This window comes from Ixodes scapularis, unplaced genomic scaffold (assembly GCF_016920785.2).
Source record: "Ixodes scapularis isolate PalLabHiFi unplaced genomic scaffold, ASM1692078v2 PGA_scaffold0__279_contigs__length_252992795, whole genome shotgun sequence".
Lineage (NCBI taxonomy): Eukaryota > Metazoa > Arthropoda > Arachnida > Ixodida > Ixodidae > Ixodes > Ixodes scapularis.
In genome coordinates, this window is record NW_024609835.1 from 113,972,957 (window position 1) to 114,107,739 (window position 134,783).

Genomic DNA, 134,783 nt, shown 5'->3' on the forward strand with positions numbered 1-134,783 from the left:
AGCTGGTTAACTCTAACCGCGGTTAAGTTAACCGCCCATCCCTACTAGTTACCTACAAGTACCTAGCCCAGTTTGACGAGGGCTGGATGAGCGATAGCTCCATGTTTTATTATGGGGTGGTAGCTGGTGTCACCTACTGGCTGTAGCGAATATACGTGACTTCCGTGGAAAGGTTCCCGAAATGGGGGGACCCAAAAATGCGCGCTGCCTGGTTTTCGCGACGCAGAGCGGCATACATTTGAGCTTCAGCAACAATTTTTATTGCTCGTGGTACGAATAATCGGCAAGGTAAAACTAAATTAACCCTCATTTGGAAATTTTCTAAATATTTGGCTGTATGAAGTGAAGAAAAGTCTCGTTGAAATTTCCTTCAGAGTTCGAAAGAGGACGACGAAGTTGAGTCCTAGGAACGATGAGAAAGAAGTGAGCAGTGAAAGGCGGGCAGTACACCGGCAGCATGGTTGGCCAGCATGTAAGAACTGTGTATAACACTGTCATAAATTAAAAATCTTGTAACTCTGCTCCACTGAAAATTGACCTTTTAGTAAATTACCCGAACATAGGGCGCCCACCTTCCTGCCGGTGGAATGCGGGACACCCTGATCGGGGGGGGGGGGGGGAGGGAGGGAGGGAGGGAGGGAGGGAGGGAGGGAGGGAGGGAGGGAGGGAGGAGGGAGGAAGGAAGGAAGGAAGGAGGGGAGGGGAGGGGAGTACTTATTCCTATATTAACATGCTCCTACACAAAAATAAAACCTTATGTTGTTTTTTTGACCGTTGTGAGTTGCAGGTTTTCTGCCTTGTGTGGCTGTCTTCAATAAAAAAAAAAGCTTTCCACAACAACCCTTTCGCATGATACAGTATGATTTGCAACTAATTACAATAGTTTATTTTTCACCTTTTGGCAAGCAATTTTCGCTTGCAATATTTTGCCATCGAGGGGAGAGGTACAACGGCGCATGTGCGTCATTCTCCTGCAAGAACGACGGTTGCTTAGCGCAGTGCTAGGCAAGAAAATGACATACCATCGAGATTCACACATTTATCAGCGACCTCCGCGGTTCCCCGTTGCCCGTTGTTCGGAAGCGCCATAATTTGCGCAGTGAATGTTACGACAATGCGAAATGCGGGACATTTGGAAGATTTTGGAATTTCTTGCGGGACACGAGCCCTCAATTTCTTGCAGTTGCGGGACGGGTGGTCACCCTACCCGAACATCGAGAAGGCCGCTGAAAGCGTAGTTCTTTGATCCGCGCGCGCTGGCCTTCCACTTATTTGTTTTTGCGTTTTGTTTTAGGCTTTTTGCTTCAGAACAGTTATTAATGCAGACGCCAGCAGGTGCAGCGCATGTAACTACGCCCGTAGCATGCACCTCGGTGCTTTTGAAATTTCGCAAAAGGTCTATGGGAATGCTGTCTGCTTTTGTGTGCTATCAATACCCGGCCGATTGAGTCAAGGCAATCCACTTTCCAAAGACGTTGCCATGCCAACAGTTGTCACGTTCATTTAGGCTTAGGAATGGACAGAGTCGAAAGTCTATCTAAAAAATGCAGCGAGGTCATTGTTTCTTGCTTTGTGTTTTAAGTGAGGTAAGGCAACGCGAAAACCTCCTGCACCATTCATTGCCGACTAACGCGCCCACTACTGCAGCTACTACGACGTATTAGTTTCAAAGCGAGCGGCTCTCGCTCACCGGGGCACCGCCATGTTTCCCTGCCGTTTTTACTTTGCCGGTCAGGTGACCCGAAATTCCCCCTCGTAGGAAAATCCAGTTAACCGCGGTTAGTTAACCAGCTTCGAGCGAACGGGCCCAGGGGCATTACAAGTGTTAGAAGATTGGAGGAGGTTTGATATCCCCTTCCATACCCTGAAATATTTAAAACATCTGGGGAAGCATAGCTAAGCCTTTGGAGACCAACATTCCAAAATAACCTTACTGCCTGCAATAAAAAAAAAAATTGGTAGATTTGTTAGTTTTTAGAATTCCCTTAACTAAATTTAGGTGATATGAGACTTCATAACTGCATGCTCAAGAATACTTCGTAAAGTGATATTTAGGTGCTCAAAAGGACTCGGCTATGGTGTGCACATGTAGACAAAAAATAAAACTGGAACAATTCCAGAGTAGGCTTGCCATGTGTTCCAGATAAGTTTGCTGAGCACTGTACATTGCATGGAGAACCTAAATATGACATTTGCAAGTCTGTATTGCAAAACTAGAGTGCAGCTCTTGAGGAAAAGGAGGGGAGGGTATGCCCCTCCTTACCCTCTCCTCCACCTACCCTCCTTCTCTCCCCTGGTCCTCTCCTCCTCCCCATCTTCCCCCCTTATCCTTCCCTGCTCCTCTCCTCCTGCCACTGAATTTGTTCATAGATGACGTGACATAAAGTCGTGGAGTCATTTTCCCCGCTAAATTTAGCGGAGAAACTTAACCTGCTAAAGTAAGCCGGGAAATGTTTCCATTAATTTAGCAAGAAAATTTCCCCGCTAAATTTGGCGGGAAAATTTCCCGCCAACTTTTAACGGGGCAAGAAGTACCATAATGTAACATGCGACTATGCCGACAGCCTCAGAGCTGCAGTCTTAAAACAAGCTACATTAAATCTAACACTACATTTATAAAGGGAAGATAAAGCACCAAATGGCTGTAAAAATTTCATCATGTAAATAATCAAAACTTTCCTCCTGGTGCATTGGTCTCGAGGACAAGGTTGGAGTGTTAGGGTGTCGTGGGCTGCAACTATCCTCGGCTTTTGCAACAGATGGCTAGTAAACATACCTGCTGCTTTGGGATGCAATTACGAGCACCAGATTCCTTTTGGGACGTGGTATACAGCCAGAAACAACCCAGTCGTGTAAATCGGGGGTGGCCAAACTGCAACTTGTGAGCGTCATGTGGCTCTTTGGGGGCCCAAATGCGGTTTGCAAGTCTCCCAACCCTCCACCTCAAAGTCAAAAGAAAAGCCATATAGTAAAAAGAGAAGCTTGCATTTTGTCAACTTTGAGCCGTCGTGTGCATACGGAAGAAGGCCCTTGTTTTACGAATTGGGCTCGCAAAGAAGAGACTTGCTGAGTGGTTGCTTTGTGAGTGAAATTTGTTGTGGCCAACAACTAATAAAAAAATAGTGTCATTCTTTTTAATTGTGGATTTTTATTTAAAATTGTTTCTTTTTATGGCTTTCATCATGTCCGTTTTGACCACCCTGGAAAACCCTTTTCTGTGTTGCTGTTTCTCCAATTTTTTGTCTTAACATCCAATCTACACAATTGCATGCAACCTCGTCCTGACTATTCTTCCCGTCTTTTGCAGGACGCTGCTGCGTCACTACTGCATCTCTCTGGGTGCAGGGCCTCTGTGGTGCTCCTGATGCGCCCCATGCCGCCGACGTGTCGCTGTCAAGCACAGGAGGCAGCGGCGTGGGGTCTCTAAAAGCGCCCCCTGTGGACAACTCCCATGTTGGAGTGAGTACAACACTTTCTGGAGTCTTGTTCTCTTTGACTCGAAGACGTGCCTGGCTTTACATAGGTCTGCTAGCCAAGGAGCTTGTATGAGTTTAAAAGGAAGGGCTTCCCGGTAGCTGGGGTGTATCTGTTCAAATCTTTAACAACTTCCCCCATCCTTTTTTTTTTTTTTTTTTTTGTGGATTTAATTTTGTTTACAGTTTCCTCCAGTGGCTTCTGCCGAGTTGGATTGACTTGGTAAAGTTCATCCTTCTGTTGTGCATCTGCTGGTTGCTTTTGCTCAGACTGTGTCGTTTTTAAGTTAAGGATTAGAGCTTTTGGGAGTGTATTGCTACACAAACTAGGAAGCCTTTCGGCACATAATTACGGCATTGGGAAGGCACGACGTCCAAAGCGGTGGAAATGTTTCTGTACCCGAACATTGACAACAAGTGGGCAAATACAAGGGCAACGCCATCGATGGAGTCTGGCACAGAATATGCTCTGCTTAATGAGTATGTAATAACCCAATGTAAATCTTTGCCAACGGTATGGCCACAGTCCAGTGGCCATACCGTTAGCTCGGATGTTGTGGGTGGCGTCCACACTGGTACCACGCTGGCACATTTTCACAGGCCGTTGCAGAAAGGTAACCTAATATTGTAGTAGCTTGATGATCCAAGGATCCAGTTCATTTTACTTGAAATTGGCTTTAAGTCTGCGGTGCGACAGCGGACTAGAGACACAACTTTTTTCTTATTTCTTTTAAGTCTCAACATAGTAAATGTCACCAGACACTCAAAGGTTGTGTGGGCAATACCTTGTAGGTTGTAGGGCTGTGGTGACAAATTTTGTGTGTGGGAGGCAGAAAGCAGATTGGCAAAGAGTGCTGCATCTGCGATTGACTGGGACTAGTTACAGTTGAATGCTCATGCTGGCCTTTTCATCCGGGTGTTGGTTTCAGGCCTTGCCCATTTACCAGCAATAATTTCCAAAAAGATTTAGGAAAATAATTTGCTGGAGTCTCGTAAAAGTTGTATGGTTCCTAAAAATACAATGCTTGACCGTAAACTTTGAAATTTTGAAGTATATTTTCTTTCTGTTTATTTGCAGACATTTCTTCCATTTCATCATGACTAATGCTTCAACCTTAAATTGAATTTGCCTTTTGGGGTTTGAACTGCAATGCAAGGAAATAGGATGCACAATTGCAATTATCTCTAACGCCAGAGACTAGGAACATGTCGTCACAACCGGCACAGATGTCGAAAATTCACCAGCTCTTCATCCACTTTTTTTTTTTGTTACATTGTTGAGTTTAGTGTAGTTTCTGGAGCATCGTTGAACGGTAAGCCATATGCTCGCCCAGTAGTGCGGGTCTGCGGCACATTACTGGACACAAAAAGTTGGTGCCTAGTACAGGCCATTTTACCTGCCGCGGTGAGTGCAATGCTTCTGTGTGTGGGGCTGTTCCGTCCAGGTGACATCCGTGCTAGGCTACTATGTGGGTCGTAAGTGGTTCCAAGGAGGGCTTAATAATATGCCACAATTTCTCGTTTTCACGAGTGTGTGGAAACGAAGTGGCGCGACCCGGAGTAGTGCCGACGGCTGTGCACTGACCTCGAGGTTTTTCTGCAGAAGGGAGAACTTTTGGCGCGGCAGTGGAGCCAGGAAGCGGTGCGGCTGACGTTCCGCTGCCGTCTGACGGAGAACACGGAGGTGGGCTGGGAGACGGTTCTGTGCCAGGGCCGCCTGTTTGTCCAGCTGCCCAGTTGCGCCCTGCCCGAGGGCTCGAGAGAGGCCTTTGTCACCCTGCTGGAGTTCGCTGAGGAGCAGCTCGGCTGCGACCACGTTCTCGTCTTCTTCTCCAAGGACCGTCCGGACAGGGGTACGTGCTGCTTACTCAGTGTAGCTGTATTCGGGATGATCCCTTGATGCCTGGGTTCTCGAGCAGAGTTTTAGGTACTAACTTCCTCAATCATCCTCACAAGTTTTTCCAGTTTTAGCACTACATATTTCAACTGCTCCTAACGCATCTGCTAATGCATTGGTGTTGCTGATTTTGCTCTAGGAGTCTTGCATTGTGTGAAGCTTGCCGCCCTAAAAACTGCTGTTTTCGCAAAACTAATTGATACATAAGTTGCACTTGCATATTTGTGCAGTCGAGTCTTGCATTGTGTGAAGCTTGCCGCCCTAAAAACTGCTGTTTTCGCAAAACTAATTGATACATAAGTTGCACTTGCATATTTGTGCAGTCGGCTTGGCAAAACTGCATAGATAGGCCTGCATACGTATATCGTGTCGTGATCGCGATGTATGCTCGGGCGGGAGCCGCTTTCGATACTCGCCAAGGGTTCTGTGTAGAACCCTGGGGCTTTACGGAGAATCCTCGGTGCTTCTTTATCGTCGTTGCAAGCACACATTTGGTTGAGATCCATGCCTATGTCTTGGGATTAAAGGTGAAGTCAATTTTAGTTCATAGTTTGCAGTGCACATTTGAGAAATAAAGCGAGGCATAGTTGTAGTGCTTTCTTGAAGCAGGCAAGCCGTAGAAGTTTTTAGCTCGAAAAAATTGCACATTGATCCGAAAAATAGATATGGTAAATTGGCATTCCGCTATTTGCTCGATGCACTTGCAAGAGTGGAATTGTAGCTTGCTCTTTCAATTTGTCGAATAAGTGGTGTAGAGGGTTGACAATACGAGTGAGTCGGCGATGTTCAGGCTGCGGCAACAACAGTGGGAAGCCCCGGGCAGGTTACGCTATTAAAAAAAAAAAAAAAAGCCCCAAGCTAATTACGCTATTTAAAAAAAAAAAAAAAAGTTTGAATAGACCGCCACGTTTTCCATTGTCTCGGTCTGTTTCGTAGGTTAGCATGCGGGAAAACACCTCATGCAGCCTTTTACCAGCTAATGTCGCCGCTGACCGTACTCCACCTAACCTAAACGGTGTGTGAAGTGGCCTTAATGTTTTTGCGACCTTCCACATTTGGAAACCGAAGTGAATCCTTTGCACAGTAACAAGGGGGTGACACCGAGTGTCGTCCCATTTATGTATTTCGTTACCGCGCGATTTCCCATCAATGTGCTCAAGTCACCGAATGCACACTTCAGATTACGTGTCGTCGTGGATACCGCAAATGCGAGCACGCGGCTCCTGTTGCGTGGTTTTGGCATAACTGCCAAAGCTATGGCACCAGCAAATCAATGGGAGCGAAAGAGTGAGGCAAGGCTCGTCACATCAGCCGTTTGCCAAGTTGTACGGCGATTAAAGTATAGCGCTTCACGTAATTTGACCGATGACGTTGCACGTTGCTTGGGGGCACGTCGTAATGGTGCCCTGCTTTCTCCCCACAGCTAGCATTGTGCGCACCTTCATGTTTCTGGGCTTCACGACGCTGACGCCGGGCCATCGCCTGGTGCCTCCGTCTGCCTCGGAAGGGGTGCTGTACATGGCCTATGCCATCGAGTGAAGAGGAGGCGAACAACTGCTCCTGGCAAACCACTGCTGCGTCGATAGATTCTTTTTTTTTTTTTGTGGGGGAACATCCAAGCAAGCGTAACAAGAGGTAAAATAAAAAATAAAAAAAAATGTAACGGGGAAGGGGATAGTTGGGGTGGGGGGGAAGGGAGGGGGGGGGGGGCCCCTTTCCAGAGACCGCACGCAAGAAATTCCTTTCCACAAGCCAGGAGATCCCATTCGACATCCACAATTTGCCATCCAAACTACTTTCGTTTTCCGACACGAGTATGGCGGCATTTCAGTTTCGTTTTCTAAAACTTCTTTTAAAATTAAACTAAGCTTTTTTTTTTCTTCATTTTTCCTAGATGGATATTTTTGACTTGTAAAAAGTGTACACACTAAAAAATTCCCGTTTTTTTTAGAGTTCGGGACCAAGCCTAGGTAGGGCTCGAATGTTGCATTAATTCAGACATTAGAGTAACCTGCCGGCGTAGTGTACCTTGCAGCCAGAAAAGCGTGCAAATTTCGACCTGGTTCCTCGCTTGTGGGACGTTTAGCTTCCTCCTGTGCTAGTTAGCTGACTCGTCTGTCTTTGTGTATCTATACATATATGCTACTTTTGAGACACACCAAAAAAAAAAAATGTAAACAGTTTATTGAAAACAAGTCCTTTTTCATGTCATCACCGATTCATAGTTAGTCCCTTGTCCCATTTCAGTTTTGGCTCTAGCCTTTTCTCCTTCGGGTGTATTTTTTTCCTCGGCTTTCTTTGAACAATATGCAACTTATTTTTGTTTCTTTGGTGTTTCTAAGCAGTACAAATAAACTCTTTCTCAAGATTTCACGTTGTTCTGTTCTGGGGCCCTGCACACTTTATGCGAGTGATGGAGTGCATTGCACTTGTTTTGAAAAAGGCAAGGTTTGGATACTTTGGGCGTCGGATACTGGTGCGAACGTGTCTCATTTGCACATTCTTGCTTTGAATGAGGCTAGAAGAAGCCATGTACTTTGACCAGTCTATTTAGCAGCATTCTGTAGCATGATGTAAGCATACAACCATAGCTGTGTGCTCTGCAGCTAAACACATCCCGACGGCAAATGTTGGTTGGATTCCTTTCGCACGGTTCGAACTTGTTTATGGCAGATAAGTACCTTTACTTGCAGGTCATGGTAATGACCACACGTGAATACTTTGTATAGCATCTTTGTAATACCACATGCCCATAATATGGGACTAGCCTCCTGTACTGCAGTAAACCATAGTATGCCATATTGTCTATATACAAAGGAAACTCTAAAGAAGCCGAAATTTATTTTCTCGTTGAAATTTTTGCGGCCTTTACAGTACTCTCAACCTGATGGAATACACTTGTCGATGCATTTTTTCCAATGCACATAACAGCCTTTGAACTAGTCTATTTTGATGCCTTTCAGTGCTTCTGCAGTCTTTTTTTTTTGTTTCACCTTTTCCACGTCGGCAAACTGCTTTCCTTCGAGTGAAGTCGGGTATCGTTCCTGGTCAAAAACTGCTGAACGGCCGGCGCAGTGTGGGCAGGTGCGTTGTTCCGGTGGTTGAACCAGCCTCTTGTTTCCCACAACTCGGGCAAATTCCGAGTGCACAATCCCTCTCGCTACGATGAAATAGATTATCATTGTTTTCATGTGGAACTTGCTTGTGGAAGTGGCAGTTTTTCATTAGCTGGATTACTCTTTTGGAATTGTGGCCGTAGCACCTAATGTTGTAGCACCAAGACTCTTGGCTGGTTATAACCCTCGAAGAAAGAAACCATCAACGTTGTCTTCCAGTGATGCGATTGCTGCACCAAGGTGCATACTTTTCTACATTTTGCCAAAAATGTGAGGAATTTACGCCATATTGTGCCAAAACTTGATTCTACTTTAATAATGAAAATGCAGCTCAATTCCTGCTACACAGCCAATTTTAACGATAAGTGTGAATTTTTTTAAACTTTCAATTATCGCCTTAATTAACATGCTACTCGATTTAATATCTCTAAAACACTGACAGTAATTTGAAGTCTCAATATTTCATAATCTTTGGTAGGTTCGGTAGCTTCGCTGAGTGTGCTTCTCAAGAGGGCTAGTGCACTGCAGTGAAGCGACAACCGTGGGGAAGGCATTGCGATTTTGCGTATCTTGCTTTGCTGCACTGCAGCCACGTGCTAAGGGGAAAGTGCTCCTCCAGAGCAGGGCATTGCATACAAGTGGTGTGTGCGTGTAAAGTAACATGGTAAGTGTGGACGTAACAACTCTACCTTGTAGCAAAAGTTCTGAATAAAACTGTGGCTAGAATATGATAGACTGCAAGATTCTAATTTTTGTTTTGTTCAAATTGAAGATTTAGTAAGTATACTTGTGTATTGGAGGAAGATTTATTAGAATGCTCTAAGCTTTTTTTGTCTAGTTATTACCTTTACATAGGCTCCATTTGTGTGATAGCAGAGTGAATGGAGCAAATCAAAACTAAATTAACTGGATCAGATGATGGAAATTTGAGAATAACCATAATGAGTTTGATTGCATTGTTTCCAAGTCTTATCGTTCACATGCCGATTTTTGTTATGAAGTCCTACTTGTAAATTGTCATGACGTTAAAATCAAATGACAAAACCTTCGTTTTTCTCTGAATCCATAACTGCAGTTTCATTCCAACCTTTAGTACTTAATGAAACATTTGGGCGCTCAATATTATAGTGTTCTAACATGATTTTCGTGAAAAATACTATTTAGTCTACCTTTGGCTCTATACCTAGAATAGCCATTCACAGCAGTCCATACTGTCCATCAATCGGCATACTGTTGTCGTTCCTGGTATTTCTATACGCAAAAGTTCTCTGGCTGGGGAGGAGGAAGCGGATATGGAATGCTGAAAAGAGGAGATGGTTTCCTCCTCTCCTCTTCAGCATTGTTTGCTTCCTCCTCCCCTTTCCTTAAACCTGCCAAGCAACTGATGCTAACAATAGGGTCCACAGAAGTGGGAAGACAAAGTATAGGCAATGTCTTGACAGATAGGTCAATGTATGAATCTTGACACATACAGTGGTAGGAATAAAAATGAGGTGTAAACGTGTTTCAAAAGTCTCTTTTGCTGCTCCAAAAGGTGGTCCAAAGGACCCACTGCATCACTATGCTTTTTCAGAGCACAGCATGCAGCCAAGTGATCGCCTTTTTGTTCAGGTGCGAGTAAACGGGGCACGAATTTGACAGCAACTCGTTTAATGTGCAATTTCTTCGATAAAATTCGCCAGCAGTAACACCTCGACACTACAGTCAAACTCCACAAGTCGATCAATCATCCAACGGCGGTTATCGAAAATGGCTTGACAAATTATTTTGTTTCGGGTAGTTGGAGGACTCCCATACAAGGTTGGCAATAAATCAAAATGTCAATATGCACTAAAAAAAAAAGTAAATTTATGTTTTATATTTGGAGCCGCTTTCTTGCAAGTCATCTGTCGCATAACTGTTTTTGGCACCATTTTCCTACGGCGCAGCAAACAAAATTTCGCTACTGTATGTTGTTCGTATAAATTGGCCATCACGAAATAGGCAAATGTGTTGAAACACTCCGAAAACAGAATCGGCTGAAGCCGAACACATCTCGCAGGAATGCAGACTGCTAAACCTGCTTCCTAGATTTTGTGTTGACACTTGGGAATTGGAAATTGAAAAGAAGTAGCGCAGATTCCAATGAGGTGCTTTTTTTCTTCCTTACGAATCAGAAAGAGCTAGCGTTTGTTAGGAACATAGCTCAGGATAAGAAATTAAGTTTCTTGAGTGTTGTGAAAAAAAAAAAAAAAAAAAAAACTCCTTTTCTTTTATAGTTTTAGCTCATGCAATGCCTTCTTAGCTAACTTTTTCTTTGTCCACATGCTTCTATGGTTGTTCGTAAGGGTGCATAATCTTGGCAATCGTGTTACTCTTGTTTTGTAGGATAACAACTCCGAAGTGTTTGGAAAGGATGACATTGTGCGATCTTGGAAAGGGTGATTGTGCGAGAAAAGATGACAAATCTCTTCAAAATGCCATAGTTTATTATACCTGCCAAGTCTCCCGTATCACCCGCGAGACTCCCAAATTTTGACTAGTTTGTACGGTTGTACGATTGACAGAAAAATCTAAAAAGCACGAATTACCTCCCACACACCCCCCTTCTGCACTTAAACGACGAGTTTTTTCCACATCGATAGCGAGGCCCGACTACCTCGCTAGCATGAGCAGTGCAATAGAAATGTAATGAAGTTGTCTTCATTCAAATTTGCTGTCAACATTTCTTTTTAAAGTAATGCTACCTTCCCCCCTCCCCCCCTTTCCTGCTTAGAAATTCTCCCGCATTTTGTTTCTCCAAACTTGGCAGGTATGGTTTATGCATTAAAAGCTTGAAATACTCAAGCAGTGCTTCAAGCTATAACATGAAGCAGAGTCTCCACCACAAACACTAAATAGGACCCTTTGATTTGCCAGAAATGGCTGAACTACATTCGGAGGAGAGTTTGCATTTGATTCGAGAGGAATTAAGTTGCAGCTACAACCATGCCTTCTTGCTGCTCAACTTTTCTCACTTCTGTTTGAACTAGTTGAGACTTCCAGATTGAATGCAAGCAGGTCACTTGTGTGCCTGATTATAAAACGCCTCATCTCTCTGGATCCCCGAGAAGAGCACCTTTCCTAAGCATACAACTGCAGTGTAGGGAAGAAGCACATGCAGGGACCTGCATGACCTCGACAGCTCAATCGCGCTAACAGAACAGAATGCACCGACTCGGCTACCATTTTTGAATATGTTTTGTTGGCTATTGCTAGAAAGAAACCATTAGTGCGCCGTGCCCAGAGCAGTACGAGAACTTCCCCTAAACTCTTAGTCCTTCCGTACTGCAGAGCATGCCTCTGCAATGCATAACAATACTGCGGGGGAGTGTGCTCAACGTCTACCGAGACCGTGAAAGGTTGCCTATGAATAGAGATAGGTCCGCAGTTCCTCATTCCATAATGTTAGGAAGATTATTCAGATTGTTTGCACAAATCTCCCTACCTTGGGAACTTTTTAATTAGTATACCTTCTACTATTCCTAGATTGCCATGTACTTGTAACTTTGATGCCCAGGTTTCTGTTTATGAGTGCAGGTTGTAACTCACTTTGAAACTTTGCTAGAATATAGTACAAAACCAAGATTAATGAAATACCAAGTTTCCCACAATTATCACCCGGTAAAAAGTGTCTTGGCTTTGCCCTAGCTGACTTTGGGCAACTTTTTCAGTGTTTTTTAACCTATATTTCCATAGCTTCATGTTTAGCCACCATGCAGGCTCTGGTAATTGATGCAGTCACAGCCTGCTAAATATATATATTTTTTAATATAATTTAATTAAGCACATTCATCCAAAATCAGCATCTTTGGCTATACAAGCACCCCTTCTCAATCCTTCAAACACTGCATTGGGGCACAATTGGCTGCACTTTTTACTGTTGAAGATATATTCAACACTGTGAAAGGTGCTGGGATGATTGCATGAAATCTATTCGGGCATTTCATTTGCACGAGCCTGTATACAAATGAATAAGGTCAAGGTTTGTGCACTATCACTTTTCATATCATTGTTTGTGCTCTGTGAACACTTACAATGATGTACTACGGTACACCATTGCATTAATTGAGTACTATGGTATGAATCCTTTAAGTACTATAGTACTATATCACATGTCTGCATGGTGTGCCGGACTGACTTGCCTACTCGGATACCATATGATCCTCCCCTTGAGGCCACCTGCACTCGGGGCCCATGTTGCAATAAATGCCCACTTTCTACCTTTAAAATACGAGCAAAGGACATATCAAATGCCCACCGAGCTAATTGAGGTGCTCCTCTGCGTCGGCTGTATCTTCGAGAAGCTGGTGCAAAGCTGTGAAGCTTCACACGCATGCATTGATGCAAAGCTGTGAAGCTCGATGGGAGAGTGCCGGCACGAAGCAGGCTTGACGAGAGCAGCACGGCTGCGTTAAAATGAGTGGTTCTGCCAGACCTCTATACTGCTCATATATATCATTTCACCGGATCAAACAAGGGCCTACCCAAAGTAAATAAAATACTCCGTGTCACTAGTTGTGCGCAATACAGGCGAAGGCAATGCCACGCGAGGGGAGAAAGGGCGTGCACCAGAGAGGCTGGGGAGGAAGAGAAACCTCTCCTCTCCAACGTTCCTAGTGCGTTCCCTTTCTCCACTTGCCCTCCTCTCTTGTCCCACCTTCCAAGTGCTGGCCCCCTCTCTTCACCTGGCATTGCCTCAGTCTGGACTGCACACAATTAGTGACACGGAGTATAGGCCTACCTTACCATGTGCCTATAGGCAAGCACAGTGGGGGGTCCAAGCATGCTATGACCCCCCCTGATGACTCTGGCGGGGTGCACATTTAGTAAGGTTCTATTTTTTCGCTCCAGAGCCCTTCAGGGGGGGCATAGCATGCTTGCCCCCCCACCCCCCCTGTGCATGCCTATGTGCCCCCTCTGCTTTTCTGCTCTTGGACCTAAACCCTACTGTTTCATCACTACCTTCAACTTTTGTATTAGTGCTTGGTTGATATATTACGGTAGTCAAGGTACCCATGTTACAAAATTGTTTCCGATTATGGAAGACATTCACTAAAAATGAAGTTTCTAGCACTTCTTTTTGGTGTGTCTAGATACTGTGACTGTTAAATAAACACAAGACTCTGTCCAATATGCATATACACATACATATGTAAGTCCACACATTTATTACTCATGTACATAACATCTTTGAACAAACACTGGCTGCACCAGGCCTAATTATTGCTACAGTGAAATCTCGATTAATTTGAACCCGAGAGAGACCAAAACTTTGTTTCAATAATGCAAAGTTTGAATTACCTGGAGATTCCTTCCTAGAAACGCATAGGGCGGGACCTGCATGTTAGTTTGAAATATCTGCGAGTTAGAATAAAGAGGGCTTGAATTAACGAGATTCCACTGTATAACTTGCATAATGTACAACCGTCTGTTTAAGGACTCCAGTTATATTTCGTAAGCATCTACAAAGCACAAACTTCATGTTAACAAAACCGTCCTTTGTGTCAATGTGGCCGGTCGACGCTCGACTAGATATGCAAGGTGTGCCTTACGGCACGATACGCCCGTAGTAGTAAACGAGTTAATAACCTGGACATGGGTACAGATAATGCTGCACATGGACAAGCATGCACACGGTGTGGCGGGGTGCCAGGCAATTGTAAAGTAGATCACAATAGGGGAGAAGAAAGGAAAGATTGAATTCCTCGGATTGGAGGAAAAAGCGTCCCTCCACCCGAATCGTGAACGCTACGCCCTGTGGGGGCACGGAGCCCCCCCAACTTGGCATTGCACAGTCTGAAAGGCTTGGATCCTCCGCAGCGCAGGAGCACACAAGTTCACGTCGGCTCTTTACAGCAGTAGTTGCATATGCTAGGGCATGCAGACTGCGACTCTGCAACGGAGGAAATTCGGCTGATGATCAAAGTGAGAGGCGGCTGGTCGGACTTTTTGCATGGCCTTTGTCTCGACTGGCAACACTGGCCACCGGTTGTAATGTGTACGTGCTGTGGAAAACCAGTTGAAACTGAGAACCAGCAAATGGATAGCACATATTGTCAAACGGTTCACAGTAGACTTTCCAGACTTACTCTCTCTTACAGTCAGTGGCATTGGATGAGGAAGGCAGAAGGGTGGTGACACCCCCCCCCTCCCCCTTTCACTTTCTCCCCAGACGTTTGGACATTTCTATTAATGCAAAGAAAGAAAAAAAATCCTTCCCCCGCTTTCCACCTTCCAAGCACTTTTTGCCTTACAGTAAACATAGTTTTTTTTTTTTTTTTTTTTTACACTATGTAAAAGACATGTAGGATCTGCATTTGTTTATATGGAGTGGAAAAAGTGGATCTGGCTGTAAAACTAGACAGAAAAATTGGTGCCTGCACATGGAAAGCTTCAACTTTTATGGAATGTGCACAGAGTAGACCAGTTTTACCACATAAAATTTCAAGGCATAGTTATCTTCCTATAAAAAATGAGAGCAAGAAACTTGCCAAAGTGAACTTGGGGTGCAATTGCAGACGACTAAGTTTGTGATGCTATTAACTTGTGGCGCCATCTCACGATAGGTGTAGCAAGCAGACAACAGAATACGTCGGCTCTTTGCAATTTTACTGCAACTGAGACATCAACATTCACAAACTTAAAATTTTTTAAAATACTCCACGCGAGACTGGAATATTAATATTTTTCAAAATGTTGATCCCGATAGGTTAGCCCCGTTGAGTGTGCTTCTCACTGAGCACCATTGCACTGCGGAGAAGCGACAGTTGCTTCCCTGCAGTGGGCCGGTGCTCGGCAAGAAGTGCTTACCTGCCGTGATCAACACTTCGAAAAATATGAATATGGCAGTTAGTCTTGAAGCAAATATAGAATAGCATACCATTTGTAACTACTATTATATTCTCACAATCCTCTCAAATGCATTTTAACAAATGATCCAAGCACTAAGCAGTGCGCCGCGAGTGTGTTAAACATGTTGCACGTGCTGGCATCTGCAACAGTAACGGATCTAAACTAACAACCTAAAACAAATGGCACTTTGCTCATGCATTCATCAATGCCTTATTTTGATTATTTAGTTTGAGTCTTTTAAACCGATAATGCAAGCACATGCAGCATGTGTACCTAAGTTCCCAACATTCTCCTTAATGCTTGGGTAATTTGACAAAAGGATTGTTGAATTGACCCTGGCTATAGCAAAATTTTCTGAACACATGTGACAATGCCCTTTGATAGCACCCAAGTGTTGGCCACCTGCACCTTCATTTAAATTTTTTGTGATTTCATTCTTTTTACTGCCCTGTCATATCATGAGGTAAAACTGATCACTAATATACATCTTTGATTAAAATTTAATCTGTCCTCGTTCAGGCATCGAATTTTTAGGGCGACTTTACAATGATTCAACTGCCCGTGACATCCTGTACACAACGAGGCGGCATAATACAAAGCAACATAACCACACTGATGGTCACATCATTTTAAATGTGTGAAACAGCAGTATATTTACAGCGACATAAACTCTCACAATTTGGCTATCAACGGAACACATAATCTATAAAACATAACGGGGCTTGCCAAAGAATTACCGTGAATCATGTAGCCTCCAAAATGTGGAGGCACCACCGTTTGATTCCTTTGCTAGGCATGAAAATTGAAAACTCCTCAGCAATTTGTCGCATTTACAACAAAACAGAAAGGGGATTATGCTTAGAAGCCTCGATAGTATCCATATATTACATCCAAAGTTTTGGGGTTACTTCGGCAAAACTCTCATAGTTTCATTTTTTTTTTTTTTTTTTTTTTGTGCATGCCAGTACCTTAACCTTGAGTTACTTACAAAATAGGCATAACTCTCTATTATTGAACTCGCGACCACCAGTGTTCCTCCGATGAAGGAACGGCGCTCTTCGCAACGCGGAACTGCAGCAATAAACACTTAAGGAACCATGCACCTAAACAAAGGAAGCAAATCTCTTCACACCAATGCCACTAAGCCTCCAAACTACCTGATCTGCACAAATTAGAAGACACCATTTAGCGGACACGATGGTCTTTCTCCGAAGCACAAAACACGCACGGTTGTGCCGCTCTGCATCGCAGAGCAGCACGACCGTAGCAAATGCTGTGACATTTTGGACACGTCACGGCGTTGGTGGCAGTTTCTACAGTTCCGCCGCTTGGCAGTGCAATGAGACCATTCGCTCGTGCGTGTTTCATGCTTTGACCCGTCTTCCTACGTGTCGGCCAAACAACACCAGACGTTTGCCCGGTTCCGAACGAGCCGGACAACAGCAGTGCACAATTGCACGACCATCAATCATTTGACTACAAACACCATCCAGAACTGCGGATCGCCCGCGTCTTCATGCACGTGCACACGCTCGTGACCTTGTCCACTCTGCCGGTGCAGCCGGCGGAGCAGACGAGGCCACCTTTACCCGGCTATAGTCCGTCGCAGGTTAACGGCAAAATGAGCCTCCAACGGTGCTCTCCGCTCGCAACGATGGGCCGTTTACTCCTATCCGGCAGTTGCTCTGCTAAAGTGGAAAGAGAGGAGGCTCTTACGGGAGGAGTTTAACCCACCGTTCTTAACCTGCAACGAACTAAGGGCCCCTCCCGGTCGCCCAATTTCTGTAAGCACGGCGCACGAGACAGGGGAAGGGTGGAACGGGCCCGAGAAGAAGCAGACGACCGGAGAAAGAGCGCGATGTGGCGGCCGCGGCAGCCGTGCCGGAACAAGGTGGTACGAGTGGGTTGTGGGTATGTACTTCTGGCCCGAGGCTCAAGGATAAAGGGGCGTGGATTAACTGAGGTTGAATCGGTGCTCGGAGCCGTCGGCCAGCAGCAGGATGACAACACGGCTCGTCACCCAGACCAGGCGGGCCATCTTGAGAGGGTTGGCGCTCACGCTCTTGGGCAGCGGGGGCGTCGAGTAGGTGCGCACGCAGCGTGTCTGCGCATTGCCCAGCCCAAACAGTCCCGCCGCAGTCTGCGAGACAAGGGCACCAGTGACGCGTCAGTCAGGCCCACCGAAGCTCCGGTAATTGGATAGATGGGCAGAAAAAGTTTATTTCGGCGGGTACAAACAGCCGAAGCCCAAGCAGCCGAGCACCGTCTTTTAAACACATAAAAACGAGTAAAAGCGGATGATAGAGAACATTTAAATCCAACAAAAAAGTCCTCGTCCATAAACATGGTGCTGTACGTCGACGTGAACAAGGCGTGGTCCCGGGTGCCCTCTATTATTATGGCGACATCTGTGCCATTAGAAAAACTGAGATTAAAGGCTGGTTTGCACGTTTGCGTTAGGGTGGGACAAAATGCTTCGTGCTCGCTCGTAACTGCTTACTACAAGAGGACACGCTTGCGCCATCTATCAGGAGGCCCTGGAACACTTCCAATCTGTGTCTGAGGTGTTCGTGAGATCGAGTGCATGCACTATCCGAGACAAAGGCTCGTTTATGGCACTGTCTGGAATTATTTCGAGCCCATGATGAAAGGATAAAGACCAGAAAAGTTTGAAAATATATGCCCAGATTGCGTCGTACGCGTGTTGCGAGCGGTTACGAGTGAGCACAACACGCTCGATAACCCTCGAACGCAAATATGTAAGCCAGCTTTAAAGGCTTTCCATAATTCAAACGAATCGGTGCCGCTCGATTTGCCTCGTATGTTTGGAATGCATTGTGTATCTCTCGTTCAAATCTGAAACCTCACCAAGTTGACAACCCGGGTCGTTGCACCGCATTACACCCCGATTTAGAAAAGTGGCTCCCATCGCGAGGCTTGGGAGGCACCGTTGTGCACCAAACGTGAAAGAGATCAATATTTTAGTGCGATTTGAATGGACAAAGGCACCTCACTTGTTACAATATAACGGCACTATACTCAAGGAAAGTTTTCTGTGGCACTTCAGAAGCGCGTAGCTTTGATCGGTGCTCGACGTGTGAGAGAGTGAACGGCACCCGTAGCTTCGCCTTTGTTGCCACAAAGTTGCTCCCAAGCATAGCTAATTAATGAAAGGGTAGGTCGGTGGCATGTCGTACAGACGCAATTTCCTCCATGGCACAGGTGTGCCACAGCAAAGCGACGACCGTTGCATGTACATTGCGGACACCGCTTTTCCACAGCATGAAAGTGCACGAAGAGCAAAAGCACTTCGACGTGGGTTTGTGCCCAAGCTAGTATTACGAAGAAGATTGTGGTAAAAGTAGAACCGACACAACGACAATCCCAAACACATAGTAGCAAAGACTTCATTTCCTCGACGTGCTAGGTACAAGCTTATAACTAGCAACTTACGTTTAGGAAGTCTACATGTACAAAACACAGACTAAAAAATTAGCAGTCGTTGGGCAGCGGCGTCGCGTTCACGCACCGTGGGTTGCGTGAACAAAAGCGTTTGGAACAAAACAGACATCCGACGCTTTTGTTCCCAACAATTTTGTATCTTTTTGTGCCTAAGTGTGTGAAACAGCATCTCCCAGACGAGCTCTTGGCATTGACAGTGCTACAACAGCATTTCGTTATCGGCTATTTTTTCTCTTTTTCTAGAGAGCGCAGGGTGTTGGCATTGGTTACTACGAAGAATGGCATCACCTTAAACAGAATGACATTGAGGCAAACTAGTCGAAGCCGTGGTGTAGCTCAGTGGTAACGCGCCTGTGTAACACGCGGCGGACCCAGGATCGAACCCTGCGGTGGCGGGCAATCTTTTCCAAGGATTTGACAATGTTGACGACGGATGCCCTACACCCTACGTGAACACCGGCTACGGTGGTAGTCATTTCCAATGGTGGGAAGAGCCTGCGACAGATATCGCAGTAAAGGACAATAACGAGAAGTTGACGGTGAAGAATTAGAAAATCCTCCTGTTAGATGCAACTACAGTAGGCTCTCATTATTTCAAACTCCAGGAAGCCATAAATTTTGTTTGAATTATCAGAAATTCATCAAATTTGATGCGAGATAAAATTATGATTTGCCATACGAATGGGTACAGATACAAAGCAGATATTTCGTGATTTCCTCTACATAGGCTTACTGATCATAAGCAGGTATGCCACACATGAAACATTTATGAAATCTATGACACAACTTCATCTATCCTTCAAACATTTTGTTTATCGTGGGCCGTTTCGACAGCACGTCACAACTCAAAACAATTTAGGCTTGGTCATCGGGCCAAAGAGTTGTCTAATGTCAACTGTTAAGCAGGGGACACATGGGCATTGAAAATGGGCAGGATGCGGCAGCTTCATAGCAACTTGTGCGGACACAGTGATGTGGACCTATGCCATGCTGCCACATCACAGCGTCCGCGCAAGTTACTCAGCGTGGTGCCCGTTTTCATAGCTCATCTGTGCCCTGCTCGAGCTCTGTAGAGTATCGGTGCACCGCAATCGCGGAGAAGCAACACCCACAAACGCAAGCTCCGCGGGTATTGCGAAAGTCGGAGCCGGATATGTAGAGAGTTTGGCCATTCATTGGGAAGTATAGGAGACAAATGAGGAGGCACCATTGGCCAAAAGCTGGCTGGGCGTGTTCCAGGGCGTCTTCACAAATTCGAATGTGGCCAACCAGGAGCCGGAAATAATACCCTGGTGGTGGTCGCGAGAAAAGAAATTAATAAGTGCGTCGGAGTAACTCTCTGTGACTCAAAATATGGTGCACGTGATGTTTCAATTACAATCATCCAAGATCGTGGTGAAGGGAGCAACTAGCAGAACGATCAACATAATTCGTACGCCAGGCGCCGAGGGCTGGAATCTGCCGTCCGAGCGGACGCACACTGTCCGAGCAAAACAGAGTTAGAGCGGCACATTCGTTTCTGACATCTTTGCACATGATCATAATCAAAACATCACATGCACCCTATTTTCAACCAGGAAGGGTTACTACATTTAACTCTTATGCGCTTATTAAAACCATATACCTATGATTAAAACTGTTTCTTGCTACCACTGCTAGGGCATTCTTTTCGGCTTCTGGTTGGCCAACAGCATGACAAGCCCTCTTTTTGCGTCTGGTGCACGCCCTAGCTCTGCCCGCACCTCCCATTGACCAAACCCTCTCTAGACACGGCTCTGGTAAAGCAAGCTCCGCGGGTGTTGCTTCTCTGGAGCACACCGGTGCTCGGAAAAAAGCACACTCAACGGGGCCGCGAGAACAAAATTAATGAATTGCACGAAAACGCTGTTCGAATAGACCTATCTTACCAACTAGTTTGAGTATGCCACTGCTGTTGCCATGCATCGTGGGAATTGTAGTCTTTCTGCATGCATGCCAACCACGCTGGAGGTCTGTGCGAGCAGAGCACAAGACGAGCTGTCTCGCACAGGCATCTGCCTCTTGTGAACTACATAGTTATGACGGCGTCAAGCATGCGTGGAACCCTTAGTGAGATCAGTCTATTAAGTGGCTTATAATTACATTAAGTCTAATGGGACAACCAAAATTTTGAAATTTGTTTGAATTAACCAAAAATACGAAATATCCGAGTTTGAATTATTGCGAGCCTACTGTATGGTCGATGATAGGCTAAGAATTCAGAAGAAGCTCTGCCTCCAGCATGACCTTGTTGCCTTTCACCAGACTTTGCTGCACATGCAATCAGGTGTCATCAAAAGGCAGAGAGCTTGCACTGGAGGCGGAGCATCCAGTGAATTCTTAACCTGTCACTGACAGTAGTACCTCATTAGAACGCCACTGTGACTGTGGCTGAAGGAATATTTCCGCTTTGTTTCCTGATAGTAAATTACTAGCCTTCTTTGATGTACCAGCATGCACAGCACTGGTGCAGGGTAAACTGCACATTCAATCTGTGTTTAAGGTTGGGCTGCACTCACAAATCGAATGACCAGTATACTTTGAACACTATACTTTTGCGCAGCTTCTTTTTTTTAAACTCAGGTAAAAATAGAAAATAAATTTTCTTTGTTTTATGGGTGACTGGTTAGCTTGTACTGTGATGTCATTGTTTTCTTTCTGTGCTATTTGCTGCATTGTGCCCCTTTGTGCGTCCTGACTGTGCACTTTTAAAGAGATGGATGTGCATTATTTCGTTGCTTCAAAGGTGACTGCTTAATTTTCCTTTCCTTCGTTTTTTTTTATCCGGTTTTTTTTTTTGTTGATGTGCATTTTGATGTTTGGTTTGTATTGGTCATGCAAATTTTCTTTCTGTTTTTAACATTTATCTGGGCTTTTCAAATGGTGCGACAGAGGGGAAGGTCGTCACCTCTTCAGGCACTTCATTGCCCTTTGAGACGGCCCCCCAGACAACCACACTACTCGTCGGCTGTCCGAATAAAAACTTGGACTTTGAAGTCGAAACGGGTGACATGGCCTGGATGGAGTGAAAACTGTTTCTAGCGGCCATGACTTGGCCCGCCGAGGGCTCACCTGCCAGAAGCAGAGCTTGTTCTCCCCGCTCGAGTAAGTGGCCAGGTACTTGCCATCGGGGGAGAAGGTGCAGGCCACCACGGTTGCAGAGTGCGCAGCTATCAGCTGTCACCGCACAAAAGCAACAGGCACATCGTTCATGTCTCGTGTGACGCTCAGGCAACTGGGGCCCATCGCCACAGGGAGAGGAAAGGCGTCCCACATGGGCCTTGTCTCAAACACCAAACCCACCTGCGACTTGGATGCCCGCAGCTCGTAGAGAGCCAGCTGGCCGGTCTTGGCGCCCACAGCTATGCGCCGAGTCGCTCCGCAGTAGCTCACATTGTTAAACCTGCAAAAACAAAATTTCCCTCCAGGTTTAGATATTTCCTGTGGGACCTACTGCAATTATTGTCTCGAGAGCAACCACAATTCCTTCGATGCTCCGTGTTAGGGCTGACATACAGAATCATCTTCTGCCAGGCAAAAAATCCTCTCCAGTGTCCTGTTCTCCCTTCCCTCTTGCTTTTCTATTCTTCCTCTCTCCTAAAAAAAAGCTACGGTACTTCCCACAGAAAGAAGGAGGGTCTCCTTTTTTCACTAAAAATTAAAGCAGGCAATCCTCTCATCATAAAAAAAAAATACACATTTTCACTCCCTGCCGAATGGAAAAAAAAAGCATTTTCACTCCCTCGATTGCATAAAAAAATATGCAATCGAGGGGCAGTTACATCCTCCCTGGTTACTCGTTCGGGACTGCAGTAGGAGGAGCGAGTGTCGGAGTAAATACTGCCCAATCATTTCTTTCCCCAACAGACTCCACACACTAAGCATCCAGTCCACATAGACTTGTTTGGAACTATACGCCCGATTTCCCCAGGCTCTCTGCACATGCACAGCGTTGTCGGTCTTTGTACGAGACGTCGCTGTGACATTGTTTTAATAACCTGCAAACTAGACTAAGCGAGTGCTAAGATGATTACAGTATTTTCCGGTGCATAAGTCACATTTTTTTTTTTTTCAAACATTTTTCTTGGTGCGTTTTTTACAACTATGCAATTTAATATGTTTTATTTTCAACAATATCTCACGGTGCGACACAATTGTTTGTTGTGCCATGCGCCATCTTTTGTGGAGCATTGTAAATACGTAGCCATAAGTGGTGTTGCCCCTTCCAGGAGGCGCCGCCGTCTTCCTTATCTTCCAGAATCCACCTCCCGCCACAACAGCCGCACTTGCCGTTATGCTCACACTTCGACGATTTCCCCAAAGAGGCTCAATGTGGATAGGCAAGGCAGTGAGAATAAAACTTTTACAGCACGTGATGGACGTTGCCTAATTCAGCCATGGTTTAGCATTCTTTTGCTTCAGTCCAGAAACACTGAAAGGTAAGTGGGCTGTATCAACGTTACTAAGCCCCTCAGCAGGAAAACTGCCATAGAGCCTCCTTTAAGAAAGTGGCTCCGATCTGTACTCGAGAACCGAGCTAATGGCGATCGCAATGCCGCCATTTCTCCCACAGCGTCCACTTCGGGAACTGCACGGATGCACGTCGAGTCGGGCGCAACCTCGCAGGGCCACTCACAGTAGCTATGTTCATGTTTCAACTTGTCGCTAAAGGGTGGCGCTGTTATCGTATTTAGCTCGGTCTCGGTAGACGCCAGCAGCCCAGGTTTCAAGGGCGAGTTTCCCAACTGAGGGTTTTAGTAACGTTGGCTGGTATACACGCATTGCAGAAAATATTCTCGTGTCCTTCTTAGTATCCATTTGATAAGCAGTTTTTTCTGCCACGCTCCAACCTTTGTTGATTGCAGCTAGCTGATCTCTTAGCGGTACCGAAATATGAGAAGCATGTTAAGATTTATATCTATCTGCCTGCGGGTTAATGCACATGTCATCTCTATGGATTGGCCTAGGCTGGACCTAATGGGCCAAAGGTTTGTTCATGAGTTTCTGGCATGTTTAAATTCCGTTCGCTCAGCGTGTGCAAGCTCGAGTGAAGCTGACTACCTTTTCATTTTGCATGTTTTATTGCTGCGAAAGACTCAATTGTCCCCGCCAGACAGCACCATGCTATGGGCATTTCTTGCAAGTCGAAATGTCACAGTTGCTGTGCTTCAAACGGTATGTGTGAACTGGCCGATTGCGCAAAAATCCAAATTTGCAATACCAATGTGCGTAAAAAAAAAATTAAATCATAGCGTGAATTATGCAAAGATGTGCGACTTACACAAAGGTGCGACTTACCTTATATACCAACGTTTCTGCGAAAACGGCTCAGTATAAGTGTGAATTATACAACGGTGCAAGTTATAATAGAATTACACATGGCCCACCCCTCCCCAGCCTCTAGTGGTAGTGTACACTTTTTCAAAAAACATTCTAGGCTACCACCATGTTACTGATGATGATGCAGCTGGTATGACTTTCGCACCCCCTATCAGCAAGAAATATTTTGCCACTTTTTTGAACTGCTGAAACCTGCTCAGCACGATTTTTTCTATGTTTTGCAGTTTTGCAATCTAAACTTTCCGGCCTCTCTTGAAAGTTTTCACTTTATTTTTCTTCCGCACGCTGCATACCCTTTGCATTATCTTCCACTGTGAGAAATAGGGATGGTGAGTGCCTGCCATTCAAGCTTTTCTGCTTGCCATTTACGAGAAACGAAGAAAGGGAAGAACCTGGAACGGCCTTCGACGCGATGTTGCAAACAATGACAGCTGTTCTCTCCACTACCAAAGATTATCTGAGTAGAGTCCTTCTCACTCATCGCCAGAAATAGCTGTTTGGGTTGGGGTGGGGAGTGGATCAGTCACTTCTGTTCCTTTGTCTTGGTGCTGGTGTTGTGAAAAAAAGCTCTCAAAACGTGCCCCAAAACGAGGTCCTCTTGGATTCTGTTCGATCGTCCAGATGTGATTGTGGTCGACACAGTGGTGCTGCATTATTTGAGATCTTCCTTAAATAAATCCTTTTAAGATAGCGTGACACCGTGTTGTACGGGCAATATATTGTTTGAATGTTAACACTTGCTAAATTTTATGTCAGAGTCCTGTCGTGTACATCGATAAACACATCATTTGTGCGTATTCGGCTATCTTCTGTTATACACATTTGTAAACACAACAGTCAGCTATCTTCTGTTGTAAATTATTTTCGACAGCTAAGTATGTGCTCTGTCGATTGACACGGCTGAGTGGGTGGAGCTGTCAGAACTCATTGTAAAATAAAACAAACATTCCAGCCCCATTCGTTTTGTTGCACGCGTATTCAACAAGAAATACTAGTTTTGCTTTTCGTTTTAAATGTGGTACAATGGTTTCTCAATGTCCTCGGGAAAATACATACTACACAATGAGACGCAAAAGATAGAGGGAAAAGGCGAGAATTTAGCCTCCAGCAGTGTCTGAAATTGTGCCTACCGAAATCAACAGTCCACTCAGTTAGGGTTAGCAGAGACGCCAGTGAGAGACTAGCCTCAAACCAGTGAGTGGGCTCGAAAAAGGTTTTCTTGTCCCTGGGATCCGGACAAAATGGTCCCGGATAAAATGGTCCCAGACAAAATGGCCCCAGTGGAAACGACTCCAGACAAAATGGTCCCAAGTGCAAACCCGGATCGAATGATCCCAGGTAAATTTTGCAGCATAGTTTCCTTGCTCTTCGGATGTTAGTCATACCAGTAGCTGAGCAAAGAGAAGAGAAAAGCATAATATAGAAACATTATACAAGATTTATGAAATAACGTATATAAAGGGTGTCCCAGACAATTGCATCAAACTTCAAACAAAATTTTCAGCCTTTCCACTCTGGTGAAGATGGAAGACCAGCGAAGCTGTACTATGGTGGGATTGAAGTATTTATAAAAACTTCAGCCGGCTTGGCGTCCTGTCGTCGCCGGGCCTCTCGCTTGCGCTTAGCTTCTGTGGCATGATCGTCGTCCGTGGTTTTGGCTCGCCGGCGCCAGTCACATCGCCGCCTCTGTTCTTGGCAGCGTTCCAGACGAGCGATCTGCTCTTCTTTCGCAAGGGATTCGGAACCAGTCGACACAGTGGAATCGAGGCAATAGCGGCTTGGCGGCGTTTGCCCGGCCATTCGTGCTGCTGCGCACGTCACCGCTCCTTGTTTTCCCGCTCTTCTTCCTCCGAACAAACGGCACACAGCCGACCAATCTTGAGTCCAAAGGGCAACTGATAAGAGTGCTAGCCCGATCTCAATGTCACGGGACACAGGACACGCATGATTGGTAGGGGAGACGATGACGTAGGGTGATGGTGAACTGGCTCAAGTTTTGTGTCGAAACGCTGCTTGTCCGCAGACATGATAGTGGGGGAACTATAAAAATAAATAGTGGCCCTTAACAGCTTTGCTGTAAAAAACAAATCGCTGTGCAGGAGTGAAACCAACTGTATGTCATTAGCCAGTGTCTTAGGAAAGTGCACAAAATCTTTTTAGGGTGCCTAGTTATTTAATTAATTAAGACTAATTAGATAACCTTTTAATTATCTGTTTAAGGGCCGAGGTGTGAATTGAAAATTTGTAGAGTGCATTGAGAAACACCCAAATAAGGTGTTTGGTGTCATCCTAAATATGAGGCATGTGCATGGTAATGTGTTTCATCATGGATGCGCACTTTCTTGCTGCTCAGTTCCGTTAATTAAAAATGTAAGAAAATACTTTCGCAAGATGCACCTATTTTTATTTCAAATCTACATTACATTTTACTAAAGCAAGGGTGCAGCCGACGCTGACGCTACGAGATGATGGGACAGTGCTGAAAACATGCAATAACGATCGTCGACCTCTCTGTGTATGAATGATCACCGGCTAGTTTAATCAAGACCAGAGTGCACTTGATTAAACTATGTGTATCTATATGTTTAGCAATTTCTAGGCTCCAGCCTTGTACAGGTCTTTGACTTATGCGCATAGGAGCCGTGCCATATAGCCGAGTAAGCACTAATAAAAATTTAATGTAGTTTTGGGCTCGTTTAATTGGTCCCTAAAATACATAACGAAAAGCTTGAATATCTCGAAATGTACATTTCAAGTGTGTTGAATAAAGCTTCCAACTGTTGATTAGAACTATTAAAGAGTGCCCAAAGTGTCAAAAAATCACTTGGGACTAGTATTTTGTCCTACACCCCTTGTCCTTGGAGCCAAGTGTTTCTTGGAAAGGTGTATAGACCGTTTTATCGTGTGTAGCGCCATTTTGAGAGCGAGAGAGAAAAGGGGAAAGGGCTCCCGGTGCTTTCCCTTTTTCTGATTGTGTAGAAAGAGGGAAAGTCCCGGATGAGAGGCTTGGCCGGTGTTGGGCGTCTGCAGTGCCCCAACTTCGTTCGCGCTTTCTTCTACGTTTCAAACACCCAAACTTAATTAGAGCTATGGTCTTCGATGGCGACAGTCCCCCGGTCATCGGGACACCATTGCTGGGTAATAGGGTGCACGAATAACGACAGAAAGCGTCGAATACTGTCCGAGGACCTACGTAGCTTGCATGGAATCCGGCAAGGCAAGTACGGCTGGGAGGTTTTTCAGCTCCATTGCTTTCCGCATGACTGGAAATGATAAACCATTTATACATTTTTGCTTGCCATGGGCCTATTTCAACGTAGCTGCTTTTAGTTGTAATCAACAAGCGATACACGAAACGGGAACCTCAATTAACTTTGTAAACACCCGGAGTTGCTACATATCGTCTTGCTGTGCTGTTTTTATCTACGTGTCCCTGTTCTTATATCTCATTGTGAATGAACGATGAAGACGCTCTAGATGTACTTTTATCGAACCGCAGAAAGCCTCGAAGCAGCCACGAATTATTTTACTATTTGATGCAATATTTTGGGTACTCACCTCCAATTTCTATCGCTGGCACGTTCGCTGCCACTGTTCCCCCGTCGCCACACTGGTGGATGCCATGACTCAAACAAAGAAACGTGCACATTGGGCTCGAAAACGCAGATCGCAACACACGAGACGTTCCTGCAGCGACTATCAAGCGCCTCAAAGCACGGAAACAACCCACCAGTGGCACTTCAAGGAGCGCTTTTGCCGGCTTTCTGGTATCGCGCAGAAGATTGCGATTAAAAAACAAACAAACAAACAATAGAACTACGTTTTCAACAATTTCCAGCCTCACCCGGCGGCGGAAATGAGCCTCCAACTAAGTGTTGTAGATGATAAAATCGAGTCAGTCAGCACAGCAAATGATCACTATTAAGATAAATTCTGTTACGAAATTTTACAAGCTGAAACAGCAGTTATCATGAGAAAACTCGCACGCACATTGCGAGTGTCCCCCATGTTCATCGGCGGTACAGCGTTCGGTGCGCGCTCCATTCACAAAATGTTCCGAGCGAAGTCGAGAGGATGGCGTTGAGGAAACGACTTTTCGGTTTACGGACGCAATCCACTGCCACGGGACACAGGGGTCATGTGGAAAGCGATAGAGCTCAAAGACATTGCAGCCACTCTCGCCTTGCCAGGTTCCTTGCAAGCTACATATGTCCTCGGACAGTATTCTATGCTTTCCGTTTTTATTCCTGCACCCTATGACCTAGCAATGGTGTCCCGATGACCGGGGACTGTTGCCATTGAAGCCTCTGGCTCTAATTAAGTTTGCGAGTTTAAAACAGGAAAGAAAGCGCAAACGAAGTTCGGGCACAGCGGACACCCAACACCGGCGAAGCCTCTCATCCGGGACTTTCACTCTTTCTACACAATCAGAAAGGGGGAAAGCGCCGGTAGTCCTTTCCCCTTTTCGCTCTCGCCCTCTTTCAGTAAAACGGTCTATAGTAAAACAAAGTTGGGGGGGGTTTACGTACCAAACCAACAAAGAGCAGCTGGCATCCCACGAGAAAGGAGCGAGGATTAAGTTTGCCCACCGGGTAATCTTCTGACGCACAACAGAAATTGCTACAATTGTTTGGCCATCCTGTGTCACCATAAAAATACCTGGTGCAGTTTTCAGGATTTGCCTTCCCAATAGCAACCACAATATAAATGGCCCTCATCACTTTGTTTTAGGGTGGTTTGTTTCTGTGGAATTCAATTTATTTAAAAAAAATTGCCTCATAAAATTTTTTTTATGAAAATGAGGCATCATGTTTACAGCTGACCCTGAACACTGGATTTTGAAGGAATGGTGAGTGCGGGCTACCCCGTGAACAGTAAACTGTTTATTAAACCCTAAACTGGGGTTTATAAAAACGCCAAATATTAGTCGTTCTGATAGACCTACACAGTTCAAAAGCAAAATTCAGTATATGTGAAAATATTTTACTCCTTTCGAGCGCTCCTCTCAACAATCAGAGAGGAATAAGCTTCTGCAGTTCATTATGAGTCTGACTTAACACAGTCCTTTGGTGCCCATAATGAAACCATCATACACATTCGTACTATGAAAGTGTTGAGCTGCCCTTGCCTATGCCATTTCATAGGAATGAAGTATAATCTCTGGAGCATTCTAAATAAGTTCAACATCATAAAATATTTCTTCGATTCCCCACACCGTGAAAGTTGTCTTCTTATATCCTGGAGCTCCACTTTTAAAGGATCGTACTATATGTCTATACCGTGGGCAGCACATGACTATATCAAACCTCTCAGAAGTTGAGAGGGAATTGAACAAGTTATGCATTTGAAGTGGGAATGAATGAATGACGACAGCGACACGCAAGAGGTTAGAGGCAGACTGACCTGCAGATGGCGGGGAAGAGGTTTTCAAGGCCCCGTGTCTTGAGCTGCGTAGGGTCCAGGCAGTGGAGCACGATTTCCATCACCTGGCCAAAACGAGAAGCACCAGAGGTGACTTTACAGCCAATTCAGTGAAGCTTAGGACAGAGATAACTGAAAAAGCTGCACAAAAGCTACAGAATTCTACATTTTCAATTGAATTAAATGCTTCATTCTTCAAAAAACATATACAGTCAAACCCGTTTATAACGAACAGCAGGAAACGCTACGATCAGTTTGATATAGCAAGTAGTTCGATATAGCAAAAACCATTTACAACGAACTTCCACGATGCGTTCGTTGTAAGGTGAGAGCTTATCTTTCTTTCTCATCTCTTCGCTTCTGCCTTGTAACAACGTGCAGAAAAAAAAATTTTTTTTTTGCTTACGTGCAGTTTTTGTTTTAGCTTATATATACTATATATTTTTTTAATCGCTTCTTTTCGTGGGCAACTGCTTTAGGATGAAAATTTTTTTTTCTTCGCGTGTGTGAAGTGATTTTTTTTTTTTTTACCTTTCTCGTTTTCTGAATTGCTTCTCTTCACTCAATTTCAGTCGCAACTTGAGCTTTTGGATTTCTTTTTTTACTATTTTATTTTTTTTGGGGGGGGGGGGGGGGGGAAGACAGGCTAGAAAACGATTGCTTGCACGTTCGTGGAAGCCTTTCCGGGGGGGGGGGGGGAGTTTGATATAGCCAATACGTTGTTCGTTATAAAAAGTACTTTTTACAAGCATTGTTATTTAAATTTTCCGCGAGTTCAATATTAACAATGATTCGTTGTACGTGGGTTCGTTCAAAATGGGTTTCACTGTTTTTCTAGTTACTGCATATGCCAGAATAACCTGTAGTCACCATACAAGAAATGATAAGCATACACCAAAAAATCAGCAAGATCATATGTATAGACAAATGGCCACTAGGTGCAACCACTTCAGAAGTGTATAGGCTGTTGCAGCATACATTCGGGGGTTAAGCTCATGTTTTCGATTTTCCAAAATCTTTTTTTCTTTTGACGAACAAAACACAAAACCAACTACCCCAGATGGGGAAAAGTAATGGCTCGATTTGGTAGAGATAAGTGAACGTGGGCGATTCTGGCATTTATGAAGAAGCAGCCTGTCATACCAGAATTCCAGGAAAGGGGGAGATGGGAGTTAGCATCACGCAAATGCACATAGGGTCAACCACATTTCGAGGAACCTAGAACGTGCAAAAACGCGTTTGCATTGCTCGTCGGTACCACTCGGTATCTAGGGGAGAACCCCCTGCTGTCTGGGGGATTCCCACCCGGCGCTCGTGCGTGCACATTTCCCACCCACCCGCATTGATTAGAGCAATCGCCGCGAAGGAAGAGCTACCGTGCACGGACCTCCACAAGCAGGTCGGCCACCTCCGTCTGCATCTTGTCGATGAGCAGCTCGACGATGCGCAGGATCTCCGGGCGGGCCCTGCTCAGCACCGTCTGGTGCAGGGAGATGTTGAGCGACTGGGCGTTCTGGGCCAGCGTGTTGTAGCGGTGCACCTCCCGGGCCAGCGTCGTGATGAAGGCCGGCGGACGGGCCGTCGCTATCAGCGACAGCGCGTGCCGTGCCGTGCGGCACGAGTCCGCCGCCGGCGTCAGCGGCAGGCCGTAGGACATGCTGCATGCCACGTCGTCCGCTCTCATCAGCTGGAGCCGTTAAACGAGCCACGCTTCGGAAACGCGACACTTTGGCCACCTTGGTGCTTCAAACCGTCTATACTCTGTTTCACCTTATGATGTACCGCAGAAAAGGCTACAGGCGCGAGCTTCTTGCTCTAGGGCACATCTCGGCGGCACAAGCTCTCGTGCATTAAAAGCAGCTGCCAACGCTATGAGCTCGCGCTTGTAGCCTTCGCTCCGGTACAACATAAGGTGAAGCGGAGTATAGCCAGTTATCCGAAGCCTCGTCTGCTTCGATATTAAAAATGGTAGTTTCGAATAATTCGCTATTCGATGTTCGCTTTGAGATGAACTCTGGCATTCATATTTTTCGAAATGTTGACCACAATGGGTTGGCCCCGTTTAGCACGCTTCTCATCGAGCGCCGGTGCACTGCGGAGAAGACACACCCGCGCACCTCAATCGGCGCTTTGAAAAGTATGAATGTTGCAGTCGCGCGCTTGGGAGGAAAGTGCACTTTAAAAGCCGGGTGGTGCACGTGCGCCTGGCGTATTTAAAGAGATAAGGAAACTGTGAAAGGTGATATCCTAGGTTACAGTAAACTTTTCAAATTAAACTATGGCTATTGTGCCGGAGTATACGTTAGGCAGAGATGTCTTCGCAAACTGCATTCATCATTCATGATTGTCTTTTCTCAAATTTGAGGTTTAAGAAAGGATATTTGCATACAGCAAGAAGCTCAACGAATCTCCTCAATCAAGTACCTGTATCTGGAAAACGCTATAGTTTAATTTCATGTCAAATGCATCATTTACTTGCCATTCCAATCACGGCAGTGGACTTTCTGAAACTACGGTCCATAAAAATGGCTCGGTTAAAGGTAGCTTAGGTATAGACAAGTGGAAACTTGGGAACCACACTTACAAGTTCAGCTGCGTTTTCGTTTAAGCACAGTGCAGTAAGAGAGAGGCTAGAAGAAACTATTTGATATTTGATTCAAAACTATTCGGCCGAAACTAACATTCGCTTCAAACTCAAAATCCACTATTCACGCATGATTACACACATATTCCACCAAGTGCATACATGGCTTGTATCTGATATGATTCCGCAGAGCTTGCGGTTACTTCTACTTAATGTTTGCTTCAAAAAACCAGTTTGACAGTGTACAATAACTGCATAAAGGCAATGCTCATGGCAGGTAAACCCCCAGCATGGCAGACCAAATCATGCCAGTGGAACCTGTTAACAACCAATGTCAATGTAAGTAACCCCTAAACAACAGCTTAGTTCGAGTCACAGAGAGAGGTAGTATAAAGCAAAATTTAGAATAGCACAAACCAGATTTTGTCGTTTGGCGCACCTTCGTTCGCAACTACCGTAAAATACCGGGGGAGTGTCCATCGCAGTTTCACCGAATGGTGGAAGCGTGATGGGCGCTTGTCTAATCAAGTCAAGCACTTAATGTATAATTTGAAAAATTCCTAAGTTTGGGACACGTTAATAGTGGGCACTTGAAAGAAGTGGGCGCTTGAGCGGTATTTTACGGTACAGTCACCGATCAGACAAGAATGGCAGGAAGGTCCTTTGTTCCACCTGCCAGCGTGAGCTTGCCACATCCAGTAATGCTTTGGAACATCGCGAGCTTCGGGCATGCACGTGCGACCAAAGATGCTGGAAACAGGCGCCCAAAAGGGACACCCCACCGTCTGCATCTCGTTGGCGACTCAAGCCTCACATTACTTCTGTCGTAGACCAGAGCACAGAGCAAATGATTGCCCATATTCTGCAACGTTCAAGGCTGGTTCCCACATTTGCCTTTGAGTCTGCTCGAGTGCATTGCATACCCTCGTAACTGCTAACAATGACTTAAGGGGCGACGCGAGTCTTAAAATAGTAAAAAAATTGCTAAAAATGTCATTTTTCAGAAATCGCAATTTGAAGCCATTATGGTGCAGAGTAGACTCTCCCAACATATGAATGGTCAAATTGGTCTCTAACTATTAGAAAAAAACAACTTGTAAGCGCTGAAGAGCACAATTGGCACCATCCTGGTTTCGTTTGAAAGATGGTTTCCCGTGCTTCGTTTTGGAGCGCTTCAAAGTGGCATTTGCATCAAGGTAGCAAAATCATTGATGCTTTTAGGAAGAGCATGAGGAGAGCTCGAGAGACGCAGATTTTTCAAAGCGTGCCCTCCTCCGAAGCGCCACTCTTCGATTGGCCTTGGCGTGCGCCCCCTCTCCTGACCTTCACCGCCTGCTGTTGAGCCTGCTCCACATTGTCTGCTTTCATTCATTACGCCGTCCGAGACGCATGCTCCTTTGCCCTTCTCCACTTCCTATTTTGATATTACTATTGTTTGCTTTCTTCTTTCTTTGTGCTTTCTAGTGCTTTTCGTGCCCCTGCCTTTCTTCGTATCTTCTGTGTAAATATTTTGGCTCCTGAATCGCCTTTCTTTATAGCTTTTAATTTTTGTGTAAATTGGTTTGGTTCATTGTTACATTTGGTTTTGCTCATTTTGACGGCAGGGGACGCCCGTTTAAAAGTGAGCACGCAGGAAATTCACAGTAAACATAGACGTTCTTGGAATAAGAGCAGCACCGCGTCATTTTAAATGACAGCGCCAACTTCGGTAGCACTGCAAGTCATTTTAAAAGCTTCTGAACATGCTGTGTCAACAACTTTAGTGACACTGCAAGGCACTTTAGGGATGCCGAAAAGCACTTCCCTGCTCGTGGACGTGGCCAGACCAAGCTCGAGTGCCGATTGCATTGATAAACGCAAAGAATCTGCAGAGGACACAAAAACTTTGTTGGCAGAGAAGTCAGCAACTTCGCGAAAGTTTGAGCTCCTTGACGTCAACTTGGTGACCAAAGGCGACGATCGAGGCACGGAGTACGTCACCGTGGATATGAAAGTACTGCATGCACAGTGATGTGATTGGCCTAAGCCATTTTGGAGCACCTTTTGGAGCAGCGAAAACAGTGTTTTGGAGCAGCAAGTGTGGCCTTTGGAGCAGCCGAAACAATGTTTTGGAGCAGCAAAAGTGGCTTTTGGAGCAGCCAAAACAGTGTTTCGGTGGAGAAAAAGTGGCTTTTGGAGCAGATAATCTTAGAAAAATAAATATTTGTTTTAAGTGCTGGACAAACGAAGGGCATTTTGTGTTTTGTTGTGATGTGACGGAACTTGCTGCTTGTGTTTTTATTGCTGAAACATCCCACAAGTATACAGTGCTGTAAGCACTGCCGAGCAATTGCAAAAAAAAACAAAAAAAAAAAACACTTGCCATTGTTTTAATGGTTTCCGACGTGCCAGATTTTTTATAAAAAGTAAGCAAACGTAAAACAGTGGATTGAAAGCGTCCCAGCTGGTGCCTCTGTCGCGCAATCATGTTAACATGCACGTCAGGGCAACTTCGGCAGGCTCGCAGTTGCACGTGCTTCGTCACGCGAGCGGAGACAGCGGCTGCTCAATCGAAACCGAAACCATGCCACTCTGCTTCGTCGCCAATTGGTTCCCGAAATAGTATGTGAAATGTACCTGTCCAACACCCGAAAATAAAAAGTCCAGCGGCGCATGCTTGCCAGGCCGGCGGTCGAGGTACAGGCAAAACACACAGAAAAAAATGACCTGAGCGCATCGATGTATGACATCGCGAGCCAGGTTCAGAAAGTTCTTGGAACGCTCTGTGGCAACGACGGAACTCATGACAGACAAGCGCTGTGTGGGTTCAGCGTGCAGACATTGCCTTCTTTGCTTTAGATCACTTCTCTTCCTCAACTTCCTTTCGCGGCAGATTTTTCACATACCGGAGTCCCTCCCGAAAAAAAGCCCACCGAGAAAAACCTAAATAATCAATACTTCGCCAAGCAGTCTTTGAGTTACATAGGGATTTTTGTAGCAGCATAGGATTTAAACAAGAACAGGAATGTCGATGCATATCAATTTAGAAACACATGACGTCGCGCGACCATGGCGACTGTGGTCGCGCGAGCGCTTCAACTCGCCGCGTGAAAACGTGGTTTTGATGGTTTCGTTTCACAGCATGACGGCATGTCCGGCACCTAGCACACTAACGTCGGACCGCCCGCACACGCCCGCGTTTTAGTACACCATACCCGCGTATATCGTTCAAATATTTTAAAAAGACGTGTGACAAGATTCCCGAGACGACGAGAGTGCGAAACGAGAGACGGCGGGAAAAACCATGCGGGACCGGATAGATGACTGATGTAGGGTTCATTGCGTCAGGCAGCCGCTTGCGCCACCTAACTCACGCATGCTCAATTACGGTTCTCAGTTTAGTTTCGGTTTTGAAAGGCGACCAAAATTGTTCCTTTGGCGCAAGCTTGGCGCAGATTCCCCATATTTTGGAAAAATGTAGCAGGATGTAGCAGGGTTAGTCCCTTGGCGCAGTTTGGCGCAATTGGCGCAGCAATCACATCACTGCATGCAAAAGCTTTCGCGTCCCAACATGTGGCAAGTGCGGGATGGTAACTGTTGAAATTTCAAAGTGCGACGGGAGGCAGTACGGCCTAGCAGTAAATCTAGTACTCATCTGCTCAAGCTGCGATTTTATCGAGCGCCACTTTTTGTCACCATGAGTCGCCATGGCAGCCAAGATCACGCCCTCTCAGATCAACTTGAGAGCAATAGAGGGGGTCCAGAGCCTATAGGAAAGAAAGCGACTGCCCTGAACCTCTACCCACTTGCAGCTTCACCACAAGACCTTTGGAAGACACATGGACACAGCTAGAGGCTGAAACAAAACCCACAGAAGCAGCAAGTCTGCAGGTGGTGAAGATCCTGTTCCAGAACTTCCTCAACCCTGTTGGAAATGTGGACATCATTTTTAATGGGACATGGAAGACTCATGGGCACAACTCGAACATTGCAGTGGGGTGCATACTCGAGCTGTACTTTAACCTGGTGCCAAATCACGTTGTCCTCTCCAGGTACTGCTGTGGCTGCCAGGGGCACCTGAACCAGATGACGATGGCTATGGTGACTAGGTCTTGAGCAACAGGTGCCTCAAGAACATCGACCGAAATGCTGGACGAATGGAAGCCAAGACAGCCCTGATCCTCTACAAAAGATCTCTGAAGAAAAATGCGCTGCATTACACGACCATTCTTTTTGACAGAGACAACTGCACCTTCTATGCTTCGACGCAGGAGGGCATTTATGGCTGCCTCAAGATCGAGAAGAAGGACTGCCTCAGCCATGTGCATAAGTGGATGGGGGCAGCTCTTCGCACCTTGGTAGAGAAAAAGGCACAAGGGGAGTCTTCTGGAAAAAAAAGGAAGCTGACCCAGGATAAGATTAAAAAAATCACAAACTACTATGGACACGCATTGAGGACCCACAAGCACGACGTCCCACAAATGAAAAAGGCGGTGCAGGCAACTTCGTTGCGCATGACGTCAACAGACAAAGCCTTGGACCCCATCCACTGTCCTGAAGGTAACAATTCCTGGTGCTCCTACATCTGTGCACTGGCTATGACTACGAGGAGCCACCAACATACAAGAGCCCTCTACTATGCTTCATTTGCACAGCACTGCAACCGGTCTTTCAGAAGCTGGGCGACCAGGTCCTCATAGAGCACTGCAGTGATGGCATGACGCGGAATGCCATTGAGAGCCTGCACTAGGTGATCTGGGGCCAAAACCCCCAGAGCATGCATAACGCTCTGCTGGCTGTGGAAAGGGCTGTCGATGAAGCAGTGTCTCGCTTCAACCAGGGCATGGTAAAGACCAGCAAGGCGGTAGCAGAGCAGCTTGGCTACAGCACTGGGAGCTGTCTGACATGCAGGAGCCTCGAGAAGGACAAGCAGAGGCTCAGCAAGGCCAACAAGACTTGCATGCAGAGCGAGAAGGCGAAGAAGATGGCCAAGAGGCACAAGTTTGACAGGACCCAGGACTACTGCCCAGGACTCATGTGAACCTACATTTGAAGCCGAAAAATTCTGACAAGATTTTCTACACTTTTTTTTTTTCCAAATATCATTGTTTTGTTTGAGCTTTGTTTTGAGGTTTTGAAGACATTGGCATAAACAATTTCTATGAAACTTTGTATTTTTGCGATGAGCAATAACTGGACTGCATCCTTAAGCTTTCTTTTTTTTCTATAAATTCAGTAGTAAAAGGTCTAACCTTAAAAAGAAACCTTCAAACTAAATCAATTTTTTCAGCTTTGTCTTTTTTTTTTTTTTATAAGGTGCCATTGCTTTTATAATGTTTGCATTAATAAACACCAGTGAACTTGGTATCGTTCTTCTCAGCAACAACCGAACTGGATTCTAATCCTTTAATTTTTTTCATAGAGTCAAAATAATAAAAGTAATTAGCTAAAATATTGACTAATTACAAGAAGATATTGTTTGCTTTCAGGCCTGCAATTTATTTACGGTAAAAAACTGGCTTCATAAAGATTCTATTAGCTTTAGGATGTACGGTAGACACTCGCAACTCATTGCACATTGTAAAAAAAAAATTTTCTGAATGAGAAATGATTATAACAATTTGTAAAAAATGACCTACCGTAATATCCCGAGTCATCGCCCACCCCCCTACCACCTGAAATTCATTAAAAAAGTGGGGTGGGCCATGTCTCGGTGGGTGAGCCCAAACACTTGATAAAAAGCGGAAAAAACCGCCTATTTTTCTCTGCGTATCTAGCACTGATGCACACGAGATACATCAAACTCAAAACTCGATTTAGTTTCATTGTTTTATAGAAAAAAAATGCTCACGAAAGAATATTTTACTATAGCGAAGTCCGTTGCTTGCATACGCCCTAGAAACACCGCCGATCTGGATATAGCACGAACGTTTGTTCCGTGAAAGAATGTCACCACTATGTTCTGCTAGTTAGTAAAAAAAAAAAAAAAAAACGAAAAGTCTACAAGAAAATAGAAAAACCGACCAGGCGCAACGAGCGAGCGAGCGAGCGAGCGAGCGGACCAAAGAAGCGACCAAAAGCAATGCTGGGAAAGCGGGAAAGCCGGCGGTCGCGTTGGCAAATACTTTGGCGTCGGGCCAAGTCGGGCGCCTTGTCAATTGCAAGCTCTTGCGCAACTTTCTTGTTTGGTGGGTACATACGTGCGTCCGTGCACGGCGGGCCATCAATGCACGGTTGGGACGCTCTGCAAACGTCTGTGTAGGGCGTTCCAGCAAAGCTTTATTTACGCGTTGGCTTTGCCTAAAATATTACACAACCGCGGTCGCGACGGGCGGGAAGAAGGAGCGGGTTCGCGGTGACCTTACTTCGGCGGAGACAGACTTTGACCTAACACTCCGATGGAGATAACAAACTCTTATTTTGTTATCTCCATCGTTTTCTTTTCGCACGGATACACGACCACTTTGGGGTCGCTCACGGAGGTAAACAAAAAGAAGTGTCTTTCCCTCCTTTGTTTTACTTTGTCACGGACGTCCTCGAACTGTAAGGTCCGCGGCCGCGTCATTCGGGTAGGATGAGTGTTCGCGGATCGCAAAGTCCGCGCTGGGGTATTTGAAGGGGTGGGCGATGACTCGGTGTTTTTTCGGAAATCGATATTGGCCAAAAAAATGGGGTGGGCGATGGCTCGGGGATGGGCGATGACTCGGGATATTACGGTAATTGGAATTTGATATTTTGCCATACCTTTTGTTCTAGAGGAGATACCTACATGAAATAGGTACAATTTCATCTCTGAGATCACCAGTAAAAAATATATCTGCATGCTAAATTTTAAAAAAGTCTATAACAAAAGAAAATATTTAAGGACTTGCGTCACCCTTTAAGCTTTGCAGTGTTTACCCATGAGAAATGGTCGCTTATGTCACAGTCGGAATCATTCCGAGCCGAAAATAAAAGAATACAGAAGTATTTATGCAAATCAGAGGTGTTCCACGGCCACACAACAGATGGCGCCAGTGTGTCCTCTCGTTGTGAGTGGCTACGAGGAAACTTGGTTGCACTTGAGCACAGACCATCTTTAGTTGAGATCGAACCTTTAGCTGAGGTCACAGTGTCAGGCGACCACACAACTCGACACCGTGCCATTGCATAACATCGCAACTCCACAGTGTGGCACCAATGCGCCACACTCCACAGCGTCCTGTGAAGCACCGTAACCTAAGTGACGCGATCGCGGAGTCGGCGTCACCCGACCGCCTACTAAATTTAGCGAAAAAATATTGCGCGTCAGGCTATAAAGGTTTGAGAGAGGGCCGCCGGTGTAACAGGGACCCCCGTGTACCTGGGAACGAGCTTGTCGGAGTCGCAGCAGAGCTCGAGCAGGCCCAGTAGAACGCGGGACACGTCCAGGCAGGGCTCCCACACTGTGAACCCTCGGCCAATCAGGTCGATGGCCGCGCGCCGCAGGGACGTGTGGGCGGGGAGGGCCGCCGTCGCTGGGGTCAGCAACAGGTACGCCAGCGCCTGGCCTGTAGGGCGGGGGAAGGTCGGAATGATTGGGGTGGGCCATGGGAGTCCATAGCCCAACACACGACTTTTGGTCCATAGCTTTTCCAACGCACGACTTCTGGCACGTGCTCGTCGCCTTCTACGGCGCCTTGGCTGTGTGCTCGCAAGCTCGAGGCCTTCCTGCCACTCTCGTCCTGTCAGTGGCTACGGCAATCGTGGACGCTGTGGGAGGTTACTGCATTTACTCGAGCGATAGACACACTCTTTACGACCAAGGCCTATGTGTCTACGTCCCCGCGGGGCATAAATGCAACCAATCGTCGCAATCCACGTACAAAACGTGGCAGATAATGAAGTTGACAAAAAAAACTTTTCCCTGAAATTGTGACTTGCACAAAAATCATTTTCTCCTCGGTGCATTACCTCCGTTGCGTAAGCTGCTGGGTTCCTTCGGTCGAATGCAACGACTGGCTGTCGCAGGCTCAACAAGAGAGTGGCCACGCAAAGCTTTGCTTGTAAACGGTGCATCTATTACTCGAGTAAATACGGTAAATGTCTCTAACTGTCTTGCCCATTCTTGTTTCTCCCAAAATTACTACCTTTTGATCTTAAAAGGGAGCTTGGTCAGTGATTCAATACGTATGCCCTAAAATACAAGAGAAAGAGCTTTTTGGCATTGTTGCGGCAGAATCGATACCATTACCACGCTGTTTCCTGCGGCTTCCTTGGATACTGCGCTTGCCCCTAAAACTGCCTGGACGGTTTCAACGCTGTCGGGCTCCCTGCTTTCATGACCTATTTCTACTTCTAGATCTGGAACATCAAGCTGGATTACTTTCAGCAACCCACATTGCACTATGAGTGAATCTTATATTGCTGTCTGGGTATCAGATATGCCAAAGAAATTTTAAGGGGATGACATTAAACAGTATCTATAAAAGTTTTTGAGATAATGTAGGTGCTCTCTGCACTTGCAAATACACATCTTTAAACAACAACGTCGGGAGTTTCCCAAAATTTGCTCTACTCGCTCAAGGGTAAAGTTTTGAATCGTGGCTTTCGAAAACCCACCGGCGTCCAGCGTTCCTTTTTTTCTGTTCCTACGTAACATGAGCCACCAGAGTAACTTGAATCCATTCGAGCCAATTCTCAAATTAGGTTCCCCAGAGCTCTCAAAGTCCTACCTTTCAACATAGTTTTTTTTCCAGTTTAAACACTATCTTAGCAGATCTAAAACCTGCATTGAATGAGCTAAGCACTTCATAGTGTGTGCTTCCTTGTTCAGAAGACCTGTAGGCTTTGGAACAACTTCCTGAGGAGAGCAAGTCGTCTGCTTTTTGCACAGGAGTTGCGGTGATGTCAGAACGACGCTGAGCTCCGATTGGCTTTGACTGGAAGGATAGTGGATATAGACCTCAATGCTAGATGCCTTGAAGTCTACCTACTATATACTTCAATCAGAACCAATTAAAGCTGCAGAGTCCTGTCATCCAACACAACTCCTGCAAAAGAAGCAGACGAGCTTGCCCGGATCTGCATTACAAGTATGCCACGAGCACCAGGGGGCTATTAGAAAAGAGAGCTAACAGATCTCCAAGATCCCCTGATATAATGAACAATGAAGCCCAGCCACTATTGTTTGGCATCAAAGTGAAGAAAGATAGTTTCAATAGTAAACAAATTTAAAAGGCACAAGTTTCTAAAAAGACTGAAACGAATATCGAAGATCCAGTCTGACACCACATCACGTCGGTCTGGGGTGACCTTTGGGGAAACACTCCACAGAAAAAAAAGTTTCTGCAAAAAAAGTTGATTTGAAAAAGTGCTATATTTACAACCGCCAACATCTACAGGGTGAAACAAGGAGACGCCAGGTTCTTTAAATCGACCGGAAAATTCGGTTTCTTAACCTATCGCGCTACAACTTTGTGCAGCGTTGCCCACAGATGGTGCATTTTTTTTGTAAAATTTGCGAAGAGCGAACTTACCCGAGGAAAAAGTAAAGAAAGAAAAAGGCTTAGCTCCTATGGAAACGCAGTGACGCCACCGGTCTGCAAACAACACGGCGCCGTTTCGCACGGGAGACAAGAGATGGCGCAAGCGGTCGCGTCGCCAACTGCCGCCAACAAACGAGCAGACGACTCCGACAGCCGGCCTTTTTGCAGACAAGGAACTGCAGTTCCTTGCGGTTACCGCGCCTGTCTTTTTTGTTTCTGCGACTGTCGCCGCCTGCAGAACGCGCCCCGCTTTTGAGTTGAAAAGATCGTCTGCTAAAAAGGCCTGCTCTCGGCGCCGTATGCTTAGTCGTTGGCAGCGTTTGTTGCGCCATCTCTTGTCTCCCGTGCGAAACGGCGCCGTGTTGTTTGCAGACCGGTGGCGTCGCTGCGTTTCCATAGGAGCTAAGCCTTTTTCTTTCTTTACTTTTTCCTTAAGTAAGTTCGCTCTTTGCAAATTTTACAAAAAAAATGCACCATCTGTGGGCAACGCTGCACAAAGTCGTAGCGCGATAGGTTAAGAAACCAAATTTTCCGGTCGATTTAAAGAGCCTGGCGTCTCCTTGTTTGACCCTGTAAAGAGTATTCCCAGAAAGATTTGTTTGTTTACACTGCATTGTTATTTATAAATTATTTTCAGTCCACCGATGCTAAAGAAAGGGTAGAGGTTCGAGCTCTTTCTGCATATTTTTCTCCGTTCCACTTTTTGGCATAAATTTCACTTAATGAATCTATCGTTTCAGTATGAAACTATCGAAAGACTTAATTTTTGTGGCCTATGACCCGAAATTTTAGCCAGATGCCCGTCGTTGGTTTGGCACGTAAAACCCCCAAATTTGACCCGAAATTTTATGGAGGTTACTATGAACTTAGATTCTGCATTTTCATGTTCCTTTATTATGAAAAATTATAATTTGTAAAACTTGGTAAATGTCGGGAATCTTTTTTTTTTCAATATTATTTTAGTTGAGAAATGCATATTGCGTGAAATTTCTTTTCATAGTAACCGGGAACAGGTATTCCAGTATGCATTGCAGCAGAAAAATATATGGTTATCAACACCATTTCTCAACGCTAGATTCACTGAGCAGATTCCATGCCAAGCTATGCTTTACTTCATTCTGGGGGTATAGTACCTTATAAAATTGGTTCAGAGGGCTGAAAATTTGCATGCCCTCCCCCCTTTTTAATGGCTACAAACACCACCTGCAAATTTTATGTCGACTGAGCGAGTGGTTCAAAAGTTGACATCCCCAGCTAGTATCGTCCCTTAAAAGGCAACTCAATTTCATTTTTTGGTTTTGAAAAAACAATGCAGTCCTTTTCAGTATCGCCTAGGAAGACCACTTGTCAAATATTACGACGCAGTTCTGTCTAAATGTTTCTTAAGCGGTCCGGCAAACTTTGCAACTTGACAAGTTGCCGAAATAGGCCGACTCAAAGGCAGAATTCAAGCACAACCAAAGCGCAGTCAAGGCTACGGCATGGGCGTAACCAACATTGAGCTAAACGTCATCACCATTGCCCCCTTTTACTTGTTTTTAGTTTTCTGTGCGAGCGTAGCGGGTGACGTCAGCAACGCTTCCTCTCGGTGCTTAGCGGTGTCCACGTGATTGGCATAACGTGCCTGCACAGCGTGCTTTTTGGGAGCCGTACGGCCGACCCGCCGTGCTTCCGCCGTTACCGCCGTCTCCCGCGTCATAACCGCTGTCGTCGTCTCACCGTTTTAGATTATTGTCTCTCGGAGTTTCGTCTACACTACGGACACCACGTGGCCAGACATATACCGCAGTTGTGCAGACATCGTCGAATGTCGTAGACACCAAATTGTGGTGAAGAGTGCGATGCAGACGACACTTGCGCCTGGCACACGCTTGCCCCAATCCCACTCGTCGTTGCGTTGAGGATCAAGTGACATCTCGTACCTTGCGATGGCTATGTTCTTGGCGGCCCGAGGCCAATGTTGCCAGACTGAGCCGAAGTTTCGGTTTCGATTTCCGCTCCTGTTTAAAAATATATATCCCATTTTTCGCGAAGCAAACAAGTTGGTGTCTTTTACCAGGGCTTTTTAATGCAAAATCACTCATTATTTCGAAATCTTCGGAATTAAGCGGAGTTGCCCGTTAAAGGGAAGCTGAAACGAGTTAGAGGTGAATTTTAGCGTATTTTTATCCGCGAGTCTGAATATCACATTCGTTTTCCCTGAATATGTAACTAAACACGAGAAAACACGAAAAACCTCAGACCAGTCGTGACGTCATACTAGAATCTTTGGTCCGCCAAGTGTGTGACGTTCGTGTGGGCAGCGTGTGTAATTGCAAGTTTGCCAGGCATATTTTTCTGCACTGACAAAGTCACAAAGTCTATTTCTGACCTTTTTGAAAATTGCTAGAGTGCAGAGGCATAGCTTTGACAGGTGCTGAAGATGCGCGAGAGCAGAAATTCCGAAAACTCCTAGCATGACGTCACGCCCCAGGAGGACGGGGCTCTAGCGGTACTTTAAGAATTAATTTCTGCAGCCTACGTGTACCAAATTGAAAAATAACCTCAATATTTATGATCCTAGAGGCCAAATGAAGACGATTTTGGTGTTTTTCCTCAAATACAAAACCGCCTCAGTTTCCGTAAAAAAAAAAAAAAAAAATTTAAACAGCCTGGTTGGGACAGGCAAGTAAAAAAATGAATTTTACGCGAAAATAAATATTTTGGGAGCAATATTGATGGTGCGAGACGCGGCTTAGTTGGTAGTCACCTCCCTTTCCACTTGTTTTCTCTCTCAGCATTTCAGGGATGTGGAGTAGAGGTAGATCGGGGCTTGGCCATCACGTGGAGTTGGACAGAGAGTATGACCATCTCATAGAGGTGGAAGGAGCGTATGTCCATTCCATGATGTCATGGACTTTCCACGCAGAATTTAAAATATATCTTGCGCCGCCAATATTGCACTAAAAAAATTTCTTCGCGTAAAATTAATTTTTTAACACGCGTGTCCCAAACAATGTTTAAAAAAAATAATAAAAGACGTTTACAATCCCCTGTAACGCCGAATTAGAGCGCAAATTAGAGCTCTTGAGGAGGAGGAGGGAAGGGTACTGAGGGGAGAAGGTGGAAACTCCCCCGCTACTAACATGGGTGTGGATCGACGTGTGCCTAACGCAAGTCACAGAAAAAGCACATCTTTGGTGAGAGCATCGCGTGTAAATTTGGCGGGAATTTAGCAGGGCAAATTTTTCCCCTAACTTTAGTGGGAAATTTTTCGGCTAAATTTAGCGTGGAAATTTTTCTGCTAGCGGGGAAATTTTTTCCGCTAGATTTAGCAGGGAAATGTTTTTCGCTAGATTCAGAAAGCAAACTTTTTCTGCTAAATATAGAGGGGAAATTTTTCCGCTAGATTTAGCAGAGAAATTTTTTCCGCTATATTTAGCGGGAAAATGTTTTCCCGCTAGTGGTGACATTTTTTTGCTAGATTTAGCAGGGATTTTCCACTAAATTTAGCGGGGAAATTTTTTCCGCTAGCTTTAGCAGGGAAATTTTTTCCGCTAGATTTAGCAGGGAAATTTTTTCCGCTAGATTTAGCAGGGAAATTTTTCTGCTAAATTTAGCATGGAATTTTTTTCGCTGGTGACGTAACACGTGATGTCACTGTTGACGTCATCAGTGACGATGGCGATGACGTCATCACGATGACGTCACGTGATGTCACTGGTCATCATTGTGACGTCATCGTGATATCGTCGTCACTGATGATGTCATCAGTGACGTCACGCGTCCCGTAATGCATCGCACGGTTCCGCTGACGATGACGGCAAAGAAACAAAATGTTTTTTGAGCTGAGCTCAAAAATTTTTTTTTTTCTTTTTCAGGGGTTCTTTAACTGCACTCACTGGTGTGGCGTGCGAGGGAGTAGTTGACGGGGCCAAAGCCGTCCATGAGGGACTTCTTCTTCTGGTCGTCTGCATTCTTGCGCTTGCTCTGCTCAATCTCGTGGCCGTACTCGGCCCCGATGACGCCCAGAAGAACAATGGCCGTTGACTGCTTGCGCCGGCCCTCTGCAGCACTCCAGGCGTGCTTCGATGTGGGTTCCCCGCCTGGAATGCACACGGGGCTCTTGGAAACCAGGCTCGCCAGAAAGCTCATGACGCAATGTCAAGAGAAATATGACCAGCTGGCTATGCAGCGTAAACATTCTCATGCCTGTTTTGAATTGTAATGCACAATTAGATGATATTCCCCTTTCAGACAAGTGCTGATGACAAATTGTGAAGAGCACGTGTGCCGTGCTTACAGACGTCGTGAAAGCCAAGTTTTGTTGCACCTTTTTGAAGATATAAACGAAAAATTAGCTCCACTGGATCATAAATAAGAAATTAGTTCAACTTTAAATGAATAAACAATGACAAATTCACCTTGTACGCAAACACAAAAACTTACATTCCCCCGAGACACCCAAGTAAAGCGGAAGGGACATGTAAATTATTATGATGGTTGCTGGAAGAAACACCATACTTCTTGATTGTATAACGCAAAATATGTTTTCTGTGGCATTTCTATGAAAAAATTATCACGAATGAGCATCATAACGAGCGTCGAGGGTGTTACAGACATTAAGATTACATACAAGGTTCAAGCCCCCAGCGGGTCTCGAACCTATTTTCGTGCGGTGGCAGCCAGATGATAGGACCACTGAGCTAAACAAATAACAACAAAATAAATAAAAATTCAATCAATAAATAAAAATAAATAAAAATCAATGAATAAGGAATAAAATAAATAAAAAAATAAACCAATAAATATATAAAATAAAAGCATTATATTTGATTAACTAAAAAAAGAAATGAAATAAAATAAATAAAAAAGAAAGAAAAAAACTAGATAAAAAGATTGGAAAATCCAGCACAAGCAACACACAGAGTGTGGTTTGTGCGAGACACATTGTGTGCTTCCTAGCCTTTGTCGGCATCATTGAGCCTGTATGATTTCTTGAGCACCTGACTATTTCATGTGTGATTGGTTGTCATTGGCAAAAACTCTGTGCTCATTACATGCTAGCTTCAAATTTGACCGAACATAAAAAATAAAGCAATTCCAGAATGTCAGTCATTTAGTACAGCACCTGGGGTCAAAGAAGCACTGAATTGGCCACAGCAGAGCTCTCCACTCTCAAAGGCACCAAGTACAAAATACAAAAAAATAATTGAACAAGAGGAGGGACAACATGAGCAGCACGTCTTGTCTCGTTTGTTGATTACCTGCTATTGCGTCGCAACCGAGGCAATCGATATCCTGGCAAGCACATGCTAGAAGGAAATAGAGAAAAGAGAGAGAGAGAGCCTACCTTCCCTGTCTTCGTCCTCCTCCTCCTCTGAGGAGTTCTGGGGCTCGTTGGCGGTGCGCAAGGTGTCCGTCTTCTGGAGCCCTGACGGGGTGCTCGACCCCGAGCTGGGCCTGCTGCCCGCTGCCAGGGGGGAGCCCACCTGGAAGCTCGCCGGGCTGCCCTGCAACGAGACGGGATCCCTTCGGGACGACTCCGGCATTGTAACGAGATCCCCCTGTTCATCCCACTCTAGGCAAAGGCAGTGGTAACGCAGAATGCTATGCAGCACAGAGACAGATGCAATTGCGGTGCCTCCACTTCCGGTGTTGCGGATGCCTCATGAACAACCCTATCCAAAAAAAACAATCGCATCTCCACGTGGTGAATGATGTTGATTGGGGTGAAACTCTGGTGGTGCTTGTCTGTGTAGACGCTGAGCCGCAGCATGCCAAGCCTTTCATTTGTTTTCATCCATTTTCCGTTTTCAATGACGCTGCGGTCAAATGCTCAACTGTGTATATAGCCACATTCCATACCACGCATTCTCTTTCTGACATGGATGAAAACGAACGAAAGGCTCAGCATGCTGTGGCTCTCCGTCTACGCAGACAAGCACCACCAGAGCTTCACCCTAATCAACATCATTCACCACGTAGAGATGCGGTCGTTTTTTTTTCCTACACGAGCACAGGAGAATGTGCTCACGTGCTCGTGAGCGCGTGAGCTCACGAGCAGAAGCACGTGCACCCGACGGCGGACAGACATACGGACATGGCTATCCCCTAAGGAGCTTCGCCCCTAAAAGTGCACTATAGTGAAAAATAAAGAATGGTGCCGAAATCATCGCTGTCGCTACGCTGATTCTCGACGAAATGCGTGAGCATTTACAGGGATGGAACTGGCCAAAGCAGCTTTGGAGCAATCTCGGGAGCACAAAAAACTACATTCTGGACCAGGCTGGGAGCAACAAAAATGAGGTCTTGGAGCAAGTTGGGAGCAGCATAAGACTTTTAAGAATGTTAATATCAAGGCTAAATGTCACCTGGTTTTTAAAACTAAAGAAAATAAGACATGCAGGTAACTCATTGTGAACTTAACGGTAGTTTCAATAGACGGTAGACAACGACTAGAGGACGACGTCTAGGACGACCTCAGGGACAACTTCTAGGACGGCCTCGAGGACGACTTCGAGGACGACTTCGAGGACGACTTCGAGGACGGCTTCTAGGATGACCTCAAGGATGATGCCTAGATATGATCACAAGGGATCAAGACCTCACTATCTAATAATGCCAAAGAAGGCTGACTCACGCTGGTTGCCCCCTCCTTTTGTTTTTATTCATTCATACTTGCCACGACCAATAGGGAATTTTTTGTCAACATGTGAGGAAGCATTTTTTCCCAGACCCTAGCATATAACAGCTCTGCTGTGAAACTTGCAGAGCTACCAGAGAGTCGCATTGTCATCGACATAATTGATGACAGCACTTGTGGAATGCGGGCTTTCTCATCGTCCAAATTCAGCAGCAGTTTTTATCCCTGGGTATGTCAGTTCCCACAATATTTGCTGCTAAGGTTGGTAGTGTCAAAATTGGGGGGGGGGAGCAATGCCCAGTCAGTAGCATGGCAACTGAAACAGTCATTGGTTCTGGCTCGGCTTCTCAACCAAAATTCCTACAAACAACCGCCAGGATTGCAACCATCAGTCAAATTACACGTCAACTCCGGCAACATACATCATTGGATTTTCAAGAACTCCCTGAAGCACGGAAAGCTGGATTGTTAAACGCACCAGTGGAAGAAGCGTTCCAGGCCCCTTGGTGTGTTCAATTCAACTGTGGCCAGTGAACCTAAACCTGCAGAGTCCTTCCCCAAGATCTACCGTAAAATACCGAGTATGGGCACATATCACAATATCCTTCAAATGTTTAAAAACTACCAGCGCATATCAAGTGCCCACCCAGACTTCTGAGCCCACCAACAGAGGTACACCTCCTCATCAGGCACTTCTTTAAACACCCTGATGCAAAGCGGTAAAGCTCAATTTATATTTTGACCACTCCGAATTTTTTCTTTTGGACCTAACAAGTGCCCATGCCCCAGTGTTTTAAGATTATCTCCCAATTTCGGCGGGGTGCTTCCTGGTCATTTTACGACAGCGTGGGCGTAGACCCCCTCTCCAGGCGGTGCCCACCTCCGAGCTCGCCGGGGAGGTGGCGGGGACCAGCTGCTGCCCGGCCGTCGCCTGCGAGCCGGAGTGCTGCGTTCCCTGGCCGGGCGGGTGGTGCGCGTGGGGTGCTGGGAAGGTCTCCCCGTAGTTGGGCAGGTACACCCCCCACTCGTCCACCACCGCCTTGCGCCCCTTGGGCCCGATGCGGCGCAGCTCCGCGAGCAGCAGGGCCTGCGCTGCCTCCCGAACCTGCAATTATGGAGCCGGCATCACCGCAAGTTCGAGCAGCGCACAAAAGGTCCCGAGCTCCACTGATACTCGATGGCGCACGCGCCGAGCTGGCACCAAAATTAAGGGTGTGCACGCAGCTTCCTTGTGCAAGGTTGTGCACTGTAGAACGCATTCAGTGTGAACATGAGATTGGAACTTTTTTGCATATTACTTTGACAACGTTTTGACCAGCATCAACCAGCACCCCCAAATGAGCACTTTCCACCACGCTAGTAGTTCTGACGACAGCCCCTCAATTTTAGAAGGAAGAGAAGATACACTGCCGATCGCATATTTTATAGTACTAACAGCGCCAAACAGTGTACATTGTGAAGAGCGAGATGAAGGCAAACTATACTAATGCGCACTCTTAATTTAATAGATGCAACGAAGGTCCGTTACACTGCCTATTTCTTGCTGCTTCAGATCGGATGGCTCAGCTGGCATCAGTGTGACCACTAGGAACCAGACAGTTAGCTCTATCTTTATGGTCAGCCAATGTAAGGGCTTTGGGGGATATAGGCAAAAAATGAGCAGTACGATCACGGCAAGAGCTGCGGCACATCATGGCGAAATCGTGGGGGATCGGTGTCGCGTTCACGCACTGTGGAGTCTAAATGTCAAAGTCTCTAAATGACGCCGTCATTGGTGAATCCCTGGCCTGCCCCGAGTGACGAACACGCCGAAGTTTGACGAGAGTCTCTTCAAAGCGGCAGACGCGTCTGTCTAGGCGTCACCCCATGCTAGCGTCACACTTGTAGTGATGACGACTGATGGTGTTTGAAAGAGAAAGGTGCAGGCCTTTCCTTCTAAGTGCTATTGCGTGAGGTGGCATAATACGAGGTGAAAAGGGACGTGACACGACGACGGATGGAGGGATGGACAGATACGACTGAACTCTTTTATTCCGGCTGCGGCTTGCGCCACCTAGCCGAAGCTTTTTGTTTAAATGACTACTTCCCATTGAATTTGGAATTAATTGAGAAAGACAAAGAGCTTTTTATCGCGACGTAGCAGCAACTGTCGCCATCTGGTGGGCGCCACGCAAGACTCGTACGCACTGCATTTATAAAATGCAGATAAAGCAGGTTCCCAAAGCTGTGGTGTAGCTTTAGGTAATGCGCACGCTTCCCGCGCGGCGGACCCAGGATCAAATTCTGAGAACGTGGCAGTGGCGGGCGATCTTCGTCAAGCATTTAACGACGCTGGCGACGGACGTCCTACGCCCTACTGAGATAACAACTACTACAACAACTACAACTACGAAGTCGACGGACGCCATTTCCGGCCATGGGAAGAGCTGTCACCATAAAAGCTCCCACATCTGATCTTTGCCAAGAGAATACAGGAAGAGAAGCAGTATGGGCGCCCACCGATTATTCAGATTTGAATGGGATCGTGTTAAGTTAGAATAATTCAGCAGTCCGAAAAAGTTAATTCGGTCAAAAAAATCTCTGTATTGGAACTTTGTACACTAAACGACTGGAGAAACTGGTCAATAGTTTGCTGGACGGCGTTTTACACCCCTTCGCGATCAGATCGTCTTACACTTTAACGGTCTGCGTCAGACGGCCGCACAACAGCCGGCACGGAGTGCACTGACCACGTGTGTGAACTTCTCGAATGCTGCGATGGCGTCGGTCAAGTTGTCCATGAACGAAACTATAAACAAAAATTCCAAGGATACCTAAGCACTTCTTACGAGTAGTGAATGCAAAAGCATGAATGTCGTTCTTTGCGCCACGGCCGCTTCTGGCAGAAGGCATGTGGAGGGCGGCTGCGGCAGCGGACAGTGCCCGGATGTTTAGGCGACCACAATCCCTTTGGCAACAGCATAAAACAAAATCGGCAATCAAATTGACCTCGATGGCGCAAAAAGGAGGCTATGATTCCGACTATAGCCTCAATCTAGCTTCTGCATTGCACTGACAGCATCTCCTGTCATAGAATGTGTAAACCTGTTCACGTGGTGTCAAAGCTACAGGTCAAACAGCAAATAAAAATAAAAATGGTGGCGGCTTGGTTTGCGGTTGTAACATAATGGCCTCGAAAAAGTAAGAAAAATTGAGTGATAAGGCACACATTGTCCAAATTTTTAGTCACTGTTACACATTCACTCTATGGGGCAAATGGCGGTTCCGTAAAATTTTCAGAATAATCAATAATGTCCGAAATTTCAGCGCGCGAAAAATTAGTCGGTTACTGGTATCCGCTGCTAATGAAGGATATCTTTGCATTAGCGAGTTAGAACAATTGTTTACAACTTTTGATTAGGGTAAAGTTATATTCTCAAACTATCCACCCCTCGTCCTCCACACAACTGGAAACAGATGATGAAAAGGTGAACTGCACCCCCAAGAGTCTGCTGCTGTTCTGAGATTCAACAAAAGGTTCCTTCTTGAGCCTTTCCTGCGCACTTACATAGTCTTCCATCAAAGTTTCAGCTTTCTGGGATGCCTACTGTCCAGCATGATTACACATTGCAAGCATTCCTTACACACATGTCGATGGAGACCTCCTAATATCATGGAGTCGCATTTTGTACTTCACCCGACGGAGGACAGTCAATGCGTCGGCATTCGGTCGGAACTCTCGTTAAACTGGCGAGGACACGAATCCTGGCCGAATGCTGACTCAGCGCTCATGTCCGATCCGTGACCTGCGCTGACCCTTGCCGGGCGATGTAGAAAAGAAGAAGCGAAATGGGAAGCCCGGATATGACCACTCGGATAACCCGCCCTTCTCCGTGCCAAAGAGGTTCGATGCCTGGGACAAACCGCACGAAAGAAGCAAAGGTCACAAAAGCTCTCGTTTGCTTCCTGAACAAAACCATACTTGGATTTTTGCTCAGAGAGGACGAAGGATGGTGTCCGTGGACAGGGCCACCTTCGTAGCATTCAAATCTCGTAACCCTTACAGCCTTTATCGTTTGCTTCCTCTCCTCGCTGAACCTCTCTTCCGATCTCTCCGTTCCTCGTCCCCAGCATGGAGAAGTCAACCGTAAGTGTTACCCAACTAGGTTAACCGAATTCTGTCCTCCCGCTTCGTCGTTCCCTCTGGCACCATGGCTTTGTCATCTCGCTTTGTCGATGGCAGAGAGGTCCTCCAGTCGTCCTGCCTCTGGCACGAGCTTCCCACCTACCATAAAGCTCCAGCATCTCGCGACCTTCACGCCTGCACGCACAATCAATGCACGACGACGTCTGACCTCCGACACGTGCTGGAGGCCAAACGTTCGAGAGAGACATCCTGTCGACTATAGGAGATATTGGGTTAGCGGTCCGTGCAGAGACGGAAGGAGGGCGAGATGGCCCACCTCGAGACAGCGGTCCTGCCAGCGGCGTGCCAGCATCTCGACCTGAGGCCGCTTGAAGTCCTGAGTGCGCACGAGGTCCGGCAGCAGGACGCAGTGCAGCGCAGCCAGCAAGCTCCAGCCCTGCTTGACATGAGCCTGCTGCTGCGTCAGCACCTCCTGGATCACCGCCAGCGCCCCGCTGCTGTCCACCGCCGCGCTCCCAGGGGGCACCTCCGCCGCCGTCATCACGAAGGCTCGGCTGTCCGCGCGGCTCAGGCGCCTGCGATGCGAGGCCGCCCGCTTGTGTCACTTTGTCTCTCCGGGACGCCAGGGTCTACGTGCCCACCGTAATATACGCTGAGCAGGCTCCCATCCCCTAAAATTATAACCTATCTCGATATTGAAAGCTGTGCCTCATCTTCAGTCTACAATCTTAGCTCTTTTTTTTATTATGTGCATATTTAAGATTTTGTACAGTTTATGAGGTTACTTTCTTACATTATTTTTATTTCCTTCGTATTATGGACTTCCGATACTCGCACACTCCTACCTTCTTTTTTGGAACAATAAGACGTAACTTGAAGTGTCCATGACACCCCGTACCGCACCAGTTTCTCGGTAACTTTTGATTTCACCGGTTCAAGCTTTATTTAATTCAAACTCCGTTGTAACTCCCGTGAGGTGAGAATGACCGAGCTCCGGCTCCAGCACCAAGTGCGAACATCGGCGAGCAGAGCCGCGAGCGGCGAAACCGGCACAACGCCTGCGCAGGCAGAGAGGAGCCGCTTTCCCACCTGTGCAGCTTGCGCCGCTTTTCCTGCTCTGGCACGAAGGTGGCGCTGTTCATGGACATGAGGGTGTTTGCCAGGGCGATGACCGACAGCAGGTGGTTGGTGGTTACGGCCGTTGACAGCTCCCAGTGGCCCCGGGACGAGAAGCGGCGTGCCCGCTCTTCCTCCTCTATCTGCTCCTTCGGCACCGGGATGGTCACCTTGCGAGCCTCGGGCTTGCTGCAGAGCGTCCCCAGAGGGACCGGACAAAATGGCTCAAGTCGGCAAAGCCAACGTCCCGAAGCATACGGTATGCGCACGGTTGACAGGGACATCTGGAGGCTGGTTCACACACTGGCATTTGAGTGTGCTCCAGTGCATTGCATTCCCTTGTAACTGCTCACGATAAGATGACGAAACAACATACACTGGCAAAATCTATCAGGTAGACCTGGAACGTTGGTGACCTGCATATGTGGGGTGGCACAAGCAGACCTTCTGCCGCAAAATCGAGCCGGAAAAATCGGTGCCTGCACGTGGAAAGCTATAACTTATCCCGAATGTGTGCTGTGGAGGTCGGTTTTACCGTGTTGCAATATCAAGGTGCAGTTCCCTTCCTGTAAAAAATGGGAGCAAAAGATCTGCCGAAGTCAAGGTTGGGCACGTTCACAGATGACCGAGTTAGCGACACTATTTACTTGCGGCACCACCTCCTGAAAGGAGCAGCAAGCAGACAACAGATTAAAAAATACGAAAGAGTTAGACTGTCCTGTCTGTCCTCTTTGTTTACCTCTTTCATATTTTTGAATCTATTACCAACGCGCTCAATCCAAGTTTAGACAACAGAGTGCGTCATCTGCTCACCTCACTGTGCTTGTCGGGAGATTGCACCGCAAGTAAATGGCGTCGCTGACTTGGTCGTCTGCAAACGTGCCCAACCTTGACTTTGGCAGCTTTTTTGCTCGTTTTTTACACCGAGACTGAAAGAAAATGTTCGCTTTTATCCCTGAAATTATGCGGCGCCCAAAAAAGCTTGTTGGTCAGTGGCACTGTGTGGAAGCATACTTAGGTTTCACCAGTGCCAGTAAGGTTGCGTAAAGTGAGAAACATTCTTACTTAATATCGTTGCACAGCCCTTTTACGGACTTGGAGACGCCCGAGGGGCATGCCCGAATTTCCTTACCAAAACACGACCGCTTGAAGAGTGAAATGTAGTGAAACCTCAATCACTTCTACTCTAACACAATTAAATCCAGAAGCCCAAAAGAACTGGACATGGTCTAGAAACATATTTTCACAGCACAACAGACACACCAGTCAGAGACGCGTTCCAGGCACCATATCGAAATGGAACCTCTGTGCCACGAAGGCGGTTATTCCCACCTGGGTGCTGCTGCCTGTGGGTCCTCGGAGGGTATGATGCGGTAGGTGTGGGTGGGCAGGAGCAGGCTCATGTGTCCTCCCCGGGAGAGCAGCCCGAAGCAGATGGGGCGCATGGGGCACAGGAGGCCAAGCTTGCCCTCACACACCTAAGAGGGGGGTGCAGAGCAGCAGAGAAAGGAAATCTGATGTGGCTGAATTGCCGGCAAAGAATGCACGCAACAGATGCTGCTGCTCTGTACGCAAGCGGCTCTGTCGTCTTTCAAGAAACAACCCTTACAGCCTTATAAATGCTAAATTATTCAGTTAACGAAGAATGCTAGGAACAGTGGCAAAAGTATGATCGCGAAGCAGGTCGACACCATCTATGAATGAGCTATTACCAACACCAAACATTGTCTGCACATTAAATTATGCGTGGCTAAATTGTCTCGTGTTATTGTTGTTGACATCTGATATACCTTCCACCATCTCTACATCTAGTACATTTTTGGAAAGGAACCGAGACACTACAGAACAGGCTGGGACATTTTTGCGACATAAATCCCGCATGTTTATATATTAAATTTTCTGAAATCGCTTTTAATGGAGTTAATAAACTTGAATATGTAAAATTCTTCATAAAAGTGTTTTTTTTTTATATTTGTTAAATTGCAATTTCAAGGTTAAATTCCCCTTGCTCCACCACTCCTGAAGGCCCATTTATAGTTCGATTTAACCAGGCGGTGGTCGATGTCAGAGACGCTACATTGGCTACAACACACACCAGTTGGCAATTCGACTCCTGCACAGTCAAACTTGGTTGGTACTGTGTACCGCCGTGCGCCGTCCGAGAAGTACGCGCAAAATGTTCTCCGACAAGCGTGCCAACTGTTGCCACCTTGACGAAGCTGTGCCTGCACTGCCTCGAGAGTCCTGGCTGCTGGTCCGGAGAGCTTGCAATGCATCCTGGTCTGGCTACCCGACGCAGCCCGCGTAAAAGTATGACACATTCCATCTCCTTGTCAGTGCAGTCGGAGCGTGTAAAATCCCGCCGACCACGTCAGTTATGTTGAAACAGCGGACTGTAGAAAGTTTGGTTTTCGCCAACACGATGTTGCTGTGCTGCGCGTGCACGCTATGCAGAGCATAATTGAGCATTAAGCAAAAATTTCCATGGGTGCATTCTCCAACTGCGTAGAAGGCTGTCCGATAACCTTGGTGAAAGGAAAAAACATAGTATATTGGATGAAGGGTGAGCCATTTATACGAGCATTTCCTGGGCCTCCCTCTCTCTATGTAGGACAACAAATGGCAGGACCCTGTGCTACAATATATACTAGTGGTGGCTCCCACACGATTCTAGAGACCTAGTATAGATATATATGCAATACAAACAAACTATAAACTAAATACATAAATGTTTCGATTAAAAAATAATCTCCCATGAATAAAAAAAAAAAAAAGGAACACCAGTAAGGTTCTAGAGATGGATTACCTAAAGGTGAGAAGCAACGAGCCTCCGCACATCGCCTCTGAGGTGATGAGGCCGTAGTGCCGGATTTCCCGCGTCTCTTACTGTAGGCCAGCAAGGGTCACAGATCAATCGTGAGCGCTGCGTCGGCATTCGGGTGGGATTCGTATACTCGGCGACCGGACGCGAGTCCCGGCGAAAGCTGACGCAGCACCTGCATCCAACCCGTGCTCATCCCATTAGGCGAAGCTGAAAATTCGGCAATCCGGCCTCGTTGCTCATAGTTGGTCGTGGGCCAAGAAACCAGTAGAAGCTCCGCCTCCGTCGTGCGCTTGTCGCCTTCCGCCGAGCTTTGGCTGCGCGTGCGCCTAAGCGCCATCGAAGGCAGAAGGCTCGTGCTCGAGGTGAAGCGCCTCCCGGTTCCTTAACTCGTCGCAGACTATGGAGCGTCTTGCCGCGCGCTTGCCGGTATGGTAACGTTCCCGACTGGTGCAATTACCGCGTCCTAAAAACCGGTCTTTCCATTTTTGCCCAACGACGTCGCGGAAGTGTCGCGTCGTCGCTGGCCACAATCCTGGTGGTGTCACGGCAGCGGTGGATGTGGCAAATGCGCATGCCGGTGTAGGTCGCCATCCGGCTCGACGGTATGTGGAAACTCGAGCGGCCGAGAGTTGGAACCATGCAACCACGGTGACGCTCGCTTTTTTTTTTTTCCCGGACATTTAGCGACGATCGCCAGGATTGCGACGTTCAACGACGTGATGCAATGTCTCCCGGGTTCACTTTCAAAGTACAGCGAGACGGGACGCCAAACACGCCGGTCAAAGACGCGTTCCGGACGACGTGCTGCCAGGGCGAAAAAGAGGAAAACGTTGGCCCTCTGACCTTGTCCAGGTCATGGTCCAGCCCCCAGGCGTGGAGCAGGGAGAGCAGCAGCTGGGCAATCTCCATGGTCAGGTTCGTCTCCGCCAGGCTCAGGTGCTTCAGCTTGGAGCCTGCCGCCAGCGCCGCCGCACTCCTTGCCTCGCCTGGCTGGGAGGGGGACGAAAGGTTGTTGCGAGCTTTGCCGGCACGGGACGGCGGGTTGCGACTCCAGTTCGGACTAAGACCGTGCGCTGTGAACAACTAGGAGTATGCTTCCTTCTGTAAAACCCTAATTGACCGGTAATTTGCGTTCCACTAAAAACTGAGCATAATGCAAAGAATTAAGGAAACAAGGATCACTTAGTACTGTTGACTTATATCTCGCATTGGGCTAATTTCCACATGCAGTCATGTCTCATTTATATGGCCCCCTTAAGATGGATACACCGGTATATGGACATCATTTTTGGGGGTAAACTGGAAAAATATGTGCATGTTTGTCTCATTATTGCGGGCAACCCGCATTATGGACAGTTTTTCGGGGGAATGGGGGCACGACTTCATTTAGCAATTTGAAAACGATTGTAAAAACTTTACCGAGCAAATTTTGTAATGATTACTACTAGCCCAAACACCACATCTATGTTTTCTCGCATGTAATTCGTGCAGGTGGGCACGTAATTCGTGCAGTTTTTGTCACCTAAGTTGGTGTCTTGCATGTACTCCTTTCTAGTCTATTGGTAGATGGTAGTTCTGATGGCAGATTTTTAACCACGTGAGGAAAATAGGCATGTCAGTGATTGCACATTTGAACTAACTGCGAGGTATTTCCTACAATATCAAGCCTACCATAAAACTGATAGTTTGGTTTCCACTCGAGGCAGAGAGATATACTACATGAGGTAATCCAGAAAGCAAGGTTCCTTGTATGGCTTCCTCATGGGTAGCTAGAACAATCTACGGGAAATGTCTCCCATATGTTTCCATGTTTTCTTCATATACCCAAACTCGATGAAACATTGATAACAACGGCTGGGCCATGCAGCCTATCCTAGTTTTGTCAAAAAAATTGGAATGTGTGATGCTGTTGAAATATACTCCTGAAGCTTGCACTTCATAGTGAAGCTACAATGGCCAGCACAGTATCGTAGCAGTAGTACTTCCTGCTGTTACTTCATGACCCCATCCTGTACTGATGGGTCACACTACAGTACTGGATGCTTTTTTATCAAGTGGTAAAAATATGTACATGCCAATTACTATCCGATTTTTTCCGAAAGTCTTAAACCTGCAGCACAACCCCCAAAGTGAAGCTAGTGGGTCAGCAGCATCTATAAACATTACCCAAAGCATGCAATGGCACCCTACACACCCAGCATACATAGAAAGGAGGTGAACGCAGAGAAAGGAAGCAGGGTCACGAGGCACATGCAAAGAAAAAAAGAGGTGCAAAACAAAATATCCTACCCTTTTGGACAAAGGTCTGTGAACTAAGGCCTAGAAACAAAATTGAGAAAAGCAAAAAGCGTGCATATTAAACACGAGACAACAACAACACAATTGCTGGACATAAAGGCACACACACAAACACACATGCACACACGCAAGCGCACACAGACACACACACACACGCACAAAGGAAATGCTAAATTTTTTAAAAGACTCCCATCATCCAGAGCACACTACAAGAAAATGTGTTATATAGCACTAGTACTATTTTTAGGTAATGAAATATGAAAGAAAATGACAAAAAGCATGAAAACAAATCTTCACTTTAAGACACGCCAGAGGAATGAGCTCGGACAAATCTGATAATTGAGAGTGACTGTACGGCCACATTTATATTCCCTTTAATAGAACATTTGCGATATCCCCCAAGTGCCCCGGCCCACACTAAAAGAATCATGGGAACGGTGCTCCTTCAGCCCCTTAGTGATCGGTAATTTCAACTCTATTCTTAGTTACACAGGTTTTGAGCGCAATTCAGAGTCACCCTGAACAAGCGGCTGATATACCCCAATGACCCATCATATCGCTTTTAAAAATTCTCGTCAATGACAGTGTTTTTGATACTGTGCATGCTGTCCACCCTTCAACCTGGATGGGCTGCAGAAATCTCTTACATTATTATCATGCTGACATTAAATTAGAAACGCCGAAAATGCTATAAACAGCCCCACGGACTCCGAAATCCTGGTTTTTGTTGTTGAGAATTATCGGCTTTTTAAGCAATTCCTGCTCAAACAACAATCACGAGAATGATAATATTGTAAGAGATTTCTGCAGCTCAGCCAGGTTGAAAGGTGGACCGCATGCGCAGTATCAGAAAGGGTGACGTTGAGGAGCAAATTTAAAAAGTAATAGGACAGGTCCTTGGGGTATATCAGGTGCTTGTTCAGGGTGACCTCGAATTACGCTCAAAAATTGTGTAACCATGGAATTGGTCGAAAATTAGCGATCACTACGGAGCTGAAAGAACGCAGTTCCCATGATTCCTTGAGTGCGGACCGGGGCGCTTGGGAATACTGCAAATGCTCTATTAAAATATTGCGATGCCATGAACTGTCTTGTTATATTGATCATGTGGCTAGTCAAAAAGTCACCAATCCAAAATGGCCACAAGTGTTGCTGCTCTGAGAACACTGTGACCCTGGGTTGGACAATGCAGAAGAGTGAGACCTGAGTAAGACTAGGAGAAGGTAGCAAAGAGAGAAGGAAGGCAACAAAAAGTTTGGAGGCAAAAGGTGAACATAAGATACCACTGTGCAAACGCAGCATATGGGTGGAAAAGTTGTGATAAGCAACAAAACACAACATGCACTTGATCACTACTTTCATGAAGGTGAACATACTCTAACTTGAAGTGACATACAATATTCACACAACTGTAGGTCATACCCAATTTTTCAAAATGAAAAACCCTAAACAGTACGGAGTCAACACATAATTGGAGCCAAACACGATAATGCAAGCAAAGCCGAAACGATTGAAATACTCTGGTTTGCTTGCAGTTCCCAATTGCTCTACTGCTTTATTATTTTATTGTGCCATTAATTCCATGCTTGTTTCTCCACTTTTTCTTTGTTCAATATTGACTTTGTATGTGCACGCAGTGCAATCAAACACAACAAGGCGCAGTGGCAAGTGCAGCAGTTCCATGCTGCAGTTTGTGTCGAGACAACTGACACAATGGCCAGTGCAAAGAACACATTGCACGATTATGCCATTGTTGGCTCATTCCCTCCACCTTTGTTAAAAGCTGGAGATGCTTCGAGCAATTTTTGATGCTTTCGATGCATGTTTATGGCATCCAAGAGTTATCCTAGGTGCCGAGAAAAACAGGCATGCTGCAGAATGCCAGTGTGATGTGTCCCAGCGAGAGGTGTACCTATGGTGACCGCCACAACAGCAAAGACTTTTCAGTTGCGACAATTAGACATGATGGGTGCAGGTATGGTGAACACCACAACACCAAACTTTTCAATTGCGACAAGACAGGATGAACTCTATGTGGGCAGTACTCAGTACACTTCCCGGATTGAAGTTGCATTCACACTGACTGCGTTTGCAAAGTTGATGATGCAAATAAGCAGATCTACTTTTGAAATATGTGACCAAAAGTAGGTCACCTATTCACATCTTCCAAGCACGCGAAAAAAAAATCCTCTTAACTCTTTGAACCCTAACACATTTCACATTTAACCCTTAAACATTTGAAAGTTCCCAAGCAGCACGGATTTTGGCCAAGCAATGGCCAAAGACCGGGGATGGTCTTGTGGCCAGTGACCAAAGAGTGGCCATTCAATGGCCAATGCTTGGCCGATGGCTGATGGCCAGTGGCCATTGGCCAATGGCCAGAGAAAGGCCAGTCATCGGCCAATGGCTGGCCAAACCCTGGCCACTGGCCACATGACCATATCCAGCCATTGGCCAACGCTTGGCCAACTCTGTGCTGCTTGGGTTCCTGCTTAAACGTGAAACCATGCACAATCCGAGAGGTGTAGCCATCTCTTATGTATTTGGCTTTCTCTAAACACTGTATTCGCTCACATTTAGCCACGCTGGGGCTATCTATGGTTTTGAAATTAGACGCTCCGGACATGTGACACATGTGAGATGGTCATGTGCGTGTAGGCTGCTTTACTAATAGAAAGGATCAGAGCACCGGCACTTCCGATTCAGACTTTTTACGCTTCTCGGAATTGTAGACAGAGGATGAGAGCTCACCGTCCAATGAAAAGGTGCTGTAAAGTACCTCCGACTTAGAGTCGGATCGCCAGAATGTTGCGGAGGTGGATGCCCCAAAATGAAACCGAATGGAAGAAAGGCAACTTTTCGCCCTCAGTCTTTTAGAGCACAGCTCTTAGGCGGCCGTTTCCGGCTTGAGCGGCGTCACCGTCGCCGTCAGCGTAACCGCGCGGTGCATTATGGGACGCGTGACGTCACTGATGACATCATCAGTGACGTCATCAGCATCGCCATCTTCACTGATAACGTCATCGGCATCCGCATCGTCGCTGATAACGACATCAGTGATGTCACTGATGACGTCATCTGCATCGTAATCGTCACTGATGATGTCATTGTCATCGTCACGTGACCTCATAAGAGTCATGTGACCCCGTGAGGTCACGTGACCTCGGTGCCGTCACATAACCCCCGTCAGGTCACGTGACCCTCGTGAGACGACGGCGACACCGCTCGAAGGAAGGACTAGCAGACAGGATGAGGAAGGAGGGATATACCTTCCCCTCAGTACCCTTCTCCACCTCCTCCTCAAGAGCTGCGCTCTAATCCGGCGTTACAGGGCTAAACGGCTTTTTTTTTTTTTTTTGAGGTTTCTCAACCTGGAGAGCTTGCAAGTGATGTATGTGCACTTGCTGGACAATTAAGGAAACATGTTCATTGACTCTTCATGTGTACTATACTTATGAAACAAAGTCCACCCACTGGGGCCCATCTCTTGGAAAGAAAAACCGAACTGCGAAAGGGTTAATCTTTGACCATCTTTGAGGTTGTGATGCAATCATTTGTGAGGTATGTGATTTCTTAATGACAACGGGCCGTGGGACTACGACACCAGGGATAATTTGTCATGCAACATCTATAACTCAAAATTTTTTTTTTTTTTTTTTGCTGGAAGGCATGTGGGAAATTGATTGACAATCAAGTCGACCTGCAATTGTGTGAATAGGGTGTGCTCCACGAGAGCTCCTGGGGTATGCAAAGCCACATACTTTGCTGGCACCCGATACGTCCGTCTGAGATGTCTTGATGCCAACACTTTCGGCCTTGGCTTGAATTCTGGAGGCTGCCGTCTCGGCTGTGTCTTTGACCTTGGCAATGAAGCCTGCAAATGACGTGGAAATACAGACTTGGCACTTGCTACCTTTTTTGAGGTCTTGACACTGGCAAGCAAGACATTCAATGAAGCATGCGAACTATCTGGACACGTAGGTACTATTACTTGAAATTTTTGGATAAGAACAACTGTGTACTCAATTTGATCTTGCAAATTAATAACACTAGTTCTAAAAATATTTTGGAGTATCTTTGAAGTTTGTTAGAAAAGACAATTTACCTCTCCTCATAGTGCTTCTCCCCCTACTAACACAGGTGCGTCGAGACAAAGCGACGTCTGTGGCATCGGTGCCGAGGGCACCACTTCTCAGTGCGGTTGAGAGCAAAAGGGACAAGCATTCCTTCTAGGAGAATTTGAAAGCTGGCTCGCAATATGTTTTGATACTTTCAGCAATTTAGCCAGTGCAGTGTAACTGCTCAAACCTAGGGTTAGTGGTCATATTCCGCTAATGTTAAAAGACACCAGGCTCAATTGCTGCTCCTGCCCTTTTGAAGTAGATGAGTGCCGCACCCGAGATCTTCTTGTGTGTCTCTGGCGAGGAGGACAAGGTGAGGTACTTCTGGTACTCCGACTGGTTGATCAGACCCTGGGACTCCAGGGTGCCGGGGGACATGGTAGAGTATTCTTCTGACAGCAGTTGCACTGGAAGCACGAGCAGCCACAGTGTTGCATGACCGTGCTCCACAGGTGTAGCTTATGGCACACTCCAAGTGTATAAACGCTTTGCACACGCGCTAAATTACAGCCGCCATTGCTGACCTTCTCTTGTCTTACCGAGATGCTGAGCAACTGAAACGGTAGTTGACGATCCTCTACAAAGGCCGATGCTTTAGAGAAGGACACAGTTGAATCTAATGCGGCAATAACCTGGCCTGCTGTGGTAAAGATGAAGTGAAATAAACGAAATAAGAGGGAACAAAAGCTGAAGGTCAGTTATGGCGGCGTCCATGCACAGCTGCTGCAAAGCATCTATACAACCCCAATATAGAATGTTAGAGTAGTTGATTCTGTTTAATCAGAGTATTAACTTTTCTTGAGAGCTGCAAAACAAAAGGACCTCATTAGTACATCACTCTCGAAATTTTAGACTGGAGAATGATGTAGCTGCAAAGAAGAAATGGAAAAAATGAACACGCTTCTCCCTGCAGTATGACATCATAAAATCCCATGCAGGCTCTGGAAGGGTTATTTACTTCCATGTTGCACGCTTATTGCACATCGACAAAACATAACAACAATTGTTCTATTATATTTCAACAGCCTGTTCTCCAGTCATGCCATTCAAACAAGGTGCATCCCGCATATCTGTTCCGCAGTCTTGTTGCACTTTTCCACAGTGCACAAACAATAGAGGAGAAGCATTCCTCCAGAAGAATAAACATGTGCGTGCCCGCCAGCTATTGTAACAGGTAGGAATACGGCTTCATTACCGTTACTTTCTGCTGAAAACTTACCAAAACAATAGAACAGCAGCAATCACACGAGCCTATTTACTGTATGCTCTGTGACCATTACATCCGACGTGCAAAACAAAAAGGATATTGTTTTTAAGTACCAAATATAACGAATTTCGGATGTAGAAAAAGATATTTTCTATCTTCGTCAACTTCGTTATAACTGAGTTCAACTGTAGTCGCGAAGGAAATGGTATCGTGGAAGTCACCAAAAGGCTGACTTTTTTTTGCCACCAGAGAAAATTTTATGCTTGTTGCGTACGCCCCAAGAAGGCCGCTCAAATTCCAAACTAGGCCATAATTTTACCTTTATTTATATGGAGAATGAAGGGGTTTCGACACCAGAGGTCCCTGTGTTGGGACAAATATTGCAGTGTGCAGGGCCGAGCAAGCAGCATTATCCAAAAATTCGGCCGAGAAGGTTCGACCATCGAGTGTTCGGGGGGAGCAGGAACAGGCATTTTCGAGAACAAGATACTGGGGCGAAATTATAAAAGTTATGCCCCAAGCAAGAATAAATGTGAATCTTCTAGAATATCGTGACTGGGTGCTGCTTGCTCAATCCTGTGTGCAACAATATCCAATTTTTTTTCTTTTTTGTACTTGGCATTTTTATTGATCTTACAAAGGCCTTCGACGTGTTACAACACAAGATGTTGCTTAGAAAGCTCGAAAACTACGGTATACGGGGACACACCCTCTCTTTAGTTAATTCCTATTCACAGCATCGACAGCAGTTCATCCAAATGAATACTCTTCTAAGGTGAAACCCATTCTTCCAGGGGTCCCACAAGGGAGAATACCTGGTCCACTTATTTTTAATATATGTACTTATTTTATACTTTTAAATACTAAAAATATAATACCATATTTACTCGCATAATGAAAACTTTTTTTTTCTCGAAAAATTGGCACATATTTGGGGGAGGGGGAGCGGGTTCATTACGCGGAGTAAAATTTTAGCAGTTACACACTTTGTGCAAATGTCATATTACCGTAAGTGCCAATATGACACGGCAAGGTACTGTGGCATGTCTCCACTGATGGATGCACCCACGGTTGGTTGGGGGCGCGCCACAGTAACCATGCTTAATAAATTGCACAACTTTTTAGGGTGCCTTCGGCGCGCCTTTTGCCAAAGGAAAAGAGCACTACAAAGCTCACTCAGCACGGAGAGCGACGTGACCATTCTCAGGCGTAACCACTTTCATGATTTCATTTTCCGAAGGCGGATCACAGACGACGGCATGTTTGTTGACATCAATGTATCCGACAGGCGAAGAATGTCCGGGGCTGAGCAATTCCTGGACCCAAGCTTCGTCAAGTGTGCGGGCTGCTCAGTTTGTGGGAGCCGCCCGCTCCACTTCCCTGATTAGGCCCTATGGCCGCGGGAACAGCGCTCCGAGCTGTCCAACCGTCAGCCGGAGCGCCCCGTCTCGTGCCTCGGAGGAGCAGCCGTCTTGGCTGTTTACCCTCGCATCGCATGCCTCCATCCCCCGTGCCCCCCCACCTTGCGGGGACACGCGAAACGTTCCCCTGGCGGTTGGACCTTCTTGGGTCCGAGGCTGAGGCCGCCAGCGGAGAGGGAGAAAGAGAGAGGGGGGGGGGGGGGGCCTTGTACCCCGGCTCGAGGGGACTGCTCGCGGGGACATCGAACTGTTCGGACGTGTGGCCCGACCCTCCCTGACGGCCCACCTCCGAGCCCGCTCTCGGGAAGGCACGACAAGGTAGGGTCTGTTCCTTCCTTGTCGCCCTTAGCGTGTTTCTTATCTTTATATGTTTAACACGTAAAATAAACACCCGATTATCCCTTGCCTTCGGCGTGTCCGTGTGCTCCCTTTTGAGAGTCCCGGCTAACGGTTGCAGCCGACAGTCGAACCCGCCGCAGCGCTTAGCATGATACGCTGCGGGGTGGTAGGTTGAGCGGTCGGCCTCCCTGCCGGAAGGCGCTACCCCTTTGAGACCTCCACATTTTGGCGCCCAACGTGGGGCACTGGGGCAGCGCTGCGACCACCGAGTGATCCGCTCACGTCACCGGCGGCGTATCCCTCAGGTGGGGGAACTGTGCCGGGCATCGGCTCCGCCTGAATGGGTTCTCTAGAGGGAGATGTTGTCAGGGGGCCTTCGGCTGATGCGGGAACTCCTGAATAGAGTCCGCTAGCCAAGGTCGGCGAAAGCCGCTGGCCTCCGAGGGGAACAGTGGCCTGGCTGATGTGGCAGTTTTATGGTTGATCCCTTCCGCAACTACGCACTTGCAACCACTATGAGAGCGGCTTGGTTTGGCTTGACTTGGCCCGACCGCTTGGCGGCAAAAGAAAATTGGCTTGGTGAGTTAGATGCAATTCAAGACTCACGGAGCCGAAAATTGGAGGTTAAAATTGAATTACGGGAAGAAAAAAAAAAGTCCAAATATTGGTATCCGTTGTGGGGGGTGCTTTCATTATCCGAGTGCGTTCACTATGCGAGTAAATACGGTATATTTATAGTATTTAAATACCACACGCAGGGTTAAACAAGCAGTGCCTAATCACGGTATTCTAGAAGATTTGGGTTTATTCTTACTCGGGGTGTAACTTTTATCATTTTGCCCCAGTTTCTTGTTCTCAAAAGTGCCTGTTCATTCTCCCCCAGAACGCTCAATGCTCGAACCTTCTTGGCTGAATATTCATGATGCTGATGCGCACTAAATAAGAAGCTGCCTGCAACCTGGTCGAGTCAGTCTCAGTTTCGCTTACTGTTATGCCGGCAAACTGCCGCCTGCTTTTGTGCTGTCTCGATGCTTGTTCTTTATTTTGTTTGGCACAAGTTCGCCGATTAAACCTTTATTTTATATTCACTGTTCATCCTCTCGTCGCCTTCATTCGTGACATCTCTGCTGGAGGTGCGGGGTCCCGCAGCCCATGAGGTGTACCCCTCCAAGGCATTGCAGCGCAAGCCCTGCACCCGGTTCAAGGAGACCGTCCGTGGAAACGACCAAGACCCGAGGAAGCTGCCGTGTTCAAGGTTTGCCCCTGGAATTTAGTCTACTGCCGGAGAAAACAAACCACCAGTTGACGAAGCCGGCGATGAGCAACCAATCGTCGCAGACTGCCGCCGCTGCCTCCCCCGTAGTTTACCTGAGCGTCGCCCGTCGTACACCCACGCCCTTTCACAGCGACGTCTACAAGGACATCGAGGACTGGGTCAACCAGTACGAGTGAGTGGCCTGGCACAATGGGTGGACGTCTGAGCAATGCCAGCAGAGCGTCTACCTTACCCTTGAGAGCACGGCGCGGCACTGGTTCGACAATCATGAAACTTTGATTTAGTCATGGTACGCCCTAAAAGGAGAGCTCCGACGGATGTTTGCCAGTCACCACCAAAGGGAGAGAGCCGAGGACCTCCTTCAGATGAGGATGCAAGGCCCCAACGAAAGTGGCACCAGCTTTGTTGAAGACGTCCTGCGTCTGAGCACACATGCCGACCCACAAGCCACAGACGACAAAAAGCTGCGCGTCCTCATGTGCGGGGTGAGAGACGACATATTGGAGGCCTCGTCCGCAACCCACTGGCAACAGTCTAAGCGTTTCTCACGGAGGCAATAAACACAGAACGCGTTCTCCAAGCACATGCCTACTACTATTAACGACATCCAGGCGTCATTGCCTCCACGCTGCTTAGCAACGACATCAGCGCCAGTACTCAGGAAATCTTGGAGGTTATCTGCGACGTCGTTGGGCAGGAGCTACGGAAGTTGTTGCCTGCTGTTAACCCTCTAGCCTTTGCTGTCCATCGCCGAAGTCGTACGGAAGAGTTTAAGAGAGCCATCGAATAACGGGCCCTTGTCAACCCTGCGCCGGTTAAGCAACCGACTCTGAGCTATGCCGCCATGGCCCAACGACTGACACCATAGAGAAAATCGTAAGGGTGCAGGCGAGCTGGTGAATATTAACCATGTTGAATTAACCTGAGACTGGGGTAGAGAAGAAACATCAAAACGTAGAAGGGACAGAAAATAGACAGGACGACCGACGCCAGTTAGCCCGCCTTCGGAAAAGGACCAACAATGTGTCAACACTGGCAGGTACAAACTTCATCGCCGCGACGTAGGTAGGGTTCCAGCTTAGAGACAGGGTGTGGGTGTGGAAATCCATTCGCCGCTGCGGCCTCAGCGAGGAACTGTTAAAATGCTACTTTGGACCCTACAAGGTCATTCGTCGCCTTGGGAACTTGAACTACGAGGTGCTACCCGACAAAACCCAACCTTCAGCACGCTGCCAGCCACGACCTGAAGTGGTCCCCGTAGTTATTTGACTCAAGCCGTTCTAAGCGTATTAGGACTGTGACGCTGCATGTTTATTTCGTCTCAGCATATTTTATATTTTTAATGTTAATACTGAACAGTTCATACTTTAACTGTCCAGAGGACAGTTAAAGTATTAACTGTCCTCTGGAGCGAGCCGACGTCATCAGTTTGAAGCGCACAAAACAGCACCTTAAATCCTATCTCCAAGTGTAGCCAGCTCCCAACTATGAAACCATGCGAAAAGCCTAAACGCGGCACCTAGTTTCCCCTCTCCCAAAAGAGCTTAGTAAAGCTGATGGATTTCGCCTTCAATCCCAGTGGCTGGCCGCGTCAGTTCCAATGACCACCGCCCCATGGCGCTGTGTTCCGCGCCGCAAGCGCGCCTGTAACACGAAACGTCCAAGGTTAGAGCTAAAAGGAGAGCTGGGAGAGCGCGTGCACGACCGACGCAAATACGCCACAAATGAAACACGGGAATGGAATAATGGCCACGCATACTTTCATATTCACAACTCATAAGAGGTGCTTAGGTGTACCTCGAGCCTTTTTACAGCGGAGCTGGGGCTAAATTCCCCAGCATCGTGTCCGGTATGTCGACACAAACCTGCCTGGTCAGCTACCACCATCTATAAGCAACGGCGGCAAGCACACAACCAGTATGGTTTCCGCCGTCGCTCGTAGATGGCGGCAACCTTTCCCGCTAAAATAGAAGAATTGATAGTTGGGCGCGTTGGTGGGAATCCATCATAGGAAACAGCACGAAAAACAGAAGACGACGAAGAAGCACATGTAACGAGCGCAGTGCTCATTACGTTTGTTTCTTTGCCCTCGTCCGTTTTGCGCGCTGTTTCCTACACTCCTAAGCTCTTATCGGTTTCGGTTTGGACTCATGATAGGTCGGCCGCGCGCCCTTTCGGGGAAAGGAGACAGGCTGCGGAAGGAGCGGCGACGTACGCAGCAGTGCGAATGGTCCACAGCCGCCACAAAGCCGCTGTCGCCTCGACTTCCACTGCGTCCAGCGCTTCAGATTCCCTTGCCAAAGAGCACATCACTTGCCTGGAAAGTCGCCGCCGAGAACAGAACCAGCGATGTAAACGGCGCCGGCGGGCGAATGCCACGGACGACGATTGTGCCACGGAAGCCAAGCGCAAGCGTGAGGCTCGGCGATGACTGCACTCCACGCCGGCTGAACAGTTTCCGGGTGCAACGGCGAGGTCCCGAAGGGAGTTCGTGGAGAACCCGTTTGGCGTCACGTGCGCCGTGTGTGACCGACTCTGGTTCGCCAAAGACGTATCCACGATCGGCGGCGCGTCAGATAAGAAGGAGCGGGAATCGGGCGCGTGCGTGTTGCGGCAGTGTATCGAGTACAGCTCCGCTGGTCTTCCTTCTTCACAAGAGTGGAAAGGCTGAACGTTTTTTTAATTTTTATTAACCCTTTTTTGTTGTCTTTTCGCATTGCATCAGGACAATGCGCTTTTAAAGGGGGGTATAATGTCGCGCGCAGGGCTGACCAAGCAGCGCCTGGTCAAGGTATTCTAGAAGATTTGCATTTATTCTTCCTCAGGACGCAACTTTTATAATTTCGCCCCAGTTTCTTGTTCTCGAAAGTGCTTGTTCATCCTCACCCCGAACGCTCAATGCTCGAACCTTCTCGGCCGAATTTTCACGATGCTGATGCGCACTAGATAAAGAGCGGCCCGCGACCTTGTCAAGTCAGTCATGCTTTTGCTTGCTGTTATGCCACCGAATCGCCGCCCGATTTTCTGCTGTCTCGACGCTCATTCTTTATCCTGTTTAGCACAAGTTCGCCAATTAAAGCTTTATTTTCAATTCACTGTCCATCCTCTCGTCGCCTTCATTTATGACAATATTAAATGCAATAGCATTTCTTTCGGCAGCCCCCTACAGGAAAGTTTGAACTCGTAACACGAAACAAATGCACTTGTGCGGAAGAGTCATACCGTATCTAATCGCGTAATGAATGCACTTGCATAATGAAAGCACCCCCCACAACGGGTACTAATATTTGGACTTTTTTTTTTTCCCTCGCGTAATGAATAAGGGTGCGCGAATACCAAATAGTAGTTATCAAATTGAACCCCAAATCGAATTAAGAAAAAAAAAGGCGAATATCGAATAGAATATTGAATAGTGATTTTATTTGTAGGAATTTTTCGAAGTGTGCTGTGAATGAGATTATTATATGTGCAGAGTATGCGCCTGGTGCAGAATATGCGTCTTGTACAGAACAAAAAGGTCAAATGTATAAGAGTTCTGGTGAAAAAAAAAAAAAAGAAAAGCAGCTGCTGATGGACGTTGGGCACTAAAGATCCAATTTTATGATGCAAACATAAAATATTTACCCTAAGCGTCACAAAAAAAAAAAAAGTTAGAGCCATGCGTGTCTTTTTTTTTTCTCGATAAAGCACGACCTAACAACGCGACATCACCTTTTTTATATTTACATATCTCAGAAAAGGGGCATTTTGCGATATTTGGTTTCAATTTTAAGGGAGAACAAAACACCCGCAATTTTATTTTATATAAATAAACAGATAGCTGTTAAATCAGCGTAAACAGGTTTAAACAATATAATCTAAAGTAAGAAAAAAAAACATGTGGTTAGGGGGCGCAAGTCACCATCATACTGCAGCTATGCATCTATTCCTCCGTCCATCCTGTTTTAGAGAGCCTCGATTTAAAAGAAGGAGCAAGCAAAACTGAAACCACGGGGACGGCTCCTGCGCAGATTGGTCGTAAGTGCGCATGTGTAGCGTAGTCACATGGAAAGAAGGCAAGGAAATGGTAGAGCGACGACGCCTGCCCGGTCAACGCTTTCGTCTTTTCGTCGCCTTCTTGCAGTTCGTAATTTAAACGCGGCTATCGAACGGTTGGAAACCCTCTTCAAATTTAGGCACACCATTTTTCCGTTCTGTTTCGTTCCAGATCAGATTTTGCAGCTTGCGGTTCCGAAAAAACGACGTCAACTCAGCTGGTTTTATCGGCGTGGTTAACATGGTTTTCTTTTTGTGATCTTGCAGTCGCCGATTTCTGTGAGTGTGGCAAGTCTGTTCTACATCGGCGCTTCAATTTGAAACAAGGGAGCTTTACTTGTGAAAAGAAAAGAAAAACAATCATGAGTAAATCTGCGTGCTATAAAGTTGTGGCGTTCGTTACTTTTCTTTTTTCTAACCGTTGCGCTAGACTTTTGTGGAATGGTAGGACCAAGAGGAGTTTCTCACATGGTCTGTCTAACATCACGGTACTTACATCAGGAGATAAAACGGCTCTTTTGTCAACCCTGCTCCAACCGCGTGTCTTTGGCTGAATATATTGAATATTCGAGTGGCCAAATACTAGGAATTCGATTCGCAAATCGAATTCTTCAGGAACTTGCTATCCGATTCGAATTCGTATATTCGAGTATTCGCACACCCCTGGTAATGAATGCACCTCCAATTTTTGGCTCCACGAGTCTCGAATTGCATCCAACTCAGCTAGCCACCAAGCCAATTTTACTTTGCCACCAAGTGGTCAAGGTCAGGCCAGGTCAGGCCAAGCCAAGCCAAGCCGCCCTCGTAATGGCTGCAAGTGCGTAGTTGCGGAAGTGATCAACCGTGAAATTGAGCAGCGCCCACGCTTGACGAAGCTTGGGTCGAGGAATTGCCCAGCCCTGGACGTTAGTTGCCTATCGGATGCATTGATGTCAACAAACACGCCATCGTCTGATGTCCGCTTTCAGACAGTGAAATCGTGAAAGTGGTTAGGCCTAAGAAGAGTCGCATTGCTCTCCGTGCTGAGTGAGCTTTGTAGGGTGCTTTTCCTTCGGCAAAAGGCACGCCGAAAGCGCCCTAAAAAGGTTCGCAATTCATGAACCATGGTTACTGTGGTGCACCCCCGACCGGCCGTGGGTGTGCCCATCAGTGGAGACATGCCACAGTACCTTGCCGTGTCATATTGGCACCTCATATGACATTTGCACGAGGTGTGTAAATGCAAAAATTTTACCCCACGTAACGAACGTCACCCTGCAAATATGTGTCCATTTTTCGGGGAAAAAAGTGCATTCATTATGAGAGCAAATACGGTAAGTGAATGAATTAAGACGAAAGGACACAATTCTCAATGCTCCGAAGGGGAGACCAACCCGTGACCCCAAGGTTGCGAGCCCAATGCTTAAGCACTGCACTAAGGGGGAGACTTGCGAAGTCTCCCCCTTTTTCGGACAGAAGTCACGCGCTTCCTGGAAGTGCTCTAGCTGCCTTTACAATGCCTCGCGAGAGGACATTGCTGAATAGAAACGTTGGTCCAATAAGGCTTTGTGTGTTCGGTTTGCCAATGAGACGCCGGAAAAGGGACAACAGAGTTTGGCCACAAACACAGAAGCAAAAGTGGGCTTGTTTGGCTACCATCGAGGGCTAAGTGAGAAGTCGAGGTTTGTTTAAATTTACCGTAGAACACTGCACATGCGCCCATTCCACACTAGGCGCCCATTCCCAAATTTGTAAGATCTGAGAAAATACGCACAGTACATTTACATGTAAAAAGAAGGCCAGACAAGCGCCCCTCCCTTATTTTTTTGCAGTTATCTCCAAAGTTTCATTGGGCGCTTGCACGGTATTTTACGTATTCGGTGGAAAATAAATATTGCAACAGCATTTCAATGTTTCTTCTATGATGCATGGCCATTTTCCGCCGATAAAGCAGATGTCTGCGGCGAAGCGCAGTAGAAATGCAGCCCAGTTTTTCCTTCCACTTCTTTCCCCCCAAACAACTTTTGTAGAACACTAAAAAGAAACCACAACACGAGACAACAAGAAGGCATCATAGACACATTTATCTACCCCAGGCGGGAAGCATAAGCGGCGTAGCATACCTCTGAACTCGGCCAGCAGCTCAGACATATCCCTGGAGGAGAGCATGGCAGTGTGTGCGTGCGAAGCATCCGTGCGTTGCTTCACCTTTAGAATCAGCAGGCACCCTTCGCAAAGCATGGTGCGCATGCAGTGTGACAAAACGGGAACAGTGAAGATAGTGAAGCTCACAAGCCAAACAGTGCAGAGTGTGTGAGAAAAATAAAAAAAACAAAAACAGTGGCAAGCAAAGGCATTAGCCATCTAACATGTTTAGAAAACACAAAAAACCAAAGAAAAACACGGGTTTTAAGGGCAAAAGAATTAATGGAAGCTTTTACACTCAAACGGTACATTAAACCAATAAAAAAAAGGAATAATTTTTTTAAAAGTTATTGATAAGGACATGTTTGTCACAAAATGTATTCACCCCCTCCTCCTTTTAAAAAAAAAAATAGATTTTTTTTTTTTTTAGTTTATTTTGTTATGCCGCAAGACATACCTCGAGTTAGGAGTGCAACTGAGACTAACTTCTATTTCAAGGTAGCCGTTATGAAATAGAAACTTGTTTCGGTTCCTCTTTTAACTCAATCTGTTTCACACTGTGTTGCACTAAATATTTTTTTTATCTTGAAGGAAGGGAGGATTTATTTTGTCACATAAGTGCCTTACCTAGGTGCTTAAAAGCGAATGTTTTTTTTTGGAGTTTCTACCACCACCTAAAGGGAACGTTGAAGACACAAAAATGCAACTACTAAGCAGAAAAAAAAGAACTACAGCAAGTTTAGATCAAAAAAGCAAAATAAGTGAAGCAAAGAAATAAGCAAAATTACTCTCTGGCATTGCAACAAAAAGCAGACAGCTCAAAAGACGTGCCCACCAGGTAAGCTCTCAGATTTGTAGCAGGCCAAACAGCACAACCACATGGGGACTGCCAGCACACGAGCACCAGACAGGGGTGAGGTTTCCAAGGACAAGCACGGGACGAGAGAGAGAATGTTTCCGAGGGAGGTGTGCCGCTCACCGATGAGCGCCTCAATGTCGAAGAAGAGCACGTGGCTGTCCTGATCGACGGGATTGGTCCTCAGGCCCTGGATCATGAGCGGATGCGTCCTGGCTCGGGCATGGGCACTGTCGCCGACGTCGTGCCCCATTCCATGCTGCGGTAGAACGGCACCCCATCACAAACCCGAGCTGAGATTTTCCGAACGCAACGGTAAAACCGGAAGAGGCTAAAAAATTGGGCGACGATCCCACGACGCGATGCGTTTAGACAGCAGCAACTGTGCTGCTAAGGCCCGTTCACACACGTGCGACTTCTTAAAACCGAGTGCCTTGAAACCCCTTAAAATCTCGAGACGAGAGGACACACTGGCATCACCTATCGGAAAGCAGTGGGACACAGGGCGGTCCCGTATATTTTCAACTTCTTTTGAGCATCATTCATTTTTTTCTTGGCTTAAAAAACTTTTGTCAATGTTAGAAACAAACATTTCTCAGAAGTAGTATGTACATTTCACCTCGCAAATACAGCCAAACCTTCGCATGCGGTTCCAGGGCCGCCGCAAAGATGGCACCAGCGTGTCAGTGTGTTCTCCCGTCGTAAGAGATTATAAGAGGATTTAAGGCACTCGGTTCTAAAGAGTTGCAAGTGTGTGAACAGGCCTTTATTCACAGATTTGACGATGACGGTCGACTGATTGACATTGCACCGATCGTGCGCGTCATATGCTGATTTGATAATGAAATGCTGTGGCGTTGATTTTGCACCAATATGCTGTTGATGAATAAATGAAATTAAGGTTGTGGTGTGTTTTCCCGCGCAATGTAGCGGGGAAACTGAACTGATGCATAGGTCACGTGATGTCAATTTTTCCACCAAATTTTGCGGGAACCTGAATATGGCTGTAGGTCTTGTGATGTCAGGCCACGACATCAATTTTCCCGCCAAATTTAGTAGGAAAACTGAATTGGTGCATAGGTCACGTGACGTCAATTTTGCCGCTAAATTAAGCGAGGAACCTGAAGTTGTCTGTAGGTCCCATAATATCAGGTCTCATAACATTAATTTTCCCGCCAAATTTAGCGGGGAAACTTTACGGTTATGCTCGTGCGTCACAAAAACGGGGGACAGGCCAGTAACAGCTGCCGCTGTAAAACAGTGAGTGAGACGAGAAATAATTGATTGCCCCTTTCCTCCACTATTGTGGCAAAGTCAGTGGTCACATAGGATGTGACGTGCTGGCACTGTAACTGCAGAAGTGAGACATAATGAAAAGGAGAAGACGAAAGACTCTTGCCGTGCTGCGTCTTTGCAAACAACCCTACCCAAAAAGCAAACCAAATTATATAAAAAAAAAGAGCCCGTTTAGAAGGTGCTACGAGTAGAGCGTGCCGCTGGCATCGTTTCATGTTTGATCATGCAACGTGACTTGCGGGTGCGCCTGGGATCTACTTGAGCAAGACGTTTTGCCAACGAGCATTGCATCGGCGGGCACTCACACCGCCGGAGTGAGAACCGGAAATGGTTAGGGGCAATCAATTATTTCCCGTCTCATATAACACATTCTGGGTTAAAAAAGTTTTAAATTTTTTATAAAAAAAAAATAAATCCTCGAAACAACTACTACTGTATTTTCCGGACTATAGCCCGCACTCGATGTATAGTCCGCACCTGTTGCATAGTTTACACGCGTAGTCTGAATGTAAAAATGATCATACAGGGCACACCTGTACAAATGCCTGGTGTATTAGCTCACAAAAAAACTTGTATCCTACATAAATCAACATTAACATACTAATTTATTCATAAAACCCTTCGCATCTTGTCACAGTGAACGCTATAGAAAAAAAAAAAAAATCCTTGGACTCCACACTTGTAAGCATCAGGGTAAATTTTCAGCTTCTAAAACTTTCATGCCCAAAACTTTACTTCAATACTACCTACACACCCTGACATGATTTTAGAACACACAAAATAATAGAAATGTGATCTCGGAAAAAAATTTCCCTTCTCGTCTTTTGGTAAGCATGCTATAAAAATGTTGCTCTAAGCAACATTGCGCATTTGCAACACTACTTGACGTCAAACGAATGAAAGCAGTTACTAAGTTCATTATAACAGACCTGGTTACAACAGACATTTGGATATAACATACCGATTTGTGAAGTTTGGTTGGTTTTCCTCTACATACAATTGACTCAACTTCATATCTGCATACAACATACTGCTTTTACAACAGACCAAAACCTTGGTCAAAATCAAGGTCTGTTATAACGAGCTTAGACTGTATAATGTGGGAGAAGGCCCAGGCGCATTTCTAATTCTGCACAGTAGAGAAAGGTATAACCAACTTCGTAATACCTGCACTGGTCTGTCTTTTCACAATTATGAGGCCACTAGTGCACGCCATCATGTGTCGCATCTATTGTCGGCTTTGGTTTGAAGGACGAGTGATCAGTTTTGAAGATGCATTTCGATCCTCCGCTGCTAGTGCAGGTATCCCTCCCAAGCGAAAGAGGGCACTAAATTTACTGAGGCCCTGATGGCACGGAAGAAAATAAAAAATTCTAGAGTTTTTGCTTCTAGGCAATGCTGGGCATCAAAGGGTCAAATGTGTATAGTCTGCGGACCCATTTCCGGAAAATACGGTAATTATTACTTATACACGAGTCCCTCCCAATTCCAAACTACTGAGGGTGCACGAAGGTAAGGCCCCGATCGACTGCTGCCTCCCTCCCTCTCTGCCTGGCCAGACCCCCGCAGCCTCCCCACCTGGTGGTGCAGTTTTTCGGGGGGCACCTGAGAGCTCTGGTGGTGGTGCGGGTGGTGCTGGAGGTGGTGCAGCCCCCTCTGTGCGGCGTGGCGGATAGCCGCCATGTTGCGGTGGCGCAGGCCCCGAAACAGGTGCACGGCTGGGTTGGTCATGCGCTCTCCGGGGTGGCCCGTGTGCTCGTCGCAGGCGCTCAACACCTCCTCCGCCTGCAGGCCTTGCAGCACCCGGTCCAGGTGACCTGCATTGTCACACGAAAGGTCGCTTGAGGCAACAGCTGGCCTAGAGACTGGTTTGTACATTCCGGGTGGCACCGACTCAGTGCTGATACAGTGCCGATCTCACCGGCAGTTCCAAGAATGGTGAGAAGAAAATCTCAACGAGGGGATGAGCTCTTAACATGCCAAGAACTGCGCGAGAGTAAGGCTCATAAAAAATTGGCCATTGCTTTGGCCGTTTCAAGAGGTGTTCTAAATGTGTAGCATTTAGAACAACTTTTGTTCACGTCTGCCGGAAACCACAATTTGTCGTAAACATTACACGCACTGCACCGAACAAATTGCCCGTAAACTGGCGCTTGAACTGCCGGTCGGCCGGTGCGTATTGGCAACAGTCTTCCTGTTGCGGTTGTGCCCAGCGGAAAATTGGGCGCAACCCTAGCCCCTTGGCTAGTTGCGCCCGACATTGTGCGCAATCCTAGCCAAGGGCATCCCCTGTGTGAACACCCCTTCATGGAGTGGGCAGTAAAGCGAAGGCCCCCACCAGTCTCCATTTGCCAGACGTAGACGGAGCCGTCCGAGCAGCCCACCACCATGAAGTCGTCGAAGGGGCGCCACTTGACCACCGCCACGGGGAAGAGGTGCCGGGAGGCCAGCATGACGCACTTGCGCTCCTTCAGCCCCACCAGGGCCACCGAGTGGTCGCTCGCCACGCTGCACACACTCTGCAGCACACGGTTCTGCGGGCACAACCCAGACCGGTATGGAAGAATTCTCTTTATTGTGGACTGCCAAACCCTTCACAATACAATCCCCTGTGCACAAACTAAGCACTACCTTCCACAGGCCAATGGCTATGTAGGCTGTATCTGCAAAAGCTTTCAGAAATCCCTAAAAATATGCTGTTTGAGAAAAATAGAAACTCTTTCCAGGAACAAACTACCAGCCTTGGCAAAGATCTAGGATTGCAAAAACATACTAATTAGCGGGACAATTAACTAAAATTTACTGATTATTGTATTTTCCAAACTATAGGCCACGCCTGGTACATAGTTCGAACTTAGTGCCTACTAGACCGAAAGTAAAAATAATCATACACAATACACCTTGAGAAATTCCCGCTTTATTAGCTTACGTAGAAGCTTGTATCATACGTAAATCAACATTAATATACTCCATTATTCATAAAATCCTTCACGCCTTGTCACAGTGAAAGACCTAGAAAAAAAAATCTTTGTATAGTCCGCACCTGTAGATAGTCCACATCAAGTAAAATTTTAAATTTTAAACGTGTATAGTTTGCAGACTATAGTAGTGCAGAAAATAGGGTCATTTTTTAATTAGCGATAGGTACATATAATTCCACTGAGAAACTTGCCAAGCATCATTGAAAACCACTAAATCAACTCTTTTTAGAAAGATATATATATATATATAAAGCAGGGGCAGCATTTTATGCGTTTCATAATAACATTCAATTTAAAAGCATTTGTAGATTTTGGTTTCTTATCGCAAGGGTTCTCAAACTTGGTTTCATAGAACACAGGAGTTCTGGCAGCTTGTCTCATGGGTTCCACGAGCACCCAAATTGCAGTGCCCCCCCCCCCCCTAGTTCAACCTTCCACGGACTGAGCCATGGGGTGAGTTGGTCTTGAGGACAAACCAACCTCACCCTTCGCACTAATATGAACAGTGCTTTTTTTTAAGTTTTACAGATTTGTTTAGAAAAGCCCATGAAAGCTACACTTATGCAGTCAATGCAGGTGAGTTATACGGCCATGGGGACATAGTATATGGGGCTAAACGTAACAATCAGTCGGCTAATTAAGTAAAATTTGTTCATGAACTTTTCAATTAATGAAAATAGATATATGATTCCAATCAGAAACGTGCTGAGCATCATTGAAAACCACTAAATCAACTTTTGTTAGAAGGATATAATGCAGGGACAGCTTTTTACGGCGTTCTGAAAAAATGCTTAATTTGAACGTATTTTTAGGCTTCGGTTTCTTATCGGAGCGCATTCCCGCGCCTGCAGTCCTGCTCCCCGGTGGCTGAGACTTGCAACACACGTGCGTCCCACTTCTCCCCATCCTATGAGGGAGCCAAGAGCGTGGCTTTGTGCCGTGACCACCGGGGAGCAGGATTGCGGGCGCAAAGATGCGCTCCAACAAGAAACCGAAACCTGGAAACCCGTCCAAATTGAGCGATTCTCACAATGCTGTAAACTGCTGCCCCTGTCTTATATCTTTTTAAAAAGAGTTGATTTACTGTAGAATACTCCGCCCATTCCCCACTAAGCGCCCATTCCCGAGGAAAAGGCGGGCCCCGGCTCACGCTGCAGTTGTTGGGGGGCACCAGGAGCTGGGAGACCTCCCCGGCGTGGACGCAGAAGCGGTGCAGCAGGGTGCCCGCGTAGAGGTCCCACAGGCAGACCGAGAAGTCCACCCCTCCGGAGACCAGGTGGGCAATCTCGTAGCGCGAGTGCACGTGGTGTGGGTACAGCAGGCACGTCACCCGCCCCACGTGGCCGTGCAGCAGCTGGTGCTGGGGACGCTCTGGGCGACAGAGGGGATGAGACGCTTCAGTTGGGGCGGAAATCTCGACCGGGCTTTAAGAACGGGTCGGTTTCGCGCTCCCGTGGTTTAGGAAACACGGGGCGTGGTACGTCCGGGGCATCTCGTTTCTGCTCCACGACACGGCCAGCGAGGTTGTCCCCGAAGGACGAATCGCGAAGCAAGAGGCACAAATGTGGTAAGCCGTACCCCACATTTCTTAAGCTGCAAGCAATTTTAGGGTGTTTTTTGGAGTTCATTTTGTGCCAAATATTTCGAGTTTATCGCAGTTTATTTTTGTTAGGCTACCAATTCTTCGAAATAGGAAGTTTACTTTTGCCATGTTTTCAAATTTTCAAGATTGAAAATAAAAATATATATTAATCAGTGGGTATAACATTGCTCTAGATTTATAAGAATGCACGAGTACCACGTGACATTGGCACCCTTGCCATTACTAGTAATACTAACTGTGCACTGACAAAACTTGACAAAGACGCATTAGATCACTAAACTCCTCGACGTAGTCCTTGGAAAGCTTTTCTTTCCACCCTATTCCACCGCTTCTCCCCGTAGCTGCAAGGGGTGGAGTGGTGAGATAGAAGCCTCAGCTGTCCTTACTGTTAAATCTAAGAGTTCATATAGCTTTCCCAGTTGTCAAATCACGACCCTACCTTCCTCGAAGAAGTTAAATCTGGAAATCAAAACAGCAGCGTTTTGTGTCGTGACCCAGAATTACAATGCTTCATTGTCCCGAATGAACCCTGACGGGATAAACGGCAAACCTTCTTCGGTCAATACCACGAGATTTTGAAGAAATCTGGGGAGGCCTCTCCCGATGACCACTGAAGCACTGCTCTGACCAAACTTATTAGTAGAAAACTGCTTTTTTGGTTTCGTTTCGGCCATCGGCACTTCCAAATTCTAAATTTTTTGCAAAAATCAGATTCAGAACTTTTCTTACAGGCGAGTGTTTTTCGGATGTTATTGAATTTATTTGAAACCACGGAACCCTAGTCGTAGTCATTCACAATGTGAGAACGGCAGGAAGGAGCTTTTAGTTGTCCAGCCTCCAGCGCGAGCTTCCTGCTTTCAATGACGCTTCCGAGTCTCGCGCAGCTTGAGCATGCAGCCGGAGCATGGCGGAAGGCATGGAGTGCATGCTAAAAGCAGGGCATTTTAAAGATGCACCTTACATTTTCCCTATGCCATTGACTATAGGACCCTTCCCAGACCACGGTAGGGCTAAATAGTGGTATTTCTTACTGTCTTTCACATCGCTTTGAATTGCGATGGGATTTTTTTCTAGCCGCTTGAGTGTGCGACTGCGCCACTTCTCCCACTTATTCGCACGACTGTAGTGCGCCGATTGAAGTACTTTTAACTTACGATAAACAAGTGCTCGTTTATGAAAAATTGTTTTTTGAGAAGACGAAGAGGAAGAGGTGTTTCGCGTAAGCCCCCGCAGGAAGACGGCTTTGAGAACTGTAAGTCTAACGAGTCTGGAAATTCCTCCCATTCGACCTCGGTGCGAAGCGGGCGACACAACGAGATTGGCGCGAGGTCTCAATGACCCCACTGAACTGCGATGGGAGGAAGGAACTAATACTTGTTTAAAGTCATAAGAGAAAAATCATTAATTGATTCGAAACTTGGCAACGATAATAAAGAAACTGAGCAAAATGTTTGCACTAAAATTGTACAACGAAACATATATTACTGGCACGTCATGATAAGGTGCATTTTAGTGGTTAACCCCTTCCCTACCATGGACGACCTGAGTTCGTCCACACCGTTTGCACCGCTCCCCCCGAAGACGAGCTGGGCTCATCCACGTTGATTCGGGCTCCAATACGCTACCATGGACGAACTGGGCTAGTCCACGTGTTTCTAGTGAGGTTTCCCGTAGATAGATGGCGCTCCACGGAAAATAAAAACCTGGTAAATTTCTGAATTTGGCAGAAAATTGTTCCAACGCAGGCAACAGGGAATTTAAAAATGGCAATGTCAACTTCTGGTCGCGGCGTTCGTAGCAACGATCTTGCCTCGAAATTGGGGCGAAAACAAAGATATTGTGACGTCTCTTCAAATTCAGAAGACGAGGAAATGAATCTTTCATCGAACAGTGAGAGCAATGCAACTGAGTTTTTGGATTTGAGCTTACACGACTCCGATTTCGAGGAGGACATTGTGTCGGCGTGTTGGCATGGACTAGAATCAATGTAAAAAATCCCCCGCCAGCCCCTCCACGTTTTGCATTCACTTTGCGTGCAATGTGATGTGAACTGTCTGCAGTACTGCTACGCCCGGCCTAAACATTCATGTGCGAGGTGATGTGAACTGTTTGTTGTAATGCAGTGAAGCAGAACTTTAGTCCCTTTTTCTTTTGCAGTGTGTTCAAAGATTTTTCATATAATAAACATTTTGGCATTTGTTTTCGGCCTTTGTATTGCATATTAAATTTATAGGGGCACATAAAAATATTCGGTATTTTCAAATAGTTTTTTTTTATTTTGGCGGTAGGCAAAGGGTTAAAAAGAAGTGTGTATAAAATACAAAAAGTTATATGTAAAATAATTATATAATATAAATTCAGCAAGACAGTTTAAAAAAAATATAAAAAAGAGAACCTGTTAAAATGCGACAACCTAGAAACATACAGTAACGGTACACGCAAAAGGGAAGTACATAATTTATATTCAACAACAGCAAACAAACAACACTACCAACGCCTTGTCCTTCGTGCTTTTTGATTTTCGTGACTTCTTACCAAGGGAAACATTCGCTTTGGACAAGTTCCAGTTAGTAAACAACTAGCAGATTCCGCCCACATTGTAGTCAGATAGGAAAGGTGTCAGCCAATATTTCCCCAAATAATCAGTACAAAAATTGAAGCATGTCTCAATCGTATCTGATAAACTCGGAGATGCATATATTTTGTTGCGAATGAGCAGGGCACAAGCTGTGTTTGTGTGATAACACAATGTCACGTAACATGCCTTGTGCATCAGTCACACGTAACATGTTGCTTTCTTCATAACACCCAGCCGTATAACACACTCTGTGTTTATGTTTATGGTTTTCGGCATTCGTTTTTACATGACTCAGCACAATTAATTGAAATTTAGTTTACTAATAACAAATTAATGTTTCTTAGTGCCTGCTTGGCACAACTCGAAAAGAAACAAATTGAGAAAAAATCATGACAAAGGGAAAAAAAGTGGGCCATACACCGTAGAATACAGCGCATACACCTATTCCACATTAAGTGCCCATATCCAAATTTCTAAGATCTGAGAAAATATGTACAGTACCTTTATATGTAAAATTGATGACCGGACAAACGCCCATCCCCCATTTTTTCGCAATTATCTCTAAATTTTGAGTGGGCGCTTGCCCGGTATTTCACGGTAAGCACCAAAGCATGGCGGAATGGATTGCCGCCGTGCTTTGGCTTGAAGATTTCAGTGAACATCCTTTTAAAGAACCAATGTTATAGTAACAATGTGTACTTTCTAGTCATGTGCAACTATACTCCACGACAACTTTTCTTGGCAATGCAGTGGAAGGTAGAGGCCCGCGTCCCCTCTCCCATTTTGAGTGTACGCAGGCTCTCCTCCTCCCCCATTTCCGGGGAGAGGAGAGCCCGCACACACTCAAAATGGGAGAGGGGACGCGGGCCTCTACCTTCCACTGCATTGCCAAGAAAAGTTGTCGCGGAGTATAGTGGATTTTCAGTTTGAAGCGAATTCGAAGCGAATAGTGGTTTTGGCCGAATATTTTTTAATTGAATGTCAAACAGTTCTTTAAGCCTTTTACTACTGTTGCAAAATGCCTAAACAAAAATCCAGCTCAACTTGTGAAGGATGTTTCCAAGCTTTTAATCCTCCATTTATAAGTTCATCTTAATCCAGCTATATTTATGGACCGTGACCTCAAAAAGTATGATGAGTTGAGATGGCAAGTAAATGACATGTTTGACATCAAATTAAACCTGTAGAGATGCCCAGCTCTACCTAATTGAGTGGATTTACAAATCCCGCTATATATAAACATTATTTTTTCAATCTTGAATCGTAAAAACAGATAGAGAACAAATGATGAATGCAGGTTGTCAGGGCATCTCTGCCTAACAACTCCTGTATAAGACACAGTTTAGTCCGGAAAATTCTGCAGCGATGTAGATATCAACATTCACAGTTTCCATGTCTTTTTACATACACCAGGTTCACGCGTGCACCATTCTGCTTTGAAAGTGTGCATTTCTTCCAAGCACGTAATTGCGTTCTTCATACATTTCCAAGTGTTGACCGCAGCGGGTTACCCTGGTAAGTGCGCTTCTTACCGAGCAGCGGTCCACTGCGGAAAAGCAACACCCAGGGAGCTCGCTTCCACTGGTATTGCTTCTCCACAGTGCACCTGTGTTCGGTAAGAAGTGCGCTCAACGGGGCTAACCCGCCGCAATTGACACTTAGAAAAATATGAATATAGCAGCTGTTCATCTCGAAGCGAATATCGAATAGCGTATTATTCGAAACTACTGTTCAAAATTTCAAATATCCGCACAACACTACTACTTTCATATCGATACAGTATTGCTACCAGACAAGTACCCTCTCTAAAAGACAATATGAGCTGGCACAACCGGGCGCCAGTTGCACGGTGCATAGTCGCAGGGAGCAACTCGGTTTCTTTATATGCATTTCAGTGGTCATAAAATGGATGATTTTTTTTATTAGTGCATGTGTGCTTTAGATGAGCTACAGCCTCAAAAATCCTTCATACGCCACAACCTCAACACGCGTGACCATGGAAAAGAGAGTGAGAGCAGGCCTAAACTCTCCACTTTTGACTTCCAGTTTACGCACAAGAAAAAGACAGATTTTGAGCCGCAATAATATTTTTAGGTAATTAGGCTCTTGTGATTTGTGTTTCAGTAAAAATCTAATTGAGTACAAATACTTTGTCAGTGTCCCTATAGACCATTTCATCCTCCCAAGCATGGGCGCTGCCATCTTGGAATCACGTGACGTGGCAGCCATTGGGTTGCTTCAACTTGCTGGTCCGTTCTCCCCTCCGCGCATTGGCGGATACGTTGTATTCGTGTTTTTCGTCACGTTTCACCGCGCTTTCTTGCCTTACTTCGGAAACTGTTGTCCGATATGTCTACCCGACGACTAAGACTTCACGAGTGTTCAAAGATCCTTATGACAATTGAGGCTTGTTTACTAATAGTGGTGGAACATTTTCAGTAACAAGCTCGTATGTTTATATCGCGCATTTAGGATCGGAAGGCGTCAAGAATAGTCAGCGCAAGGAGACTATCTGTATTTCCTGAAAGTATCGTTCTTTGTATTCATAATATATTGAAATCAGTTTCTTTTGATTCTGTGAGGAAACTCGCGAAGGAGATAGACAACGAACGTTTAACTTGTATTTTATCTGAAGCTAGAAGTAATGGTACATACACATCAGGTGATTTGTTTGTTCATAATATCACACCTACATGTCTATGAGGTCCTCAATGTTTTTCGACGTAGACATTCGGTTGGTCGGTTTACTTATGAAGTTTAAGGAATTGTGTACCATGCTCGCTCCCATTTCGACAGTCATATAAGTGATTTATTGATTATATTTAGATGACCAGTGCCATCCACTTAATTTATTTGAACACAAAGGTTGGGACTTCCCACGTAAGAAACTGCCACAGACAACTTAACAGTAACAAGCTTTAGAATAGCGTGCACAAAGAAATGACGTCGTTTCTCTTTGCAAATCCAAAATGCGGTTTGGGTTCGGCGCATGCGCAACAACTACGACGCTTTCTTTTTTTTTTTGCGTACTACGTTTTATTAAATTTTGCCAGTGCTGAAATACGCAATAATAAATGCCGCAAAAAAACACCTGCATAACAATCATTTGAGTCTAGGATTGTCGATGGCGGATAGAGGTTTACCTTTGGTGGCTAGCGATGCCGAAATTTACAAAGCAAATCTGTACAAACAAATAAATATTTGTTCACACAGGTTCGGGAAGTGGTGCTTAGCGCTAAAATTCAGCCAAACTTTCCAAACTATTTCTCCTTCTGCGCCCTTTAATTATATTTGGCGCATTTCACGGAAGAAAAATGCCAGATTTAATTTGACAGGCCTGTTATTTATATCTTGAGTAAGGAAATGTTCATATAAAATAATTTATTTTCTAGAGCCAATATCGCAAAATGCTGCTATGAGTACTCCAGGGTTGATAATCTCAGAAATTTCCTAGTTGGCCTATCAAAACAAGCTCGAGTACTGAATTTTTTAAAAAAGAGGCTAAGACGATACTACTTGTTTATATCAATTATCTAAGTCGTTACACGATACGTTTTTAGTCTGCGAAGTTCACTAAAGGTTGGGTGCCCACGACAAAAAACAAACAAAAAACAGTGAGTAGTAAACTTGCGATCGGATACGGCCGTAGAAGATAGTAATCTTCCCTGTACATCAGCCAGGGGTTTCGCAACCGACCATAAACAGATACATCAAGAGTTGGTAAAAAAAAGCCCGTAATTTAGGCTAAAAAATACCTCGTAGTCCTCAAAGTGGTTCAATACCACTGTTCCATTAATTGTGTGCTACAGTGTAGACCGCATATAACGTATGTCGCGGGAGTCGCGAAAATCCGCACTATAAGAGGTACCGCGTTATAACCAAAACATAAATTTTTCAGGCCAAAATACATGCCATGAGACAACTTACCCTTGTAAAAGAATTTATTTTATGTTAGTTAAAAATAAAGCTTAGTTTGAGGAAAGTCTTTATTTCACCAGACTAGTACACTCCTCTCTCAAGTGTGTCACACATTTTAAAACAAATGAGTGGCTTTTGCCTGGCGCAGCCTTCTACCGGCGTCGCAGGTTGTGTACGGACGTTGCGAGCATTCAGGATTGCTAACCCTAATGACTTTTCTCCAGCGATGAAAACGCGTGAAAATTCGCATCCTTTATACGATACGCGCCAGTAATACCTTCAACTTGAGCACAGGCATGAAATGCTCCAAATAAGAAATGTGGGCGATGTTCGAAAACACAAATGCTTAGAAACCACCACTTTAGTCAAAGTAAACAAACACGACGACACGGGCGTTTCTGCCGTCTTCAGAGTGCCGCCGCGACATCGCCGCACGAGTAGGTGGATCGTCCTTCTGGTACGTGCTGGGTTATCATAGCGACACACGACGAAAATTCACAGGCAAGGATAGCGCTTTTACGCGGAACGATGAGCTTCCACCAACCGTCTACGTCAACGATCACAACCGATGCCACGTTTGCGGATAGGAGAAGCTGCCCCGCGACCGGCATGCAACGCGCGCGAACACTTCTCCTCGACCTGCGAATGGTCTGTCGTTGCGGTTGTTTCCTAAAACACAGCGGAGGGACGCACGCACGTGAACAACACGTGCGTGCTACCTTCCATCGCTATGGCAACTGAAGCTTCTCTCTTCACTTCTCCCCGCTCCTTCGAGCAAACCCCTTGCCCCGCCGCGAGTGCCGCTTGCGGCTAGCGCCGTTATCTAGTGTCGCACAGGGAAGTGTGCTCGCTGCGCCGGTGGTCGGCGTGGTCGGCGCGGTCGGCGGGCTGTTTCAGAAACCGCACTATAAACGGTATTTCCCTTCGCGCGCCTGCATTTTAAGCGGTATGTTATTACATGGAGTTCTATGGGAGGCAAACCGGTGGTTTAAAAAAGCCGCGTTATACCCGGTCCTGCACTATAAGCGGTTTCGTTGTAAGTGGTCTATACTGTACAAGGAAAATGATCGTATCACAAAATTAAGCAAAAACAACGTAAAACAGCAATGTAGCCACGTTCACGTTGAAACTGAAACCAACCAAAGTAAAGCAACCTGATGGCGCCGAGTGCGTCAGCGCCCTCTATCCGCCAGTGAGGCAACTGCTAAAATGAAAAAGTCTATAGCAGTGAAGTCGATTATATACACACTCCCCGTCTTCTTAGATACAGTAGAACCTCGTTAATACGTTTCTTGAGGGACCACAAAAAAAATAAAAAACAAGTAATCTGGGAAAACAAAAAAAAAAACGAGAAGGCCCTTAGGGGGCTAGAGCTCAGCGGGACCGGCGGTTCAGAACGTAAAAGCCGGGAAAACATAAAAACTGGGAATGTATCAACGAGGTTTTGCTGTACTTTCGTTTGGTACGCTGGGCGGAAATATGAGCCGGCACAACCAAGCACCAGACAATGGGGTAAAACGCCGTCGAGGCGCATCCGGCATGCCATGCCACGAAATAGACTGCCACAGTTCAACAATAAGGAGTAGTGGTAGCTTGTTCCAACCTCCCTCCTAATGGTTTAAAAACTATAAAGTGCCAAAAATATTGGGGACCAAGACAGAGTAAAACAACACGAGGCACGCTTGCAAGTGTCATTTACTCAAAAAAAATGCGTCCCAATGGCTTGACGTGCCCACGCGGCATTTTTCTGCCGCGGTCCAAACTGTGTTGCGCGGAGTCATATCGCAGGCCCCAAACGTGAATGAAGTTAAAGCAGATGCAAAAGGAAGTCTGTTGGAATATCATGCTCAAGCTTTTACACCGATGCATCCAAGTTTTACCCGGGGGACATTTATCGACAACTACAACAGAATGGAAGCCTTAGCCAGGTATAAAAAAACTTGCTAAAGGATTACTAAGCTCCGTCATTAGAGCACTTCCCTCGAGAGGGTTCTCGTAAGAGATGCCTTTAAGAGCTGTCAGCAACGAGTCTGGAAAGCGGATTAAGCTTCCACAGATGGATTCGTCAAGTCATTAGTCCGTTGCGGCCCCCTCATGCTCGTCTCAATCCCAAGACGAGCCTAAAAAAAAAAGAGAAGGCGTGAGTGGCTTGATTGCCGGCCCGTCCTCACCGTCGTGGTGGTGCTTCCCGTAGAGCAGCTGCAGCATGACGGCTTGGGTGGCAGACACCACCACGATGCTGCCGTCCTCCCTGCCCACCACCAGGCGCCCTTGCAGGGGCAGGTACACGCTTGCCGTCAGCTTCAGCTCCTGCTGCTCCCCGGGCAGCTCCTGAAGCACGGGCGGCACGCACAGCACGCACTGTAGTTCGCAAACTGTGCCAGTTTAAAAGTTGGGATTCTATGCAACACAGACTGTCTACAGGTGCGAGGAACCGTTTTTCAAGATCGTCGATCATGACAAGACGTCGTGCATCTCGTGAATGAGGGGTTGCGCTAACGATGGTTTCTGTGTGATACAAGCTTCCTTGTGCACTAATATGGCGGAAATTTTTTTATGTATGCTGCATAAAATGCTGCATAGTGTGCAAACTATGCACCAAGTTCATACTAAGCAAACATTTTTTTTTTTTAATTATAATTTCTTTTTTTCTGCAGGTTGTAGAATTATATTGGGTGTGAACTAGAGTCTGGAAAATACGGTACTATGATGTCCGGGATGTGTCTAGGAACGATGTTGTAGCTCTGTCACGCCGTTGCCCACCACAATTCCGACGGTAGTGCAACGGTAGAGATGTGTACAGCAGATGCTCGTTCTGCCGTAGATCGCTCTTAAGATTTAAAATACAAGAAATCAGTGCGCCATGACGACCGTGACACTTGCATTCGTTCGTGCGTTTTGCCGAAACGTCTACGACTGATTACCGGAATTGCGGAATCTGACAACATGACGCGTGGCGCGCTAGTGCATGAACATTAACTGTGATAATTAACACCCGTATTTTAAGAAAGATAATATGTTACGCAGGTCATTTAAAACAATTTGATGTCGCGTTAGTATTTCACATGCTAAGAAAAGTTTGATATATACTACAAGCATTGTCCTGTATAATAAAAAATTACTAATGTGGCAATTACTAACGAGATGCAGAAACCTCTTTAGCATGCCCAAGATGTCGTGTTCCAACAAGCTGTCAAAAAATGATTTCACAGACATTAACCTCTTAAAGGAGCTGTGCAACAATTTCAGGGCTTTGCTTAAATAATTGTGGAAGTTTATGTCTGACACTTCTGAAGTGAACTACAGAAAACAGATTTTACCTGGATACCCTAGTTTTTATTTAAAAAAAAAAAGAAAAAGATCCAGGTTTTTGCCACCTCTCAACTCGTACATCGTCTTCTGGGTCATGTGCGCAGTGACGTCACTTGAGTAGGTGTGGGGTTCTGGTAAAGTTCTCTCTCTAGACCCATCTGTGAGCAGCGAGAACTCATCCACTCGCAACCGCGTGACCAGGTGCTGGCGGGCGCAGTGCGAAAAATATGGTGAAAGGAGGAAAGTCTCATCCGGGTCCGGCCATACCCGTCAGGCTGTGTGCCCCTCGCCCTCCGGCTTCTGGCAGCTGTTCGCGGTAGCAGATAGAGCTGACGGTTTTGTGGACCTAGGATAGATGGCGCCACTAAAACTCCGTATAATAAAAGTTTTGTCGATGATACCAGGTTTTTGACGCATTTATATTTATGTTGGAACGACAAGATTTACAGAAAAGTTACCTTTTTTCCAGCAGGTATTTGCACAATTTGCTATCTTTCTACAAGGCCACCCATTGATGTCATGCCGCATGTTTCTCATAGCCGCCGCTCGCGGCTGCAAGTCCGGGAATATTTTAATTTTTGCCTCGCTATAACGCGGCGGAATCGCAACATTTCAATAAAACAAGGTGCGTTTTCTGTCATTTGTGACAAGGTGAACAATGTCAAAAGTAGAAGATGCCAATTGTTTCAACGTTAAAATCATTGCACAGCTCCTTTAAGTGCCAATTTTTTTTTTCCAAAAGTAACCTAAAAGTGCAATATTTTTTTTTATTTTGAATTGTTATTCCTTTCGTATTACACATAAAATTTAAAAAGGTTATTACGCAAAAATCAGCGGAGGCGAAAAAAATATTTGCCAACTAAAACGAGTGCTGCCATCTATGATCAGCGCTGCAAAACTACTCGGACGAGCCTAGCTCGTCGGTAGAATTGAGGGCTACCGAAAAAAAACACTGGACGAGCCGAGCTTGTCCACGGCATTTTTAGCCAGAAAATGGTCGACGAGCTCAGCTCGTTCAAGGCACTTAGGGGGTTAAAGAATATCTAAGGTTGAGATGAACTGTCTGTTACTCCATCCCCCCCCCCAGGTTCAATGCTGCTTTGTTAGTAGCGATGCCCAATATTCTTCTAGTCACATGAGATACCTTTGTCTTACCAACTTGAAGAACTTCCAATGTCTGTATCAGTTCCAAACTTTGATTGATGCAAATGATGTTGAATAACTGTATCAAGAGCCTTCAAGTGTGTATGCATTTGTTGTAACAAAAGCACCGACCCTAGTTTTGTTACGCAGGTCATTTGTCGAAAAGTTGAGTAGAAAAGGATCACCATCTTGTCTAGAATCCCGGGCGGAGACGGCTTCATCTCATCCCAGGCTTCCTGCAGGCTCAGGGTCAGGAAAGGTTCCATCCCTGAAAGATTAAACAAAAATATAACTGCAGAGAAGATTGAAACATTCATCACGAAATAAGAAAGAAAACTGCTTCCCTTTGCAACTTAACATGCACTTCAGGCGAGTACTTATCAATTTCTTGCAAATATTTATAAAAATTTCATACAATCACATTTATTCGAACATAGGTTGACATACCTTTTCCCCCCGAGATGTGCTTAGAATTGGAGGTCGACCTATAACCGTGGTCAAAAGACGTCGATTTAAAATAGTAAGCAAAATGTTTGATCTTATCAAGCTAGCTGAAATGCTTTCCCGTGAGAGTCGCCCCCCCGAGCATGAGGCACTAAATGGTGGAGCTTGATTTGCACAAACTGGTGCAAGGCCACGAAGCTTCACACAAATGGCACAACGCAAGCGCTACGGTTCGGAGGCACGTGATTATGGAAGTTCGGACGACGCCCGCGCAATCGACCAGCGAGACTTACCTACAATGACTTGGCACACCGTAAAAAATAGATGTTGGCACAAATTTCTTCTTTTCTACTTCTCTAAAAATCAGGGCTGACATGGGTATATTTATTTAAATTTTAAATACTACCGTAGTATCCCGATTCATTGCCCACCCCCCTGCCGCCTGAAATACATAAAAAATGTGGGGCGGGCCATGTCTCGGTGGGTGAGCATAAAAAGTTGAAAAAAGCGGAAAAAAAAAACGTCCATTTTTCTTTGCGTATCTAGCGGTGCTGCACAAGAGAGACATTAAACTCAGAACTCTAGTTTTATTATTTTATAGAAAAAATGCTCATGAAAGAATGTTTTACTATTGCAAAGTCCGTTGCTTGCATATGCGCTAGGAACATCACTGATCTGCATACAGCGCGAACGTTTGTTCCGTGAAAGCACATCACCACTAGTAGTAAAAAAAAAGAAACAAAAGCTTACAAGAAAATAGAAAATCCAACCAGGCGCAACAAAAAAGCGACGAAGAGCGATGCTGAGAAAGCGGAAAAGCCGGCGATCGCGTTGGCAAATAGTTTGGCGTCAGGCCAAGTCGGGTGGGTGTCTTGTCAATCACAAGCTCTTGCGCAACTTTGTTGTTTGATCCGTACATGCGTGCGTCCGTGCACAGCGTTTGGGGTTTGGGATGCTCTACGAACGTCTGTGTAGGGCGTTCCAGCAAAGCTTTATTTACCCGTTGGCTTTGTCTAAAACATTGCACAACCGCGGTCGCGACGTGCTCGCGACGGGCGGGGAGAAGGAGCAGGTTCGCGGCAACCTCATTTCGGCGGAGACAGACATTGACCTTCACTCCACGGTTACATTCCAGGATATAAGGCGTTCGCTTACCTCGCAATCCCTGACTGGGTTACTCTTGGGTTATCTTTTAGATTTTTTTTTGTCCAGTCGACTTTTTTGTAAGCAAAACAAACTTTTATTTTATCTCCATCGTTTTCTTTTCGCACGAGTACACTACCACTTCGGGGTCGCTCACAGAGGAAATGCGTAAACTAAGAGAAGTGCCTTTCTCTCCTTCGTTTTACTTTGTCACGGACATCCTCCAACTGTAAGGTCCGCGGCCGCGTCATTCGGGTAGGATGAGTGCTCGCGGATCGCGGAGTCTGCGTTGGGGTATTTGAAGGGCTGGGCGATGACTCGGTGTTTTTTTTGGAAATTGATATTGGCCCAAAAAATGGGGTGGACGATGACTCAGGATATTACGGTATATTTATTTTTTGAACATTCTCCAATGCAGATGTTGACCTATATTCGAGTAAATATGGCAGGTTGTGGGCATGCAACATATAGAATGAAAAGGTCATTCCACAATTTATGATTGCTTTAGGGCACCAAATTCTAAAAGAAGGATATTTTGCCACTCCAATTTTTGGATAACTGGCCAAGCAAATATAATCAGTTTCAGGAATGTGTTAACTTTTAAATTCCAGCAACATCTGAACAAAAAAAACTTTCAGCCTTTCCATTCTGGTGAAGAAGGAAGAGCAGCGAAGCTGTACTATGGTGGGAAAACCTCAAGAACGACTTCTTGGACGACCTGAAGGACGACACCTAGGACGACCTCAAGAACGCCGCCTAGAGGGCAACGCCTAGGACGACCTCAAATACGACTTCTAGAACAACCTCGAGGACAACGTCTAGGACGACCTGAAAGATTACTTCTAGGAAAGCCTCAAGGACAACCTCTCTGATAACCTCGAGGACGACCTCAGGGACGACGTCTAGGACAACCTTTAGGACGACCTCGAGGACGACGCCTAGAGAAAACCAGAGTGAAAATACTGGAAAGGTTGCTGCCACCTATGAGCGATGGTGGCAACCAGACTACCGGCAAGCCGGTTGTCTGGCTGCAGCCATCGCTCATAGATGGCGGTAGCTGTCCAGAGTTTTGTGTCGAGATTTATTAGTCCATGGACACGAAACTGGGGAAACTAGCCCTTAACACCTCCGCTGTAAAAGTTAAGAATCCTACAGCACTTTTTTTTTTATTCCCATTGCTTCCATCTGCAGCAGACCATCCTACAGTCCACCCACAGTAACTTCTCTCTCCTAGAGCAGTTCTGTAACTGCCCAAACTTGAACAAACTCGCCATACAGATCCACCTCCAAGTCCGCAATAAAGATTTCGCGACCGTTTTCACGTAATGTTTTCTTTGCCGCGTCCTGTCGCGCTTCCTTCAAGGATCCCGACCCCGGTAACCGTTCCGCGCTAAAAAAAGAAGCAAACTGGCCGGGAGTAGGCTCCCTTACTGGCCAAGGTTCCAGACTCCTGGCGCATCCTGCCCACATCCGAGGCGGCCACGTCCAGCACGTTCCAGAGGGTCACCCGGCCGCTCGAGTCCCCCCGCAGGAGCACCCTGTGGAGGCCACTCCGGGGGCCCAGGAAGTAGCCCATGGCTGGAGGGCACAGCAGCCGCTGCGTGCAGACGGGCGGTCCCCCCCTCAGCACCCGCCAGCCCGCCCGACCAGGGGCTGGAGTAGCCGACAGGACGAGAACGAAAGGACAACGACAGAGCGTCTCGTTCTCGCCCTGTTGTACTCAAGTCCTCGAAGGACGCGATATGTCGAAGCGTTGTTGAATGTAGGAAGCTCGTGCCGGGAGCAGGACGACTCTAGCTCCTCCCTGTTGTTCTCACTAGAGATGGGCCGAACTTTTGCCGAATTGAAAATTCGGCGTTGAATCTTGGGATTAGGCAATGCCGAATTTTCGCCACTTCTCTAAAGATTTGGCAAAAATACATTGCTGCCAGACCTAAAAGTCTATATATTATTTTTGTGTGTGAAGGAAGTTTTTAGGTTTTTTTTTTAATACATATTGACACAGTTATTACAAGAAAAAGGTGATATTCTACAAGATAATTTTACCGGTGTCATTTTTTTGTGTTTACTGGTAATCTTAAGGTGAGTATTTGCAAAAGTGGTGTGACAACGGGGTTTGGTAGTTGGGGGGCACATGCATCACGTAACGGTTGCTGGACCTCACGCCAATACAAAGATATTTTAAAATAGCTGAAACGGGCAGGAAAGGATCTTGTGGGTTCTGCAGTGCATGCTTTTGCTGCATAACTGTAAGCTGCAGTGCGCTGACACACTCGGCCTAAACAAAATGAATGTATAAAATCTGCATCTCTTCCTTTTAGCTACTCTCTGGTCTGGATAACTACAGTGCTTGTGTCAACTGCTCACCTTTTTCGTCGGACAAAAACACACCCCCCAAACCCCTGCACGGGTGCACGGTGTCGAAACGTCATTTGCTGTCATTGACTTCAGCCAAGTGTGTCTCCACTCATTTTTGGCTTTCAATGGTGCACATTCTTACTTCAAAATATCTGGCTTTTGGCCATTAGCGGGGGTGACAGAAGTCAGGTAATCCTTCTCTTCTATGTCATATGGACGTCTTTATGACTTTCCAGCGATGCATCAAATACTGCAAGTGGCTTTTTTCTTTTCATTTTGGTACTTTTGAGCTTCTAATGTAGCAAGTCCCCTGTTCCATTCTAGCGAGCCTAAATGACCGATTATCCATTGCTAAGAAATAATCCTGTGTTACTAGCTTTTGCTACGGCACCCAATGCATCATGCACACATGACCATCAATTCACACTAATGCTGAGTGATATTTTGTTTCTGCCACAATATAAAAAATGAGCGGAGAGCAAACAAACGAAGTTGACGCTTGACACAACCGATGCGCTCGAGTGAAGTCAATAACAGCGGATTACGTTTAGACACCAAGCGTCTGTGCAGTGGTTTGGGGGCGTGTCTTTTGTCCAATGAAAAAGGTATACACAAAAAACGATGTTGATTCCTTGTTTTATCAACGCAAAAAGTTAATTCTGAACATTCGGTGGCCATCAAATTCAAATTTGAGAAGAATATCCAGCATTCGGGTGCACTATTCCAGTTGAATTTGATGAAAGCTAATGTTTCATATTTGCACTTGCATCCTATTAATTAGCCAAAGCCTAGAAACCATCCCAATGTCTTTTTGAGTCGGAAGCCTATCATAATACCCTAAGCGATAGCCCACCTAAAATCAATAGCAAATCTGATAAAAATAAGGGGTAAGCTTACTTACAATGTGCCATAAAGAAAGCACTGAAAAAATTCTAGTTTTATATTTTGTGACCCTCGAAACTCGTGATTGCAGGGAGGGGTGAAGAACTAAAGATGACTGTTCTTCCCGGTCAGCAATGTTGGCTTATCTCCCGCCGTGGTTAAGTAACACCGTTTTTGCCGAGGTCACCATTTGCCAGGGCCTAACAATTACTATAAGTGGGCTATCTTTCGGTATTTCAGAAAAAATAGTAAATCATGCCAATTGGGAATGGGGCATGTCAGGATATTACGGTAGTACTTCAACGAGCTTCTAAAGGTGGTACCCTGCTGGAGAGGCCAACACTTTCATCACCACCAAAAAGCTAGGCTGATTCACAGATACATGCTCCAGTTGCCATACAGAACGTCATCAGATGGCATGAATTACCCATTCAAAGATTCGTTGCAGACTTATCGCAACACCTTACCATTTCTGCCGGTACAGCGGTCTGCCAAAAGATTAAAATGGCTTCCGCAAAGCCCACGAATAGACCTTTTGCTAAATTACCCAAGCATGCGCGAGCGTAGTTACACGCAGCAGTACAACTGTTCTAAAGCAAAAACTTTAAACCAATGCCACTTTGCATGTGCTTTCAATGCTTTTTTTAGGTAACTTATAATACTTCATATAAATAAGGAGATTGCGTGCAGCGTGTGTACCTACATTCCCAGCATCCTTCTTACTGCTCGGGTAGTTTGGTAAAAGGTCTATTGCTTCAGCTACTTCACTAAACTCAAACACCACTCAAACTGGGAATACTGTACTCCGTTCTACCTTATGATGAACCGCAAAGGATGCTATGAGCCATAAAAGCCAGTTTAATGGCGTGCAAGTGTCACGTGTCCTTTGAGAGGGACGCAGCGATGCGCCAGATCTTAGTCACGTGATCAGTTCGTGGTGCTGGATTGGCTGGAATGGCTTGTAGCATCCGTCGTTATCCATTGCAAGGTTTAACAAAACATAGACTGCTCGAAAGAAGAAAAAAAAACTTGCCTCGGTATTCTTGGCGGCAAGCACACAAAAGAGAAATGGGTTATCCTTGTTTTCGGCTCCACTTCGGTACTCCTTGCTTTCTGCAATGGCGCTGGGGTGACAGAAGGCACACAAACAACTTTCTCAGCGAGTGCTCTACTAGACCTGTCGCCGTCCGAGAAGCCCCAAAAATTACACAAATTAATCCGCAACATGCTGCACGATAGTTTTGTAAAAGACTCAAGCGAGCCGCAAACGTAAAAATGCACCTTTGACTGCTCGCATATTATCTAACCGCAATAATGATACGGACGGTCAAACGAGAAAGGCATCCCCAAATGCACGGGAGCCCAAAGAATGATCCGGTCGAACACACAAAACACAAAATGTCACAGAAAACCTTGAGTTAAGACATGCGTGCGTTCCAGGCCGAGAGAGACAGCCCCGCCGATCCCAACTTAGCCGCCAAATTCGAGACCTTCCGAAAGGCTCGTCTATGCGCTCAAGGTCGCAAGCATTGTGCCCACTAAAAGGAAAAGCAAACATGCTCCACAGGCATACAGAGACTTCTTTGGGATGGCTAGTACGGAGAGGTCAATGCAAGCAAACCTCCGCACGGTAGGAAGAAACGAGCACAGCCCGGCAGACAGAGGGTGCCGACACCAAACGGCAGAAGAATCTGAAGCAGGAACGCTGTGCAGGGCATGCTCTTGGCAGGTATGCACAGGCAAAAGCGGCTCTGCAACACGTATACCAACCTAATTGCTTTTCCCTTCAGTTTGCTGCCCAGGAAAAAAATAAATAGGGTTTGATTTTAACATTTTCTCGTTGCGAGGATCCTCGAGTAGAGCCTTAAAAAAAACATTTGACTCCCAATCGTGATTTCGGCACCCTCATAGTTTACAATAAAGTGAAAAAGGTAGGGTGCAGAGCATGTCACAGTTAGCAGAAACAAGTGAGCTTTAGTTTTTGCTACATCACAAAAAAAAAGAAAAAAGAAAAGAATGATTTTTTCTTAGATTTAGGTCTTACAGTTTTATTAAGTGAAGGTGTATAAAAGGAAATGCTTCGGCTGGAGGCTTACGTTCTGGAGCTGCAACAGTCAACAATACGAGAGAAATGAAAAACTGAAATTGCTGCACAGATTGTCACTGAAATGTGATAGTATTTCGCACAATCTTCTACTGTGTAAAACATTTCTCTATTAAACACTTAGGAACGGCTATGGAAATTCTAGGAATACTTCTTGTCAACGTCTATGAAGTCTTTCATTACGTTGCAAATATTCCCATATTTCTCTGATTTAACTGTTGATTTGCCACAACCAACCGACAACTTCTGTTGTAGCAGTTATGAAGTTCAAATGTTTTTCTCTTAATATATCATTATAAACATATTATGTATGTAAACATAATAAGACCCTCGGTAACTGCGTTTGTTGTTCAGAGGCTAATATATCATGTTAGTATATTCTTTGGGCGCATTACCCCTTTACACATAACTGAAGTAGGCATGTAACCGACGCGTGCCTACTTCAGTTTTCAAACTAAAAGACAGACATAAAAGCACGTAAGGTTTGCTCAGAACTGCTATCGCAATAGTAAATCTTTCTGGAAATACATGACGCCACCCTGTCTGCTCGATGCATTGCGACGTACAGCACGTGAGATTATCCAAGAATTGAAGACGAAGCTGACGTCGGTTTAACATCCTGTGATTTCAGAAAGCAATGAAGGCTGAAGGAAAGCAAAACAGAGTATGCGATGACCTCTTTTTGCATTTGTTTTATTTTTTGTGCATCCTGAGCTCCTAACAATAAAAGAGAATGAATCATGCTGCTTCCAGGGTATACCGTAAACAACTAAATTTTCGCGAGTAACCCAATTTTTGCAAATTTCCCCAACCCGAAAAATATTAGGAAAAATCAATCTCGCAAACATATCGCTCGAGAAATAACGAATATATAGTATATGTCACTTTGAATCGAAAAATCTCTGCCCAAGGAATATTCTCTGAACCCATGCTTTCTAAAATTTGTGAAATATCGAGCCTGTAACGACAAATTCGTTAGAAGCACTGAGCATTCAAGTCGGCCCGAATCATACGCCGGAACGGCCCCACAATTCCCCTTGCTGCAAGGCCTCCAGGAATTTTCCGGAAAGGCCAATCAAAATGGCCCGAACCATGAGTCACGACGACCTCGTGAAACTGGGAGGAACCACATTTCTCTTCCTGATGCCGGCAGTGTGGGAAGGGTGCACTCACTGTGCAGGCAGCTGGTAGAGGTAGCCCCTGCCATGGTCGCTCCACACGCACACCCGGTCGGCCGAGATGAAGTCTCCGCCCATCCAGCGCTCCCCGGGCCGGCTATCCATCGTGCACAGCAGCACGAAGTCGTTGGCATCGTAGATCTGGGCACACGTCCAACACGTCCATCTCTCCACTCCTCCAAAAGGGGAAGCACGAGACCCGGAGGAACAAGTTTTTTTTAAGTAACTGGATAGGACGCGTCGTAAATTCATGGAGGTAAGAAGCTTCTGGTGAAAACATGAGGCCCTCAGATGTGAAGTCCGAATTGTGGAGGGGGAACGCCCCTAACGAAGACCAAAACCAAGAGACGCTATTGGATGCAAGGGAGGGCTGGCTCGGAGCCAACAACTGTTTTGGTCACTTTCAGGGAGCGTGTCTTGGTTTTGGTCATCGTTGGGGGCGTGTCCCTCCACACTTCTGGCTCCACCTCTGGTGGCCTCATGTCACATCCAGAAGCTTCTACCTCCATGCACAAAATGAACTTTGTCTTCCGAGCTTACGAGTAAGCATGTCAATGCTGGAAAACAACTTTCGCAAGTTCGGCCGGGTTTTCGTTTAAGCGTAGTGCAACGGTTGTGAATGGCACGAAGAGACTCTTCAATGTTTGGTTAGAAAACATTCGGCCGAAGCAAATATTCGCTTTGAATTTGCTTTGGACTCAAAATCTACCGTTCGCACGAACCTGTACTTGCGAACAACTTTCGGTGGCATTTCAAAAGAAACGAGGAGCACGCTGGCACAGCGTTTTAGCGCTTCAAGAGGGCCCGTGCATCTTTGACCACACACAGAAAGTTGTTTGCGAGGATAATAACCACTGTGCAAAGTATGAGAGTAATTATGTCACTGTATACGTAGCCAAGATGTGGGGCTTTGTAACACCTATCCAACTACACAACGAAATCGGCAGTGCTAGGGCAGGACATGAAAATGCCATCGGAACGGGCGAGGAAGCAGCCTAGGGGTCCAAGGAGCACTCACGTGCCAGTACTTGGCAGTGACCACGAGGATGGTCCGCTGGTTGTAGGCACAACAGGTCAGCCGCAACGCGTTCAGGCACCGGATCGGCTTCGACTCGCACTCGTAAAGAGCTTCTCCCGACTGCAGGTAAGGGGCGGGCAAAGTAAAAAAAACAAAAAACAGTGGAAATCGAGGACAGTGTTGAAAAAAAGGACACGACAAGCACAAATAAATAAAACAGAGTTCAAATAACGCTTTCTGCAGTTACACAATTGTGTGGCTACACGAGTGCACGATTGTGTATCCGTAGAGGAAGGAGAACTGTGCTCATTATGCGAAGGAAGCCCATGATTTTAGCTCGCTGTTGATGGTGGTGTGTCCTATATCCCAAGCTCTGTTCACATGAGGAGCACCCATCTTCCCCCATCCATGACACAATCTTACGGTGGTGTGCAATCATTCAACTGTGTAAATGCAGAGAATGTGTCAAAATTGATTAGACCTTTAGCCAAATTACCCAAGCATCAAGGAGAATGCTGGGAATATAGGTATATGCTCAGGACGGTGCTCGCCTTCTCCATACAAGAGATTTAAAGTATGGTGTTGACGAATGCACTTGCAAGTGCCTTTTGCTTTAGGATTTTGTTTTACAACAGTCACTGCTGCCGACGCCTGCACACACAGTGGGTGTAACTGCACTTGTGCACAATCCTTGGTGCTTGGGTAATATAGCAAGAGGTTTATTATTATTGTTTCGTAATCTAGGAATGTGCGATTTCATCCACATTTGGCTGAAACCTTGTATTAAGTTGTATTTGCTTACACTAGTAAAATTAAAAAAGCTATTTTCGTGCAATTTGCATCGAGATGCAAATCTATTTTAATTCAAACGGGAGCCAAAACAGTGAGTGGCATTTGCACAACTTTACTTAATAGATGTGGAAGCTCCCATATAGCACACCTGATATGGAAAGTAAACTTGATTTCTAAGATCTCACCAGCGTGAACACAATAGAAACTAACTGGGTGCTATGCACACCGAGTAGGTGCACCCAAGCCTGGGCGGAGGGCAGGGGTTGCACATACCTTGAGATCTTCAGGAGACAGCATCCACACCTTGGTTAAGCCAGAGGATGACAGAGCAACAATGATGTCCTCTGCACAGGGTTAAGCAAAGAAAGAATGCTCCGCATCATTGCGAGAAAAAAAAAGAGGAGCCTAATGTACACGATCAGATTCTATTTCGTTTTCGTCACCTACTCATGTTGTTTTATAAGTGCGTCTAATATTTTTTGGCAGGGTCAAACAAAATTTTGAGTCTTCCAAGTTGCACCAGTCGTTCTTCATTGCAAAAAAAGCTAGAAGGGAAGTATGAAAAACCATAAATTCCAGCCTGAAGCCTTTGTGCATTCTGCATATGCTTAGAAGAACAGGAAATGCAAGACTTGTACGTTCGTGTAGACAACTGCAATGCCATTTTTTTTTGTCCATCGTGAAATACTAGTTCAAGGAGTGAAGAGAAAACAGGGGTCCCTCAATGACATTCCAGGCCTCGAAAAAGGACACTCTGCCGAAGTACACCACAGCGATTCTTAGGCTAATATTGACCCTCCCAACACAAACGAAAACAGGCAAAACAATAATTCTGTGCGGCAGTATTCATTCACTTGTACAGTAAGCTCGCGATATTTCAAACTTTAATATTTCATACTTCTGGTTAATCCAAACAAATTTTAAAAATTTGATTGTCCCGCTATGTTTTCAATCTATTCATAAGCCGCTTAATTTAAATAGCATTTTCGTGTAATTCATACTTTTTGTTTTCGCGACCCCTTTGAGCGCGCTTCTTGCCGAGCACCGGTGCACTGCGGAGAAGCGACACCCGCAAAGCTTGCTTTTGCAGGTGTTGCTTCTCCGCAGTGCACTAATGTTCGGTAAGAAACATGCTCAACGGGGCCAAAGCAGAGGGCGCACTGCTTTGGTCACCCCCGAGGGAGAGAAAAACAGCTGTTGGCTCCAGGTCAGCTCTTCCTTTCGTCCAATGGAGTCTCTTGGTTTTAGCCACCATTGGGGGCGTGTCCCTCCACACTACTGGCTTCACCTCTGGTAGTATCACGTCTACACCAGAAGCTTCCCACCTCCGCGCTGACATGCAACCAAAAACTCGGTTACGCGGCACTTTCGCCGCAATAAGCCTCCATCGGATCAAGGGGGAGCTCGGTGCTCGGGCGGAACATGTGCTGGCGGAGCACGCCGCATGGCAATGAGCACTCGCCGGAGGCAGAGCTCTCGTCGCACCTTGAACCCGTCGGCGACTAAAGAGGGGTGCAGTGTGGTGCATACCGCTTCGCTTGGGGGTCCGGATGACGTGCATGGCGCTGATCCAATCTGAGGTGGCTCTCGACACCAGCGAAAAGGCCACCGTCAGGGTCATGGTGTCCAAGACCACCACATCCGCATAGTAGCCGTTGCAGAACAGATGAGAGACGTCCCCTCCGCACAGCATGTGCGACTGCGGGGAACAGGTAGAATGATTTCCTGTCGTTCTCGGCACGTTTGTGCGGGTCATCAGAAGAGACCATGGGCCAACTTTCGTTAGTCCGAGACAGGGTAAGGACGGGAGGGCGACTTTTTCGAATGACAGGCCTCCAGCATGCGCTCGATGCGCTTAGAGCTCGCGGGATGCTGAAGCGTGATCAAAGGAAAAAAGCCCGAGGCAGGATGATCGAAAGACCTCCCTGCAGTTCTCGTCCTGTCGGCGACCGTAGTTCGTCGTTTCGCCCCGTTGATGAGACCTTAGAGGTCTCATCTACGGGGCGACATGCACTTATGTCAATACATGTTAGACATGCACTTATGTCAATACAAGCACCCAATTACTTTTTTTTTTTTTTTTTTTAATATCTAAAAAGTGAGCAAATTACCTATCGAGCATCCACCCCGACTCGTGAGCCTACCCAGCTGACCGAGACACTCCCCTTGACGGCCACTTTAACCAAGCACCCCAATGCAAAGCGTGAAGCTCACTCTATCATGCGTCCCTTCTGCATTTTTTTTCTTCAGGACCTAACAACAGAAGCCTACTGCTAGTTTTTAGAGATTACATACCTCCAAACTTTTGGTGGGTGCTTGGTTAGTATATTACAACAATGTCCAGCTACTCCGTGGAAAATATTGCGGGGTATTTTCATAATTTTACAATGCCTTTAGAGAGGAAATAATCGGAAATATGCGGATGAATGACCCGCTAACCACCGCTATGTGGTGCAGTGGTTAGCATCTCCGACCGAAGACTGGGGGATACGGAGCTTGAATTCCGGTACTGCCAAGGTCTTCGTCTTTCAGCGGCCTCGTAACAATAATTCCATTTGATCGGTACAGTTCATTCGTCCGCATATTTTCGATTACTTACTCCGTAGAAACAATTGCAATGATGTTTCGCTTGGTGTGCAAAATGGTCACATTGTTCAGTGTCCGTGTGAGTGGCGCTTACCTGCATATAGGTGTGCACGTACGGCAGCTTGGTACTCTCTAGGCAGCGTCCGTCTGTTAGATCCCACAGGGACATCTCCCTAAAGTGAACAACACCCAACAAAGGGACCAGATCAGGTTTGGTGCTTCAGATCAGCAAGCTGGCTCAGCGAGAACGGCAAACCAACACATTGCAGAGTAAGGTGGCTAGATCAAAGATGTTGGCATGCACGTTCCTGTACACATCCATGGGAGAAAGCGTGTCATACGTGACATGCTTGGATGTGTGACATACAAGGATCACATGCTTTGTGTGTGACATGCCTTCACATCTGACGTGCAAGAATCACAAGATTAATAAAGGTGTGTGAATATCAAACAAGCGACTGAAGACCGAGTATGAATATTAATACTTGGCTGCAAATCAAACAAAATAATTTCGCATATGAATTCGTTACACAGTATGTAGGGGTCTGCGAATATTGAAATTTTCGAATGCCGCATTTAGTAACATAATAACCACTTTTTTCCTCAAAATATTGTCACATAATTGGGGAATCCGACAACGTTCGACCAGAGAAAAATTGGTGACTCCCTCGCCGGGGGTAGTTTTTTTTGCCCGATCCCCCAAAGGTCATCTTGGTGATATCCCACACTGCCTGGTGTTAGTTAGGGGGGGAAAATCGGCAGGCGGGAGGAATCCTATGTTTGCCTTTTTAGACTTAGGCTAGGTGGCGCAAGCAACCACTCGTTACAAAGGGTATACTATAGCCATTAACATCCATCCATCCATTCGCCATTCTGTTTACCGTATCACGTAAATTCTCTCACGTTTACGGATTCGTGTCTCCCGTTAAGATGGAACAACAAAGCAAAAATTCCACTAGGAGACTTTATTTAAATGAAGCATCATCACGCTGGCGGGGAACGATAACAAAATAGCAGCACTATGTGGCCTTGCAAACCCAGCAACCCGACGAGCTCGCGAAGTGTTGTGTTGGAGAACGACCCTCCCAGAGGCGATGGTCGCACACTCGTACAAGCGCAAAAAGCGCAGCACCTCAAACGCTTTAGACGAAAGCAAGTATTGCCTCTGTGGACAGCAAAAAACCATCATCAAGCTTCGACAACGGCGACGATTAGTGCACGGTATTTATTGGTGTGCATTTCATGAAATCTGTTCTATGAGGTATATGTTCAATCTTGATTATTTTACCTGTGCAGTAGAATATTGGCAGCAATTTACTTTCTGAATACCTGAGAGCTAAATCTGCCTACGCGTTAGATTGGGAGGCACGTTAGATCGTGCAAACACGGTAGTTCTATGCATAATGTAAACGGCAAGGGTTTATAGAAAAATGGCTACAATATCCGCAATTTTAGGCAACTAAACGCGGATTTTAAGGAAGCTCTGAATGTTCAGGGCATGTCCTGCATGCAGATTATTCGTTATTTGCCCAAATATTCATACATTGCCTGAATATTTGGCCATTAATGAATATTCTGGAATTTCCGAATGCAATTTTTGAATCAAATACGAATGAAATAAGAAAAATATTCTATTTGTATTAGAAATGTTGAATATTCGCACACCTCTTATATTATGTGAACTGACACAGAAACCAACAAATCACAGCTAGAATTGTTTTTTTGGCAAACATACCTATGAAAAGGAACAGCTTAAAAACATTTCCACGTCTTGTGTTGAATTAAAAAAAAAAAAACTGTTCCCGACGAGATGAGTTGGGTAAAACATAATGTAACATGGCAAGCAAAGAAATGACTGCACTCTTTGTTTGAATATACAATGAAATTCTTTTTCCAACATTTCTTAAAATTAGGGGTCAATATTGTAACCAAAAAAGATTGAATTACAATAAAATAAACAAAATTTTTGATCTCATTGAACCAAACAAGACACCCTGCCACGTCAGCCGCTTCTCCGAGCAAGCCAGTGCAAAGCAGCGAATCTTGACGCACATACACTGGTGCAAAACGGTGACGCCTGACACAAAAGCACAAGTATGATGCGATCAAGTTTGACGCAAAAAAATCGAGGAATTCCGAAGACGTTATTTGCAATCTTCGAATATTTGAAAAACTCGAATGCCTCATACAGTTAAAGGGGTGCTGCTAATTGAATCAAATAGCCAGTGTTGAGAAATACTTTAAGTACAACTTCAAGTAGGTTAAAAAAAAAACTTGTAGTACTTTAGTTGAAGTACACTCTCCGAGTATGTACAGTTGGTAGCAAAAGCTTGCAAGGTACAAGAGCGCCAGCCAAAATGACTGGCTGCGCCTTCTGACGGCGTGCGCCGCTCTCAAGACTCGAGCTTTGAGAATGCACTTCTTGTTGTGTTTGCAGTCATGTCTTCACTCGCTTCTGTCCGACGCACAAGGAATAGCCGGAACCGGCGCAAGGTGTCGCCCTGTGAGTCGTCATGCAGTGCGTCTGCCTCAGCCACCGTGATGGGTGACGGTGCTCGAATGCTTCAGATAACATTTTGCGGCACCTTGTGCCAGTCCTTGTTATCTCGTGTGCGTCATACAAAAGCAACGGAAGCAGGCGAAAAAAAAAAATGTATGCAAACATGATAGCAAGCTTTTGAGCAAAGCGCGAGCCTTGGAAGCGGCAACGCAGCAACAGAATGTGCAGCCAGTCATTTCGGCTGGCGCTCCCATGCCCCGCAAACTTTTGCTGCTGTCCATACGTACTTGTACCTTACTTAAAGCATTTTTCTGGTACTTTCCAAGCAAAGTTAATCTTCCGACTTCAAAGTATGTTCCACAAATTCTGCCTTTTTAAATTTGTATCATAAAATGATGCTTCGTCAGCCTCTAACAAAAAAATGACCGCATCTCCACATGGTGAATGATGTTGATTGGGGAGAAGCTCTGGTGATGCTGATGATACTGATTTTATTGTTCATAGGTAGTGCCGACGGTGCTGATTTTTTTTTTTATTGCTCATAGGTAGTGCTGAGTTCCGGGTTGCATCTCGACTTCATTATTAGTACTGCTTTATGGTCGGTGAAATGCAGAGGCAGTGGTTCTCTGGCGGATCAGCTTAAATCCGCTAGAAGCCGTAGGAATGCATTTCCACCGCTTAAGTCAATGGTCTATGTCAGAAAGAGAATGTGTGGTATGGAACATGGTTATATACGCATTTGAGCATCTGACTGCAGCACCCTCTCGTCTATAAACGTTGAGCCAATGCATGCAAAGTTTAACGCAATTATATACGCATTTGACCTCAGCACCCTCTCCTGTATAGACGTTGAGCGGCTACATGCAACGTTTCATCCATGACAGAAACCCCAGCTCTTGAGTTACTACCACATCTCAGAGCCCCCTACTCGTCCCACATTCGTGGTCGAGTGGTTAAGGCAATGGACTAAAAATTCATTGGGGTCTCCCCGCACAGGTTCAAATCCTGTCGACTGCGCAAACATTTTTTTTTTTTAAGAAGACAGGTGAGATGGCAGCCGATGTGAGCCCGGACGCCGGACAGGGCTAAACCCTAAGGATATTCACCCCTAAAATAGTGTGTTGTCATGTGAAAACATGCTATCACCTTTCGAGATGTCATTCGGTCATTTCTCTGAGTGTAGTAATGGTGACTATAAGACATACAAATAAGTGCGTTATAAGTTGATTGTTTGAGGTAGTTTATAGGTGAGAATAAAACAACTACTCTGTGACCACTTGGCATTATCCAATATTCGCCGCCATTTCCGGAAACAACTAATGCACCCCGAATTACCCCCAAGGCAATGCATACGTTTAAAAAAAGACTGTATAGGGAATGAAAGGGCGTCATAAAAAATTGTGTTAAAAAGTACATGTAATTTGCTTTGAAAGTACATTGAACTTATTTTACCTCACTTCAAGTACATTGCACTTGGTGTACTTATATACTACTTTACTTGACGTACACAACCTTTTATTTACTTTGTACTTCAAGTACCTTTTCGACATACTTTACCGAGCACTGCAAATAGCAAGCATTATTTGCAAATTGATCTGTTTTTAGTATTTACACTCCTCGATAAATAACACATGCATGACAAGTGCATCATTTTGTGTCTACCGAATGTATTCTGGTCACATAATCACAACAGCTCAAATACATTCACCGTTACAATGGGCCTAGTAAGCAACATCCAGCAGTGAGCAAGGTGGAAGGTTTGGAATTACTTAAAGCAAAAGTAAAAAGTACCACGTACCACTGGACTAATCAGGCATCACAAATGTAAAGCACAACAAGTGGGTCGTAACCAAGAAAAGAGCAGGTTTTGACAACTTGCTTAAATTAACGATGACACCATGGCTGTGTGACACCACTACCGCACATGGCCATGGTGTCACCGGTTCAGCCTGGCCATAGCGTATATGGCTTTCGCACCATGCACATAAAATGGCACACTCAGCCATCATGTTCCCAATTTTACGGCTAGCAGTAGTCTAAACAAACAAATGCATTTGCGTTCATAAAACATTTGCTGATCCCAGCTGGTATCAGGGTCAGAAGAGACAACCGCCTGACCTACCAAAATGTCTTTTGCAAATATATCAACAGGCCATGTGTAAAGCACCCAATGAACAACAAGAACATCCCATGCACTCTCCGTTGCCTCCGCAGCACCCACTATTGCCATGTGACAGAGAGCAAGAGGAAAAGAGGGTAGTGCAGTTGCTTGCCAGCCTTCGCCCGCTCGCCTGCATTACCTTCCATCATCACCGTCGTCTACTACAAAGATGATTTTGGGGTTAATGGCGCAAGAGCTACGAGGCCATCTGCGCCAAACTAATTAAACATTCAATATACTTTGGGAAGGGTGTCACAAAAGCGTAACCCGAAGCTTGGTGAGGCTAGAGTTGGTGTAAAAGGCCAATTCTCGTAAGACCGACGTCTGCTACGGCCGGTTCTATACACAAACTCATCTCTGTTATGTCGCGGCGCAGTGGTGGCGCATCAAACACACTTTCGGTCTGGGGCTGTGGGCGGATGTCCCCATGTGAGACGTGTATTCCTGCGTTGTTTTGAAAGGAACCAGACAAAAACCTGCCTTCTCGTCAAAATGCAGTGACTGGGGCTGTACCAAAACAGTCAAGAAAAGTTTGAAGGTCAGTTTTCATGCGCTCGGTTCGTCCGAGAACGTGGAAATGTGCCAGAGGAAGGGAAAAGCAGACGCCGTCAGACCACGATTGCTTGGGTAGGAAGCACTTTAGGTTGAATTCACGGATACTTGTGGGCATCAGATTTGTTTGTTTTGTTCCAACATGAACGCCGGAAAACTGTCAAGTTGTACGGACCACCTGCGGACCACGTTCAGTGCACCTTCAAGTTCAAACGGCAGCCTGATCGTCCGAACTGTCGTCTGCTTTTTCAAACGTTTCTGCTTGTCATCTGCTCTTTTAGACGACACTGGCCCGTAGACCAAATGTTCGCCCGGCACTTGCGATAAAAAGTAAGTGCAGGCCTTAAAAGACTTTAATTTGAAGGTTGGTAGGCATGCTCGATGTAAACAGTAGATACAAGAAGATGCTGATCATTGTTACCAGTGGCCATCACCGACTTGTTATGCCCAATTCACTTGGTCCGATTCTGCTTGCGATTTTGAGTATTGACGTCGACCATCTGAGCTACGGTTCACGCTTTTGCAGCCCGAGCGACGTAGCGACTTAAAATTGCGAGCGAAATCTCATCATGCAAATCAGGCTTTAACGTCCATTCTGCGGCGTCCACGGGGAATGAATCGCCTCAGGTCACATTATTCACGAAAAATTCTGCGGTGTAACGAGCCTCGGTAATTTCGTTGAGGCCGCTCAAGCAGTCAGAAATCGCCAGGAAGACAAAGAATCAACAATTCTAACGCGAAAAAGGGCAGGGGAACTCACACCGACGCCGACAACATCGCATTTCTATAATTTGTTTATGGGCGACAGCTAGCTTCTTGCCCACACTCCATTGCGCATGTGCGGTGCTGGTGACGTCCGCTAGGGGTGCTCCGGTTTGTTTGTAAACATGAGTTGGTGTATACAGTCAGTTATCGATATTCCTTTTGCCACCACGCATGCCATTACACTCTTTGCAAAAAAGCTAGTTATTAAGATATTGCAAATATAAAACGTGGTTATAACATCATTTAGTACATTCAGCAGCCTATGGATTAAGCTTTTTATTAGAAAGTCTGCAACACTGGTAAAACAATATCTATCAGCAATTCAAACATCATTTAGCTGCATCAAAGCTCTGTGGACCATATTTCTTGAAAAGAGGGTGGCAAGGCAATCTATTTAAGCAAAATTAATAGAGGGAACTGTAAGGTAGAAAGGTATTTTTCTGTACCCAGCTTCTGAAGAGCTGACCAGCAGGGAGCCATCTCCGGTGGGCGACGCACTGGCAAGGCACAGCACGGGACCTGTGTGCCCAAACAGCATGCTGCGGGGCACCACCTGCAACATTCAAACCAGCAAAGTGATGACTCCCTCGAAGAACATTCTGATCAATGCCTCTAACAAAATCGACATCCCACTCTGTCTTGTGTCCAGCACTGCCCAAAAGATTGCCTGGTTTAGATATTTTGCAATGAAGGCGCAACCAAACTTGACGGTTTTTTATAAACGAGAACGAAGGGCACCTGGCACGCTCCGACGGAGGACCGAGGATTTACTTCGACCACGTGGGGAATCTTTTAATGTGCAACCGAAATCTCGATTTTACGGCGCCTTCCCTGCAACTAGCCTCCATCAGACTGCGGGCACCTCAATCGAGTTTTGAACCTGTCACCCCAAAATTCGCATGCCGGTGCTTTACCACGGAACCGACGAGGCAGCCCAATTTATTAAACGGGCAGCACTTGCTATAGGAATGATGTGCAATGTGACACGTGATGAAGGAACTGTGAATGTATAAAGGACATCCCTTCTGTTTTACTTATGCACCTCTTCCTTGAGGGCTTTGTGTCATTTCCTCTGAAATGCTTCCACGCATACAATTGGACTGTGAAATGCCTCCATGCCTACTAGATTCTACTAAAAGCAGATCCTACCCCTCTGGGCAGTGCCTGTTCCTATGCAGCAGAGGGGGTGTGTATTAGTGCGCTGCTAGCAGGATAGCACATTGCTAACGTGTCAGCGCACTGCTAACCACATGCTCTCGTGTGTCCAAAGCATGCAAGAAAGAAACGACTTTGTGCTAATGGCTTTCTGAGAAGCACATACATTGAAGTCGATTAAAGTATGTTTTGTGTATGGCTATAAATAACTACAAAAAAAAATCTCAAATGGTGAACACATTTTGTAACTGTGAAAGTAAAGGTTTCATAAAAAGTCAACCTATCAAATTTACTAAAAGCGCTGGATCTGTATCAATTTAGTTTCTGGCTCATTACAATTCCTGCAAGCTGTTCTCTGCTGCAAAACCTAAGGGAAGTACAGTAATGAAGAAAGATAAGAAACTGCACTAGACATGCTTGATGAAAAAATAAATTTCCCCTGCTATGGCACCCTCCGTTCTAATCAATCCAAAAAGGTTGAAAAAAAAAATTGTCGATTTTTTTACTTATAGCTATTCAAATTCTTAACGAGTGTCACTAGTGATATGATGCAAAAATGCATTCCATTAAGTGCATCAATTTCAAACCGGTAATTCCTTCTCCATACTATTTTGCTGGACAGCAAGTCACCAAAGAGAGCCCTGTAGCTAATAAGCACCACAACTCTGAACACCGAGAACGTACGGCAACTTCACCATTCTAAAAACTGGTTACCGTGTGTGCCCAGCGACCACGCACGTGTCACTTGTTAAGAAGCAGAGTACTTGTCTTTACGTAGCCTACCAAAATACTTGTTTGACTGACTATATAGAAATCTTATGCAGAATACATTTCACGACATCAAATGCATCGCGCTCGGCAAGAAGTAGCGAGGAATGAGTTTCGTAACAATTGTGATGAGGGGAAATGGCATGATACGCAAGGGAAGTACGATAGGCCAGAAAAGAAGGTTGGCCCAACGTGCTCGCAGCTGGGAAGGAGAAGATTTTCCACATGACATTGTTGCCCCCCGTTGGACGCGCTGGGAATGAGAAAAATTTAATAAACCCAAATCTGACCGATCCGGCAAAACTTGTTTGCGTGAAGCCGAAGCTACAATTGAGGCAAGGGTCCGATTTTGGGCCTTGGTGAGAGTGAGTTTCTTTCTTGGCTGCTTATTGGACATGCGCTGCACCTTTTCGCTGGACGAGCATTGTTGAATCAGAAATATTTTATGCTTTTGTGAGTAAACGATCAGGCAGTACTTTAGTGAAAACTCCATAACAACAGACAGACGTCAAGAGGAGTCTCGCAGTAATCTGCTTGTCAGGAGTGCTCCTTTATCCACAGGTAGATTTCAGCTTCTGTACGCCAGCAGAAGAACTGATTTGCAAAAGAAGCATAAGTTGTCGGTCCCTTTAAATGTGAAACAGTAATGATTCCAATAACAGACTTTGTCAGATATCACCTTGCCACGGAGCCCAGTCTGAATGAGACAGTCACCAGTTCTCGGTCCTGTTAAAGATAAGCTGAAGATGTTTTTCGTTTTATTTTTGTCAGCAAACGTTTTCTAGCAAACTAACCCCCTTTTTCGCACACATGAGTAGATTAACCATGACAAACCATCTGCCAGTGATGTTTTATCTTGTTCAGGGACAGCCAAATTAGATATCACGGCGACCAAAATCGGAACCCTGGGGTCTGAGTTTGGTCACTGCGAGAGCTAGATCTAGTTTGCCTTTTGCAAAACGAGCAAAGATAGCATTCAGACGATTTGTCTGTTATTGTGAGAGAAGAACGCAATTCATCTGCTACAAAGCATCATTCACAGACGGAAAATGAAACAAGAAAACGCCGTGTGCTATGTAAGAGATCAGAAGGAAAGTTGATCATCTGCTACGCACCGAGCACAGCAACAAAGTGAGATTGGACGCAAGCTAATTTGTGACTGTCAGCTATTTTACATCGGAAGCCATTGACAACTTGCGCTTCGTTTACAAATCTCAAGTTGTTCTGCCACCGTACACAAGCCGAAATCGACCAGAGGATGAAAGAGTACCAAGGACGAGCACATTGGCGGCTAAAAGACTGTTCTCATTATTTGTGTGTTGGTGAGACAATCTCAAAAAATCTTTGACCGAATGTGGACTCGCGAAAGGGTAAAAAATCTCTCATTGGTCCATTATGCGCAAGCCGTAGCACCTCGTCCAATAAGCAATCAAGAACGCCCTCGTTTTCGCGGTGGCCAAAACTGGACCCCAGAAGAGACACCTAAGGGCCAGTTCACACACTTGCATTTGCTGATGACCGAGGTCGTGCCCTCTCTTACGATAGGAGAACAAACTAGCACGCAGGAGCCACCCATGAGGTGACCCTGGAACCGCTTTTCACTAGAGTGAAGGTTTTGCAGTATTTGTGAGATGAAATGTCCACTGATCTATAAGGAATGGTTGTTTATAACATTGTAACAAGTTTTTCAGCCTAAAAAAAAAAAAAGAATGACGTGTAAAACAATTTGGGCAGAACCAGCTATGTTGCCGTCTAATTAGGCGATTAGCTGCAGACATAACTGAAAGAGCCACGATCACGTCACGTGTCAATTTTGTGCTAGCAGGTAAACTGAATTTATGTGTAGGTTGCATGACATCAAGCCATGTGACATCATTATCCCAGCTAAATCTAGTGGGGAAACTGAATTTCTGTTGAGGTCACATTGACGTCAAGTCACGTGACGTCACTTTTCCCACTAAATTTAGCGGAGAAACTGAATTGGTGTTAAAATCATGTGACTTCAATTTTCCTGTCAAATCTAGTGGGGCAACTGAACTTGTGTATAAGTAACGTGACATCCTGTAACATCATTTTCCCTGCTAAACTTGGTGGAGAAACTGGATTGGTGTTGAGGTCATGTGACGTCAATTTTCCCGCCGAGTCTGGTCGGGAAACTGAATTTGTCATGAGGCACGTGACGTCAAGTCATGTGACGTCATTTTTCTCGCTGAATCGGGGAAAGAAAACAGCCAGAAGCATATACCTCAAAGTGGCGTGAAGATCCTAAAGCTAATCGCATTAAGAAATAGGAAACGTAAGGAAATGCCAAGTCTTCCACAACTACCCAATAGATGGCACCGGTGTTTCATCGTAAGGGACCCCAAGAGGTTTTAAGGCACTTGGTCATAAGCAGTTAAAAGTGTGTGAACCAGCCTTAAAACTTCTCTGGCTGCTGGTGTGTCACATCAATCGTTCCGACAGACTCTCCACAGCGAAAGGAGGACCTTTGTGCCGTCGACGATGTCCCAGACACAGATTTGCCCGTCGTTGCAGCCTGTGACAATCATCTTCTGATCCTTGGTGATGAAGACGGAGCACATGCAGTGGGTGGGTGCCACCTTGCCCCACAAGGTCATGGGCACCACCAGCTGGCTGGAGATGGTCATCCTGTCCCCTGGCCACTAGGCAGTCACGGAGGCAGTCTGCAACATGCAAACACAGACACCCTTTGGAATGCGTCCGGCTACAACCTTCGAGACGAGCAGAAACGGTCTGCATTCCGCAAGCGTGGGAATCTTTCGGAATATACCAGTTACGCCTTTCGCTCAGCGATAAACGTTGAAATGAATCAACATTTCAGCTAAAGAAACTACCTATATGGCGAGGAAGTACTCTGCTGGATATAATGAAACAAGCGATAGTGGCAGCTGACAAAGGTTTTGTTTCTTTGTTTTACGTATCAAGCATAATTAGATCTGACAAAGTGGAATTCGCATCGACTACTACACAAATTCCCAGGAATAGAAGATGGTAATTTTTGTGATTGGACACAACGTTCATTACTTATAATTAGGATTCCGCTTTTCCGAAATTTATTTTTCGTGAAATTGGAAGTTTTTTTTTTCAGTTTACTTTCGCTAAAAATTCAAAATTTATTCGAGCTTTTATTCCTCTTTTAAATTCCAATTTTTATTTCTAATTTTAAAGACTAATTTTATTGTTTTCAATGAAAAAAAAATGTTTGTACACAAACAGATTATTAATTTGTAAGACTCACCCGTATTGAATGATATTTCTGCGTCTGCATTTGGCATACCTTGCCATTGGCAGCAATAATTAACTGTCTCACAACCATGAGTGTACCAACCAAGGGGGGGGGGGGGTAAGGCATGTGCTTTGCACCCCCCCCCCCCCCCCAAAAAAAAAAAAACAGCCGCCACTGGGGAGGGCAAATACTGGCCGGCGGCGCCCAAGGGATACCAAGGGCGCCGCCCCGAGGGGGGGGGAGGGGGAGGGGTCTGGTTTCTTTTCTCACTCAAAAACAAGTTGGTACGCCGCTGCTCACGACAAATCTAAAGTATTGCTTCAATTAACATCAATACTTTATAGGTGGATGTAATTGGTGGGAAGCATGAAAGCTCCAACTGCCCTGTCCCCGCCCATGAAATCTACAAGTTTTTAGTTTTCATTGTTTTAGAAACACAATCCCTCCTCCCTCTAATTAAGTAGCAGAAATAGTATGTTCCAAACTGGAGACTGGAACAGTGCCTTTTGTACCCAGAAGTACAGGTACTTGTTGTTCTGAACATACCTTGAGGAGATGAAAAGTAAACCCGCTTGTCAATACAACATGTCAAAGGAAACTGAAGTGGCCACTCCTCAAAACCAATGAGCCTGTGCTCTCACAAAATTTATTCAGAAAACACCAAAAAAGTTGTAATGAAAGCTCTTATTCCCAACATAATAGTTTTAGTATGCTTCAAAACTGTGGAAAGTAGGGCGAGTTGGCAGTACATGTTAACGGTGAAGTAAATAGCGCTAAAAAAATGCAGAAGAAAATGAAGTACTACACACAGCGTTTTGAGTGTAGAATTCACCTTGTCCTTCGTTTTTGAGTGCTGTTAATTTCCCCGTTAACCCGGTTATTACGCTTATTTGAGCTGAATAACATATTTAGCTCAAAGAGCTGTGAACATACTTGAGGCCAATGTACCCCTTTTGAGACATTCTGATTCAAATGACTGAAAGGACTCTTGCTTTTTTAACACCTTCACTTTTTAATTTACTTTTGTCCCACATATTTTGCAGGCAGTCCTTGTCCAGTCCAGGGCATATCTGATTAATTACAACTTGGACACAAAACGAACAACATGAGTAGGACCAGCTTTGTCCGCGAGAAATAAACTGGCTCTCGAGACTGTTTTATCGAGGGCAGAGGGCGAAACCGTGAATGACCGCTGATGCTTGTCATAACCACTAGGGTACAAACAGAAAGTAAAAACATAAAATAGGATGCAATTTTGCTCTTATGAGGAAGGTCAAAGTCTAAACAAAAAAGAGGCTGTGGTCTAAATGATTATGATAAGGGGGCGGGGCTTTACTCTTACTCAAAATGTACAGCTCATATGTTTGGGCGTTGCTAAGCTCATTACTTAAAAACAAAAATAATAATACAAATAACACACAATCAAACCTTATAAAAAAATCAGGTATACCGCTACATAATCTGTCATGAGCAGCGCAGAGCCTCACGATTAAACATAAAACGCCTCACCGAGGAGCCACAAGGAAGGGGAAGACCTGCAGAGAGTAGGACTGTTTGTCGACAGGCAATTTATTTTTAAAGCGCGTAATATTCTAGAGATAATAAGCTCCGAAGAGGAGTAAGCGTAGGTCAAGCAAAACAGGACGCAAAATCTCGTGAAATAAAAAATAAACAACAAAATATAAGGGACTTGAAAATCGGCGTTCGAAAAGCCATTGCGGTTAGAACGCTCAGACTGGCGCGTTCGCGCAGAAATTACAGTTCGCCTGAAAAAGAGTTATAGTGCTAACTTCGGGATCACTGAGCCCTTAACCCCAAAATATACTGAACTGAAAGCAATTTGGAGGTTTCTCACCAGAGTAATACTTCGCAGATCATCACCGAGACGAAAGCCAGCACAAATACACGAAACCAACGAAAAGTGAAATGACTTGTTCTTTGTTGCCAACCCTAGACTTACGCTCATGCTATTGAGTTAAATTTGAACACATCTGTTCCTAAAATTTATGCGTTATAAATTGTGCAATTAGAAGCTTCTCTTACTAACCTACATAAAATATCAAATATTTAGCTGTAAAATTTGGTAACATAGATATCTATAATGAAACTATCAAAAACGAAACCATCTCGCATTCGCATATGCGACAGCAAAGTGCAGACAAAAAATAGAAAACAAAAATCTCGTTTTTTTTTTTTTTTTTTTCAAATTTCATGCCGTCACTAGCGTCTAAACGAAGAACTTCACTACTTGATTAAAAGTACAATGGTTGAGTCTATACTGTAATACTGCAGTATCCTCCTAAAAGTAAATCTTAGTTTTCTTTTTATTGCAATATCAAATTACGCTTTGCTGAGTTTAGCGGCCCGAATCAGGTGCCACAGTTTCATAACTAACCGGTTACCAAAAGCAGGCCCCATTTTCCCAGTGAAATTTTAAGAAATCCCTTATAAATTCTGAATAAGATAATGGTATTCTGAAACTGTGGCAGCTGGTTGGGGCCACTCGCGCTACATATGAGAGGAGGCTGAGCGTTCGGCAATGCCTAAATAATTTTTGCAATAAAAAAAAAAATAATAAAACGTATTTTTGATCTTTTATATGTATATGGTCATTCACACAGCACACTGGTCCAATGCTTGGGATTAAGGCCAAACGTAAAAGAAAGTCTTTCATTTGTGCTTACTAAAAAAAACAAAAAAACAACATTATTTTGAAATGTTGTGAATTGTGAAGTTTGTTATTTGAATTTTATTATTTGTGCGGCACTGGCATATATGCGTGCCAGGTAAAACCCGCATAATCACAGTGGTTTTGGATCCAGATGCAATATCCGGTGCTTTTGTTGTTTACTGAAGTTGAATAGATTGATTTAAAATATACCTACTGTACTTTGAAATGTCTCCTTTTTTTTTTTCCTCAGCGATTTTTCTGGGGTCGTCAGGAGGGTCAAGGACATCCAGTAATGTAACACTGTAGGATCAAAGGTGCTTCTCTATATGTTAAAACATTGGTTGCAACAATCCTCATTTGACCTTGCTAAATACGATCATATTAAAAGTAAAAAAAAAAAAAATAGACAGCTGTTAACAATTCTAACAACGTTGCTATATTTGTTTTTTTTTTTTTTTTTTTTTTTTTTGCCTTACACAATTTTTTTATTTACATGCAATCGCGGTGTTCTTTCGTTACAACACGAACTTCAAATGCAACAGAAAAGCTTTGATGACAAGGAAACGATCAAAACGGTGATGCGGATGGCGGGCCATATAGCACAAGTTATTTTGAGGGCACTTTTATGCGTCTATTTCTTTGATTGGCAATGTTTAGGCCGTACGAATTGAAGGTCGATTGATAGGATGACCCAGCCATTTCCGTATGCTTGACGTGACCACACTGACAGAGGCATAAGAAGTCGGGTGAGATTTGAGAAAACGTAAGCTGTTTGCATTGGTCAACGACAAGGCCGGAGGGCCAAATTAACTTACCCTCCAGCGCCACCTGAAGAGGCCAACGCCGGTCGCTGATTGGACACGAGCGCAGGGCAAACGCTGACGCAACCCTCGTGTCCAATCAGCGCCTTGCATTTTCCTCTTTTATATGTGACGTCATATCTCGGAGGTGCTGTCTCGTTGGGCTGCTCGACGCTGGGGAGAAGGAGTCATGGCTGAGTTAATAAAAGAAACAGAGAAAAGCGGACAACAGCATCGGTCATTCGTTCATCAAAATATTATTGTTTAACGCGCATAATGATCTACAAATTCAACGTGGTTTCTTTCGCTAATTCGTAGCCTCTGTCGTCCGCCGCGATTCCCGTATCGATGAGGTGCACCTGGACTGTTCCATCTTCCATGGCCAATGCCTGCGCTCAGAAACGGAACAAGAAGTAAATCGTTTCTGAGTCACAAAAATAGGAAATGGGCTTGGGCAAATCACGTTCCGGATTAAACTTACAAGAGCGGCGTCTGATGAGCCGACGGGAACAGGTGGACCGACCTCCATCGCCAGAACCCTAGAAAGAAGCCAAACTGGACCCTTACTCTTCTGTAGGTAAAACGAAATAATAAATTACTCGATTATGAAACGAATCTTATTATAATCCCAAGTGCAAGTGGTAATTACGCAGATGACGTATTTTGCTCCCACTTACTCATGAACCCACTTTGTGTCGATCTTAGTTTGTTTATTATTCCTCATAGTTCTTCAGTGTAGTTATAATTCGTTTATTCGTAACTTGATAAAGAAAAAAAAAAGAAAAGAAAAAGCTACGGCATTTTTGAGCAGGGTTAAAAAATTAAATCGTGATTTAAGTCGTAATCTAAATCCCACCGGTTTTAAAATGATGGCCAATCAAACCTTTGCCGCAAAAACGAATTCCTAAAATAGTTATCTTTTTATTTACGTTTGTTTATCATTTGATCATATCTACATGCATCTGTTTTGCATTAAAAAAAATCAAGAAAAAAAAAAGGATTTCTAGCGGGCTTAATTCGAAAGAAAAGTTGTTCTCTTATGAGCAAATCAAAGCATTGAGCTTTCTCTCTACCTTTTACTGCCTTTTGTCACTTAAATATTTTCCTATTGCAAGCATACCAGAACGCAGAGGAAAAGCAGATAAAACTTCTTTACTTACTAAAAAAAAAAGAAAAGGTGCTTTTTCTTTAGTATATATAAATTAAATAAACCTAACGTGCTTAATTTCACGAAAAAAAAAAAAAGGAATTGCTTCTTCCCCATTGTTTTTGAGCTAATCAGAGCAACGGAGGCGTAGCACGTGGCAAGAGCGTAACCCGAGCAGTAGAGGAGGAGGATGGAGTCCCCTCTTACCCTCAAACGTCGCTTTCGTTTCCCTCGGAGATTAGCCTGTCACTCAAAATTCGTACGGAAGGCGGCTTTCCTCTCTCTCCCGCCCGTGTTTCCGACAGCACTGCGCTCAAGATAGAGTGTAGTCAGGTGTCTCTCACCGACGTGCTGATTGGCTCGCTAGGGCCGTAGCTTCCGCCGTTTCAAAATTTTCGGGAGGTGGAGCGACGGAAAAAAAAGGGTGGGGGGGGGTATTTTTCCTCCTCCTCCCCCTCCCCCCGAAGAAGGTGGTGCGACGGGAAAGGGGGGCAGCTCCCCACGCCTGTTCCGACGCCACTGATGCCATCATCAAGCAAAGAATACAAGCGCAGGTATTTCTATTCCAGCCAGCGTTCAGCGTCGCTGACCTCTGTCGAGCTACGATATTTGTCCGATTCGTAATTCTATATGCGCGTTCATTGCTGTGTTCGCATGTTATGCACGCGCACTTGCAGGCTGGCCGCTATAGTACAGCTATGGGGACTCTTGGGGAGTATTCGCTGGACGCCATATTTGTGGATGCTGTTTAGAGCGCATGCTCAGAACGAGCTCACATCGATAGGCTGCTAAGACCGGCACTCTTGATGGTGCGGAATGCACGTTGCGAAAAAACTGTGGAAGCCGTTTACAACTCCCTGTAGCGCCGAATTGGAGCGCAGCTCTTGAGGAGGAGGAGGAGGGAAGAGTACTGAGGGGAGGGTAGACCCCTCTTCCTCCTTCTCCTCCTCCTCCCCTCATTCTTTAATATGCTCCGGGGGGGTCACCTGACCTTGGGGGGAGGGGGTCACGTGACCTCGGGGTGGGGGGGGGGGGGGGTGTCGCGTGACTTCAAGGGGGGGGGGGGGGGGGAGGGGGGTAACGTGACTTGGGGGGTCACGTGACCTTGGGAGGGGTCACGTGACCTCGGGGTGTCCTGCGGGTCACGTGACCTTGGGGTGACCTTGGTTACGCCGACGGCGACGCCGCTCAAGCCGGAAACGGGCGCCTAATGGTACGTTTACACTTGCGGATCCGCCAGCGAATCCGCCCAGCTCTTGCCGCTGGGGCGAAACGCTGGGAGGAAAACGCGGCTATTTCTGCCGCCGAACGAGGCGTTTCGCTGACCGGAAGTGGCATTCTTGCGCAGCGCGACGCTGCCTACGTCATGAGTAGTCGTTCTTCCGGGTGCTGCAACGCCCGGGATTGGCCGGGAGACAGTCGAGGTGGGAACTCCTCGCGCCTTCTCGTCTTATTTGACGGGATGTTACGAGAACGAGCGGGTTGCGTTTACATCTATTTCCTTCGAGCGGCGGCGGTGGCGCCGGCTGCGGCAGCTGTTCTCGTAACATCCAGTCAAAAAAGTGAAAGCCGTTTACAACTTCCTGTAACGCCGAATTGGAGCGCAGCTCTTGAGGAGGAGGAGTGGAGGGTATATTCCTCCTCCTCCCTCGTGATCATGCCTGCTAGTCCTCCTCCCCTCCTGCTCCCCCTCCCTCTCCTTTACCACCTCCTCGTCCTTCAAGCTCCTCCCCTCCCCTCGCCTCCGCCTCCTCGTGTCTCCTCCCCCCCTCCTCCACCTTCGTACTGCTTTCCTCCTCGCCGCTGAAGTCATGTGACCCCCTCCCCCCGAGGTCACGTGACCCCCCGAACCAGACAATGAGGGGAGGAGGAGGAGGGGGAGGAGGACAGAGGTCCGGGGGGTCACGTGACCTCGAGGGGACGGGATCACATGACCTTGGGCGGGCCGTCACGTGACTTCGACGGGGGGAGGGGAGTCACCCCCCGGGGTCACGTGACCTGGGCGGGGGAGGAGGGGGAGGAGAAGGAACGGAGGGGGAGGAGGAGGAGGGGGAGGGGCGACGCCGACGCCAACGCCGACGCCGCACAGGCTGGAAACGGGTCATGTGACCCCCTCCCCCCGAGGTCACGTGACCCGCCCGGACCATACTACACAATGAGGGGAGGAGGAGAAGGAGGGGGAGGAAGAGGAGGAGGAGGGGAGGAGGAGGGGGAGGAGGAGAGAAGGGGCGCGGTTACGCCGACGCCGACGCCGACGGCGACGGCGACGCCGCTCAGGCTGGAAACGGGCCCCTGAGAGCTGCGCTCTAAAATGACGAGAAGGCGCGAGAGTTCCCATCTCGGCTGTTTCTCCCGGGCGTTGCTGCTCCCGGAAGAACGCGTACTCATGACGTAGGCAGCGTCGCGCTGCGCAAGAATGTCACATCCGGTCAGCGAAACGCCTCGTTCGGCGACAGAAATAGATCCCGGACCTAAACGGCTCGCCGCCGCGTTTTCCGCCCAGCGTTTCGCTCCAGCGGCAAAAGCTGGGCGGATCCGCTGGCGGATCCGTGAGTGTAAACGTACCATACGAGCTGCGCTCTAGAAACTGTGAAAGCTCGCCGTCAGCATGCGCTCAGCATTCGCGCACACAGATATGGCCGCCAGTGAATACTCCCTATTCGCCTCGAGATTTGATCGACACGGCTCATGTGGTGAAAAACAGGACTACGCTTTGTTTTACACTTACTTGGAGCAAAACGAATACTACGCGCGTGAGGCCGAAGCCATGGGAGACGCCATGGGAGGCGCCAATGCAGCGCTCGCGCAATGGAATCGTATGCTAAGAGCTCGTGCTCTGTACCTTTGCCCGTGCTCCGCGCCGTTAGTGTGGATGCTTTGCCTCCATCCTCATTGTGGATGGCTGGAATCACCACGTGCCTCATAGAGAACCATGGATAAACAAAAGCACGCTTCCACACAATAGACCGATCTCACCAGCCAGTTTGACTACGCCACCGTTGCCGCAATGCATCGAGGGAACTTTAGTCTTCCTGCACGTGCAACAACTTCGCTGGAGCTCTGCGCGTGTGGAGCACGAAACGGCACGAGCCCTCGCATGCACAGCCGTTTGCCTGCTGTAAACTAAAGATATGGCGGCGTCGCGCATGCGCCGAACACTTAGTGAGATCGGTCTATTCAATCTGGGTTGCTGGAGTGTGATTTTTGTAAACAGCGGAAACGTGCATACTCCATCTCAGGAGTTGTGTGCAGCAACGGCATAGGCGAGGGCACATGGCTTTCAGATTGGCTTCCCTTCCCCAGAGTGCTCGTGAAAGGATCGCAACTCTCAAACCACGCGCTCGCGTCTCTGCGCTTTTGCCTCTGCTGCACGCAACTCATGAGATGGAGTATGCCCGTTTCCACTGATTACAAAAATTACAACCACACGTGCTAAATCACAATCCAGCCAGCGCTCGCTTGCAATTGCGGCCAGCCAGAAATTGCGCGTGCATAACACAGAAACTCAGCAATGAACACGCACACATACGCCTTTATAAAAAGATGTATAGGGAGTGTTTACTGGCGGCCATAGCTGTGTGCGCGTCTGCTGGGTGCGTGCTGGTGGCGAGCTTCCACAGTTCTTTTCCAATGTGCATTCGACACCATCAAGACTGCCGGTCTTAGCAACCTATTAATGCGACCTCGTTCTGAGCATGCGCTCTAAACAGCGCCCACAAATATGGTGTCCAGTGAATACCCCCTATAGTGCTAAGCCAATTAAAAAAAAAAAAAGAACCCGTAAACAATGCAGATATACGCAGCCGATGCTACAAACGCGAGCATGTGGCCATGAACGGTGCTTGATCTGCACGAGCGCGCCTGCTTGGCAGGGACGCTGAAAGACCGGGAAGTCGAACTTGTAGCGTCGACAGCGTCTTGACTTAAACTGAAACGAAGTATAGTGCACGTTCGTGTGCACTGGCGCAAGAATTTGTTCCTGAGCAGATGAGATATTGCTTCAGCCTCAGATTGTAACGTGGTTATTTGCGGCTTTGAATAGTTCTAAACCACATACCCCAAACTCAGTGTTAAATACCTCGAGGGTATTTTAAATAAATGAATTAAAATATAAACAAATAGATGAATGAATGAATGAATGAACGAATGAATGAACGAATGAATGAATGAACGACGAACGAACGAACGAAAGAACGAACGAGCGAGCGAACGAACGAATGAATGCCGGTCTTGCTGCGGAGAGGATGTCGCATAAAAAATCTAAGCAGTGTCACATAATGACATTGTGTCGATCCCCAACACTTAGGAAAAATGTACCAGCAAAGAAATGCATGGGCGTCCGGCATCTAAAATTTGGTATGTTTAAAGAATTTCAAAGTTTCCCTCCTCTAAAACAAATAAACCTGCACCCCGAAAAAAAAAAAATATATATATATATATGTGGACGATATGCACACAAGAACAATGATGTCATCCCAAAAAAGCGAAAGGCGCTCAAAACGTCACACCGGAACGCTGAACGCACATGACCGCGGTCCCGTGTGGGCGCGACCATGTTCGGAACCGCGAATCAAAGTCAGACTGGGGAGGAGTGTTTGTCCATGAGAACTAACTTTAGAGAAGGAAGATCCGTGACGAGAATTGGCATGGTATCGTCGCGGGACAGGTCCCAAGAGGAGACGCGTCCTTCCGCGTCCAGGCTGAAGAAGGCCGCCGGGTTGGAGGGGGACCACTTGACAGATTTGACCTCGCTGGGCGTTGTCCATTCCCGCACGGCCAGTTCTGCGTCGGTGACACCATGGACCATGTCTCCTGATACACAAGACACTGCACCCCACATCATGGGCGTCCGCAAGAATTTGTTCAGTGGGGTAACGCTATTTATCTCGAAGTCGGAAAGAAAGAGAGAGAGGGGGGGGGGGGGGGGATAACCTTTTACTTCTAGGTACTGGTAACCCTGGAACTCCAGGCACAAAAAGCTGGGCGCAACTAGCGGCAATATGTTTCGGTGGCGCCCTTTTGTGGTTTCTATTCGTGACGCCACGACCACTATTTGCTTCGCCGTGACGTCAAGAGTTGTAATCTTGACTACTTATCATCGGTTTCGAATGGCACGTTTGATGGCGTGCGTAAAAGCTCAAAGCTAACAGTTTGACATTGCTTTTATTCCCGCCAAGAAAAGCAGTACATTCCCCTAAGGACGGCATTGTAAAAATTTAGCCAATAGTGGAAAGCTTAACTCAGCTACGCTTTTCGCAGCGTACGTCACCAATACTCCCGAAATACCAAAGAAAACCTGCTGCCCCCCCCCCCCCCCCCCCCTCTTCTTCTCTGTACCCCCCTCCAGATGCCCATGATCCTCATTGTCCCCTTTTAGTCTTAGAGCGCTGAAGCATAGGCTATGGCTGAAGACACCCAAAACAAAGGGTACGCCAGTATGGCTCAAAGGCAGAATGTTTATTCTTTCTGCTAACTTTGTGTTCTTGTGAGCAGTGGCTACGCTGGACAGGATGAGAACGGCAGGGCGTCTCGTTCGGGTACCTCCAGCACGCGCCCGTTGTCTTCCGCTGTACTAAGTTGGCGGCGCGTGCACGTTAGAATCCCACGGCACGCCGAAACGCCATCGAAGACCGTACACCAGAACGCGGCGCTGACGTCAATCTGCTGCAGTTACGCTGCTATTGGCAGGGCGCATACGCAGCGCGAACAGGGTAGTCCTGCTCACACGCAGTGCCCACACCTTGTCGGTTAACCTTTGTCCAAGGATAAGAAGGCGTCAAGGTTTGCTCGCACAAAGTAATCGCCAGCCAGATTTCCGACTTGCAGCAAATTTATCGAACGCCCCCCCCCCCCCCCCCCCCCCGTTTCGTGTCCTGCTCCGGCGTCCGGCAGATCTGGAGTATAGACCAGTGTCCGCGCCAATTCCAGGGCGCCGCCATGTTTATCTACGCTCGCGCCACCACGCGGAGAGAACTGGCAGGCAGGAGGGGGGGGGGCTGCGTCGGCGGCGTTGCTTTGGGGAGCTGGATGCGGCAGGCTGTCCGAATGCACCGGCACATCGTGAACGATGTCTTCACCAGAAGCCTCCGCGACCCGTTCTTCAACAGATAAGATGTCGTGAACATTCGAGAACCCATCTCGATCAAAAAAACAAGAGAAAACCTTTCTTGTCTTAAATGTTCTCGGTGTCTGCTGACCCTTGACATCCGCGTTTCAGTCCGGGTTCATTGCGTAGTAAATATTTCGCTACCGCTTTCTTGTAGCTTTCAAATGCTTGATTGTGGGCTTCTTGTATACGACATTACATTCGTGACACGTTTGAGACCGATTTTCGCGATCTGCTTGCCTTTCTGCGGCAGCGCGGCTCTGCCGAGCCGAAATAAGTGGGAGCCGTTCACTTGATCGAACGCCGTTTTAGCGAATGAAAACGAGACCACGACGTTTCAAAAAATGACTAGCGAATGCCCGCCCCCCCCCCCCCCCCCCCCCACACACACACACACAAACACACACTGCGAGCGTCTGGGTTCGAAACTATTAAATGCCAGTTCTAAAGGATGGTACTTACTTGAAGTGGGAGCTGGAATTCTACGAGGTACCAGGAGACACTTACTATCGGACAACGAAGCACGGTGCCTGTGGGGGCGGAGTCTAGGAACGCTACTGATTAATATTGTGACAGGCGATCAGTTATGATAGCAGACGAAACTTCTACTCGTTTGTTCAGAAGTTCGCGGTGATATTTTATTAGCCCTCGTTAGAGCACACCAAGGATCTGAGGCAGTGAAATTCACATCACGCAGGCTCGTCCGTCGTAGTCAAATGAGCGCAGTCGACGATGAGGTGTAATGAGCTACTAAGCTTCACAAGGAAAATGCGCGTGAGAAAGAGTTTTGAGGAAGTCCAAAACACCGATCCAGCAGACGCACGTACGTGCGTTTACTCCGGACTTCATGAACCCGACGGCGCAAGATCAAAGAGCACCGCCGCCATCGCCACCCGGTTTTCTCTGCACTTTGCGCGACGACGGCACTGCAACGGAGGGCACTCGCCTCGGCGTTAACAATCCGCGAAATAGATTAATTTCCCAGTCTTGAAGCCATTCCAAATGATAAATGAAAATACCTCGGCGTTGTTGAACATCTGACGACACAACCAACACAACTGTGCCGCTGGCTGCGTGAGCCTGACACAACTGGCACCGTTGTTGCTCGTGAAGGCCTGCTTATTTGTAGTTGAGACGATGATTCCACATCTTTCGTGCCACTCGTGGTGCTTGCAATAAATTCGAAGGGCAGGGGAATCTTCTCACGAGGACGCTGAAGACACTCAACACCGGAGCCACCAAAGCGATCGCACAAACCGTCGCCATGTTTGCTTCTTCTTCGTCACTCGCGGCGCGGTCAACTCGTCGCGAGATGTTTTCTGGCTCGGCTAGATGGAAACCAACAGCGGCAAAGTGGCGTATGGACACACGGCTCTCACATTACGGGCACTATACTCCCATACCGCGGTAAACAGGACCGATGCCAGCGAAACGGCAGTCGGCACACCAGCGAAGAAGCCCTCAACGGGAAGCGGCTGAAGCGACGGCGCAGGCCGACGCAGCCCCCCCTCCCCGTGAGCGTCTGGGTTCGAGATTATTGCAATTATTGTTCGCTTTTGCTCCTTGCGGTCGAGGCTAAAAAGAGCACTTCCGGACAAAGGTCTATACTGTCGGGAGTCGGGACTGGTTATAAACTTATAACGAATTCGGTTATAACGAAATACCGGATATAACGAAGTGATTTCCGATTCCCGTTGACTTCGCTATAACAGGTCTCGACAGTATAGACGCTTTACACACGCGCCAGAATACAGCCGCCATTGCTGACCTTCTCTTGTTTTACTGAGATACCGAGCCACTGAAATTGGTGTGGACGAGCCTCCACAAAAGGCCAATGCTGGGGAGCAAGGCAGAATAAAATCTAAGGTGTCAATAACCTGCCCTGCTATGGTAATTATGAAGTGAAGTAAACGTAATAAGGGGGAAGAAAAACTGAAGGTCAGTTATGGCGGCGTCCATGCACAGCTGCTGCAAAGCGTCTATACGGCTTATGTCAGACGCCAGCTAGCGGATTTATACTAAGCCTCGATGCGTGCTCCTTGATACTATACCGCGGGAAGAAACGACAGGTACAAACTGTCTTACAAACATTTTGCTTGAACCTAAATACAAATTTGTTTCATGTTGGTGCCCTTTGTTTTGATTATCTACAAAACAAAAATTGTTTTCTTTGAGAGACTTACCCGACTTTATGGAATGTAGCCTCAATATTCCCGCCCCGGTTCCAACCTGTGGTCCAAGAGAGAGAGAGAGAAAAAATGCGTAGCACAGTGGTATGTTGAGACAACCCGCATATACCTTTAAGTAAGAACTGTAAATATTTGGTTTAAGAAAATAAACTGCTGAGAGTGGGGAGCATACAGAACGACAGCGCCAATTACTTCTCGCAGGTTATTCAGCCTCCGGTATTTTGTTTCTTTTGCTGGAAAGATGAACAATTACTGGCAAATCAGTTAAGCTAATAAATTCGTAGTCATACTTTTTGTGACCGTAGTGGTCATCTGCAATGCTGCTCATATATACGAGAGGGCTGGAAACGTTTTACTCGATAAAACACGAAGGAACACACGCAAGAAGGAGGAAACTCAAGTCGAGATATCTGGGAAGGGCGCACAATGGCGAATGTCTATTAGCGAGCCTAATCTTTACTCATCCAAAAGTTGCACGTATTTCTATTCCTCATCTCAATACAGCCCGTTCAGAAGTGGGCTCCATTTAGTAGCTGCTGCGCCAGTTATCCGAGTACTTCATTAGCGACTTTTGGCAAACCGTTACCGTGTTCCACGTATACCGCACAACTGGCAAAGTGTCAAACCGAATTTTTATAGGTTCGGTTCGGTTCGGTTCGGTTCGGTTCGGTTCGGTTCGGTTCGGTTCGGTTCGGTTCGGTTCGGTTCGGTTCGGTTCGGGTTCGCGTTCGGGTTCACGGCTTTCGGTTCAGTTTCGGTTCTGTTCCGGGGAGCAAAAATAACGGTTCGAACTGGTTTGAACCACTAAATTTATCATATTTTGTTTTGACACTGGGCACTATTTCAACCGTGAAACGAACAATGAGTATTAGCGGCGAGATATTTTGGTGGTGCTCTCGTATGGTTACCTTTCGTGACGCCATTACCTTGCGAACAACAAGGGCCGTGTTCCAAAATTTACTCGATCTCACTCCAGGGTAAAGGTTTTGTACCCTTGGCGTTCTAAAACCTACCCGCGTCCAGCGTTTTACAATCTCTACAGTCACGTGATACGATCCGCCCGAGTAACTCGGATCCATTTTGGTAAGATTTGGAACACAGCCAAGGTCAATGGTGTTTGTAATTAGCATGGCGAAAGCTTGAAATCATAGCGCTCTTGAACCAACACTGTCAACACCGTCAAAGATAAAGTGCTCACGTTCCTCTTATTTCCGTCCATGACAACTCCTTTGCTGACGTCATAGTGAGCATTCGGCCAATCGTGAAAGGCCGACCACCGCGACGCTTTCGATCGCTCACGTCGCCAATATAGCTTTTTATCATTTGTACAATCCACTTGTATTTCCAAATGCCAAAAATAAGATTTTTTTTTATTTGTGCGAAACAGTGAGCGCAAAGCTAAATTAACATACAGAACGTCGTGCTCATACAACTCAACATCTATTCGTTTACCTAATTCTATTTTACCTAAATCGAAATGTTATCAGTTTGGTAGGTCCCCTAAAATGGCCGTGAATGGTATATATATTGTGAAATCAAGTTTACGAAATCCGTTTCACAGCATACATGATGGCGACGCAACTCAGCTAAAAGCATTATTTCCAAAATGTCACGGAAGTTTTAGGGCAAGCCCCTTCAGTCTACCTTTTATATAAAAACACTGAGCGGCAATCACAACGCTCGTTTTTCTGACCAACATTATTTACACTCAGCACCGTGATGCAGACGAATAATCACGCCGGAAAGAGTGATCGAAATTGCTCACTCTAATCTATACGCACCTTCGTACTCAGATCGAATCTGGCCTAAAATAGCGCCTACCTAAGTGAAACTTTTGGTCATAACTTGACGTTTGAGATTTCTCCTTGACGAGATGCCGCTCAATTCAATTTGAAAATTAGAACAATTTTTATTAATTGATGATTTTTTTTTTGTTAAAATGGACGTACTTCACATTGTAGCTACTTCATTGTTCACTTTCTGACGGTCTGCGTACGCACTCGTCGTACTTCCACCACGCGCCCCTGCGTACTTTGTGTTTGTCTAGCGCACGGACATATATAATTGTTGTTCATCACATAAAAGAGGAATGCAACAACAGACTGATACATGTTTCAGGAGTTAAATATGTGTTAGGAGAACATAGTTATTTAAATCAGCTTAAAAATCAGACATTTGTTTAAGGCTCTCTCAAATCAAGAGTAAAAACACCGGAAAAGATTTGCACAGCATATTTAAGATATTTTGGGGGTGCTACTACTGATGATGTTCAGGTAATCGGCCCTTTATCTACGTTGTCAAAGATTCAGTCAGTTATAAATATATTTTTATTTCATCAATACATTTGACTGTACGAAATTCATATTAACGTTTGGAGACCGACACGGGAGGACGATACTCGAAAATACGCCAGCTGTTGAGTCTGCGAAAACATGCCTTTTTGTTCACTGATTGGCAGTGTGAAACACCGGGTCGCAGGGAATGCCAAAAAAAGGCTGTGTGCTCACATAATAAATCTGAAAGTATATTCACGAAATATACAAAAAGAAAGATAATAAATGTTATTCTTCTAAATAATCCAATAATCCTTACTGCAAAAAGAAATACATAGATATGCATGCAATGATATTCCTAGCTAGACATAAATTGCGCTAAGGACAGAAAATATATTTCTAATATAAATCACAATTTGAACATCGGCATGCACGAGCTCGAAATTTTGCAAAATACTATCTCGGGAGGCTAATGTTATATTCGGTTTTACGTGCCCTTGCTTGAAGCCCTCACTTTACAACTATGCTTTATCAGTCATGCGCGCTCAAACATTTTATTAGGCTGCCGCATACTGAACAGCTTTACAATTTGAACACTCTTCTGCTAGTGCTGAGAACATCGCATTTAACCAGAAAACTGAACTGGGGCTGTGCAACGACTTTGGGTAGGAATATTTCTTACTTTACACCAGCTTCCTGGCACTAGTGGGACCCAAGAATGCTCGCACGCAACACCACTGACCAAGAAGAATCTTCGTCGCGGCGGAATTCAAAGGATGAAAGCGGAGCTTTTCTTTCAGTCTCGTCTTTCAGTCTCGTCAACAGTACGATTCGCGGGAATGCGTCATGGAGATTTGTGGTGACGATATTCAAATGCTGCTCACACAGTGGACGCGAAGACTGCGTACGCATTCGATCTGGGCTCGTGACAATCGATACCTCGACATGCATTTGGGTAGTGGCCCGTGTCCAGTCGCTGCGACGACGACAAATGCCGAGCCATAACAATGTCTGGAACCCAGCGCATGCCCTGTGCTTTGCCAACCCCAGCGCATGACTATGATCAACATTGGCGGCATATAATCGGCTCCAGATCACGTGGCCGCTTGTTCTGGCTGCGAGTTGAGGGGGTGAACGGTGCTCGTTTTTCTTTAGTTTTCTTCTGGAACGCGCGTTTCGTAGGTCATTAACGTCAGGGATTCGTTTTAAGCGGTATTTGCTCAAAGTACGAAAATTGTTGCATCGCCCCTTTAACATGGTTTGCACGTGACGTCACCGCACTATATGCTGGTGGCCACTGAGATTTGTTCTCGCTGAGAAAATCAAATCCGGTGGTGAAAAATACACGTTGAAGAAGGTTCGCGCACAGTGCGAGTCATGTATTCGAGAGACACAAATTATTCTTACTTGTGCAGCGTCGGGAGAAACGGCGCGAGCGGCTGGCACCACGAAAACGCGCTTTCTGGTAGGAGTGTTCTTGCAAACAAAGTATGTTTCACAACATAGTATATGTTTATAGTATATAGATATAAATTACTCTAGTGTTGCAGCTTCGGGGGTCTTCAAATATCTTAAAAAAAACTGAGTTATTTATTGAAACATCACAACAAACCAAATAACCATATGGTATATATGACTGTACATAACCTATCTGCCCCGATATGCACTCTTTGTTCTCAAAACAAGACACCGGGATGTTCGAAGCGGCGTTCCTCGTAACTAAACAGTTTGAAGACCTCTGATCCAATATAAATGTAAAAATAAGTCATCGACTTACGAGAAAAAATGGGATGCGGTGCGGAGAACAAGATAGGCATTTGGCATCTGTTTGCGTGTCTGAAAATTGTAAAAGAGCAGACAGGGGGATTAATTCAGCAAAATGTAGAGCACGGGAACGTTGTGCGAACACGCGGTATAACCAAAACGTAAGTTATAAAAAAATGATAAAAAGAAGAAGCTTACTATCGTCCCTTGAGCGGTACATCTTCGGAGATGTCTTGCCTCCGTAAAGATCGCAATGAAGCACGCACCCCTGAAAGGCCAAACAGGACAGAGGTTCAAGCCGAGGAGAGAGGTCGGCCACATAAAGGCTCGTTCACACTCTTGTGTTTGACTACAACCGACTGACACAAGATCAGTTTTAATGCGAAAGCATTAACTGCCTCATGGAGCGAAGCCGGTGAAGTCGACTAGAACGGCAACTAAATTCCCAATGACTAGGCGTTGTCTGTAGCAGCTAAACGAGCAATAAATTCCCATTGGCTACAACGCGTCATATCAGATGCTTCGTCACAGTAGCCGGCGGGGCCGCTGAAGGTCGAAGCGGACGCGTCTTAGAAATAAAACACAAAGAAAAGCACAGCAGCGCAGATTCATCGTCACGGAAGCCGTGGAGTCGGCGGGGTTCGCCGGGCCTGCGCGGTGGAGGAGCGTGCTGTCACCGCCGGAGCGCATGTCCTCCCATAGCAACGGCGTCACCGTTGCTAAGGGGCCAGACGAACTGCTGGCGGCGCAGCGGGAGGGAGGGGGACGCCGGGGGGCCGTGTGCGAAAGGAAGACGTGGCGCGCTGCTTGTAGGAACACGCTGCGTGTAGAACTGCTTTCGCATTCCTACACGTAAGCAGTCTGTAACGACTTACGACCGGCTTGCAGCCGGTCCTAAGAGGGTATACCTGTTGAGTGCGAGCGTAAACAGGAGCTTCTTCGGCAGCATCCTCGTCCTCGGCGTTGGAGTGAACTCCATATTATTACGTACAAGGCTGAAGATGCTCGAACGCAGTAGATGATGTAGAAGTGATTTTTGTTTCTTTACGGAGTGTGCGTATATGGTGAAGGCTTTGAATATTTCATGTACATAATCAATCAAAACAACCCCCCCCCCCCCCTCTCAGACACACACACACACACTTCTCGTTCCCCAAGAAAATGTCTATAGCGGTTTGGAAGTTCTCTTTGTGATTTTCTAATTATATTCCCACCAAAGCGAACGTAATTAGTTACATATCAGTGTTGAGAAAGTTCCCTACACCATGCGGAAGCGGATTCTAAATTGCCGCAGAACGTAGTCGGCGGAAATTACGTTGCGGGGAATGTATATGACACCTGGACTAAGACTAATTGATCGCGCGCTGATTAATAAAAACATGTTTTTGACGCCTAACTGAAAGGAGTAAGTAAATTTGATCCCAATATAAAGCCCAAAAGAAAGGTGAGCAAGTGGAGCCGAAAACACCGCGTCGTCAATGATAAAAAAAAAAAAGAGAGAAAAACTTCGCAGTCGTTAATATTATTGTTTCTTGGAGTGCTTCCTCCATGATCAAAAGAGATCGTCCGCTATTTTCCGTCATCGCTCCTCTGTTTTATTTTTGCCGTAGCTCCAGAAGGAACAAAACTTGAAAGTATAAAACAGCGAGGACGAGGACGGGAACAGGATATCTTTCATTTAGCAACAACATAGAATGGCACAAAGATAAAACCGCCCCCCAAAGGTTTCAACGTTCTCAAAAAGGAAAAGAAGATAATTGTTATAAAGGAAAGGTAATTTACTGTAAATATAAACGTTTAAAAAGCGCCGGCGTCACGACGAGGTATCGCTAATCTAGTTATCTCCGATTACTTAGAATTCGACCTGTCATTGTCAAAGATAATGAAGGTGCAGAAATATTGTTGTTTACAGTCCCAAAGGGAAATGTACTATAAATATAAAAGTTTAAAAAGCTCTAGCGTCCCGACAAAGAGTCAGTAATCTATTCATCTCTGGTGTTAGGAATTCGACCTTTTTCTTTGTCAGTGATAATGAGGGTGCAGAAACGCTGTTTACAGTTCCCATGGCAAATGATTCAATGATTTCTTTCGTAAATCTGTTGCTGTGCATAACCAACACGCTCGTTTTCAATTGTAACCTCCAAAAGAAGCCCATCCGCGTAATATCTGAGTGATAACCCCGGCCCTTTCGAAACTGAGTCGCGGATCGTTTACTCTCGATGTCACGTCTGTGGATGAGTTCATTTTTGAAGTCTACTTAATATAATGCACTTTATGCCTCGGATGTTCTCCGACGTGGACTACATCCCCATAAGCATTTCCAGAAAACAAAAACAAAAAAACAAAAAAACTGTCCTTCTTTGTCCAATACGTTAACAATATATATATATATATATATATATATATATATATATATATCGATGATGTCAGAACGCCGAGCTCTTATTGGCTAATTGAAAATAAAAAAAAAAATAAAAAAAGATAATGGGTAGTCCTCAAGGTATCTATCATTGAGGTCTACCCACCATCCTTTCAATCAAAGCCAGTCAGAGCTCGGCGTCGTTCTGATGGCACCGCAACTCCTCCGCAAGAAACAGACGACTTGCCCTTCGCAAAATTCTGAAACTGCAACTCACAAAACTGCCCCATATTACTTCGTGGAGTTTGCATTTGTGTTTAATATACCACCATAGAAAGCAATAACGCCAAGGAATATGGCGAGGAGGGTGGACTTACGAGGTCCGTAGCCACAAGCACTCGATTCGCATGGGCGGGCGAACACTCGAAGTCGTACGTACTTAAACCATCGATAAAGTCACTGTCGCTCCTGGAAAGAAAGAAAAGAAACAAACAAATAAGAAGACGTGATTGTTTCTGATTTACGCGCCTGTTATTCAATATTTCTAAAGGCGACGGACAGAACGGCCACGCGCAGAAATGAAATAAGAACGACACTCGAAGTAACAATATACACATCTGCGGAACAAACAAGCAATCAAACGAACAACAAAAATTGCGGCTGTATAAAGGTTAAGATATGACCCGGCTGAAACATCGTAAAAATGCCGGCGTGTTTACTTCTCCGCCGAGGCCGTGACGGGTGAACGAGTTCTCAATTTATGAACCTCAACGAGTCACTTATGGTCATGGTCTCAGCAAATAATCATGAAGACCGTATCGCAGTGTCCGTGACCTTTAATACAAAAAAGAAGCGAAGAATATCCCCCGTTCCTTGCTGCGTCCCTCATTTGAAACAGCGGTGGCAGTCAAGACGCTGCTGCACACATACTACACACAATCCTACTGCACACT

General features: G+C 46.0%; 3 protein-coding genes and 1 non-coding gene across 5 annotated transcripts; 2 read left to right on the plus strand and 2 right to left on the minus strand.

Annotated features, from left to right (window-relative positions):
* Window positions 1-2,759: 2,759 nt before the first annotated feature.
* Window positions 2,760-7,741, plus strand: LOC8041788 (ornithine decarboxylase antizyme 1). The gene is made up of 4 exons (XM_040220495.2): window positions 2,760-2,766; window positions 3,308-3,459; window positions 5,077-5,326; window positions 6,794-7,741. Exons 1-4 carry the CDS (start codon window positions 2,760-2,762, stop codon window positions 6,907-6,909), a joined length of 525 nt encoding a protein of 174 aa, XP_040076429.2. The 3' UTR covers window positions 6,910-7,741.
* Window positions 7,742-13,638: 5,897 nt separating this feature from the next.
* LOC8041781 (WD repeat-containing protein 7) lies at window positions 13,639-116,473 on the minus strand. 2 transcript variants are annotated; one of them, XM_029990742.4, is made up of 31 exons: window positions 116,377-116,473; window positions 113,761-113,958; window positions 109,798-109,904; window positions 103,468-103,546; window positions 102,318-102,486; window positions 101,061-101,131; window positions 99,996-100,115; window positions 98,973-99,118; window positions 96,729-96,819; window positions 93,887-94,052; window positions 91,054-91,136; window positions 88,585-88,744; window positions 79,465-79,685; window positions 77,672-77,867; window positions 76,912-77,150; window positions 74,161-74,296; window positions 63,055-63,186; window positions 62,420-62,532; window positions 57,204-57,350; window positions 54,869-55,014; window positions 53,510-53,725; window positions 52,737-52,995; window positions 49,175-49,399; window positions 47,002-47,161; window positions 45,551-45,754; window positions 39,506-39,692; window positions 30,988-31,258; window positions 29,583-29,665; window positions 22,143-22,242; window positions 21,912-22,016; window positions 13,639-17,499 (listed from the first exon to the last, which is right to left on the minus strand). In XM_029990742.4, the coding sequence occupies exons 2-31, from the start codon at window positions 113,920-113,922 to the stop codon at window positions 17,314-17,316; spliced, it is 4,680 nt and encodes a 1,559-aa protein (XP_029846602.3). In that variant the 5' UTR covers window positions 113,923-113,958; window positions 116,377-116,473; the 3' UTR covers window positions 13,639-17,313. The 2 variants fall into 2 exon arrangements, with proteins under 2 accessions (XP_029846602.3, XP_029846614.3); XM_029990754.4 differs by having other exon boundaries at window positions 76,939-77,150; window positions 116,377-116,465.
* Window positions 106,809-106,890, plus strand: Trnaf-aaa. Its single transcript has one exon. It is a non-coding gene; the product is annotated as a tRNA-Phe (tRNA).
* Window positions 116,474-131,472: 14,999 nt separating the features above from the next.
* On the minus strand, window positions 131,473-134,298 carry LOC121837185 (cytoplasmic dynein 2 intermediate chain 1-like; the record flags this gene model as incomplete). Its single annotated transcript, XM_042292732.1, is given in 3 exon segments — window positions 131,473-131,543; window positions 131,670-131,739; window positions 134,208-134,298. Coding segments are annotated over 3 exon segments (232 nt in total), but the record flags the coding sequence as incomplete, so codon positions are not given.
* Between the last annotated feature and the right edge of the window lie 485 nt (window positions 134,299-134,783).

What these genes read in the sequence shown, in the direction of transcription:
- LOC8041781 (XM_029990742.4), bottom strand. Translation starts at nt 113,922, where the DNA reads ATGACCATCTCCAGCCAGCTGGTGGTGCCCATGACCTTGTGGGGCAAG. An exon ending in ACATCGTCGACGGCACAAAG is followed by an intron (nt 109,905 to 113,760) that starts GTCCTCCTTTCG and finishes TGAATGTTGCAG; the next exon opens with GTGGTGCCCCGCAGCATGCT. An exon ending in CCGGGATTCTAGACAAGATG is followed by an intron (nt 88,745 to 91,053) that starts GTGATCCTTTTC and finishes CCCGTGCTTCAG; the next exon opens with GAGCTGCCCGGGGAGCAGCA.
- LOC8041788 (XM_040220495.2), top strand. An exon ending in TGGACAACTCCCATGTTGGA is followed by an intron (nt 3,460 to 5,076) that starts GTGAGTACAACA and finishes GTTTTTCTGCAG; the next exon opens with AAGGGAGAACTTTTGGCGCG. An exon ending in CAAGGACCGTCCGGACAGGG is followed by an intron (nt 5,327 to 6,793) that starts GTACGTGCTGCT and finishes TTCTCCCCACAG; the next exon opens with CTAGCATTGTGCGCACCTTC.